General features: G+C 38.0%; 2 protein-coding genes and 2 long non-coding RNA genes across 10 annotated transcripts; 2 read left to right on the top strand and 2 right to left on the bottom strand.

Moving 5' to 3' along the window:
• Positions 1 to 29188: 29188 nt before the first annotated feature.
• On the bottom strand, positions 29189 to 65101 carry LOC113953574. The gene is made up of 12 exons (XM_027656843.1): positions 64795 to 65101; positions 61314 to 63806; positions 58688 to 58870; positions 55677 to 55844; positions 53922 to 54023; positions 51122 to 51232; positions 49398 to 49576; positions 39181 to 39338; positions 37915 to 37957; positions 33253 to 33439; positions 30192 to 30327; positions 29189 to 29447 (listed from the first exon to the last, which is right to left on the bottom strand). Exons 1-12 carry the CDS (start codon positions 64904 to 64906, stop codon positions 29348 to 29350), a joined length of 3972 nt encoding a protein of 1323 aa, XP_027512644.1. The 5' UTR covers positions 64907 to 65101; the 3' UTR covers positions 29189 to 29347.
• Positions 65102 to 73084: 7983 nt separating this feature from the next.
• On the bottom strand, positions 73085 to 85042 carry NUDT12 (nudix hydrolase 12). Of its 6 annotated transcripts, none has more exons than XM_027656932.1 (7): positions 84961 to 85042; positions 84288 to 84526; positions 80245 to 80834; positions 79182 to 79349; positions 77229 to 77342; positions 75565 to 75764; positions 73085 to 74289 (listed from the first exon to the last, which is right to left on the bottom strand). In XM_027656932.1, the coding sequence occupies exons 2-7, from the start codon at positions 84491 to 84493 to the stop codon at positions 74179 to 74181; spliced, it is 1389 nt and encodes a 462-aa protein (XP_027512733.1). In that variant the 5' UTR covers positions 84494 to 84526; positions 84961 to 85042; the 3' UTR covers positions 73085 to 74178. The 6 variants fall into 6 exon arrangements, with proteins under 6 accessions (XP_027512733.1, XP_027512730.1, XP_027512732.1 ...); XM_027656929.1 differs by having other exon boundaries at positions 84288 to 84501; XM_027656931.1 differs by having other exon boundaries at positions 84288 to 84512; positions 84963 to 85037.
• LOC113953609 lies at positions 84993 to 120456 on the top strand. 2 transcript variants are annotated; one of them, XR_003529940.1, is made up of 8 exons: positions 84993 to 85298; positions 93501 to 93655; positions 94353 to 94535; positions 103405 to 103581; positions 109449 to 109644; positions 113648 to 113816; positions 115331 to 117751; positions 120234 to 120456. It is a non-coding gene; the product is annotated as an uncharacterized LOC113953609 (long non-coding RNA). The 2 variants fall into 2 exon arrangements; XR_003529939.1 differs by lacking the exons at positions 109449 to 109644; positions 113648 to 113816; positions 115331 to 117751; positions 120234 to 120456 and having other exon boundaries at positions 103405 to 106758.
• Positions 120457 to 126339: 5883 nt separating this feature from the next.
• On the top strand, positions 126340 to 134609 carry LOC113953611. The gene is made up of 2 exons (XR_003529942.1): positions 126340 to 126427; positions 134490 to 134609. It is a non-coding gene; the product is annotated as an uncharacterized LOC113953611 (long non-coding RNA).
• The last annotated feature ends 9570 nt before the right edge of the window (positions 134610 to 144179 follow it).

Below are 144179 nucleotides of genomic sequence, written 5' to 3'. Positions count from 1 at the left end.
TTCCCTTCCTTCTTTCTCTCTTTATTCTCTCTTTTTCTTGGCTAACAAAGAGATGGTAAGTGGCATCCATTTGGAGCAACACAGGATGGGTGTTTGACCCCCACTTTAACAAACAGAGAGGGTTTCACAGGTGTAGCCTCATTTCTCTATGCAAGATATATGGAATTTTAGAAATGCATATTTGACTTTTCCAAGCTTTTCTGTGGCAGTAAATTTTGCTCCTGCTGACAGCACAAATACTTTAAGCAGAATAAAATTAGCTGGGAAATGTTGAGCTCTGTCATCTTGTTTCTTATTGTAATTCAGTCTAATTTCACAGGAATCCAAAGCAAAAATAGAACAGTATTTCTAGATACTAAAAGAGAATAAAACATAAACATTTCATAGATTTTTACACTAGCAGCTATGGAAAGAATAGAGTGTTTTGCCTAATCATATAAAAAAGTAAGAGAAGACTACAAGCAATGCAATGAGTTTTCTTTTAATTTTTTTTCCTTCCATTTGACATCTTGTTCCTATTAATTTTAAAACACATTTGTAAATGTATTCTGCTTAAAAGTGGAATATCTATTTCCAGTCATTTTTGTAAAAACTGTGCTCAGGTTTTTTTGCAAAAAAACCAAACAACTGTATTTCAACCTGGTTGGTTTCAGAAGATATTGCAATTTGTTCTACTTATGTGAAAATTAAATGTCACAACAGTTTCTTTAAATAATTAGAGAAATAATTGCTTTACTTTCAGTTATTTTCCCTGTATCCTATGAAAAACAAAGCTCTTTAAAATTAAGCTCCAGCACTTAAAACGTATGTCAGTGTAGCCGTTACTCTTGAATGTGAATGATCTTTTATTAAAGATATGAATGCCCGCTGCTCTTACTGAAGCTAGCAGGTTCAAATACAAAGCATGGATGCAAATTAGGGTATTTTAGCTGTTCTTGTCTGAAAACTGTAATTGATTTAAGCTGAAAAACTTTAGACAACTCCAAACCCACTCACTGGAGGTATTCTTTCTTTTGCTTCTAGGCATGATAGTTGATGTTTATTAAAACATAAGAAAAAAACCCAGTCTGAACAAAAGTGTTAATTGCCTTTACCTATTCTCCAAACTATTTGTGAACTCATTCTGAATTTTTCAAACAATTTTTAATGAATAATAGAATCATAGCATATCCTGAGTTGGAAAGGACCCACTAGTCCCATCAAAGGCCAACTCCTGGCCCTGCACAAGACCATCCCCAAGAATAACACCATGTGACTGACAATGTTGTCCAAACTCTTCTTGAACTCTGTCAGGCTTGGTGCTATGAACGCTTCCCTGGGGAGCCTGTTCAAGTGCCCAGCTGCCCTCTGGGTGAAGAACCTTTTCCTAATATCCAAAGTAAACCTCCCCTAACACAACTTCAGGCCATTCCCTCGGGTCCTGTCACTGGGTGACCATGAAGACATTGCTGAAAGTGATCTCTTACAAAAATGAAATTATAAGTACTCTGTTTTCACCCACTAACAAACTCCTAAGGAGTGGCAGGGTTTGCATGCACAGATTATCTTCCAGGATTAGAGCCTGAATGTCAAACTCTTCATGACTGAACTTGATTCTCAGTGTTATATTTAAGTGGCACTGGCAATTCTATAAAATAAATTAAAAAGAACTGGTGTCATAACACCCAGCAGAACTAGAGCTTAATTAGTATAAAAAGCATCTTGGGCTCTTTTTCATTGATAGACTTTATGAGAAGACACAGAGTTACTATGACATTTCCTATTTTAGATTGTGTATTCAGTTGCACCAATAAATTTGTAATTTGATATTAAGAGTAACTAATGCCTAGAGATAGCCACAAAAAATGTAAGCCAGTGCAGGCATGATTTTTGTTAATTTGAATTTTGCTGGATAATTTCCCTGCTTTGATAATATGAAACTTGTCTCTCTGACAGATGCTATCATCCCTCCCTTTGTTTGCAATAATACAGGCTAAAACATACCTTGCTGTGAAAGTTCCTTTTACTGTGTGAAGATACTTGTTAGGCTTATTAAATAAGGCACACAAAACAGCATAATCCCTGGCTTTGTTACTTCTTTACTTTTTATTCTTTTTCACTTAATTTATAACATTTGTTTTGGTTAAAGGGTTTATCTCTTTTGATATCTTTTTGCAGCATCTCTTCTGTTACAGGCTTCTAGGTATTGTGACCCTAATAATAGTATTAAGGTAATAACAGTATTTAGAACCGTAGAACGATATAGGTTGGAAAGATCTTAAAGATCATATAGTTCCAACCCCCCCTGTTGTGGGCAGGACACCTCTCACCAGACCAGGTGGCTCAAAGCCCCATCCAACCTGGCCTTGAACACTTCCAGGCATGGGGCAGCCACAGCCTCTCTGGGTAACCTGTTCCAGTGCCCCATCACCCTCACAGTAAAGGATTTCTTCCTAACATCTGATCTAAACCTACTTTCTGTTAGTTTGAAGCCATCCCCCCTTTTCCTGTCATTGGTGGGCAGTGAGAAATTACATTTTGCATCGCTTGTTTTGTATATTCTAATTCTTTTTTTGTTGTTATTATTATTTTCCCTCCCATTTCGGTCCTGTTAAACTATCTTTATCTCAACCCATGAATTTTACTTTTTTTCTCATAGTTCTCTACCTCATCCCACTGCAGGCTGGGGAAGGAGTGAGCTGCTCTATGATGTTTAGCTGCCACATCAGAATTCTAAGGAAAAAATTATTGTTGAATTTTTGAACTTGTGAAGAAAGATTGTAAGCGCAAGGTATGTTTAGCTTAGCTTAAGAATGACTGAAGAGGAACAGCATATTCCTGATGCACTTCTATGGCTTCAGAGTGCTGTGGTAATATATACAATACTGTATAATAAATGCCTGGTACCAAGCTGTTGCATGTGTTAAAGAACAGCTTGTAGTGGCAGTGGTACAAGAACCTGTGACGTAGGGAATCAAGAGATTATAATGCCAACAAGGACCAATATAATAACAGTGAGTATTATGGTTTTCTTTTGTCAGTTCAGTAGAAAGAAATAAACTGATACAAGTTGTCATTTGCCTCATCAAAATAAGCAAGATGATTTTGTAAGGATGCTACTTGGAAATGAGTCTATAAGGTAGATGAGTTATTCCATGTGGTCCGTGCATTAGCATAAAGTATATGCTGAATATTGTGGATTGATTAGTAAGAGGAGAAAACTGATAAAAGCAAGAGGAAGGGAAGTGATGCAGCGGTATGCATTAATTTTTAATAACCAAATGACTTTTTGGTGGCTGGCCTGTATTTTCACATGTATAGCCAATTAACATCAAGATTTTAAAAGAGCTGGAATAAATGGAGCTGGTAAAAGAGGAATATTTCTGTCATCAGTTGGAGTTTTTCTTTGGCTGTGTTTGGGACGAAGCTGAAGTATATTTTTACAGAGTAGAAGCTTTAAGGCTCTCTCAGGAAATGAGTTCAAATACTCCGGTCTGACACTTTCCATTTTCACTTTCAGAGTCTAAATACACTCTCTGGCAGTGCTGCATGGTGTGAAGACAAGCTGGTATTGGTTGAGGTGCATGATTTCTATGTGTGTGCACACAGCTGAGCAGTTCAGTGCCCTGTAACATTTGTGCTGCATTGTAATCCAGTCCAAGGCAGATTGAGTTGGTTACATGTTAAGGTAAAGGTTTGTGCCTATGTTACCCCAGCAGGACACACATGACAGAATGAAGTTATTCCTTTCTCTTCTTTAGACGTTGCTGACAGTTAAGATATTACTTCTGACTTGAGAATATCTAAAATACAGGTTAAGGGATTATTAGCCAAGAGGTGAAATGTTTTTCCTGGAGCTGAATAGGGCATATTTAGTGAAGGCTTGACAACTCCTGATACAAAGGTGTTTCTTTTCTTAAAACTATGGAGGGGTGGGAAACCCAGATGCCATGGGCTGCCTGAGCAGAAGGACAGGACTTTCCTGACATCTCACATATCAGAGATGAATGCTTACCTTACTCTTCCACCTATTCAGTCTAGAAATCAGGAGCATTAGGGAAAAAAGTGAAATCATTTTTATTTTGATTCATAAGATCATAGAATCATAGAATCAGCTGGGTTGGAAGGGACCTCTGAGATCATCAGGTCCAACCCTTCATCTACTACCGCTGCAGTTGCTAGACCATGGCGCTAAGTGCCACATCCAGTCTCTTTAAAAATCTCCAGGGATGGAGAATCCACTACTTCCCTGGGCAGCCCATTCCAATATCTGACCACCCTCTCTGTAAAGAAATTCTTTCTCATATCTAACCTAAACCTCTCCTGGCACAACTTGAGACCATGCCCTCTTGCCTTGCTGATAGTTGCCTGGGAAAAGAGACCGACTCTCACCTGGCTACAACCTCCTTTCAGGGAGTTGTAGAGAGTGATGAGGTCTCCCCTGAGCCTCTGCTTCTCCAGGCTGAACAGCCCCAGCTCCCTCAGCCTCTCCTCATAGGACTTGTGCTCAAGTCCCTTCACCAGCCTTGTTGCCCTCCTCTGGATCTGCTCCAGGACCTCAATATCCTTCCTGAACTGAGGGGCCCAGAACTGGACACAGCACTCCAGGTGTGGCCTCACCAGCGCTGAGTACAGGGGAAGAATCACTTCCTTGGACCTGTTGGCCACGCTGTTCCTGATCCAGGCCAGGATGCCCTTGGCCTTCTTGGCCACCTGGGCACACTCTGGCTCATGTTCAGCTTGTCAATCCAAACTCCCAGGTCCCTCTCTGTCTGGCTGCTCTCCAGCCACTCTGTCCCCAGCCTGTAGCACTGCATGGGGTTGTTGTGGCCAAAGTGCAGGACCTGGCACTTGGCTTTGTTGAACCTCATCCCATTGGAATCAGCCCAACTCTCCAACCTATCCAGGTCCCTCTGCAGAGCCCTCCTGCCTTCCAGCTGATCGACACTCCCCCCCAGCTTAGTGTCATCTGCAAATTTGCTGATGGTGGACTCAATCCCCTCATTTAAATCATCAATAAAGATATTAAACAGAACTGGGCCCAGCACTGACCTCTGGGGGACACCACTGGTGACTGACCACCAACTGGATGCAGCACCATTCACCACCACTCTCTGGACCCGGCCATCAGCCAGTTCCTAACCCAGCACAGGGTGCCCCTGTCCAAGCTGTGGGCTACCAGCTTTTTCAGAAGAATACTGTGGGAGACGGTGTCAAAGGCTTTGCTGAAGTCCAGGTAGACACATCCAAAACCTTCCCCTCATCCCGTAGGTGGGTCACCTGATCATAAAAGGAGATCAGGTTGGTCAGACAGGACCCGCCCTTCCTAAGCCTGTGCTGGCTGGGTCTGATCCCTTGTCCATCCTGCAGGTGCTGCGGGATTGCACTGAGGATGATCTGCTCCATAACCTTGCCAGGTACTGAGGTCAGGCTGATGGGCCTGTAGTTTCCCGGGTCCTCCTTCTGGAGGTGTGACATTCACCAACTTCCAATCATCTGGGACCTCCCCAGTGAGCCAGGACTGTTGGTAGATGATGGAGAGAGGCTTGGCAAGCTCTTCCACCAGCTCCCTCATCACCCTTGGGTGGATCCCATCTGATCCCACAGACTTGTGGGGATCCAAGCAGCTCAGTAGGTCACTGTTTCCTTTTGGATTACTGGGGGGCTGTTCAGATTCTTATCTCTTTCTACAAGCTCCAGAAGCCAGCTGTCCTCAGGACAACCTGTATTGCTGTTGAAAACTGAGTCAAAGGTGTTAAATACCTCAGCCTTTTCCTCATCTTTGATAACTATGTCCAATAAAAATGGAGGGTTTCCTTGTCCCTCCTTTTGCTATTGATGTATCTGTAGAAGGACTTTTTGTTATCCTTCACAGAGGTGGCGAGATTCAGTTCAAGTTGTGCCTTCGTTTCTCTAATTTTCTTTCTACATGACCTAACCATATTCCTAAACTCTTCCTGAGTAGCCAGCCCTTTTTTCCATAATCTGTAGGCTTTCTTCTTTACCCTTATTTCTTTCAAAATCTCCCTGTTCAGTCAGACCAGTCATCTTCCCTGCCAGCTCGCCTTTCGGCACACTGGGACAGCCTGCTCCTGTGCTTTCAAAACTTGCTTCTTGAAGTATGTCTATCCCTCCTGGACCCCTTTGTTTTCAATGGCTGTTTCCCAGGGTATGCTCTGAACTAGTCTTCTGAAATGTAGAGGTTTTACTGATGGCCCTCCTTGCATCCCCGAGTATTGAAAACTCTATTATTTCATGTTCACTGTGTCCCAGATGGCCTCTGACACCACATCTCCCACCAACCCCTCTCTGTTTGTGAACAGGAAGTCTAGCGGGGCTCCATCCCTAGTAGGCTCATTTACCAGCTGGAGCAGGAAATTATCCTCTATACACTCTAGGAATCTCCTAGACTGCCTCTTCTCTGCTGTGTGGAGTTCCCAGCAGACATCCGGCAGGTTAAAGTCACCCACGAGAACAAGTGCTGATGATTTTGAGACAACAACCAGGTGCTTGTAGAATAATTCGTCACCCTTGTCATCCTGGTTGGGTGGTCTGTAACAGACCCCTACCAGGATATCAGCCTTGTTGGCCTTCTCCCTGATTCTGATCCACAGGCACTCAACCTTATTGTTACTGACTTCAACTTCTACAGAGTCAAGAGACTCTCTAACATATAGAGCTACCCCTCCACCTCTCCCACCCTACCTGTCCCTTCTGAAGAGCCTGTAGCCACCCATGGTAGCACTCCAGTCATGCAACTCATCCCACCACGTTTCCGTGATAGTGACTATATCATAGCTTTCCTGCTGCACGATGGCTTCCAGCTCCTCTTGTTTGTTACCCACTCTGCATGCATTGGTGTACTTCAGCTGGGCTGCTGATTTGGCTCTTAACTTGGGCTGTTCACCCTTGGCCTCCTTTCTGGAGAGCCCGGTTTCAACCCCTTCCCCCTTCAAACCTAGTTTAAAGCCCTCCTTATCAGCCCCGCCAACTTATGGGCTAGGGTCCTTTTGCCCTTGCTAGATAGGTGAAGCCCATCTGGTTTGAAGAGACTAGGCATGATGGAATTTGGCCCATGGTCAAAAACCCCAAAGTTCCGCCAGTAGCACCAATCCCTTAGCCACCTGTTGATAAGATGGGTTTTCCTACTCCTCTCCTCACTCATTCCTGCTACTGCAGGAACTGAGGCAAATACCACCTGTGCTCCTGTCCCATCAACTAATCGACCCAGTGCCTTGAAGTCCTTTCTAATTGCCCTGGTACTTCTTGCATTGATGTCATCACTGCCAGCCTGGACTACCAACAGTGGATAATAATCTGAGGGCCGAATTAGCTGAGGGAGTCTCCTACTAATATCCCTCACTCGGGCCCCAGGAAGGCAGCAGACCTCCCTGTGGGATGGGTCTGGTCGACATATTGGGCCCTCAGTTCCCCTCAGAAGGGAGTCACCAACTACAACTACCCTTCTTTTTTTCTTTGTAGCTGTAGTTGTAACCTGTCTGGCAGATGAGGTGCGAACAGGAGACCTTCCAGACAGATCTTCTTCTTGTCTGTCCTCTGCCTGATTCTCTGAGTCCAGGGCCTCATATCTGTTCTCTAAGGGCACCCTGGAGGACGGTGGGGGTGAGGAGGGGATTCTTTTACCTCTCTGGTGAGGGACCCACTTCCATTCCCCCCTTCCACCTGGTTGGCTCCAATTGCCTGATGGCAGGATGGGCAGGGCTTCATCGTCTCCTTCTGGACTTCTTTTGGGGTCGAAAGAGTGTGACTCCACCAGTCAATTTTCCTTTCGCTTTCCCTAATACTTAGTCTCTCTATCTCTTCCTTGAGCTCTGCCACCAGGCATAGCAAGTCATTTACCTGCTCGCATTGCACACAGACCCCACTCACACTGTCCTCTGGTAGCAACACCAGGTTCAAACACTCTGCACAGCCAGAGGCCTGAACAGCAGCGACCGTCTTGGTGTCCCTCTTAAGAGATTCTCTCTGTGTGGACACACCCTTTGTCTTAACAGCAGCAACTTTTTTGGAAACCATTGCTGGCTTAAGCTGACAAAAAAAAAAAGCTCCTCCAAGAGAGCTGGGAGGCGGCTGTGCCACTCCTGCTTGCCCTGCCTGCGCTAACCGGCACTCCTGGTTGCTCCTCACAGTGGTTTAAGTCCCACTTGGCAGTGCTGGGTGCCACCCCCTAATCAGCTGTTTGGCCTCACCTGAGACCTCCAGCAAAAGGAGATGTGAGGAAAAGTTGTTTCCCTAGCAGGGCCTAAATTATTTTGGCCTGGACATCAGAAATGGGAATTTATTTTTTTAAATAATGGTTTTTCATCTCAACAGTGACACATGTTTTGGTTTCTTTTTCAAACAAGCAGAAGTTACATGCATGAACAGAATTGAAATCCTCAGTATGGTAACAATTAAAAATACATAAAATAAGTTAAAATAAAAATTAAATAAGTTAAAAATAGCCAAAAGGATTTCTTTCAACTTATAATAGATGTCACTCTTTCTCCCACATCAGATTGAGTTTTTAGATTATTTCCCTGGTCAATTATTGTTTACTGTTACGTAATCATTTACTCACAATGTTATAGTGCCTTTACAGGTATGTTGCATAAAACAGTATATTCAAACTTACTCCTTCTTTCAGATGTAATCATCTGCAAGACCACCACTTATTTGTCTGCTTCAATTTAACATTTGTTCCAGCCTAAATATCACCATTATTTTTAGGCCAATTATGTCTCCAAAGCTAGATTTCTCTGTAAAAATTAAAACTTGGATTTCCTGTTAAATTATTAATAATTGCATCTTTCCTGGGTAGTACACACCTCTGGATTAAGTCTGAAAGTTGGGTTTTGGTTTTTTTTGTTTTTTTTATTGGGATGTAGTTGTTCCTGATAACCAGGAAACAGATCACATCAAAAAATTGGTTTACTGTGCAGGCCCTTGTCATAAAATGAAAGCACCTTATTATTCAGTGGCGATCTTTGAATTACTCTCCTTATGTTTGCATAAGATACCAGGTGCCACATTTTGGGTTGCGGTCAAAGGGTGAAGACCTACAGCACAGTCAGTCTGTCTGTTGGCTGTTTATGAGTTGTGCCAGATGGCAGCAGACTGGATGACCCTGTTGACTTTGGCAGGAATCAGAAAACAGAGCAGGTGACACTGTGCCTGATAGGTACCACATGCCCCCATTCCCATTTTCCTCTGCGGTGAATAGTCTTGAGACTGTACTGAAATGTTGGTGCCACGACAGGCTTTGTTGATTTCAGCCAGGTAGAAAGATAAAATATCAAAGAGGAAGCGAGAATCTATCAGAGGGAAGGAAGTGTGTTGTCCTGGGATCAGGGAGTCCTCATTCAAGCAGGAGCCAAAATGATTGCAGCAGCAAGAGGGGAGCATAGGGATGGAAGACGGCAGCAGTTTTGGGATGGAACCAAACATATAGGGCAAGCACATAGAGAACATACATGTGAACAAATATGGGACTGTTAGAAAGAGGGGGACAAATACAGTCATGGCAACAGGAGGAGGGCAGAACTAACTAATGCTTAAAAGAACGAGGAAGCATATATAGAGTCCATGGCATGGGAGTGAGTGTGAGTGGAGAACAGTATTTTCTGGAAGTGGGACAACAGAACAGTTTCAATCCCACCTTTGAACCGTGACAGTGGGTTCATCATTTGGGAACTGCAGCAGATTTCTAAAAAACAGAAAGAAGTGTTCAGAGGATTTATAGGACATGTGAAAGAGAGGAAGGAAACAGAAAAGCAAAGGCCTCCTTGAGATATTCAGTGAACCTGAGGTTGAGGTGGGCACAGATTACCAAGTTCACATCACCACTGAAGAGGTAAGGCGTGCAACTGTGGGTCTGCAAACAGAACCAGAGCAATAAATAATAAGGAATGCCATCTGTAGAGATGGCTCAGACATGTAGTGGCTTCAGGCAGAAAGCCAGGAACTGCTCAAAATCATATCTCCAGAAATTTTAAGTAGTTGTATCAAAAAATCTAGAACATACATTATGATTTGGGGTAAGAAGTTAAATCGAAACAAAACCACGTACTAGGTGCTCTTCAGTGACTGTAAATTTTTAGGTAGGGATAGTCTGCTTCCATTAGGATTCCAAGAACAGAGGTTTTTCTATCTGATTTAAATCAAAGTCCAGTGGAACAGTTAAGTGATGAAGAGTTAAATTATAATCTTAAGAGTATATTCTCAGATTTTAATAAACAGAAAGCTGAGTGTGAGATTTATAGAGTACTGAATACTCTGGAAATAAATAACTTCCTCTAGCTTTCAGTTAGAGGGGTGATCTTTATTTGCCATTCACAGACCAGACCAAAAAAAATTTGATTTTATTAAATGTTAACTTTGGATAATTTTGCTTAATTTTTTTTTAAAAACATTTAAATGTTTTATAAATTAATACCCAATTTCCAAACTGAAAAATTAAAATATAAGGACTTTTTTTTCAAAGTAATTTTTTAATTGAAGCAACTAAAATGCAAATGAATTTTTGAAGTATTTTTTAAAGGGAAGTCCACATATTTTGGAATTTAGAAGTTTGGTTGAAAAATCTTTCAGCAGATCAGCTGCAAAAAATCCCATACAGTAGGATTCTCTTCTCTAATCTGTTAATAAACTGACCTCTGGTCATGCCGTATATCTTTCTGTGTTCAGCTTATTGTTGTTTCCTGTGTTCTTTCCGTTATATGCATGAAAAATAGACAAAAAATAATGAAAATCCCTAATAGTCAACTAAATATGTTTGCTTTTCCTGTTGATGCAGGTATGTACTTAAACCCTCTCAACCATGGTTGAAATGATTGCAATATGTCTATATGAGGAGGCTAGAAGATTGGGGAGCCCACAGATGCTTGTATCCATCTTGTTATTGCTTTTATGCACACACAGTGTGTTTGAAGACTCTCCTCCAACAACAACTACATCACCCTTCTTTTTTGGTCTGGTTGTGATATGTTTAAACTTTGCATGAGCGCTGATTGGATCAAACCCAAGGGACACCATCCCCTTGGGGGTTACCATTTTTTTTAACTCCAGGGGAAAAACACTTTTTTTTCCCCACCACATCAGGGCTGTTGTCTCATGTCCAGCATTTAGAATCATGGAATAACAGAGTTGTTTAGGTTGGGGAAGACCCTTAAGAACAACAAGTCCAACCTCTATGCTAACTCTGCCAAGTGTGCCACTGAACTGTGTGATTATTATTAGGTAATATTATCAAGAAAAAGACCTGAACAGTTAGAATAAAGCATAGCATGGAAAGACCCAAAATAGAGATAAAGATTTAAGTGACTCTGGGAGAAAAAAGCTCTTGTGCATATTGTTGAGGCTTAAACTATATGTAGGAGATCTGCACTACTGGGGCTGTATCTGTTTTGAGACAATATGGAGAAATGTCTGGCTAGTGTCTTCAGTATGTGTAAATATAATCACCATAGAAATAATTAGTATGGCCAGTCTTCGTGAACGAAGATTTGGGAAAGGTCTTTACCCTTCGAGCCTGCACAGTGGATTTTTTAGGTATATGTAAGGTTAAGAGACTAAATGTAAAGGATTAAAGTGCTCAAAAGGACAAAATGCTTCAAAGCATCTTATCTGAGAAAGACTAGCATCATGATAAAAAGAGGTGGTTTTCTGTAATTTAAATTCACACAGGAGCATCTTATAAAACTGAACAAATACTATATTAAAAAATAAAGATACTGTTCATATTTTGCAAGAATGAAGACTTTTACAAGGATATGTGACAGAAAAAAAATTGTTTGTAAATCATACTGGGAAACTATTGGTTGTAGGACCACTTGAAAGTGCATCTCCCTCATTATATTGAAATACATAGTTTTGGTTTGATATTAAATCTGTTTAGATAGTGTTTTTAATAAGCATTGAGACAAGAACATAAGTAAGAAATAAGTCATGTTGCTCCTAGATTTCTCTGTCAGACAAATAAACTGCTTTACATGTTGCATATATTGATATGAATGTTCATGAAAGTATTTTCTTGATGAAGAAATTTAATGGTATTGAACTGACAAAACGAATAGGATACATGTAATTTTAAAATGGTCTCTCTATATTTGTAAGACTTGTCTTGATAATGCTTTTAAAATTATTTTTTAAATAATATTTTTCTTTATTTTATTTTCAACTGAAGTAAGACTTAATGAGCCAGTGCCTGGCAGCTGATTTCTGCTTTTTAGCTGAGGTGTGCTACCTTGTTGTTAGCAGTCTGCTAGTTGGTGCTTCTAAGTAATTTTTTATTAATTTCACTATTAGGTGAAAGAGTACAGACGGTAAGGGAATAAAAAGACATTAGCCCTTCTATATTGTATTTGTATATATAAAAATATTAAATACCATTATAAAATTTCATCAGTGGGTCTGGAAGGGTAATCTTCCACTGTTTATGAATGTCCATATATACCTATTCTGTATGTTGTTTGTGATTTTGCTGGCCAGTATCTCTGCTAATTATAATAAATAAATGTTTAAAATGTCAGGACAGTTGTTTTACTTTTAGAAAGTATAAAATGTTGAAATTTACTTGGAGGCAGTGTTCTTCTGATCTCTTTTTCTAGTGCTACTCTATAGGGCATAGCTTGCCACTGTTGCAAACCACAGAACATCTGACTCTAAGGCTGTTGCATTCATTTCACTCTTAGAAAATATGTTACTGATTCAGCAGAGTGATTCTTTTGTAATTCTATACTATGAAGAAAAAAAATCTGATAGCAGACTGAATTTTTATTACTGGTTATTGTATGGTATTTTTGAGGTTCTAAAAAGTTAAAATAAACCTTGCTGAACAAAGTTGTCAAAGAAAAGATGAGTAAGTCTTACTGGGTCCATCTGGACCAGCACTTCATTTCTGGAGATGTTAGGATGTGTTTTAGAGTGAGCGAGCTCAGGCCTGATCACTAGCTGCAGTCCATACACCTTGTGTTTTTCCAACATTCATAGTTACCATATTAATGATATTAGAACATACATTTCTTTCTCTTCCACTTTAATGGACCTGTGGCTAAAAACTTGCCTTGTCCCTCTTTGAGCTACCTGACACTGTCCACCCCCCTGACCATCTGGAAGTTCCAAGTAATCTCTACCCTGCTTAAAAAAAAAAAAAAAAAAAAATCTACTTTCTTACTTGTGTTTTAAACTGTTCTTCCAGTTTCACTTTTGTCCCCTATTTGGGGTTTGGGAAATTTGATTTTGCACTCATCTTATCTGCTGCCTTTATGATTTTGTAAATGTTGGTCATAACCCTCCTCCACTTTCTTGCCTGAGAAAGCAACTACTCCTGGAGGGAGGATTTGCTTCATTTATTTGATGTCTTTAGTCACCATTCTCAGCACCTTCTATCTGACTCTTCTACAACCTTATTAATTTGCAGAGGCCAACTCAAAATGTGACTGTGACAAGTTTTTGGATAGCAGCCAGATGGGTAGAATGAAGTGTCTCTTTGCTCAGTGCTCCTTGTAATGATGGTCAATATTTTCTTGGGTTTCTTTACTGCCACTGGATATAGAGGCAAAGCTTTCAGAGACCTTACAGGTATGACTCCAAGGTCTTGTTCCTGCATTGTAACCAAAACTGAGTCCAGCATTTTGCAGCAAGATCTAGATTATTTTTCCCTATTGACATTATCTTAAATTTACCTTTGCTGAAGCTCTCCTGTCCCCTTTTTGCTCACTCGTCTGTTAAATTTCTTCCGGACCCTGTTGCCATTAGCATGGCATTTTACTAAGAGAATTCAGTTTCATCCACAGACTGTATTCCCACAGACTGGGGACCTCCTGTTGTTCACCTCAATCTCCAGGTAAACTGTTTAAAAGGAAATAATTCTTCGATCAGTTTTCATAATCTATTTTTTCATTGTAGTGGACCATGTTGCAATCAAGTCACTTTTCCAAGTACTGTCTCAATTTTTGCAGCTCTTCAGTTTGTGGTATTTCATCTTAAGAAATGGAGCAAGGTAAGGATTGAATGCATTGCTTTATTGATGGTCTCAACAGAGCACAATAAAAAGGGAAAAGACTTTGTGTTTCTTACTGTATACTATCCAACAGTGTACTACCCAAATTTTCTTTTCTTTTTTTTTTTTTTTCTCTCGGTTTTGCACGTGAGAGTGTTTGTGCAGTTTTTTTGCAGTGATGGTGGTGTCATTGTCACCATTCTGTTTTGTCCTAGATTTGGCTCTACTGAAGTTCTCTTCTTTGTGTACACTGGTGGTGGTTTGATCTTGGCTTGGCACCAGGTGCCCACCAAAGCCACAGTCACTCCCCTCCCGAACTTGACGGGAGAGAGAAAATGTAATGAAAAGGGGCCTACAGGGAAGCCAGAGAGGGAATCTTCATCAGGAACTATAGTAACAGAACAAGAAATAATGGCATCAAGTTGAAATAGGCAAAATTTAGGTTACATATTAGGAAGAAATTCTTCACTGTGAGGGTGTGAGACACTGGGAGAAAATGCCCGGGGAGGCTGTGTGTGCCCCAGCCCTGGCACTGTTCAAAGCTGGGTTGGATAAGGCCTTGAGCAATTTGGTCTAGTGGGAGGTGTCCTTGCCCATGGCAAAGGTCACTGTTTGTCTGGGTCTAATACCCAACAGTGGCCTACCTGGAAAGGACACTTACAACCTTTCCAGAGTTGAATACTTTCATTAAGTATTTGGGAATTAAATGTGAAAACACTGTGAATAATATATTTTAAATGCATTCCAAAAATAATAGCTACAAAGCTGAAGGATATATCTATATGAAACACTGATTTCCTCAGAACATAATCCCTTCACCCCTAGTTCAATTCCTCTCTATTCTGCAAGTGCTCATTGACCCTGCCTACAGCTATTCAAGCAATTAATAAGATAGATTTCATGCAAACATATCCTCTTGCACATATCAGGATTTTTTTCTCCCTTAATCATAACAATAAACAGAAAAAGAAGGAGAAAATAAAAGTTCTGCAGAGAGGAATGGAAGGCTTTATCCAGCCTACAGTACACAACTCTGGTCTCATAGTACCTGACACATAGGTAAATGTCAGGGCTACTGAGTGTATGGTTGTCTTCGTAACTGAAATCTTTTCCCTGTTGGTCAAAAGTAGAAGTAGTATTAGCCACTGAATTAAAAATCTTGTTCCACCTTCAGAATCTTGGCTTCAGTGGTGCTCCTTATTTTTTGCAGAAGCAGCTGATATTCATCTTGTGCAATGAGAAGATCACATTGTATTTTAATATTTCTGATCCCTCAGTCATGAGTGAGTCAGCACTTGGATGCATTTGTTCATGACATTTTTACTGATATCTCTCCAAACAAAGCAATATTTCACAATTGTAAGTGCTCTGTAAAACAGGATATATTGACTAAGAGTAGCACATCTCAAGTCACTATTCAGAATTCAAACTTACAGGGATAAGCACTGTACTTTGAATAGAGCTAGTTTAGCTTTGGTCAGGATCTATGTTTAAATTATACCAGTTTCCTATATTTCCTGAGAGTAAATAAAGCTCTGAGTACATGATTATTAAGCTTTTTGTGAGGCCTATTTATACTCCAGCAAGGGTTGCTAATGTTTATGGTCCTTTTTCATTATTTTGTGCATGTATTAAATATACATACGAACATACTTTATGCATATATGTTCTCTATATTACCTGCAGCAACTTCAGCTTCTTGGAAAACAAATGTCATGCCAAGACAGAAAATAACACACAGTAACAAAATGTCACTGACAATGTAGGTAGAAATTGTGACCTATTTTAACTTGTTAGGGTAGTACTGTGAGAAAATTACTGAAGTTTATAGATCTGATTTTAAGAGAGGCTGAGTGCCTTCAGATACTGTTGATTCCTGCCGGGGTGGATATTCAGCACTCCTGTTAACCTGACTCTTAAGTGTTTGCCACAGACACCTTTAAAAAAACCTTTGCTTATTTGGCAAAAATGTGAATATGGTCATCAGCTCAGTAGATCCCAGAAGCAAACAATCTGTTATGTATTTTCCTCCTATGATTCTACAGGAAATGTTAATGAGCAAACACGAGTCCTTTCAAGCCTCTACTCTTATCACTGATGATGCTGTTGCACAAATGTGTTTTGGTGTGATAAGAGGCTATGTAAACTAAAGATTTTTTTTTAAACAGGAAGTGTTTAATGTCTCCCTGTCTCAATTTTGTTTATTTCCATGCTGCTTGCCCCATGTATTTAAAAAAAAAAAATTAAGGTAAGCTTATTTAAATTTAAATATGTACATTGCAAAGAAGGCAAAGTTCAAAAGGAATACTGTCTGAAACTTTTAATCAGAATGTATTAAAAGAATGTCAATGTAAGTACATATTGTATCTGATTTGAAGAACAAAAAGTCTATCACATATTTCTGGGTGATGTATACAAAGTATATTGCCTTGAACTAGATTATGTTATCAATGGAAAGGAAATTTTTGATTTTGTATCAGAATATTGACAGGGGAAAACTTCTAGTCTATACTAATGGCTACAAATCCAAATATATGGTGAGACATTTCAGCTAAGCTAGGCATAACTCATTATATTTGCAGGTGAAGAGGGTGACACTTGAACAGGACATGTACAACAGGCACGATTTCAATACACTGTGGAAGAGGCTCATTGCTTTGCATGTTTGGGCTGTGATTACAGAGGGGGTTTTTCCCATGTTTCCTGTCATTCACTTCTGTGACTGCCAAAATAGTAAGTGAAGTCGGCACTCAAGCTTTCCTCTGGAAAGTGTACGAGGTCAATTGGATGGATCACAAATCTCAAGAAACTTTCAGTAGCTAGGAAATACTGTGTGCATTTTGAACTGTGCACAGATGATCGGTGGTGTTGGCCTAGTTTTACTTTCACCTCTCCTGACCCTGACGTTTCTCCTGCAGGACACCAACAAAGTCTCTGTGCTTTGACATTTGGGATTTTAGTACTGATTTGTTTTGAAGAAGGTTGACTTAGGACTGTTCCCTCATTGCAATCTAGTTTTAATGTCTGCAAGGTAGAAAGTGACACGTTGCCTATCACCAGAGTGCATAGCATGGCTTTCTTGTCGAAGTCTGCTTGGGTTTTGTCTCCAAGGTGAAGTTCAGATCTGCTGTTTTCTGCTACCTTTAAGAATAGATGTCTACCTACACAGATATCTATAAAGCTGTATAGGTAGATGAATAGGTACAGCAACTGCATTGGCTCTTCTGTGAAGTGCATGTGGTGTAAAATTTTATGTAGAGCAAGAAAAGCTTTCTGTTGTTGATTTGATAGATGTCGAAACCCTTTTCACACCCCTTTCTGTTTACTTCATTAAAGGGGATTAATCTTATGTTTAACCCTCAAGGAGAGAGACACACAACAGGAAAACATAATACAAACTGGTGTGAGAGGGATCTCAGGGGAATGAGGAGCACCACAGATAATCTGTAGATCTGAGATATCACAGTGAAGGATTTGCTGACGATCACTGTGGACGATGAATGTAAATGTGTTGAGTGTATGCAGACATGATTTAAACATATGAACGACTGGGAATAATCTGCTCTGCAGAGCAGGTCGTATGATTTTACCAGGCTTGTTGACAACAGCTTGTTGCAACAAATGGTTCCCTCTGTAGTATATACCCTGCTGTCATCTTCATGTATTCACACTGACACTCCAGGTCATATGGAAGATGAAACAAGAATTCAAACATTTATTGTGTGAGGCACTATTTAAGCAAGCTGACCTATTTAGGCTAAATAGGTTACAATTTTAAAGGCTATCTTTCCAGACTTGCTGTACAGAGGAAGATTTGAAGAGACTGCCTAGGTTGCCAGTTTTTTAGGTTTTAGTGGTATCCATTGTTACACGAAGATGACAGTATGTCTCAAGCAAAAAGAGTCTGTCAAAAGACGATGTTTCCCTCCCCCATCACTGTCCAAAACATTTAAAGATGTCTTTGCTGTGCATATGGTAGTTATAATGTAAATTTACTCACTTTGCTTTTCTGTCAACCTTGCTCCCTCAGTCCACATGAAGTAGCAGCTTTGATGAAGAACTGAGATACTGCAGCTTAACCTATACCACTACCTTCTTGTATATCTTTACTGGCATTGTACTTCATGAGTACTATGTTTTGCTGTACTCCCAAAATACCCTTCTGTTTTGTTTCTCTTCCCTGGTCTGTTTCTGCTCCTGATGCTCATTCCATTTTATCTCCCATCTTTGTATCCTTATAGTCGCTGGCTGATACTTTTTCTAATGCAATCCTTTTGCCCTGTATCTGCCACATCCTAATCTTCACTGAAACCCTGAAAATTAATTTTCTTCAAGGAGGTGGTCTGGTTTACCTGTAGTCTCACTTCCTTGGTTTGTCTGAGTGTCTGTCCTCCTCCTTTTCTACTTGGTTTTATATGCTGGAGCAACACAAGGCACAGAAAACACATTAATCTGGGTTTGTGAATCATGTGCAGTTACTGAAGGCCAGAGCAGTGTCACAGTGCCTTTTCTATACTTGATCTAACAAGAATACAAAGCTATTAAGGCTCCAGTCCTTATTTCATGCTTTCAATTTTGGCAGTTCCATCAGTGGGACAACACAGTCACATAAATATTTGCAGCACTCCTTTCATTGTCACCAAAAAAGTACTCAGGGAGGAATATGGTGGTCTAAGCCTGTTCTAATGAAGTTGTTACATACCACCAATGATTGCTTCCTCCTCACTCTTTCTTGCTTGCTCTTTTGGGGCCAGACGGGTTTGTTGTTCCCACACTGAGACATTGAGGAGGTGGTGGAGGGAGATGCTGCTGGGGTCAGAAGGCTGAGAATTTGAAGCTGACTTGCTGAAAGACAGTTTACTGCATCTGAAAGATATCACTGCTTCTTTGCATAACCCCTAGTAAATCCTTTGTGCTCTTTGAAGCTGACAGACCGTTTGCCTTAATGGTGATAAAAGCCTATGTTTAGGTTTCACTCTCAAAGCTGAGTGTGAGATTCTATGTACCCAGTATGTGTACAAACTGTACATAATCCTTTTGAGATTCTGGCATCCTAGAAATGTTTCATTTGAGAATACCGTCATGCTCTTTGTTTTTAGCTGAGTTTAGTTGCTTCTGCTGTATGAAGTTATTTGTTCCTATCTTACAGTCTGAATGCATTTACATTAGTAACACATGAGTATTTCCATGAATGGCTTGCTCTTTGGCATACATTTTACATGCACCACATTTGACTTGAAAGCTTCTTCATCTCTGATGTAAATCCTTTTCCTGAATGCTTAAGAGAAGAATGCTAATTGGCTGCTGCTTAGAACTTCTGGGGGAAAAAAAATCCCATAGAGATTATTATGAATGCTTTTATTTGTATAGGAATACATGAATTTACACTGTGATTTAGTGCATAATGCTTTCTAGTTTTCTCTTATAGAAGAAAAAGAAATAGAAAGAAAAGTCATGTGGAAGGGAAAAAATCAGCAAAAGTTGAGGGTCTCTTTGCACAGTTAAAACAAAAAAACTATCCCAGATAGTAGTGTAGACAGGAAGTGTGAGTTTGGTGAATATCATGGGATCAGATACTGTCTGACCACTATCATGAATATTGACCCTGAGAAAAAATACCCTGGAGGCATGGGATTTTAGTAAGATTGCTGATAAGTAAAATCACACCATGTTCTCCCACTCTACATTTCCTTAGCATGAAAGACTTTTGAAAGCACTAAAATCTTAAATAAATGACTAAATTATTAAAATTCTGTTGATCAGGAATAGCATCAGTAAATCAGTTTAGGAAAGAAACTGCTCCTCCTATTTAGCCTGTAAGTGCAGTTTGAGAGCCCCTTTAAAGTTTTAGGACACCTTTTAAAATTTGGTGAGGTGAGCACTAGCATATATGAAAAAGTTGCAGCACCTCCAACAGATCATGATGTGAAATGCTTTAAAATTTCTCTTCCTTTGATCTTCATTAATTACACTACATCACTGAGTACTCCCTGTGACCAACCTTGATGCTGCCTTATTTTACCTCCTACAATGTGATAACTTTACTTTTCATCTCAGTGTCATTTACAAGATGTTGAGGCCAAGCAGGGGATATGTATGGATGTTTCTGCTGAGTCTTTGTTCTTCAACTGATACAGCAACTAGACTGAAGCTGCAAAGGGACGAGAGAAGAAAAAAACTTCTCTTCCCTCTATCCAGCACACCTCTGTGAACCAAAATTTCTAGGGTTCACTGCTTTCGTAAAAATGCTGTTTGGCACTCTAAGCAAATGAATGAGAAAGTAAACTGGAACAAAAAAAAATCACGCTTTCAATTGAGAGGTCTAGTGCTGTATTATTCTAATTTTTTATCCTCTAAGCAGCTAGTATGGAGATCTTTAAACTCCTCAAGGGTTTCTTGGTAAAGAGTTTCCGTTCTGTCAAAAGACTCTTTCTAGGCAGCTATCTCCAGGGATGATTGTGTCTTAGGTACTAGACAGTAAACAACAGTGCAGTCCCATGGGGTCCAGTGTGACCTGAATAAGGTTAAAACTGAAGGTAGTGACAGCAGTACAATCCCTCCAGAGTGCCTGTGCACATGTGCATGTATAATGTTGACTATGAATATTTTATACAGCCTTGGTCCCATCTGAATCAAAACAACTTACAAGACATTCTGAAATAAAGGATGTTTTTGATTAGAGTTTCCTTTTATCTGCAAATATAGATAAATTGGGGCACAAATACATCAGGCTATGTCTTTATCAGTCCTTCCAAGGTTTGAAACCATTTACTCTTTTCACATGTTCTTTCCTTGTCTTTAGATGCTCCATACCATTGTCACAATGAATGTGACAGGATAAAAAGTCTACATTTACTTACACTTACTTCCTGTTCTCTTACTTCCTCCTGAGAAGCCAAATAATGGGACAGTTACGACTACACTATATTAACATCTACAGCTCAAGTAAATCTTCTTTTTGCTTTTTCTCACTGGTCTTGTGCCAATATACCTTGACTGCTGAACAAGTTTTTTTTCCTAACAAGTTTTATTTTTATTGTCTGTTGATGCTGCAATGCTCTACAGCAGGTTTACTAATTGTGCTGTGTTAAATTTTTCTTCTGAATATTTTTTTTTTTTAATTTCTAGATGCAGCTTCTCAAACTTGTTTTAAAGGAAACCACTGTTCTTTCTGTCAACAGTAAATATGTTTAGCATCTGTTTATGATGAGCCGTAACCCACTGCACAGGGAAAATACAGTTTGCAAACTTTCATTTTATGTCAATGGTCTTGGATGATCCAGACCATTAAGCCTCAGCAGGCTTGGTACAAAAACCTGCATGTGCAACACACCACCATTGAGATACACCTGAGTGAGCTTGTCACCAAGTAGCCCAACCACACCACTGCACAAACCTGGGTACGCTGCCCTGGGTATCTGAGCCAACTTGTCTGGAGCAGCCTCAGGAGTCAGCATGGCAGTGTAGTGTGGAACTACAGGTTCTGTTGCATATTTAGATAGATTTTACCACTTGAACTGAGAAATCAAGTACTCTTCAGAGCTGTTACCTGGCTACTCTTCATGGATCACAGTCAGTTTATCTCTTTGGAGGCAACTCTGTGTAGCAATTATAGGCTATTGTACTGCTGGTAAGGAATTTGCATATTGTGGTTAGTAGTATGATATATATATATAATGAAAAAAACCCTTTCACAACTCAAGACTATGGCAGATAAAAATAGAAAAATATTTTATGTCATTGCTATGTGAACCTGAAAATAACATTGTTCTGTAAAAAACTCTTTCTCCAATAGAATATGTGCTTCATTCTATCAACTGAACAGTTCTTGAAAAACAAGAACTGAAGAGAAAGGCTAAAAAAAATGGAATCATGACTTTTTTAATTCTATTTTTTATCCTTTACCTTTGATCTGAAGCCTCTGAAGCTGGACCTGTGCTCCTGGCACATCCCAGTAGCTGATAACAAGTGCTGAAATGTCATGTTCAAACCTGACGTCAAAGTAAGTTTCCTATGAAATTTGCACAGCATCCTGTTTACAAAGGATATACAACCGCTATTCATCTGTACAATACTGTTACCTGAATGTCTGAATAGGCTTTAAAAAATCTTCCAGAGTAGACTTTTCTTCTCATTGATCCCAGCAACCGGTTATCACCTCAGCAAATCAGCACTTGGAGCTCTCTTTAAGGTTTCTTCCTGCAGTGACCCCTCTGGTGGTCCTGTACATTTGTTTGTGTTTCTGTGTGAAGAGGAGAGTCTCTTGCTGATTCCTCTCTGTCCACTCGGTCAGGATCCTTGATTCAAATCAAAATCCTTGATCTGACAGATTTTCCTGCTTACAGAGAGAGAGAGATGACTGTTCTTACTCTTCTTTTGCATGGAATTTATTCTGTGGGATTACCTTGCTTGCACTGCCATGCTGTGGGCGGAACTCCTACAAATCCACCCATTGCCATCAGCTCAAAGCAACAGTGTTTCTTCACTGTCCTGTTACAGCCTACATTTCTTCCCACAGGTGGCCTCTAGAAGGATTTTAAAAACATCGGGCCATATTTCTCCACTCTGTTGTTACTACCTATTGACACTGGTTGGATTATGCTGTACTTGTCTTGCAATTCAGATAAAATTGGCAATAACCTATTGATTGAACAGAGTAATTGCAAATGAGCAGCCTTTGCAGCAGTGAATACACCCTGAATGCATGGCACAGACTGACTGTTGCATACATATGTAAACTTTTGTTTTGCTAACACTAAATGAATATTACAATCATGAAGGCATAGCAGGCTAGAATTCAGTTTTACAGGGATTATATGTATTTGTCCTCTTTTCCAACCAGTGCTAATTTGTCTTATGTCTGGTAATATATGAAGTCAGGATTAGATTTCCCTACCCCTGCTGTATCCACTGTAATTCCCAGTGAGAATCCTCCTTTCTCATTGGATGTTTGTGCATCAGTCACTGTGTACACTGGTGCTCTTTATTTAGTTACTGGTGACTACCTATGTTAATTTTTTTCTTCTACCTTAGCACTGCAGCTTTTAACCAGAGTTTTTTTCATTCTAGCTTTTATGCTGTCTCCTTGACAGCAGATTATAATGAATGTAGTTTTGGCTACAGCTGCTTCTTGAGTACTTCCAGGCTGAGCTTGAAAATTTGTTTTCTAGTGTCTCTTACTACTTCAATCTTTTCCTGCATCAGATTACTTTACTATTTTTCTAGACAGAGGTCTGTTTCATTGCTAAAAATCTAGGCTTTTTTCACACTTGCTTGTGAATCATAACTTGTGGTCTCTCTATCTTACACAGAAACACAAAGTATGAGCTGGTATGCTGAGTCTTTCACATGGTGCTGTACGAGGGCACGCTGGACCTTGTTCCAGTACTCAAAAAACCTTGCAATGGCTGTGTTGCTACTTTCAGCAGTGAATCATTGTCAGTTCAGGTGCCTGCTCCCTTGTGTCCTAGAGGTATGCACTTACAGGCATACCCTTTCAGATTCCTACTTTTCACTTTATGAACATACTACGTCATCTCCAATTAGTGGTTCCCCTTTGTGTTTCAAAACTATTTTTGCAATAATAATGGCAATTGCTTATTTGGAGAAGCATTTGCCGGACATTTACTCAATTCAAGTTTAACTGCTTTATGAACTTTTTTTTAGCTCAGTTCAGTGGGCCACCAGAAAGTGGTCTTTTCACTCTGAGTGTTTTGACCAACATATGCATGATGCTGAATTTCCTTATAGAAAAATAATTAGCTGTACTTGCTGGTTGAGGCAAATAAACTTTTAGTGTAAAATGTGGCTGTACAAAAGCACCAAGGACCTGGCTTGGTATGTGTCCTAAACCAAAATGCCCAGAGCCTCAGTGGTTATAATTTGCCTCCACTGAAAAGAATTATTTTGTTTCCCAGCAGTGGGTAGTCCAGAGCAAGCTGAGCAAGCTGTTTTCCCTATTATATGGAGTGTTAACTCACCTGGCTTTCTAGCCTGGTGAGGAGTTTGAGGAAGACGATGCCAAAAGGTCTGTGGAAAGATGAATCCTTCTACACTCACAGGGAGGTGGAACCAGGGGGAAGCAGTTGCCTGTGGGATCTTTAATGCCTGCCCTGGAAAATTGTATTTCTTTCCAATAGCTAATTTTCTTGTTTCTCCCCATGTGGAGAAATCATTTTAATTGTAAGAACAACCCCATGGAGTGTAAAGTAGTAAAATAAGTGGTTAAGAGTGGGTCTGAATACAATCATCTGTTACCATATTATTTTAGAATATCCACTGCTGTGGCAACTGGAGATCAGTGAACAGTTGTGTCTTGTGTCAGGAAAACGTACTTTTTTATTAGTGAAAATGAAGATCAAAATAGTGAATTGAATTTATTAAATCTGCATAGTACACCCTGCTAAAGCCCTGAGGGCAGCTACAAGTTCAGCATTAAAATTACCGTGGAATTACAATGGTTTATCATGTTTTTCACTTTGAAGTTAGTTTTTAAAGAAAGAATATTTAGCTAAAGACTTCATAGTGCTGCTAAAAAAAAGATGCGTGTCTTCCTATTTGAGAATGTGGAACAATTTACAGAAAAATCCAAGCCAAAATCCAACAGAAGATTAAAAAAACCAGCAACTGATTGTATATTATTTAAAGGAGATATATATATTGTATATATATATATATATATCCTTTAGTAATGACTCTATTTTAATAATATTCACAGAATATTTTCAGTTGAAAGGGACCCACAAGTATCACTGAATCCAGCTCATAAATTTACTCTTCAGTGGTCACATTTCAATTATTTTTTTCATTCCCACATGGGACAAGAGCAAGTATGTTTGAAATTTCTTGCAGAATGGTTTTTTTCCAAATTTTTTCACTTAGAAATGTAGAAATAATTTTATTAAAATATTTGATTATTTCTAAGTGTAAAAATTACTACCATTTATTTTTAAATGAACTATATCTTCTCCTAATTCACTTTTTCAAATATTCTTCCTAATCACAGTGGCTGCAGTTTTATGTGATGAAAAAAAATACTTTCCATCTGACGATAAATGACAGCTGCTCTCAGCAATCTAAAGTTAAGAAAGTACTAAGTTATAAATTATAAATATAGGTATAATATTATTCATTGCTACAACTGATATAACATAACATAACATGAGAAACCTAACACAACATATAATATGCAAATGAAACTCCCATCAAATATGATTATCAAAACCTTTAGCTGTTCTGGAGTATTAAGAACTCTCTTTACCTCTTTTTTTCTTGTGTATTTTCATTAACAGAAGACTTTTTCCTAAAAGATGAAGCCTCTAGGTGAAAAGTATAGTTATTTTCCCAGAAAAATAAATGTATTTCCTGTTTCTGTCAGCATGAGATTTTTTCTTTTGTTAATAAGAATCTGGTTTGGTTGGCATAAATTGCCCTTGAGAAGATCATCTTGAATAACATATGTCAAATTCTGTCTACTGCTGGAATCATTCCCCTTCACTCAGACAAAAATAGCATGTCATCCTATGAATGCTCACAATTCCAATGGAGGGGATGGGATGTGTTTATGAGTCAGCAAAGTCTGGGTACTAGGCAGTCATATTTCTGTCCCAGAGTGTTGCAGTGTTTCAGCTTTTGCTAGTGTATACCTCATCATTGCTGTATTTGACAGGTGGATCAATTCTGAAAAAATTTAAAATTATTTTCCACTAAAATGACTTTCAGCTTCTGTTAATCAGATTCCAGGGTCTGGGACAAAGAAGGTAAAACACCTAATCCTAAACACCTTTATCCTTCAGGAACCTGCTAAAAAAAAGGGAGTTATGCACTTCACAAAATTGTTTTTGTAGCCTCAAACTCTTTTCAGCCCTTTGAAGAAAATACCATGGTGCCATGGTGACCTTCTGTGGCTTTCCACTGTAAAACCTCGTACATATTTTCTGCTGATCAAGGCAGAAAACGAGCTCAATTTGGAGGGTAGAAAACCACCTGAATAAATCATGCTTCAAGTACATGACCCAATTTCTCGGTGCAATATCATACTCTCTTAATGAAAGTGTTCTGGTTTCAGCACAGTTATCTTTTCCCTGGCAGTGAAAGAAAAACCTTGAAAGCAGATGTATTTAGCAATAGTTATAAATCCTTCTTTGCAAACAAAAGGGGCCATGGTGGGATGCTGATAATACAGTGATTGCACAGCTCTGCTGATCCCTTACTGCCATGAGATAGCAATGACATAGCTTGTCCCAGTTTCACCTTCCATGTTTTCTTTTGAAGGAATTGCAACAAAAGCTAATGTTACTTAGATTCCAAAGGGAAACTTTAAGTAAAGTTTTAAATCTAAACTCCCTCAACCTTTGGAGAAATCTGGATTTGGATTGACTATTGGTGGCCAACTCAACATTGTGTTGAGTACTGTTTCATAGCAAAATATATACCTCTGGTGGGGTTTTAATGTGGGTTATTTTTGTTTGGTTTGGATTGGGCTTTTCTGTTGCTTTTCTTTTGTTTCTTAAGTTACATTATCTAATATGTGTCTGATTTCTGGGGGCTTTCTTTTCAAGACCTCAAAGATACTTCAACTCTTGAGTTTCCATTGGAAGCAATGTAAGTATAAAGACAATAGCAATCTGTTAACACTACTGAAATAACTTGAAGACTGGAAAAAGTAGTGTTCTACTTCATGTTCTTTTAAACAAAAGTGTATTTCTTTTTCAGTCCCATGGGAAGGCCAGGAAAGACTTCTGTTTCTGGGAAGGAGGTAGAGTTTTCACTGTGATATTTTTCTCACTGTTCTCCAACATTTTTTGTTTAAAGGTAAAGCTGTCAATAGTCATTTAAATTCTGCCAACTGACTTTGCATTAGAGAAAATGAGGAATTATTTCACAGTTCCTATGGCTCATTGTGGTGGTTTGAAAAACCTTTTCTCTGAGGTAATAATGGTCTGCCCCCCTGATAATACTGGACCAATCAATAGTCCACGTGCGCCCTACGGAAATTACATACCCACAGAAAGGGAAGAGAAGGTAGTGAAGATAGTTTTTAGAAGGTGGGTAGCCACGAGGAGGCCAGGGGCCAGTGAGCCCCTCTGGTGACCAAAGGCCCTCAACCCCCAGCCGAGACTGCGGGAGACCCAGTATAGTGTCAAAGCTGGATCGGGTCCCGTAATCAAGAGCTGGAAAAGTTTCCTTACTGTCAGCAGCAGCAGCAGACACTGAAAGCGGCAGCAGAGCAGCCCTGAACAGAGACAGTGATGGCTAAAAGCCAAAAGATAGCCAGTAGCAAAGAGGTGAAGCTGGCTGAAAGATGCAGAGATGTTCCTGCAGGAGGGAGAGCTGGCAACAAAACAGAAGAAAACTCAACAGAGCTGGTTTGGGGTAAGAGGGTAAGACTGTATTACTTTTCCAAACCCCGGAGACTCCTTGAAGAGGAGGGGTGGACTTCCAAACCCTTAGGGAGTCCCAAAATGCAGCAGCAGCTAGAGACAGAGAGAGAAAGGAGTTGAAAAACCCATACTTGTCCTGAGAGCTGAGCCAGGACAGAATGCGGAGGAGGTGGCCTTGCCCTCCACTGCTGCTGCTGCTTCTGTCAAGCTGTTGAGCTGAGACAGAGCAAAAGAGCTTTGGTAAGACTGAACTGAAAGCTGCCTTAAATGCTCTAACCCAAGAGAAGTGAAGGTCTCCAAGGAAAATCCCCCGAAGGCTCGGGGTTGGAATTTCCACAAGTAAGAACAAAAATCTTGACTGCCATACTTATTCTGCTGCCTCAGGAAAATGAAGGACACACCAGTGCCACAAAAAACTGAAATGAAGGAACAGTGGCCTGAGAAGTGATAGAAAGACTTTTCTCTTTTATTCTTGGACTTTTATTGAAGAAGAGGAGAAATTTAATTTAATGCAAATATATACATGTGGGTGTAAATAAACCTTTGTAAAATTTTTCCCCTTCTCCCAGTAACAAATGGTTGTATTTTGTCTGAAAACTCTCCACATGGGGTTAAAAAGATATCAAGTCCATACCATCACTAAACCCTCTCACAGGGGCAAACTGTGGGAGGGGGGCTTGAACTTAAAAATTAGATTCTTGGGAGTTTCAAACCACCACGCTCATAAAATGTGTAATTTTAGTATGTGTCTGTCCCTCAAGTGAGGACAGCAACAAGCACTTGGGAGTAAAAAAAAGCTAAGCAGTTTTTGCCATTTATTGCTGCAACTAGGTAGAGGATGCATAAACAACAAGCTATGACATTTAGATGCAAGGCCAGTATGTCCTTGGACATTTTTGTTTAACAAACTTAACATTGATGCTTTTTAAGTTTGCAAGTTTACATGTTTTCTGTTTGTGCTCTGGGTATTACCAGAAGCGTTTCAGTTTTGGTGTGGTTTTTTTTTTTGGTTTTTGTTTTTTGTTTTTGTTTTTTTTGGTTGCTGGTTTTTTTCTTTCTTTTTTTTTTAAACAGCCAAGAACTTTTCTTTATGCTTTTAGTTTTATGGAGATGCTATAAGATTTATTACACAATAACTGTCATATATTTGAGAAAACTGAGAACTTTGATACTGAAAAATTACTAAACATGAGATTTGCTTAAAATACCTTTTATAAACTACAAACAAAATAATATTAAGAAAATTGTTTCTTTAGTTTGCATCTAACCTATTTCTAACCCATTTTTAACCCACAAATTTTTACTTTTTGTTTCAACTCACAATTAATTGTGCTCTAGCCTAGTTTAACAGGAAGGCTCTTGCTTTATGGCTCAAAGTCACAGATGTAATCAATGGGATGTACTGTGTTGTTGCAGATATGAGTCTTTAAAGTGCTAAGCACCACAGGTATGATTCTAAATTGTAATCATATGTTTAAACAGAGGAAAGAATGAGACGATCTATTTGACTGGTGGGATTGGATTTTGAGTATGCTGCAGACTCCACATCTCAGCCCTCAGACTGCGTGCATTATGTTATGAAAACTAGAGGAAAAGTAGTTTTTTGGTAAGATGTTGGCATTCCAGTGTGTTTTTTGCTATGGTGCAGTTACCCAGGAAGAGAACAATGTGGCAATTCTGCTTGTGGCTTTACTCTATCTTGTCAAGGAAGGCATGTTCTTTATTTATTTGGCCTTAAAACTTTCCAGTATAAAGATCTCAAATAAGTAAACATAGACTGTATAGACTGTATAGTACACAAAATAAAGACAATAACAAAGAAGGCAACCTTGCTTTGCATTTATTTACTAATGCTTACAAAAGTTATGAATGTATACCAATGCTAAAGATTAGCTGCTGCTGGAGCATCTTTTGAGATGAATCAGAAGACATAGCATGAAATTTAAAATGCAAAACATAACTGGGGAAAAACTGAGCCTTCTTCTCACATCCTTGTCTCCTCCAGTGGTCTGTTCATGAAATCTTGGATTGCCTGGTGTAGGGGTAACCATTTATTGATTGAAGCTTTCAAAGCTGTAATCCACCTAGAAGAAATGAAAGACCAACAATTGTCCCTGATCAAGTCTTATGCATGCATTTCTATGTTCTTTGAAACAAACTTTTAATAAATGGTGTTTGTACAGCTGTGTTACTATGTGCTAATAGTCAGGGCATTGGAGAGATACAGAAGATGGAAGAGTTGGCTATTAACAACAAATATCAACACCAATTTTCCAACATACTGAAAAGCTCTGTCATTGTTCATTAAATTAAAACCCAAATAATGTAATTAGTAGGCTTTAGGCAAGAACTCCTGCTGACAGATGTGGAATTTGACTGGATTATGATGAGGGAATTTACCTTCAGAGTGTGATTTCATTGGCAAATTTTCTTAAATTAATTAAATTCTAATGGTCATTGTTGGAAGTAAATAATTCTTGGGAATGAGGAGTACATAAATTCCATTCTCTCTAATTAGAGGTTGTCATAGCTTTTATGTTTAGTATAATCCCCACATGTAACTGTGAAAGGCACCTTATCCAGGCTTTTTCTGAACCTCTACTAACCAGCCTTGCTGTGGTTCCAGCATGGACAAGAACAGAACTGGTGACTCACATGTGCAAGTAAATGCTGTACTGCAGTTTGACTAAAGCTATTGCTAAAGGGAAATCTGGGGGAATAAGGGAAAACAGATTGAAATGTTGTCATTAGATCTTCCCAGGAACTACAGAGCTCCTTCTTTCCTGAAGTTTGGCAAATAAAATTGGATAAAAAACAATTTGTTTTACCTTTTGTTTTCATTTACATTCTCTGCACATAAGTAAAAGGTTTTAAATTCTTCAGATGGAGGTTTGAGTTCAATTACAGATCTCTTGGAGCCCAGAGACTGTTCACTCACAATATACCCTTGTAAGTAAAGGCCACCTGGATAGAATAAAATAGCATGCATGATGTATATTACAGATACCATTTATAGAATTACTGCCAATTACAAGCATACCAACAAATCTGAAGAACTGGATTTTCAGATGCCTTCTATTGGGTGTATGGACAGACTTTTACAGAATTTACATTTAAAAATGTGAAAGTTGAGTTTGTTTTTTTCTTCTGAAAATTGATTTCAAAGTAGTGTAAAACAGTCTTCCTGTCTAGCAAATGACCAGCAATTGAGTTTTATTTAGCAAAATATATTTCCTAGTTTTTGACTTCTATCCACAAGGCTGCCTCAAGCCCTGTGAAGTTCTTTGGAAGGGTGGATCTTGTTGCTGATACTTTCTTTTTATTTCCTTTAAAAATTAAAGGGATATGGATTTCCACATGAAAAAAATATGCTAGGTCAGCATTGGTTCATCTTGCTACCATTAGTAACTGATACATCATTGTGAAGCCACAGCTAGCCAGCTGTGAAGGAGAGGCATTAGACAGAATTTTGCCTTCCAGGCATTTTAATTTTACCTGTTTTTCTTTTTATTTTTTCCCCCCAGATTTTATCTCAGTGCAACAAGGTGTATGTCCACTTCATATATACATGGTGAAGAGTCAAAAAGACTTGCAGAACTGAGTAACGGTAGTTGAATGTTCCTGTTACTGTCTTCAGGGTCTCACATGTAGTTACCACAGCATCAAATTAATGCTCTAGCATTGAGAATGATATGAGAGAATAAGAATCTATAGTGAAATTGGAAAAAAATGAAATAACAAGAGAGAAAACACTACCATGTAAAAGAATTTGTCTGTAGTAGGATATTTAAACACCAAAAGAAAATATTTGGCAGTAGGAGCATAGGCTTCAGTGTCATAAATGCATAATACTTAATTTTTGCCTTTCTGTTAATTCAGTGCTTTTCTCTGGGCAAGTCTTATCTTCAGTTTCATGTGGAGAGGAAATCCCTGGTCACTTCATAAGTATGGCCTTTGGCAAATGAAAAAGTGCTATGCAAGTGGTATAAAGTGAAGCACTTCTTGCCTGATCATGTGGCAAACAGCATAAATGCTAAGAAAAGTTTTTCCCTTTTGATCTGAAAACTGACTGCTAAGCAAAAATACAATAATATTTCTGACTGCAGGCTTCCTTAGCACAGGGAGGAAGCATTTACAGGTCCTGAGCCATCGCTGGGGCACCTTTTTTTTTTTTTTTTTTAAATACTGACTTTCACAGAGCTGCTCTTGTAGGCTTTTAGTGTCTGAAGTGAGCTCTGCTTGCAATTGACCCTAGTAGCCTCATGCTGCTGCCACACAAAATTTGACAGCTTTCAGGAGACTGCCATGAGTAGAACTGCCTCCAGCCACCATAAAGTGCTTTGGAAGAGTGGATCTTGTTTCTGATACTTCTCCTGAGGTAATATGCACATATCCTGACTAGCTCCATTTCAGAAACAAAAATTCAGACTGTGGGAGAAAAAGAAGACTGAGGTGGGGAATGAGGTGGCTAGTTGATAAAAAGGGACTGAGTCTGTGTCATGGTTTGAGAGCTCAAAAATCCAATTCCCTAGTCCAAGCCCCCTTCCACATCTCAACCCAGTGTGAGATGGTTTTTCCAGACACTACACAAGACTCAAAATGGGGGAAAGGGAATATATATTACAATGACTGTACAAAATAAACGCTACAATACATTATATACAATCTTAATTATCTCTACTATGACATAAGTATTTACAATGGATCAAATCTCTTCTCCCCTCCAAATAAAAGTCCAGGAAGGAAGAAGGAAAGATCCTTTCTACTCTCAGAGCAGCAATGTCTCTAGGGCAGCAGGTCTATCCTCTTCTTCTCATGCAGCAGCTGTAGCTGGATCTCTGCCAGTACACACGAGGGGGGTCTCCTCTCCCCCTCTTGGCCCTTGGACTCCAAACGAAGGTCTCACCCGTGGACTGCCAGCAGGGACAAAACTCGCTTCACCATGGGCATATCACAAAGTGCAGGGGCATCTTCGTGAAAGTCCCTTCCTCAGGGGATTTACCTCTGAGTCAGACCATTAGGGCAGCTTTCAGTTGAAAGTTTTTGCCTCAACCGTTCTACCAGAGCTCCTGTGCTCTGTCTCAAGGCAGCGGGGGGGGGCCAAGGTCACCCCCTCGGCATTCTTTCTCGGAGCTTTTCAGCTCCTTTCTGCAGTGCTGTAGCACTCCAAGACTCTTTCAAGTAAGAGTTCATAATCCTCCTCCTTCTGAGAGGGGTCTCCAAGGACTTTGGGGGTTTCTGGTTCAGTTTCTTAGTCCAACTCTATCTCTGTCTGAGCTTAGTTCTGCTCTCTCTGCTGCTGGCTCTCTTTTTTCTCGGACAACTCCATGACTCTCTTGCTCGGCTGCAATGCCTCTGCTGCTTCTCCCTTATCTCTTGGCTTTCTGCCCTCCGTACGCTGCTCCTGCCGCTGCTCCTGCTGCTTCTTACAGTAGAGAAACTCCTTCAGCTCTCAGCCACAGGTGCTTAGCCGAGCCTTATGCAGTTCTAAGTCCCTGTAGCCCCCCAGCTGGGGGCTGAGGGGGGCCTTAGCCCCCCGTGGGGCTGGAGGCCCCTTCTCCTCGTGGCCTCAGAACATGGCCACCTATTTCAAAACAACTACAACTACCTTCTCTTCTGGTCTAAGTGTGACATGTTTATATTTTGCAGAAGCGCTCATTGGCTCCAAACCTCAAGGGTCACCACCACCTGGGGGTTTACCATTTTATAACTTCAGAGGGAAAACTGTTTTCCCCCACCACAGTCTGGTCTTCTTTCACTCACCTACATGGAAAACCATCAATTTACTGATAAGAAACTCTTGTTAATGGTAAAGGTTCTATTTGGATGGAAACTACAGTGAAACATTCTTGCTTCAATTATCAATGAAAATTTAGCAGCCATTCCTACCTTGGGCAGGTGTAGACCGGAGAGTGGCATAAAAGTACAAACAGCCATCCTTCAGAATGCAGTAGTGCTGAATCCAGACATCTTTGCTCCTGTCCAGCTGGTGGAGAAGACCCAGGCACTCAGGATTTTTGATAGCCAAGGGTGGGAGTGTAGTGTTATGTAGTGTGACATCTACCCACACATGGTTCTGCAAAGAAAGCATGTAATGAAACGTTCTAGTAAGAACTTAAGGAGGAACTGCTAGCATGAAAGGATACAAGCTCTAGTCCTTTGCTAGGAAATTAGCTTTTGTTGTGAAAATAATTTGAAAAGTTGTGCTGGTTTTGGCTGGAATAGGGTTAATGTTCTTCACAGTAGGTAGTATGGGGCTGTGTTTTGGTTTTGTGCTGAAAACAGTGTTGATAGCACAGGGATGTTTTCTTTATTGCTGAGCAGGGCTTACACAGAGCCAAGGCCTTTTCTGCCCCTCACCCCACCAGTGGCAGACTGGAGGTGTAGAAGGAGTTGGGAGGGGACACAGCCAGGACAGGTGACCAAAGGGATATCCCAGACCATAGGGTTTCATGCTCAGCATACAAAGCTCAGGGAAGATGAAAGATGGGGGGACAATTGGAGTAATGGTGTTTGTCTTCCCAAGTCACCATTACATGTGAGGGACCCCTGCTCTCCTGGAGATGGCTGAACATCTGCCTGCCCACGGCATATAGTGAATGAATCCCTTGTTTTGTGTTACATATTAAAATATTTTTATCTCAATCCACAAGCTGTCTCACTGAGCTGCCTTCTGGGGTTAAGCCACAACAGAAGTCAATGCTGAAAATGGAATTAGAAAATTCTATACAGGATGGCAAACACTGTCCAACTTCTACTTTCTTTTTACAATAATAACTTCTATTTTCTACTTCTGTTTTATTTTCAGTACTACCTGTGTTGCTGGTACAAGCAGGATTATTTCAAAGTTTTATGAAGAAGGTTTTTTTTTTAAATTGTGTTGTTGATTGTTGGACTTCAGTAGTCTTTACTGTGTGTAATCTGGCAAGACAAGATTCACCATCTCTGAGTTCCAGAGAAAATGTGTGGGGTATGAGGCCAGAATACAGCACTCAGGCTTGGATGGAAGCACTACTATGCACAAAATGTTTACAGATACCTTCCCATCCCTTTATGGAAAGCAGATCCTTTTCCATTACCAAAATTACTTGTCATTTACAAGTGAAGAAAAAGCTCAACACATGAGACACTGTCAATGTATAGGTTATTTGTATGATAAAATAATCCAAAAAGAAAATCAGGAAAAAATAATCTGTTGTGTTATTAGATCAAGTTGTTTAATGTGAGGTGTTAGAATTTCAGCCTCTCCTAGTGTGTTTTGCCATCTGCAATACATATTTAGAATTCTACATCTACCAGTGTCATTGTTGTTTGAAATCCATGGGGACAATGTGTGCAATACCAATATCTTCCTGTTTGTTTCCACAGGGACTTTCTTTTGCTTTTATTTATGATATTTTTTCAGTATCCTTGACAAGGCAAAGACTGAAAAAAGACCTGGCACAATATAGCTGACTGTATTCTTTGTTACAAATGGGAAACCTGCTAAGACTTACTGCAGCAAAGTACAGAAGAGGACTTCAGTAACACTAGGTATATTCTTAAAGTAGTTATCCTTGTAGATTCATTAAGAGGACATAGTGTCAGTATAATGGTCTACTAAATCACTATGTTGTAAACTCTACTGTAAAACACTAGCTGTTGCAAAAAGTCAGTAAAAAAGTATAGCAAATGAAAAAGAAGGAAAATATAAGATTTTTCTATTCAACGTAATGGAAAGTCTAGTTAGAAGGAAGGTTAGGAAATGAAAGTGACATATTAAATCAAACATTTGTTTCAAAAAAGGATATTGTTCACTCAAAGACAAAACCCAAAAAAAGATAGTGCGGTCAGAAATGTTTCATGACTGGGCTTCGCGAACGAAGATTTGGGGAGAGCTCTACCCATGTGTGTTGCAAGCGCGTTGGTGGCTGAAAAGGCCAATATGAGACAGGCATGACCAGTTGCAAAAGGCACAACAGAAAGACTCCTCAGATGGTATATTCTGCAAGACATAATTCTTTCTGCATTGTCTTTTCTCCTCAAGGGTGATCCTGTGTGTGTTCTCAAAAGCATCATCAGCATTAAAGATAGTGTGTCTCCAGGCCTCCCGAGTGGAGGTCAGAGTAGACCACTTATGATGATCAATATGGCCAAGGCTGAGATGTTGTTTCAGGGAGTCCTTGTATCTTTTCTTCGGGGCTCCTCTCTTGCGGGAGCCAATGGCAAGTTCACCATAAAGCAAGATCTTAGGGAGGCAGTGGTCCTTCATCCTGGAGATGTGCCCTGCCCAGCGCAGCACGTCAGCAACATGGCCTCAATACTTGTGACTGCTGCTCATTCTAGAACAGACGTATTAGTCACATAATCTGACCAGTGGATGTTTAGGATTGTAACGGAGGCAGCTTTGATGGAAGCGTTCTAGGAGACACAGGTGGTGGCGGTAGATGACCCATGATTCAGAGCCGTATAAGAGAGTAGACAGCACAATGGCTCTGTAAACACTGATCTTTGTACTTTTCTTCAGGTGTTTATTTTGCCAAACACTTTTATGAAGCTTTCCAAAAGCTCTATATGCCTTTGCTAACCTGTTGTCTCTCTCTCTGTCACTCTTACCATCTGAGGAGATGAGGCTACCTAAGTAATTAAACTGCTGGACTGATTTGAGCTCTGATTGGCCAATGGTGATATGGGGATGATGGAAGACTTCCTGAGGAGCTGGTTGATGGAGAACCTCTGTCTTCTTTAATCTGACTTCCAGTCCAAAGAGCTCAGCAGCATCTGCAAAACAGGATGTTAAACACTGCAGAGCTGCTTCTGTGTGGGCGACAAAGGCGGCGTCATCAGCATAAAGCAGCTCCCGGACAAGATGGTTTAAGGTCTTGGTGTGGGCCTTCAGTCACCTTATGTTGAATAGGCTTCCATCAGTACGGTGGTCAGAAATGCAGTGGCACAGAAAGAAGCTAACTTAATGTGTTGCTAATGGATGAATGCATGAGTGAAGCTTCTGTAAATAAAATGTTGTAACTTTTTATACAACAATTTATATATGCATGCTACACTAAAGAATGACCTTTTGATGTCTTTTATGTATGTGAACCTCTACTATCCTTTTTGGCTTAGGTTAAATTTGTCTGCCGCTGGTGGGGTGAGGGGCAGAAAAGGCCTTGGCTCTGTGTAAGCCCTGCTCAGCAATAAAGAAAACATCCCTGTGCTATCAACACTGTTTTCAGCACAAAACCAAAACACAGCCCCATACTACCTACTGTGAAGAACATTAACCCTATTCCAGCCAAAACCAGCACAACTTTTCAAATTATTTGGTTAGGGTACACACTTTAAATTGTTTTATTTATTTTTACTGTTTCAAATGCATTTATTACTTCATATTCTTTTGAGAAACATTGACAGGCAAAATATACTTGGAAGCAAGTTTGGTTTTGCAATTACAACCTACCTGAAAGCTAAAGGCAAAAGAAATATATATTTGATCAATTTTACTTCAGTGGAAAAGGAATTAAACGAAATAAATACCTTTCACTGTTTGGAAACCATCATTAAACACTGTTGAAGAAGTAACTTACACCCCCTTGTTTTTTTACACTTCATGAATGCAGGTTATAGTTTGTACCTTGCAACTGTCGTATTTTTAATTGATGATTTTATTTCATTTACAAAAAAGGTAGACCTTGATACTTATTCTGCATTTGAGCCTCACATTCTTCCTGCTAAAAACAAGGTGGCTCCATAGCTAAAGTTCTTCAAAAAACTTTACAAATCAAATGCCTCTTTTCACACAAGTGGTCATCTACAGAAGGAAATAATAAGAATCATTAGGCCAGGAAAGGGTAGCCTAAAATGTCTGTGACCCCTATACTTCCAATTCTGGAAATACTAAAATTAGATTTGGAATTCCCAGTTCAGGGCTCAGCCAGGGACTATTGATACTGAGTTATGTTGGGCTGAGCAAGGTCTCTCAGTAGCACCTCAAGATCAATTATGGCTGTATTTTTTCCAGCCACAGGGGCCAGCAGAGAGCACAGCTGTGTAAAGAATAGGTAAGACAAAGTTTATTAACTCACCTGTCTTTCTTCATCCCTGGAAACACAGAAAATAAGAACTCAGCAATCATGCCTCCCCCCACCCAATATTCTCTTGGAAAAAGCAGATTGCATGCAACCAAGGGAGTCTTGTGGGAAATACTTATGAAGACATGACCCTTATCTCCTTCTACTCCAATTTGTATTACCTCAGGCATAACACATGATTGTGAGTCACCTCTACCCTTTCTTTCTGCCTGATACACTAATTTTGGGTTATGTTTCCGAATCAGCTTAAAGCTGCTGATATCCGGAGAGGGAGCATTTTGATTCGCTCTACCATATGGCAGCAAAACACGAGTCTTAATTCTCTTCATGGCTTTTAGATTGGAGATGACTCACAACCCAACAGTCCAGAACAAAAGTATGGAACTACCATGTTTCTGTCTGCACCTGACCATGTACAGCTCCTGTCTCTCAGCCTTCTCCACAATCTGCTATATGAATGATTCTCATCTAAATAAAGCATTACCTGATGGACAGGATGCACTGCTTTATCCATAGCCTCCAGCCACCTATAACATGACAAAAAGTGAGATTAACTTAGATTGGTAGAGCAGTAAAACATGCTTCACTGCCTCTTTTAATTCTTGCTGACATATGCAGTATCTAAAGCATCTAAATTTTCAGGACACACAAGAATTTAAGATAGAAAAGCAGTGGATTAAATCTAAATAAACATTGCTAACTCTAAAAAAAAAGTCTCAAAGCTTGCTGTGTAAGAACACATTATAATAAATAAAGGCAATATTGCAGACAAGGGAATCTACAGATTTTGAATATAGTTTAACATGTCAGGTTAAATGATCACTCTTCTTGTTTTTGTCATAATGCAGATAAGGAATTTGTAGGAGACACAAAGAATCCTGGAATTGGAAACTACAGAATAAAGCAATAACTTTGTTGGCAAAGTTATTCTGTTGCACTATGTATGGTATAAAATTTGGAAATGGAAAATGATATTACAATGTTGGATTGTGTTAAGCAGTGAGATGATATAAAAAATGGGTGGATGAATACCAAAAATCAATGTACTTCATAAATTTATATTTTTGACAATTCACAATAAAACAAAGACTACAATAAGTTTAGATTTCAGTACGTGTGGAAAGGGAGGACTTTTGGGTGAATTTAGGCCCTTTGTTTTGTCAGCTGTTGTCTTTGGGAAATGCAAAAGAGTATTTTTAAAGTCTAACTCTGCATCAAACCCGAAGTCACTGTCCCAGAACCAATATGCTTTTGGGGCATGTTTGCACTTTAAAATATTAAAATGAAAATGTGACAGAATGACAGAAAAGAAAACGGAAGATGGGAGTGTATTTATTACTAGCACTGTCCTTGTTCGGCAGAAGAGAGATCATTTATATAAAATTACTGATAAGAAAGTTTACATCCATGGGAAGATTTACACTTCTGTTTGATACAACAGTGGGAGAGAAGGCATGAGAACATGGATTAAATTTTTTTCTCATGCTAAATCAAGAATTCAGGGGGATAGGAAAACATGAATGTTAAAGATTTTATTAAAAACAATTAAAAAACCTGTGAAGCTGAAAAATAATTTTTGAGGCTTCTACAATTGAAAATTAGAAATATTATCTTTCAATAAGTACCTGATAGATTTTTAATTTTTTCCTCTACTGATCAAGGCAGTTATTGTGAACATCCTCCAAAAATTCAGACTCCTCTTCACACTGGATTAACAAAACTGACACTGTTAAAATGAAAGATCACTTACCTCTTCATTTCTTGGTTGGAAGTTGCACAGAAGTAGAAAATCCTGTTTCCAGTTTGAGGTATACATTTAAAAACAAATGGTTTCCCCAGACTGGTGTCAACACCAATTTCTGCTCCTTCCAGCTTTGTTACTTCCAGGGGTCTGCACCTCCCTTCATCCTGCAATTAGAAAAAGTGCCCAAAGTTCAGAACTATTATGAAACTGATCCCTGTGAGATGGGGATAAACTCAAGGAATATTCAAAGTTATAAAGCTTTTATGCTTTTGAACCATCATATGGTTTAATGATCAGCAGTCCCAGAAATTACAGTGCAATCACAGAAGACAAGCTAGTCAAACACCCTCTAAATTTGCATCTGTGATTTTGCTTTCTTAATTGTTTTTGGTTCAACAGAAGCCATATCTGTAGCAAAACCACCTTTTTAGGTATGTGTAGGCATGTAGATGTCCAGCTATTGAGGGTTCAGCTGAGTGGTGTAGGAATTTTCAAAGTGCACTGAAGAATTGAGAGTCACAGGTCTCTTTACTAATCAGTGCTGTTTGCAGTCTGCGCTTATGCTGAAAACCTCACCTTATTTATGTAGATACAGGCAACAAGAGCTTAAATTGGAGAATAGTGAGCATAATTTAAAAGGCCGAATTTCAGCTCCTTTGCAAAGTTGTGGTAAATATAGTTCTGTTCATAACCCTTCCCTTACAATTCAAATAACTTTCAATGGAAAGCGCTTCAGAACCTTTTTGCTTGTTCCTGATTGTGTTAATACTCCTTGAGGCTGAAGGGCATTGCCAATGTCTTTCCCTGTGTGAGTCACAAAGAGCCATTAAGCTCCTTAATACACATAGGTAAGTGAAGCAGTTTATCCACCCTCTTATTTCCCAGCCCAGTTCCCTGCAAATACACATCTTAATTCAAAACAAAGGTGCACACATCCGGACAGTGAACTGTAGCTGTGTTTTAACCAATATTGTTTGCTTTGAAGATCTGTAACTGGAATTCTAATAATTGCATCAAATTTGGTAGCAATAAAATGGGAAACACGAGTTAATGCTGAGACATAGGAAAAGCAAAATACACAGATGGTGGAGTCTTATAGAATAAAATTAGTTCATTATTGGGCGTTAATTAAATTTTGTCAGTAGGAGATGGATTGTAAACACCCCATGTAATTTTCCCTTAGCCTAAAAATAAACATTCATAGCCTTCCATGAAAAAAATGCACCTGTGGGAATTAGATAGTTAAATACTTAACTGTATGCTCACTAGCACGTGTAATTATCCCTTTGTCATACATGATTTTCCTGTAGTAATAAAATAACCTCTAATACTGACAAATGTATAAATAAACATTCATAAGTACATTTCTTACATTTTTATTCATTCTTCTCATTCCATTTTTTTCATGCTAAAGTTTTTTAATGTAAAACTAAAGAAGATAAAGGCAGTCCTGAAAGTTGTCAGTGCTGTGTGACCTACTTTATTTATAATGCCTTCAGACACAAAACTACATTGTGAACAGCATAACCAAAATACATATTCAGGGTGAAATCTCATTCCTACTGCAAAGTATAGCAAGTGCAAGATCCTGTCCATGGTCTGAATTCTCCTCACTGCCCTTGACCTGAAGGCAAAGGTCACTAGAGATACTGATATCACAGACCACTATTATTGTACCCTTATAAACTTATTTTGTAAACACCTTCTGTGCTGTCTAGAATGAGTGCAGGCAGAGGTTCTGTGGCATCAAGAATTATATATGGCCACTGCATTTCAAACAAATACATCTAGGAAAGGAGTAAGATTTGAGGCATTTAAAATGAGACCAAATGTTCTTCATTGACTAATAGACAGCCATCCTCCCCTAATTCTGAAAATTCAGATCACAGAATCATAGAATTGTGAAGGTTGGAAAAGATCCTCATGATTATCATGTCAATACGTTCACCCAGCGCTACCATGTTCTCTGCTAAACTATGGTCCATGTGCCACATCTGCATGTTTGTAAGGGGTATTTCTTTTCACTTGTGTGGCTTTCATGAATAACACATTGAGATGATTCCTTTGGCAAATATATCTTTGCTACAGAAATGACTAAGGTATATTTCTGGAAAAAATAATTATAAAAGTAATTTCTTGTGACTAAAGTGTAACCTGCTGATGATACTGCCTTTATGGAACCTGATATAACTATGTGATATTACTTGAGCTGATGATATGTGTCATGCAGATTTTAAATGAACTAACTCAAATTTCTACTACTTGGAACAGCTACTACTGTTCCATTCTGCACTAAACTAAAAAAAATATTTTTTTTTTCCTTCAAGATTGTGATCAGCTTTATGGATTCTTGGTAGTCTCCAGTATCAAACATGTGGAAATTTCTCCAGGTAGAAGGTAAAAAACAGGTGTTGCTTTGGTAAAGCTATTCTAAGAACAGTAGAAACATCTGAAGTAACACTTCCCATACTGCTAGCTTTCCTAAGATGATCTGAATTTTAGGACAAATGTTTCTGCAAAAAAAATTTTAAAATATTAAACAATGTATAATGATTAGAAACAGATAAAAGGGAGAAATAAAAATAGAAAATTAAGCATTTCCTTCCTTTATTGTATTAAATGCTCATTAAGGCAGTGCATGCAGCCCTACTTAATTTGATGTAAGTAATTCCAGAAACTGAATGCCATTCATAGGTCCTGAGTGATTCACTGTATTCAAAGGATTTTATTTGAGCAGAGTTATATTTGCTATGGCAGCTAAGCTCCTTCATGCTTAGCTGAAATTTCATGCTATTTGCACTGAAAGAAATAAAAAGTAACAACAGAAATAACTATGAAAAGAAATTAAAATTCAGCTACAAAAGAGTCTGCAAGTACTAGGAAAATGGAATAAAAGTAACTTTACAAAAAAAAAAAAAGATAAAATCCTAGAAGAAATCTAAACATAATGTGAAAACTGAGTAGTGCTAGAAAGCAGGAATTGAAGTCTGGCTTGGTTGGGAGACTGGCAGTGGGCAGGTCACTGGGTCAGATTGGTTTCAGGTCAGTAGTGGCACGACTGAATTTTTGACTGTCTTTCAAAACTGTCTTCCTGGCTGTGCCCAAGTGTTCTTAAAATAGGCATCTCTTAAACAAGACAGGAAACCAAACTGTTTTTTTCTTTTTGCTTATTATTTCTCATTTGCCCAGCTCCATTGCAGCTGATGTAGCCACAACCCTCCATGGCACTCAGGCTTGCAGCATTTTCACCATCTTTTGGTTTTCTCTGACCAGCTTCTCCCTGAGGTCTGGTGCTGCTTGCTTAGCAATATCACTAAACTCTTCCCCTCCCTATGTCTTTTTTTAATAACTGTACTTTGTGATAGGCTCATTGTTTGGTTATTTAGGAAATTATAGCTAGAGCCTGTTTGCATTTATTCCTTCTTTAAGCTGGGCACATCAGTGCAAAGAAGAGACTAAGGCTTTTTATGTCTTTTTCCCTTACATCTATTTCCTTTTCCCTTGAAGAAAGGGCTTGCATATGTCAGCAAATAGGGACCTCTAGACTCCAGAACTGTTCACATGGGATTTTTTGCCAGTAGAGAGAGAAAAATCTATTTAGTTGTTCATTTTGTTCTGTTTTAAACAATTTGCATCTAAACTACAGAGAGTAGAAACTTACTGAAGACAAAACAGTAGGGTAAAAAGATGTAAAAGCTCCTCTGATTTGAAAACATAATCATCCTACACCCAATAGTATTAGTTATCAGATGAAGTACAACCAAATGGTCTTGTGGCATATTTAATGTTCACATTCTAGTTCTTTTGTTGAGGTTGAATAATTTGCTACAGTTAATTTCACACAAGATAATAAAGAGTTTGCAGGACCAAGGCTCACAGGAAGAATTATTGATTAGGTTAAGATTTTGAACAACTTGAATCAGATCAAATAATGTATCAGAGTATGACTCTTTCTCTAGGTTGGGGTATGTGATCTGTTAGTAGGCCAAAATTAACATGCATATCATATCAGCCAGTGTTATTTCTCATTTATCAATAGAAATAACATAGTGAATGTATTGGAGAGAGTGGATTCAAAAAGTTCTTAAATATAAATTGAAAAATATATTCTGGAGCCATGGGAGTCATGGAAAATGTAGAGAAGAAATCAGATTGTACACATGCTCTGAATAATGTGGCAGCTTCCAGACTACATTAAAGCTCTAAGCAAGAATGAAGAACAAATAGAAATGGTATATTTATGAGTAATGCTCAGATGTAAATCTATTTATAACTAAGCCTTTTATATAAAGTGATTAGGCTTAGCAAGAAAGCTTGTTCAAGAAAACAAAGGATTGAATGTTTGTCATAGAGTGAAATGCTGTGCAGGGTCTGCATGTGGCAGAGGATTTCTTTCTGGGTGTAATAATTGGACTCTATATATATGACAGAAATGAAAGTAATTTAAAAGCATTTTTCCCCTCTCTCTTCTGTTCCACTGGGAACAGTCTTAAGGGTGCACACATACTGTAGTGTCTGAGTCATAAAATTTTTGTAAATACATTCACTGCAGTATGCCCTACTCTCATGTCCAGAGAAGACAATTGTAGAAATAAAAGGAAAATAAAAGGAAATAAAAGGAAACGTTTCATTCTGCATTTAAATTTATCTCTGCATTAGGGAAACCTTTCACTTCTTCTGAGAGGCTTGATGAAAAGTGATGTTTTGATGTGAGTAAAAAGACATGGAAGACTAGTATCCAGCTGTTTACATGAGATGTGTAAATGATGATGCTCATAGAATCATAGAATCAACGGGGTTGGAAAAGACCTCCAAGATCATCAAGTCCAACCCTTGATCCAACAGCGCTGTGGTTACTAGACCATGACACTAAGTGCCACATCCAGTTTCATCTTAAAAACCTCCAGGGAGGGAGAATCCATGACCTCCTGGGCAGCCCATTCCAGTATCTGATTACTTTGTAAAAAATTTTTCCCTAAACTTCATCTTATTTGAAATATAAAGAACAAGTAAATTGTAATGTAGTTTCCAGGTGTTCTGAATATGCTTCCTAATAGAAACATATCCTACTAGAGGCATCTAAGGAACACCAATTTCTCAGGGACAGCACTAATTAAAGAAAGTTCAATGAGGAAAGTATTCTGCTGCTGAGACAAAGTGAACGTTATGGACCTCTTTGAATGCAAATAACACTGTGTAATTAGCATCTGTGCTAATACTTAATTGCCAGTGTGTTGGCTATGTTAAAGCAACAGAGAAGGCAGAATTATGCTGAACTGCTGAAATGGGCTGAGTTCATAATGGAAACAGTAATATGACCCAACATCTGATAATTTAGGTGATCATCAGCTAACAGTTGTTTACCAGTTTGGGGTCTAACTGCTTTTGGTTGTTAAGAAATACATATTTTTGTTCTCACTGCCCTTTCAGCCTTGAGATACTTTGTCTTAGTCACTCACATGATGCCCAAGGGCTTCCTAGAGGCATTAAACTTGTGAGTCTAAGAAATGCAAATCATAATTCTTTTTAAAACTGACATTATTATATAAAATCACAAAGAAGACCGTCCACTGTGCCACAGTGAGAGTGCTTCTCAGGAGTATGTGTTGCAGTTTTCTTACAACATGAACTATCATGAAGGCTATTTCTCTGAGACTTGGGGCTACATGTGAAAGTGCATTTGCTCTGTTTTCATACTTCAGTCTCTCACTAAAGCTGAATCTCTAAAACATGCTCTTTTCTACCGTCCATACAACAGTTTTCAACTTAACTGTTCCTTCCAACTTAACTGCTCCTACTTCCTTCCTATTATATCTTCTTTTGACTTTCCTGTTTGAAGTCCATACAAAATGCTGTCAGCAAACATACTCCTTAGACATTTATTCTTAATTACTATTGTTCCACATCATTCTTAGCTGATGGAATTGGAGAGTGAAATGGACTAAATGACAAATGTAATACAAGGACCTGATAGAGCTGGTTCGACTAGAATTCATCAGCCTCTGACTTCTGGAAAGGAAGTCTCAAAGGGAGATATACTGACAACAGTTTCCTGCTTTGAGATAGATAGGCCTCTTTGGAGTTTCTCCTAGATCATAACCATAATGATATTTATTTCTTCATTTCCTTTTCAGGTGCTAGATTGATTATCTGTCCCGCTATCCTCTCTATCAGGGTCCTCTTATGTCAAAGGGACTGGAAATCTTTCCTAGACGCGCAGCAAGACAAAAATGAGAGACGAGCTAGGGCATTGTTACAAAAATGATATTTCATTAATTCTTTTAATTTTATCAACTCCACCTTTTTTGTCCCTTTTTTGATCCACAAAATCACTTTTTATATGTATTTTTTAATATATCCAGTCTTACATAGTAAGAAAGCAATGATTAATTGAAACTAGGATATTTTGGCTTTTGCTGGTACTTTTAGCATTTTAGTAAATTCCGCGATTCAATTAGTTGAATTCCTTACATGATGGATATTTGTAATTTTGGGAAATGTTTTTGACTATAACGCTGTTTTCTTTATCCTTGTGTTTTCCTACTGAGCCTAGAACAATATTAGCTCTCTAGCAGGTATGTCCTCACGACAGAGGAGTACGTGCTCCACTGTCTTTAAACCCATCAATGGCCCACTTGTTCCCAAGTCCCAGAAATTATATTCCTTCTCGTTAATGAATCTTCAAGACCATCATTTTTTTATCCTGAAGACTGAAGCATATTTTAGGATTTTCAAGTTAGCTGTCATGTTCTAAAAGAGACTTGCTGATGACAGCTCAGAGAATTAACACGCTGAAATGATGCTCTGCTGCTGTGGGCAAATTGCTTTTGCTATATTACTGGTCTCATGTAAAACTGATTAAGGTTTCTCTGTCCTATACTGAAGACTTCCCACAGGCATTTTCTGGTGACTTTGCAGCCCCTTTACTGTGCTGAGCAGTAAATGGTACTTTAAAAGGAGCAGATGATGTTATCTGCAAAGAAAAAGGCCATGCTGATGTGCTTTCAGCTTTCCATGAAAAAATGTGTTAAGTTGAAGCACAAGAAGCTTGATTGCCTTAGAGTAAGATTTAAGTGTACATTCCTTGTCTGTTTCCTCATAATTTCCAGATATCTTTCCTTTAGAAGAAAAGCTGGGTATGTTGACAAAGAAGGAAATAATATGCTTGAGAAGATCCAGTGATCTGGACAATAGGAGATCAGAACTGTAGAGTAGATACTGGAACTCCACAGTTGCTAAATGTAGGCAAAAATAACATAAAGCATTATATCTCTGCTGATCTCAGTAATTTACAGAAAACAAAGTTCTAACCCAATGGGTCAAGTATCTCCGCTCTGAGGTGGAAACATAGCCACATCTACTGAGGTGAAAAAGGTTGCTTGTATGGATTGTGGAATCAAGGACAGTGGAAGCATCTGCTTGAGGGAAAACAAAATGACCACACATGAAATGACTGAATGTCTTGCAACAGCTATCACTTCACCAGTGTGTGACTGGCTAGAGATGATTCTGAAACTGCAGCAAATATATGGGTGAGTCAAACGTAAAAAGTTCTAGAAACATCAATATCCTTTTTAATGTAGGTGGGAAAAGGAAAATTCAGGGTTGTAATTTACAGTTACGAAAAACAATGATGAGGAAATCTAATTCTCTATGTTTGTTGATATGGACTAGAGCAGAGATGAAACATCCTTTCCTTTCTTAACTACAAAACATTACACATAACATTTCAGGCATATATAAAAGGCCTAGTTGTCTTCTTACACAAGTGGAAATCTTTGACCAGTGACCTTGCTGGCATCACTGGAAATACACTAATAGAAGTTATTTTTCTTGTACTGATAGGCAGCTTATCCTGAACTTTTTTTGTCTCCCTGAATTACTCTTGACTTCAATTAACTGTTTCAAAGAATATTTTAGTTCAGATAAGTGGACAAATCTTTTCTCCTGAGTGAATCAAGGCCTGTAACACAATGTTTCCAAATTAATCATGCAGTTAAATCAGCATGCTACATAAAGGCTGTGTTAAACTACAAACATTATTTGTAACTCCCTTAGAGGAAGAAGTGGGATGAGAAGTCTTCTTTTCATCCCCTGATAGAAATCATACCAAAAGAAAGAAGTGTCAAAGAGTCCAGTTGAGCTTCCTCTTACTTCATTTGGGCATTGGATCTCACAATAGTAAATAACTGTATTTGTATTTAAGTATCTTTCTGTCTCTCTTACTAAAGGATTCTACAGAGTACTCTGTAAGCACATGAGGCAGGGAAGAAAGTCCTTGCGTTTTTTGTTGCTAAAACAGTAATGCAATATTTCAGTGTATTATTTGGAGACCAGGAATAGAGAGAGAGCAGCCGGCAAAAAAATGGTATGAAATAATTTAAAAAGTGGTTGAATGGCACTAGGCTTGGATAATGCAAGAAAACAAGCAGTAGTTAGTTATTACTATGAAATATTTATGCAGTGCTTTAAATTTATTTACTCTTTTAAGAAAAAGCAAATACATGTTTTCAGTGGCTAAAGAGTCATCTTACCAAAACATAAAGTTTGCATGATTTAAATATTTATTTTCTCAGTGCAGTAAGTGAGCTAGTTGAGGAACAAATTAATTAAAAGAACACCACTAGTGAAAATAAATAAATAAAAATTTAATTAAATATTAGTGAATGTAAGATTATGGGGTACCTTCTAATTCTCAATTCAATTTATCTAACACTCTTTCTTCAAACAGACTTAATTGAAGAGTGTTTAAAAGGCATAACTAGATATCTTTTTTTACATTTCAGGAGTCTGATGATGGACCTGACTAGGATAAAATCAAATCTTCTCTCCAAAAGAATGTTCCTACATGTTTATATGCTGAGTTGATCAAAGGTATTGTGACCATGTTAGCAAAGATAAAGACTAGTTACAGGCCAAGGACTTGGTGTTATGCTCATGTGTTATGCTCATATTCTCATGTAGTTTGTGATTATGGACGTGGCTTTATTTTACTAGTATGTTTTCAAACTGTATGTTGGAGACAAAACCATTTCTAACCAGCTGATATTTCCACTGATGTTACTTCCATTATAGCTAGGAGATTCCCTGAAAGCTACATGTACTTCATCCAGTAATAAATCCCTCACAGGCAATTTTTCTCAGCTTCACTAATTCTTCTTGAAATCAGGTTAAAATGAATGCTAGGTGGATGACCTTGAATCTTTTTTGCAAGCTGAAAAATGTTTTACCATAAAAAGCTCTGAACAGATGACAGTCTTTGAAATCAATCTGTTTGATTTTATAGGAGTAACTTTCTCAGTGAATAACTTCATCATGAAAACACACAGGGGAAGGGATTAACTTGTAACTACATGCAGCACCTGTTGAGCCATCTCACATACAGTAAAATGCTACTGTAGGGCAGGCAAATTCACTGTGAGCACAGTGCCTACATCCCCCACTCCTGGAGCTAACTGCGTCAAGAGAAAGCTCTACTTATTTATTTTTTTTTTAGTGAAATGTCTTTATTTATTCATTTATTTAGAGGCAAATAACTTTATAGAATACTCAAATATCTGTAGCTGAGATAACCAAGAAGTCACTGATTTAGGGCCATAAAGACGCATTATACAACTAGAGGGTTGTAAATTATGCTGTGTCGAAATGGAGCCTCAGGATAAAGCCAAGTGAAATATTTCCCTTCATGAAGCACCTGTCATATTCATTTTTTGGATGTCTAATTGTTAGATTAAGTTAAAGTCTTACATATACTTAGAATTATTAAGCACTATACAGGTCCCCGCTCCCATGACAGAATGAAATACTGAGCATTACTTCTCCGAAGAAGCTAAGCCTTCTCAGTGTGCAGGTCCATAACTTATTCACTGACACAAAGAAGTCACATAGTCACACCTGTTTAAGAAAATACATACAATGCTAGATGGAACATAGAGCTCTTACACATCTGAAGCTACTTCATATCATCCCAAGCCCTCTACAGGCTTTTTGAACATCAGAACAAAGAGATTAAATGTAGAATCCATAAAAGCCAGACAGTGCCTATGTCTGTGACTAGGTTTAGGAAAGCAGAACTACCCAACAAGCCTCCTTTATACACCTCATACAAAACCTTGATGACATTATCTTTTAAATAGCACAAGTCAAGATGATGCTTGAGTACAAAGCTACTGCACTTCATAGTTCGAGACACAGCCTGATTCCTCACTAGCCACTCTCCTTACCTTCTTGTGTTTGTAATAGTGCAGGTAACCATTGTGTTTCAGCACAAACCACCTCTTTCTCCAGCCCTTCAGAATTGCTGACTGTGTTCGTTTATGCAGATATCCTCGGCAGGTAGGTCTGGGGGTGTTGGGGTAACGGCTGATGTCTGATCCCACAATCATAGTCAGGACATCAGGACCTAAAATATTACATGAAGAGTGCAGAAACATAGGGCAAAACCAGTCTGTCAATATCTTTTAACACCCACGTAGTATATGGAGCAGGAAGGCAGTATTCTACCCCATGCCCTTGTCCTCCCAGTGTAGCTTCTGGAAGCAGTAGATAGCAGAGCAGCCTAGAAAACAAATCAAATCAAGTAATATTTGGCTTTCTTTTAACATGAATTCAGGAATGAAACTAATTTTGTGTTGAGGGCTACTAATGGAGCCAGCTATCTGAAGACTCCTCTTAAAAAAATTTTGTGACCTCCCTTTGCAAGCAGCATTTTGGGTGCTTGTGTATTTTATCAGTTAAGAGAAGGGATTGAATCTCATTGCTCCAATGGGTGCACATACATTGAGATTTATGTAAAAATTGCTGAGAATGCTCTTAGGGGTACCTTCAGGCTCTGCCATCTTACATATGATCTTGAGAATTCTTTATTTTCCATGCCTTGGAGTTTTCTAACCTTTCCTGTGTCCCTCATCGAGGGGGGTGGTTGTTGGAGGCTAATCTGTTCTAAAGCTTCTACTTACCAATTGTAAAATGTAAACATACAGAAGAGATGACAGGCTGAAAGATTTTCCAAAAATATGTTACCATCAGTGAGATACAAAATCTTAATATTTGGTGAAGCTATCATTAGATCTATGATTTTGACCTGAAGGCCTGAGATTCTGACTATATCAACACTACTTCAGAGCAGGTAGGAATGCCTGAAGGAGAATTGAGAAATGTGATTGTGACATATTTTTATCTGCAAAGTGTTTGCTGGATCCCTTTTTTCAGGTCATGTGACTTTGGGAATGCTGTCTGTGTGCCAAGATTTAGTCCAGAGGCTGTTCTCTGAGGAGTTAAAGTACCAAGTAATCAGAGATTTATCTGCTAAAAGACTCAACATACTCTTAAATATAGTAGTGTGAATGGCACCTCTATAATTAAAGAATAGGGAATGTGTCAAGTTAAATTTGTCACTGTCTTGTAAAAGCACTTTATTGAATTTCCTGTGAGCCTTTGTCAAAACCTTATCTGGGATAAGTAAGGGAATGGCAGTAGATTAACTTTCAGCATGCAAACATGGGTATCTTTGGGTTTTAATCATCACAATTCTAGGCAGAATATACTTGATTAATATTGCTGACTGTTTCTGTGGTGGTGTAAAAGGATGCCTCGTGAAATGACCTCTCTGCTCTCCTGACTAGACTTCAGGTCTTGGCGACACAGAAATAACTACTCGGTGTACTGAAGGAAGATATGAAGTCTGTCCCTGAGGAAGTATAAGGCATAGATAAGGTATTTGTGTCTCTGCAGTCACATGTGTTCTTTGGGAAATAATTTTACATGTCTAGAAGACAAGGTCTAGATAAAAAGGTGACTTAGGTAATACTATTGTATTAAATATGAATGCATTAAGCTGATAATTAATATTGCTGTTGCATACATGACCCAGTTTTTCTGGTTGCATTTGGAGCATTGAACAGGAAACCTGACCCAGTCATGTAGTTTATTGTGATCTCAAAATTACCTTTCCTTGCCAGATTGGCAGCTTCTGAATGTGGCATGCTGGTGACATCAGTTCCATTGACTGCTATTAGAATATCCCCAACCTGAAGCCCAGCTTCTTCAGCTGCACTATCTGGAATTAAAAGAAAAAAAACCCAAAAAACCCTATCAAAACCTCCATTTTATTTAGAGTTAGGATATCAAGCATGGCTGTGCAGAGAAGCTTTTCTAGGAAAACATGTATCTATTCAACCAGATTATGCTTTAGGGCCTTCAAGGTGGAACAAGTTTTACTGAGCAACGTTAGTCATCTGTAAATGAATATTCAAGATTTGGATTGTGGTGCAACACCTAGATAATCACTGGCAGTTGAGAAATTTAATTAAAAATGCCATTAGGATTTAAAGATGCAAATAATCATTTCAGTATTGAGAGTTTTGGCCTAAAGTGCAAACAAAGATCTGGTACAATGCTCAATAAAGCCAGTATAAAAAAAAAATCTATTCTTCTGATGAGCTTTGGATGTAACTCCAAAAGAACACTTTCTGTGCTGATGTTTGTCTTTGCTGGTTAACTGAATTTGGCCAAAGAGTTTTGAAGACTTTTGTCTTTAGGAGGAAATAACATAGTAAATTAAAAAAGTGTCAGTGAAGGAGGGACTGAATCAGATTATTAATGCATGACCTTTCATTTATTTGTTAACCATTGCAAAGCACATGAACTCCAAAATAGTGCTCAGACACATGCCAGCCAGGAATGGAAGCAAATTAGGGAAGTGATAAATATGCTCCATTCACCAACACATAGTTACTTAAACCTCAGTTACAAATTTATCAGACACAGTTTTTTTTTTTTTCTAATTTACAATGAAGCATTCCTAATGTACTGTGACAAAATGTTTCTGGAAAATATTATTCCACATTCTCACTATTTAATGTATTTTTTTTTAGAGATTTTGTACCCTATGATGCAGTAAATGGGATGCTTCAGTATATTTCTGAGGATGCTTAGACATTGTAGGGAAGAGATTAGTAAAAGCTTAATAATAAACAGGTGCAATAAAGCCATGATCCACACTCAAAGGTATTGCAAATCATTTGCAAATTCTCAAATGTCAGCACATTTTGGTTTGTGCTGGCTTTGAGGATCCCATACCAGATTTTATGATCCTAAGTGGTCTTTAAAATATTATTAAAATAATTATTATAGAATCATAGGATGGTTTGTGCTGGAAGGGACCATAATGGTCATCTGGTTACATCCCCCTACCACGGGCAGAGGAACATTTTGCTAGGCCAGGTGGCTCAAAGCCCCAGCTAGCTTGGCCTTGAACCTGTGCAGGGATGGGGAATCCGGAGCTGCTCTAGGCAACCTGTTCCTGTGCCTCACCATTCTCACAGTAAAGAATTTCTTTCTAATATCTATTCTGTTTAAATGAAATGAGTCATATGTTGAGAAAACACAATTTTTCTAGATGTTTGTCTAAAAAAAACCCCAACCCTTTTTTTTCCTCCCACAGGTTTAAAGCAACTACACTTGAAAATAATATATAAATAAATAATGTGAGTAGCTAGACTTAATTTTCATTAGTAGATTAGCAGGGATAAATTACTAAGTTTCAAGGCTATTGTTGTATTCATTGCCATTGATTTTATTTGTATTTAGGTAAGGAACTAATGAGTTCACAGGCCTCTGATTTCACAGGCTTCCCTGATATTGTCAGGAAGATGGACAATGTAATACATACGGTTGGTAATAGTGACAAATCTATTCTTAGATGCCTTGCTAGAAGGCAAGCATTCTTCCTGTGGGATGACTTTTAGCACTATATCTGCTTTCTGTAATAAGAATCTAACACAGTCTCCTGTATCTTCTGCTCCTTCTCTAATTCTACGGTACTCATCCTGAGACGCAAAGAGCAAAAACTACTCTAGATCTGGGTGAACGAAGGTTTTAGATGACAGCAGTAAAATGACTCTGCTTGTGTCTCATTCTCACGGCTGTTACTGATACAGTAAGCTTTTAGCCAGATTTCTAAGCTGACAGTATACACAGAGCCAATGATTTCAGAGACCTTTCAGTGATGACTCCCAAGGTCTAATTCCTGAGTGAAACTGGCAACACCGTTGTGAAGACATGCCATCATTGCTCTCTAGAGGCATCATCTTATACTTCTTGTACTTTTTGTACACTCTTTGTTGACACTTTTTTTTTTACTCAGTTGGGTTTTGGAGTTTCTTTTGGAGTTTCTCACAATCATCATACTACCCTGAAGAAGTTAACAGCACACCTGTTATGGCTGACAGATGGCTCAATGGAAACCCGTCCAAGCAGAAGTGTCACAAGTCAGTAAGACTTTTGAAAATGTTAGAAGGATCTCTGCATGCCCCATTTAATTTTTAAAGTCATGTTGTCATTCATGGATGTCAGTCCACAACAGTTTTAGACTCTACATCTGGAGAGAGGTTGAATACAGGCATTTGCACAATGTATCAATTGACATGGAAGGAGACAGAGCAGTGGAGTCTGTTTTATCCCCAGGGATACTAGGGTTCTGAAGCAGTTTCTCCCGAACAGTTCAAGGGTATGCTATTAAACACCTTGCACCCACTAATTATGGAAATTATTCATGTACATCTATATTAGATATTAATACAAAACAGATGCTCTATACTATGTAGATCATATTATATCATGTAGATATATGATTATATCAGCATATATAATATATTAAACATTATGTATTTATTTTTATACATTGTCATAGGAGAAATTAACCTGTACAAACACAAGAAAAATTAACCAATACAAACACAACTTACTTGTGTCAACTTCAGTCACAAGGATAGGCTTTGAGAACTGGATCCTGAAACCCCAAGGATAATTACCAGTTCCTTTAGCAATCTTCACTGTTCTTTCTCGAACTGCAAAATTGGAAAAAAGAGATGTCCTTTTTCTGTACAAGTTGAATTTAACAAGCAGCAGCCTGTTCTCAAAACTTTTTGTAGGGACTGGCATTTACTGTTTCTACAAATTGTTGGGGTGCTTTCAGTACCTAGCTGGTCCTTGGACAGTGCCACCCCTCACATTGTGACTGATCAAATATCATTACGTTAGGTCACAGACAGGCAGTATCAATGAAGTGTGGTCTCATCAGTAGTTTAAATTAAGTGCCCGGACTTCGTAGTGAAGAGGTGGGGAAGTGTTCAGATATTCCACTCTACTGATCACGTTCTCGATGAGAAAAACATTCCTCTCTCTGTGTCAGACCTCAATGCTGCAAATACAAAATACACTCTAAATTCTCAAATGGGTTTAAATCTGCTTCTTGTAGTTTCATTCTTTTTATGTTTCAGAAGGTCTCTATCTTCTGGGTAGTTTTTTCTTTTCCTTTTGATTATCCTTCCTTGTCTACTCCCACTGCCTTCCACCCTCCCCCTCCGCCCCCTGTCTTTTAACTCAGCAGAAATTAATTGTTAAAGAGATCAGCCTCAGTAAAAGGAAAATCAGGGTCTAATTGCATACTTACTTCCTTTTTTGCAGGGTCTAGTATTATTATTTTGTCTCAAATGGCCTGGATCTTTAGCAAATCTTGTGCTTACAAAGGACTTTGGTGTAAATTTGATTTCTCAGAGTGTCTGGTTTTGATGATATGACTAACTTACTGTGCTTTGTTTTTTTTAATGGAGGCCAATTTAATGGCAACTTATGACAGCTGTGTTGTCTTCAAATTATGTACTATTTGGATGACAGAAATTGCTTTAAATGTTACTTTAGTAGTAACAATTGATATTATTTGTCTAAAATAGATACTTCATAGCACTGACTTTAACTATCTTGCCAAAGTTCTGAGCTCTCCTCTGGGGGAAGAAGCAATCAAAATGGTTTTCCAGAATATTCTTAGGTGTGTAAAAGGAGATTTTTCACATCAGGAGATTTATAGAGGACATTTGTTTTCTCTCATATTCTGAATGATTTATGAATTCCAACAAAGAACAATCTCCTGGAAAGCTGCAGGAGTGTTCAGTTTGTCTTAGATCTTTGAGCCGTGTTACTTTTCAGTAACTTAACATCTGAAAAGTCAAGGAAAAGCTCGGATCTCCCTTAAACAGTTGTTCACAATATGTTTTTGCACAACAGGGTCTAAGTTCCAAATAGAATAAGCTTCATAGCAAATGATTCTTTCCTTTCTGGATCTACTATGTTTAAAATTTTGATGTGGAAGAGATTTTATGGTCATTATAATAATTTATGACCATCAGTATCTCTCTATGATTTTGCCAGGCTTGAAGAAGTTATGAAATTACCCTGTCTTTACCATTATCTCTTGAGGCTTAATTATGACATTTTACCAGTTTCAATTTTGTCAAGTAATTATGACATTTTGCAAGATGTTAGGTAAATAAGAACTACTTATTTACTTCAATAATCTTTTAGAGTTTTGCATTCATCTTTTTCCTGTCTTCAGCATAAGCATCCAGCATCTTCTGCCACATGTTGATCCCCAGTAAACCTCAGAGTGCCTAAAATAAATAAATTTCTATGACATTTATTATCTGTTGCTCTAGCCAACTTACTTGCCACTGGTCTAGGTCTTTTGCTGAGACATCTAGGACTGTTATCCGGAGAGACATCATCTCCTCTGAAAACCCAGGAAGCAGAATGAAAGTTTTCTGTATAAAAACCTCTGTCTTCATTTTCAGCATATAGTCCAAGATCTACTGATCGAGCATCCTCTGAATTTACTGCCATGATGATAAAATGAGTGAAAGTTACGTCAGTAGAGAAAATGCATAAAGAGTAACAGACAGTTATTCTTAGCCAGCTGGCATGGAAGAAGTGCCACAAGATTTTAATAAACTGTTTGTAATGTCTGTATGGAGTTCCTCAATTTTTTTTTAGTGTTAAAGGGGCAGTGTGCAAAGATTTCCAAATATAAGACCACAATACTGGATGCTATTGCATATTGAACTTGAATAAGAAGTCTTAATGCAAATGATCAAAACAGGAGCTACACCTCTTTAAGAGAAGTCTGGCTTTAGCTGATTCTTAGGCTTTCCTATGTGGCCCATTTGATCAGGAAACCAAACAAGTCTTCTAGAAATTTAGTATAAGTTCGGTGCATATGGGAAGATAAAAGAGAAGTAGAAAAGTATCTGACATGACTTGGGTAGCGATGATCATATTTGCTGTTTTCTTAATCTTAGCTCTTCCAGACGTGTAGTTTTGTTAAAAGTGGGGTGAGGAAATAATAGTTGTTGGTGTTTTTTTTTTCTTTTAACATAGAACTTTTGGCTTGTCCTAGACTGTTGGATATTTCACAGCATTTCACAGAATATTCTAAGTTGGAAGGGACTCACAAGGATCGTCAAATCCAACTCTTAAGGGAATGGTTAATATAGGGATTGACCCCACAACCTTGGAGTTATTAGCACCATGCTCTAAACAACTGAACTGATCTCAAGACATGATGCTACATGTGTTATCTCAAGGATTTTCAGGTTCATATTTTATATTAATTTACATTCAAAATGTCTTGCACTGAGTCCCCATGGAGATGGACCTCTAGTTCTCTGCTGAGAGTAAAACCAGAAATGTTCAGGCTCAAAAGGCAAGAGGATGGCAGGCAGCTGTCTGTGTGACAGGCTATAAACAGCAGTTTGACTATGAAGGAAAAGGCTGTGCATGACAACATCTCAAGCAGATCGGGAGCTTTAACTTCAAAGCTAAAACTGGATGTTGAAAGTCACATAAAAGTATACATCATCAGACACTATGCTAACAGATAGATTGAAAATATAAATTGTCTGAGAGGAAAAAAACCATCATGTTCCTTTCAGTACTAAATGCCTGGTAAAATGCAGCTAGATTTAATGTAGCTGGAGAAAGGATTTGCTTGCTTTGTTTACCTTTATTAGAAGTCACAATTATGTAGAATGATTTCCAGTTTCAAAAGATAAAAATTAACCTCTATTTTGTTTTGTTTGGGAAGTTACTTCCTGAATATATCTAAGCGGCCTTGTGACAGACAGTTTGCTCAACTATATCTATGTAGACAAATACTTCACACCCACTGTTTTTTCCCTTATTATGCATGAGATGGCAAGATTAACTACATAAAAAGTTTCTAGCAAATAAACAAAAAAAAAAACAAATAAATAAACATTACTATGCTGATATGTTTGAAGCACATTTTAGCTTGCTAGCCTGAATGCATAAATTAATAAAACCTAGACTAGCACCAAGCAGTTCAGTATAGCACACTATTTTGCCAGTTTAATACTGATTTTTTTAATTGTAGTAAAGCTTAAAATGTGACAAATATGCAAAACTACAGAAACACATACTGCCACACTGGCAGCATGGAGTCATGCCAAGACATTTCTTCTCTCCTCTCCTTGAGTTTTCAGAACAGATATCAATCTGAGTGTCACAAACAGAACACTTCAATTCTTTCCAACTGCTGGAAAAAAGCATGAAAGAACCTGCTGCTTCTAAATATCAGTCAGGGTTGTCTGAACTCTGCAAACATGAGGGAACAGCCTAGCTACCAAAGCAAAAGGGACAGAAGTGTCAGGCCTGTAGCACACCATCCAAAATGATTAGATAGAAGAATTTGTGGAAGAATTGTCTGTTCTGGAGATCATTTAGGGTTCACACCATGTGCTACCAAAACCTTTATCTCAAGGAAAGCAATTTTAGCTCTTGCAACTTGTTCTTTTCTATATATATACTTTTTCTATAAAACCAATACGTGCTTGAGCTAGTAAAATTTATGGTTCAGCTTTATATTCCAGGGACATTACTGTTGAAATCAATGAACAATTTATCTTGGTGTGAGTATCTCATGGTAGGTTTCTTGAGCTCAGGTGGTTTGACATAGAAACTTTTTAAACTCATTACCAGGGATTTTAATCTGTTTTAGGGGCAAAGAATGAAAACTACTACCAATAAGGAGCTTTTTTTTTATTTCCATGTAAAATGCCAGTCATTTCTGCTACTTCATTAACAGGTACTAAAAACTTAGGGATTGGCTCAGTTACCAGAACATAGGTACCACATTAGATGCCTTAGGGTATCTTGCTTGCCATCCAAGTCTGTGGTGAGATGACAGATTTCTTAATGAGACAGTTATGGGTCTAACTGTTTCAGTCAGTAGAGGCACACTGAAGGACAACGTAGGCAACAAACCCAAGATAAAAGCTGAAGCAGGTGGTTTCCTTAGGGAGGAGAGCACACTCCCACCTCAGCATTGCTTTGACATAAGTAGGCATAAGGATTATAATTTTTGCTATAACCTCAAACCTGCTGCCACCTGCGTGTGCCTAGAGTTTGTCTTAATTGTATATGAACATGTATGGTTTAATCAACTTTTTTTCAGCCATATTTCAGTTTGCTTATCCAAGGAGAAAGGATACTAACTACCTATAAGGAATAGTTCAATTGAATAAAATATGCTTGGTCATGATTATGACTAAGATAGACACTCAGGTTGTGAACTGAAGATCAATTTCCTCAGCTGAAAACCCAGTCAGAGTGCCAATCACAGAAAGGGGAAAGATCACAATTGTAAGACTGGAGTACTCACTTGATCCCTCAGTGATTGTGCTGTTTATGGAGCTTCCTCCAGTTGAACTGCATTTTTTGCTGTCTTTGAACTGTTTCCGTCTTCTGGCCCACTGGTCTATTGCATCCTCCTGGGAACTGTCACTTGCTCTGGTATCCTTCTTCAAAGGTAGCTTTCTGGTTTTATTCATTTCTGATTTTAAGTCTAAATTATAACAAGATATAGTTTGTGAGGACTGGTGAGACAACTTCTACAAGTGTTTAATATTTCCACATTCTAAATCCAAGAGTAATCTAACCAAATATACAAATGAAAATATCAAAAAATACTGAAAATATTCATAAAGTATATATTTTAGACTAACTGAGACCTTCATGCAGAGACAAGTAAAGTCATCTGTAGTTAAATACCTACACAGCCATTTGTGTGTCACCATTTTAAGGCAAAAATGTGTAAACTGCCCATGGATTTTATTTAAAGTGCTCATGCATTTTTAAATGGTCAGTATGTAGAGATATACATATACTCCTATTTGAACACTAATAATCTTGCAAGATTATGAAGATAAGAGGAGGATATACCTTTCTATTTTAGGTTTCTTTCTAGGTAAAACAGAATAAATTTATTTTTGTATTACTATTTCACCTAAAAAATATTTGGAAAACAGACTTTGTGTTATATTCTCTTCCGAAAATGCAACTGTAGCCACGGGCAAGGGCAGACAGGGAGAAAGCGAGCCCAGCCTTAACTGGTTCCCTGAAGGATTGTGTCCATGCTCTCATGGCTCTATAGCCTCTGTTTGGCTTCACTACATCTCCCTCAGAGATGCAGGAACAGAGCCAGGGCATTCCAGGGCACTATTTCCAGACTGTTGCTGAGAGTCAGGAAGCCTATCTGTTGTAGTGCCCTTTGCATGAGGGGCATGTTATCCCCTCCGATAACAGTGAAGTCCCCACAACACCAGTAGACTTCTAGATTGCCAGGGCTCCTCTCCTCCATTCTGTTTACCACAGTTGCATCTGTTTTTCTCCTCTGTTCTAGATATCACTCTTTGATGAAAAACGCCACGTTTCCTTTCCTGTGTCACTGGATTACTACGTTCAGGAAGTCCCACATTGCCCTTTGTTCCCCTTGTCTTGATAAAGTAGGCTTGTAATCCCAAACTACAAGTGGATTTTGATTCCTATTAAAGAGTTTTAAAACTTTAAATGCTTATACTGCCTACAGGATGCACATGTTTATTTATTTGATGTAACACCTCCACAGCACTGCTAGGAATAACACAGAAGGCAAATTAAAATACAACCCTAGACCAAAAGAGGGTCAAAGTTACAGACCAGGTACAAGTAGATAATTCTTAGTAAGGGTCAAAAGTGGAAGAGGAGAGAATAAAATAAAAATGCAAGAAATAGCTACGCCTCACTTCTGTGCTGCATGTTCAACTGTTTAGGTCTAATGTATAACATCAAGGTTTTTGACATGTATATTTCCTTTGGTATCTTCATTCTATACTTTGTTCTATAGAGATTTCCATTTAATAAATTATTTATTTTATATATTGATACTGAGATACTGATCTATATAGCAATATGTACCTACATACCGTATCTATATAGTTTATATAGACTTCAGGTATTTTTTAAATGCCCATTATCAGTGCCAAACAAGGCAACCACGGAGGTCATACCAGTATTTTTTGCAGATGTTGTGAACTAAAAAGATTTTTAAAAAGCTTCTGATGCTTTTAACTAAGGTTCTTTAAGACATTTTCCATAATGAGAAAATACATATTTTTCAACAGTATAAACCTCTTAACCTCTGGACAGGACAACCTGAGGTATATTTGCATATAACCTGATTAATATTAAAGGTTAAAACTAAAGTGGTTGGAGTGATATTTCAAAAAGAGATATGCATACATTTGTTGTACATATTCATAATGTAAAAAGCCCCTACTATAGTGTGCAAGGTCCCTGTATGGTTTAACAGTTTTATGATCCAAACCACTAACTTTAAATGACCAGTTATGGATATGGGTAGATGGGTTATAGAAGGGAAGACAAGAAATTTTGTAAAATATTAGCTATTGAAAATAAGGTTTTTTTGTAGGCAGATTTTTTAAGTATATAAAGAGAGGAGAAAAGAAGGTTAAAGGATCCCCTCTGGTCATTTCAAAGCATTTAAAGGTTCATCCAGAGTGAAGAATGAGATGTACTTAGAATTCAATATTTGTTTAGATCACATGTATTGAAAAACCAGATTTATGTGATTTTAAACACTGACTAGAGCTTTGCGTTCATGCCACGTGGCAACTGCTTTTACTATTCCTGTAGTGGTGTTTGCTTCTGTCGATACATGTATAGGATGAGTGGAATGTTTGATGCAGGAAACCTGCTCCTTGATCAAAGTTACATTAAACTTTTTAATTTTTTTTTTATTTAGGGTACTTAGCTCTACAAGATGGCTTCTAGGATCCTTAACACATTAACTACATATTACAACCACATGGCCAAGCATATCATACCATAATGATATCATTGTAAACTTCAAATAGAGACATATTTTCCAAAAAAACACAGATGTCAAAAAAGCTCTTAGGCAAAAGGTGTGTAAATGATATTAACTTCAAAAGTCTCGTAATACCTACCTTTCTGACTAATCTGTTTTACTGATGATAGGGTGATATCTGCATTGTCATAATAATTTTCTTTAATTTCAAAACCTTTCTCAATTTCTTCAGAGTTGGATTTGGCTAAGTGAGGTTGTTGATGTGCTCCAGGCTCTCTCCTTAAGGTATCATCAGTTGACTGTTTACTGCAAAAGTTCTCTGACCTTTCCTTAACATTTGAATGTTCTGTGATATTCTCTTTCTTTTCTGTACATGTAGAAGATGTAGATAATACAGAAGCCTCTGCTGAATCATGGCAATCAGATTCAACAAGGACATACCCAGATAGGTCTTGTATCTCAGAAAAGTTTTCTGATTCTTTATTTATGTCTTGCTCCTTGGGATCTAACCACAAGGATGACAGTAAAGACTTTTCTGGTGTACTGCAGAATAAGTTAGACTCTTTTCTTACCGCAGAGCCAAAACATTCAGATAATGTAGCATCATCTTGGATCAATCTTCCATCTAGTTTTTCATTTATCACTGCACAGTCAGTTGATACTGCAGAGGGTGGGTGAACATTTAACTCTAAGGTTGAAAGTTGTTTTGGGATGTTTTCTGTAGATGCATAATTAGCACTCCCCTTGTCATTAATGAATTCACCTGCAGGGCTTCTAGAATGTGGAGTGACCTGTACCAGCTGAGCTTTGTTCTGCCATTCCACATGCTTTTCTATATAGTCGTACTCTGGTGTCCCTTTATCTAAAACTTCTTCAGTGGACTCAGAGTCTTCCTTCCACATGGCCAGATTTCTCAGAGGCTCTTCACACCCATTTTCCTTTTTGTCATTTATAGTACCACTGGAATGAAGACTCTCCAATAATGTTTCTTCTGTTTCTTCACCTTGCCCAACACAGTCTGCATAGTCATTCAGCAAATAAGTGCCATCTAAACTTTCTTCAGGCTCAGATGGATAAATGGTAACATTATGATCAAATGATGTGAGAGCATACTGATATGAAGACTTAAGACTTCTCAATTTTTTCAGTGGAGAAGTCAAGTCAGGGCACTTGCAAAGCTCTGTTAGTGAGGAAGTCAAGTCAGGACATTTAGAAAGTTCTGTATATTTTGTATGAATATGTGAGTTCCTGTTATAGACATCCCCTGCTTTGGTCTCCTTATGCAATACTTTTAAGGATGGCAATGAATAAAAGCCAGAATCCCTTCTAGGGTCAATTGGTGATGGTACGTTGAGAGTAGTATCTGGGAAAGACTTACTTCTTGCTGGTTTTTGTCCTGTGTCTCTTCGTTTGTCACAGTTATTTCTTCCTTGACCTAATACATTGTTCTTACTGATACACTTCTTCCCATTGTTTGGGCTATGCAAAACATTAATAGCTACAAGACAATTTGTATTATTTATTTTTGACAAAATTATTTTGTCTTTTGAAAAATCTTCTTTTTCATTGGTGTGGTCTTCATAGTCCTCTTTGTTAAGTTTACTGAAAAAATTTTCTTTCCCCCAAATACTCAAGGTTGTAGTGAGGCTGTCAGAGTCCTTTCTGCTATTAACAGGGTACAAAGACATCCCCTCTGCAATTGTATCCAGATGCATTTTGTCACAGTCAGCAAATTCTTTAGGTGGAGGGAGAAGTGTACATCCATCTGGAAACGTATAATCTACTTTTTCATGAAAGCTAAAAGATGACTCACAATCTGTATTACATGGTGCCTCTGTTACAGAATAATCTGTTTCACTCCAATACATATCTTCATGTTCCTTGTTGAATGCTTTGCTCTGTGCCTGCTCACCAGTTTTGATGTTAACCTTCAGATTTTTCTTTCCACTGGTATATTGCACTTGAATTTCTTTTGCTTCAGTGTTCATTTCCAAGGAGGTACTTCTGTTGATGGCAGTTTGAATTTTATGTTTAGAGGATCCCCTGTATTTCCCATTGACTTCTGCTGAATGGTAAGTTGAAGGACACTGGTACTTTGAACATTTTGAACCTTGACTTTTCTGGTATTGTCTTTCATGAGAACATTTTTTGTTCTTAGAACTTTTCTTTTTTTCAGCCACAATGTTTGTTCCAGAATCAGATAAAGAAACATTCTTAATTTCTACTTTCAAATTAAAAGAGCCATATTTTACTTCTGCAGAAATTTTTCCAGTGGTCAAGGTAATGGACTCTGAAGAGTCTGGCTTGCCCCACAGTGTAATTTTTCCTTTGGATGAGCCCTCTGATTCACCAAAAGTTACTGTAGCTAGGATTTCATCTTGCTGAGGAGAAAACATTTTAGGAGGGCAGTTCTTTTTCTTCTTTCCTTCTTTTTCACTGTCTGATATGTTATCAAGATCTCTATCTTCAGAAGCTTCTGAGCTACTCTGATTCTTGTTTTCATGATCTTTGCCATCTTCACCAGTACTCTTTATATCCGGTGGCTCTGCAAAGTGAGCCAGAGCCTCATCTGCTTTATTTTCAAGGCTTCCTACACTTTGCTGGCATTTACAAATGGATGATAACTGCTCATCTAATTTAAAGCAAAAGAAAAGAAAAAACGATTTTTCCATGATTTGGTCAGCAGTATCATAAATGTGTGATTAACTTTGAGTTACTTTTCATAGAAAATACCTATTTTATTTCTAAGATGTAATGTATTTTACACAACATTAATTTAAAATTTCAATATTAACTTGTTTTACCTTAATTATTTGATAACAAGTGTGAAATCAGATTGGGCCATGTTAATTAAATCTGATTTGAGAAAATCAATATATTAGCAATTTTCTTAAAAATTAAGTTTTGCATTTGTTAGGGGATAAGATATACTATTTGCATGTAGTAAGAGCTACACTTCTAAATTTTATTACTCCTCCCATTATTTACTTAGTTCCTGTGAACCCACTGGGAGAATCAATATCCTACTGCCTGCTTGTAGCTTGGGTTAAATTCTATGGAATGTGACTTTTATAATCCTTCTACACGTGAGCAAACAAAGCGACTAATTAATATTATCACAATCACACTGCAGATCAGTGGCACATTGCCAGGAGATGTGAGCCACAGTTCACAGGAAAGCAGAAGAAAATTATGTTTTCTGGCTCTACTAGGCAAAATTTCACGGCATTCATGCAATGACATAAAATTCTGTCTTGTTTGGGCTTTCTTTAGAATAGGTCATGTGCATTAGAGGGTAACTGTTTACAGTGACATCTACCTAAATAGGATTAGAACAAGCTATTAAACTAAGACAACATGGAGAAGTTTACACCAAGAATGATGAAATTTTGAGGCAATTAAACAATAACAATATATTTGGAAAGCCTTTGCCAGAAATAGCTAGGCTAGCAGCTTAACTAAAACAAAACAATAAGCCCCACCAAAACGCTACCTGTATGTAGCCACACTGGAGTGTGCTTTAGGCACAAAGATGTGTTTCTGTCTTGATGAGTAAATGAAGGATAGCCATATATGATTCTGATGATTTTACTTCAAATTAAATATTTTTGTAAACTTACATTCTCTGGAATCAGAGCTCTTTCTGCCCTTGCAGCTTTTTCTTCTTTTTCTACTCATTTCTAAGAACCGAGGGCATCTGTGTTCCACTTTTCTGTGTGGGAGGGAAAACATTGGATAAAGAGAAAGCTTCTCTGGAATAATTTTGCTCTCTAACTCTCTCCGGCTTTCTAAATTGTCTTGTTTCCTGTGTAAGGACTGGTTATAATAAAAAATAGAAAAGTTCTAGAGTAGGAACTAATGTGTCTATTTCTTCTCTTGGTTATTTAGAAACAAATTCCGAAGGTTTCCAAATAATAGCTTAAAATCAATAACTGATGGTGTCAGCTCTGGGGCCTAAACCAATACTCTTTAAAGTCTATGGGTTGCCCCTTGAACCCAAACTGTCACCCAGGAGCTGAGCTTTGCATCCATGTATAGCTAGTCAGTCATTTTCTTGCAGCTGATCATTTAAGATTATCTCTCACTCAGGGGAGACGTTAAATTTATATTGAATGAGCAGAACAGCTTGAATTTACAACCGTGGGGTTTTATTTTTTTTACAGTGTTGAAATATAATGAAAATGGTTCACTTTCAAAATTAAGTCAATGTGATAAATCCAAAAAATTGGTCCAAGAAACTGCTCAGAGACTTTTTTATCTTTAAGCAGCAAGGTATTTGTTTATTCAACGTTGGGAGCAAGCCAGCTCGCGCTGGACAAACTTGCTCACCGGTTTCTCAGAAAATTAACACTTTTATACAATTTTCAGATGTGATTAAATGCATATTCAAGTGATTACAACATCTATCAATGCATATTAATAATAGGCGGAGTATAGGTGGAGCTCAGGTGGGGCTTGGGGCGGTGCTTCTCTTGGCTCTCCATTTCAGAGGGTAGTTCCCATCTTCCTCCATGGGGCAGGGGGCTTCAACTCATCTTCCTCAGCTTGACCCTTCTTCTTTTCTGTTGTTCTTGACCCGCTCACTGAAGCTTGGAAAAAGCCCTGGCTCCAGGCCTATTTCTCCTATTCAAATGTCTACCTGATCCTGCTGTATTTCTAATTTATTGCTTCTAGGCCTATTACATGTTCTTGTACTATTCTCTTAAGCTTTGGTCCAGTAAGTAGAACAGAACGAGCACAGATTGTTTTGGATGTTGGCAACCTGTTTGCAGGCACAAATTTCTTAGTTAACTCTTTTGGGCCTAGCCTCCTGTTTAATTGTTAGAATTTGCTTCTGCTTATTTATTACAAATATTTTGTATTCTATTCAAAATTATCTTGAAAAACATAATTCATGTTCTTTGAAACAGGAAGTATTTGAACTGCTAATACATCATTGGCGTGGTCTTGAAAATCAGTAGATTTATGTTGGGAAAAAATCAACTTGTTGCAAGTGTTATTAGTCATAAGCATCTTTAGATGTTTATCAGAACATAAACCACATCATTGTGGAAAGAGCATGAATGAATTTTTTAGGCTACAAACCTACCTAGTATAATGAGGATGTCTAAATTTTGTCATGAGCATTAGGATAAAGCATTTTAAATAATTATGTTGACATTATAAGACTCATGTTACATGTCACTGTATGCAGTGATATATAGCTAGCCAAACAACTGGGAAGTAATACTTTCAAGACACAGTCATTGACTTCTACTTCTGAAAAATTTTAATTTTTTGTGAGGCCAAATGACTGAATTCTAGGTCTGAGATGATCAGTAGTTTTACTGCTACTCAAACAGCATTTAGTGGCATGGGATACTCTGGAAGTTCTGAAGGAAGATAGTGTTGGCTCTCTGCATGACAGGATTTTAGGAAGTGATCTAGTACCTTCTAAAATTTCAAAGTCCAAGCAAGCTGTCATGAAATTATCAGTAGAAATAGCCAAAGGTCAGAGCTGTTTATAGAGGTAGGATTATAGATTTTACTATGTTGTCAAAGGTGAGACTTAAGGTTAACAGGATGATTAGGCTATTTTTTATTTATTTTTCTTTAGTAATTTCCGTATTTGGTAGTAAGTAGATCAAAATTATAATGGTTGTTTGCACTGTTCACTTGTGATTAGGTCTTACCAGCTCAGGTGCTAATTTTATTATTTATATATTATTAATTCTTATTCTACCTTCAGTGTGTTAAAAGTGCTGGTATCTTAAATTTCAAGTGAACATTGAAAAGATAACTTTTCCTGTCTATACTTCATTTCCATATGTTACTTTATCCTTTCTCCTCTAAAGTCTACCAGAGCAGAAGAGGCACCAGTTCTTTGCTTTTCATTCATTTTATCCATGCATTGCCTTTGTCTATTCTTACTTTATTGGTCCTGCAGCTGAGCTGTGCTGACAGAATTGGGAATTTCATCACCTTCAATCCCAGTCACGAGTAGACCTCTTGACCTGAGTAAGAATTAGTTGTGTGCATCAGGACTGCAGGGTCAGACCCTGCATTAGGGACTATTTTGCCCACTGCTGGATGTGAGAGGAACACGAGTCCAATCAGCTTAGCTGGGAATAGAGGCACTCAGCCGCTCACTGGATGGAAGCCAATGTCCAGCGACATAGTTCTCTACGTGACAGGTTATTCTTACTACAAACAGCAGTGCTTGGGTGAGCTCAGAATAACATCATCTAATTTTGAGTAAACAATCACATTATAAATAAGGCTGCATTTATATCACACTATAAATATAGTCAAGCTCTGCCTAGAATGCGTTAATTTGCACTGTGAATGACATCCGTAATACTATTTCTTTCAGGATAATGCAAGTGATGACAAATTCTGTGATAATAAAGGCAAAAAAATACTTCTCTAACATATGCCTTTGAGTTCATCTTTCTAGGCAGAAGAGTTGCCTTAAAAAATTCTGGTAAAGTAAAATTGAAAATACAAAGTTATTTTATGTTCATATATTTATATAATGGAGATTTAATGTGAAAACATGTTCTTAAGTTTTCTGAACAAGCATCTTCAGTGAACTTATACAGTACTGATGAGATAGGCAGAAAAGACAAAGTAAAAAAAGAAAGGAAAACATGGTGAATGCATTTACTAATGTTGAATAGGAATGGCGTGATGACACAATACTTTTGCAAAATATTTAAAGTTCTTTCAGGAAAATATCAATTTCCCTTCCTACAATTTCAGTATCTTATGTTGCAGAAGGCATGGCTAAAATTATATTCAGTGGCAGCTCACCGAATACTTGCCCACTGAATTCTGTACTGTAGAAGAATGATGTCACAGCATCCCAAAACAAGCCTTTCTGAAACAAGAACCTTTTACTGCTCTTTCCTTCCGTTTTGTAACCACATCAAACCCTTCTGTTTCCTTCCTCTGGATACAGAATCCTACTTTTTGTCCCCATTGCCCAGATAATCCTAACAATACTGAATTTACTAATTTACTTCCATTGCATGTCTGTATTTCTCAGTATTCTTCTATTCCTTACTTGCCTCACTGAAGTATCTCCTACTGAAGTACCTTCTGGTTTGCCTTTTTATTGTTTCCACTAGTATGTTATTTAAATAACTTCTGAACACTCATTTTTGTAGTACTATTGCCAAAAAATGTATTTTATGCCAAACACATACAAGATGTGTTATCAAAAATGTCTGAAAATACAGGTCTTTAAAAAAGGAAGCAGGCAGCCACTTATAGGGTGTGTAACAGTACCCTAAAACATTTTACAAAATTAATAAAAATGTGAATTATATGACTGTTAAGAATCAGCTTCCATTTAAACGGAACTCAGTAGATATTTGGCAGCATCCATTTCACCCTGAGGATGGAGTATCCAAATGGAACACTTAGAAGAGCGTGGGTCAGTGAGATCAATCTGCAACAGGTACTGTACTGTTTCATGAAATGTGCTGCAGGACCTTTAATGAGCACACTGAATCAGGATCTTCCTTTTTCAGATCATGAAGATATCAAACACCAGTTGATATTTCTGCACTTCTGATTGTCAAGGAATGTTACTGTCTAAGCAACGAAGAACACATCATACAAGCCATAAACTAGCATATTTAGGAAATCCAAATCCCATGTAATCAGATTTTGCATTATTTTTGACTTGTCTATAAGCAGCAAGGGACACCAGACAAAGTGTTAAATAGATTTCGACCAATCTTTTGAAAAGAAATACTAGGTATACTATTCTTGCCATTATGTTAAAGCTGTCTCCCTGAGGCAGGGTGCGCTCAGTAGCAGTCAGTCAAATGTCTTCAAGATTATTTTAAATGCATACTGAGAATGTAAGTCCCAGTAAAGTTGTAGTAACAAATAGTTCAGCCATCATAGGCTGTATATACACAATTACTTCTGTCTTTTTAGGGAGAAGTCAAGTCATAGGTTTTGGCTCCTAAATTCTGCAAAATGGTATGTAAAACTAATTTCTTATAAAGCTTCTGCCTACTTACTAAGTAATCTTGCATTTAGTTAATTATTTTAAGCTTTTGCAACAAAAAAGACAAAATAATGTACTAATAAGGACACGCATTTATTTCAGATTTTGGAGATATTTTTGCATCAACATTTCTCATTCTTTCCTTCATTTAAAAATATGCCCTGCTTTACACTGCAGCAAACTAGTAGGGAGCCTCTGTGTTGTCCATATAGGATTCTGTGATGATTTTAACACAAGTACTATATAATGAATATTTCAACTTACTGATCAGATTTTTCCACTAGTATCATTCATTGCAATCAATGTTCATGTATTTATTATCACATAAGTAAAAAAATATTTGCAAATAAAGAACATAGTTTATTGTGCATTATATCTTTTTTATACTGCATAAAATAACTTTTTCTTCATCAAATGCTCTGAAAATAAGAAGTTTCTACATGCTAAAATGACAAGATAAAGTCTCAGGAAGTAAATATCCATCTTAAAAATCTATCACTTAAGAAAACATTCTTATTTTCTCACTGTGAAAAAATCTGAAGAATGTTCATATTTTATAATGGTTATGATTAGTTATAACAATTAATATCTACAGAATACAACCTAGTAGGGTCTAATTTTAAAAAAAAAGATGTTTATACTTACCATTACTATGAGCCAATATTCATGTTCCTCAGACGTTTGCTACTATGGATGCTCTGTGAATAGTTTGCTTTTCTAAGCTCATGAAGGATGGGCTGTCTGTCTTGCTAAGGCTTAATAGGATAACAAGTTCAAATTTTTTTTTGCCTTGGACTTACCCACTTCTGTATTGTCAACCACAGCCAGCAATGCTATGCTATATACACATATCCCTCAAATCACTTGGGCAACAAAGGACTACTCGTTATTCAACTCTTTACAGCTAAAGCAGATAATGAAAATAACAACCAAACTTACCCAGGCATTACAAAATGTCAGCTTTGTCAATGAAAATTAAAAATAAAAGAGGAAGCAATGTCTTGATCCACTTCTTTTTCTATTTTTGTCTCCTAAGCTCAGAATCTGATTAGTATATTTAATTCCATGGAAGCGTCATGACTAGTCTACCTTTAATCAGCCTGTTGACATTCACCCCTTTTTCCTTCACATGTAGAATGCAAGATAATCATTTACAAACTTGACAATATCACTATACAAAACATAATGTTCACGCTACACTATCAACACTAGAATGATTTTATTCTTCACATGTTTACACAAATCCAGTATAAAAAAAGTATGTTTATAGGGACCAATGCAAAGTTTGTAAAAAAATCAGCAGTTACATACAATGTCATTACATTGCATGAGATTACAGCTTCACTAGAAGTAACAACTTTTTTTTGTGTTTAAACACCTAATTTATCTTTCTCTACTTTATTGTTACTATTTACATTCACTGCATTAACTTAGGGGCAAGAAACAGCCTTCTTGCAAGGCTGCTGCTGTCCTTTGGATAAGGCAAGCTACTGAGATCTTATGGAGGTGTTGCCCTTACCAGATTTCAGTTAGGACCACTAAACTCTCCGTTTATTAATATAAGTATTGATTATGGATACTTTGTTTGGAGTTTCACAGTTACAAGCTCATCCTAATAGCAACTCACCATAATTTCCTGCATGAAAAACTAATATGCAGATGGGTCTTGGACATGTACATTTAGTTGCCTCTAAGTGATAAACTGTTTATTTTTATATTACCTATATTTGCTCTCTGCTTTATCCTCCCTTTTCCATCTGCTTCTTATTCCTTTCTTGTTCATCTTTGCTAATGTGCAATCACCATAGTACCAGTCAGAATTTCCTCTCATTGCTTAGCTTCTGCCATTTTCCAATGTTCTCCTTTATTTGTATGAGCAACCTGCAACCAGGCTTCCTTCTGTCCCACAATTTTTCTAAAAAGTTTAATGCCACTGAAAACATGCAGTCCTGCTGGTAACTGTAGCTCATGACAGCTTTTCACAATTCCCCTTCTCTGTAAAACCAATTTTTAAGGGAAGCAGTGCATTGCTTCCTTTTCCTTTTCAGACCACTCAAGAGATAACCTGGTTGTCTCCATTTGTACACAGAGCTGAAAGAAGGGAGCGAATGAAGCAGTGTAATATGTCAAATGTTCCAAGTCTGTAAGAAATGCTTCTTGCTTTTAAGTTTGATATGTACTGCCTTACAGTTCTCAGACAACTGCAAGAGAAGTGTAGGGAACAGAACAAAGGTCTTTATGTAACCTTTGTTGACCTCACCAAGGCTTTTGATACTGTGAGCAGAAAAGGTCTGTGGTAGATTTTGGAACGATTAGGTTGTCCCCCCCAAGTTCCTTAAAATAATCATCTCACTCCATGAGGATCAGCATGGCCAAATCAGATAGGGCAACACACTTTCTGAGCCCTTTTTAATTAAGAATGGTGTGAAACAAGGCTGCGTTCTTGCTCCTACCCTATTCATGGTCTTCTTTAGCATGATGCTCCAAAGGGCCACAGCAGACCTCCACGATCAGGATGGTATCTACATTCGATATCGTACTGATGGAAGCCTATTCAATCTAAGGCGACTGAAGGCCCACACTAAGACCTTAAACCATCTTGCCTGGGAGCTGCTTTATGCTGATGATACCGCCCTTGTTGCCCACACAGAAGCAGCTCTGCAGCGTTTTAACATCCTGCTTTGCAGAGGCTGCTGAGCTCTTTGGGCTGGAAGTCAGCTTAAAGAAGACAGTGGTCCTCCATCAACCTGCACCTCAGGAAGTCCACCATCATCCCCACAGCACCATTGGCCAATCAGAGCTCAAATCAGTCCAGCAGTTTAATTACCTAGGTAGCCTCATCTCCTCGGATGGTAAGATTGACGGAGAGAGAGACAACAGGTTAGCAAAGGCATATAGTGCTTTTGGAAAACTCCATAAAAGAGTATGGCGTAATAAACACTTGAAGAAAAGTACCAAGATCAGTGTTTACAGAGCCATAGTGCTGTCTACTCTCTTATACAGTTCCGAATCATGGGTGGTCTACCGTCACCACCTGCATCTCTTAGAACGCTTCCATCAACGCTGTCTCCGTACAATCCTAAACATCCACTGGTCAGATTATGTGACCAATACATCTGTTCTAGAACAAGCAGCAGTCACAAGTATTGAGGCCATGTTACTGCGAACAGAGCTGTGATGGGCAGGGCACGTCTCCAGGATGAATGACCACTGCCTCCCTGAGATCCTGCTCTATGGTGAACTTGCCATTGGCTCCCGCAAGAGAGGAGCCCCGAAGAAAAGATACAAGGACTCCCTGAAACAACATCTCAGCTTTGGCCATATTGATCAACATAACTGGTCTACTCTGGCCTCCAATCGGGAGGCCTGGAGACACACCATCTGTAACACAGCTGTCTCCTTTGAGAACACACGCAGGATCACTCTTGAGGAGAAAAGGTAAAGCAGAAAGAACCGTGTCTTGCAGAGTGCGCCATCTGGGGAGTCTTTCTGTTGTGCCTTTTGCAATCGGATATGTCTGTCTCGTACTGGCCTCATAAGCCACCAGCGTGCCTGTAACAAGTGTGGATAGAGCCTTCTCAAATCTTCGTTCGCGAAGCCTAGTCATGATGATGCCTGCCTTACCAAAAAAAATCCCCAAAACTGCATAGTGTGGCACTGGATAGGAAAAAGAGAACAAACAGGATTTGTAGAAGAGTTTTCCGGATTCTCATGTGGCAGGAATTCTGAAACAAATGTGACATCATTCGCTGTTAAAAAAAATGCAAACTACTCTGAGTAAACAAATCACCATATAATAGTAAGTTTGTATTTATCACTGTATTTCCTTTGGATCATTTGCATTTCTTTTTATATCACTGTGATGACTGCAGAATGACAGACTACAAACCATTACATAATGCCATTGGTAATAAAAATAATATACTTTTATTTTGAAAATATTAAGTTAACATTCTTTTCAAAACCTTGATAAATTAAGGCACAAATCTGAACTATAGCATTAAGTACACATAAGTAAATATTTTAATTCATGTAACGCTTTTCCAATCTTACACCTGCAGTTAATAAACTTATTTCAAGTGTAAATTTCTTAACAGCAGTAACAATCTTAGCATCTCCACTTTCATAAAGAATTTTGTGCATATTTTGAGATGATATGTCTTGTTTTTCCTCCTCCAGTTCCATTTTTAATCATCAGAGAATGACATATCTCACTGCCTAGGGGCAGTAAGTACATTATTATCTTACAAAATACTAATATTTAGGCTTTTGGGGATGGCTCTCCAACACCTTTGTGAAATCAGAGCATTGTGTTATACCTTTAAATTCAGGCTGACATGCAATTGGGTAAGTGCAGGCCAAATCAGAAAGGATGAATAAATGCTCTGCTTAGAGCATTAACTTAAATTAGGTTATTAATGTAAAAGATACCTAGTACTACATATTCACCATTTACATATGTTATTAGCTTAAAAATAACCATTTTTGGTGACACTTTCAGCACTGAATGCTGATTTTTGTGACAGGTGGAACTTAAAGAATGTAGAAAGGCAAAAATGAGAAAGAAGCAATTAAGATAAAATAGGAGGATGTAAACACAGAATTCAAACAGCAGGCAAAGTCAGACATCCCTCTTTGTAATGCTGTGACTCTTTCCAGTGGAGGAAGGACCAAATCAAACATTAGAAGTATAACAGCAAGAAGCATAGTAATTTGATTCTAGGACAAAAAACCAGCCTGTGAACAACGAGGTACCAGTTCTAACTATTTGTTGCTTGCTTGTTTGGGATAATTGTTGCCCATTTCTAATTCAGCTCTGAAAACACCTACAAATGATCCTTTAGCTCAGGAACCTAAGGAAGGGCTCAAAAAATCACATGGTTGCACATTTACTAGATAAACAATTCTAGTTTATTCCTAATTTAACAATTCTAGTTTATTCCTAATTTAGTATTCAACAGGAGAAGTAACTTAAATCAATTATTTGATTATATTATTTGAACTAAAGATTAGCACTCATTCCAATCCAGTGTTTTATCAACTGGTGTGCAATAGCTCGACTCGGTGGTACAAAGAATGAACGCTGGTTTCCTTTGATGAGAACTTCCACGACCTGCAATAAAACCAGATTTTTTTATCTTTAGAAGAGAATATTATAAATCATATAGAATCTAACACTGTATTAATGCAGAAATTGCTTTCCTATGATGATTCATCAGTCTACCATTACTATAGCTATTAAAGAGGCACTAACAGATTCCGCAAGACAGATGCAGAGAAAAATACACTTTGTGTGAATTCTGTCATTTTTGTGCCCCAAAGGATACCTTCCTAACAGAACTGAGGAGACTGACTGCCATTATACTATTTAAGGTTTTTGTGAGGTTTTTTTATGGTAAGGACCACAAGATGGTGCTCTACACTGTAACATAAATACTTTTTTTTAATTATTTTTACATTTAGTACCAAAGGAGATGTGTTTTCTTGGTTTTCTCAAGCAGTTACAAGCAACATGGGATTACGCTTTTACTACAGTTCATTTCTGAAGTACATTTATTTCCAGCTCTGCCTGCCTGTGACTAGCTGCATTCAGAACTGATATTCAATTAAAATAATGCTCCCAGTGTTGACAGAAATACGCTGAGATTGTAGAAGACTAACTCTGCCTTGAAGTTGACTTACAATCAAAACACTTGGAAATGCTAGGCAGAAGTCCATAGCTATTAGAGGTTTAGCTCCAAATTTGCCTGTGGGAAAACCTGTGAAGACTATGTTGTGTAAGCAATCTTTCCTTTTTCTACTCATGAACTGAAATCTTTCTGTGAAGGTCCTTTTTGCCTCTCTTTTATTTGACTGTATTTTAACTACTCAGGGAAGATAAGTGTAGCACTTCGTATTAATGCATAGTAAACCGCATTCAATAGCAGAGTATTAAAATAGTATTGCGTGGAAAAAGATATTCAAATTAATTCTCAGAGTTCTCACCTTAACCTCCCCCCACCCACCAAATCTGCTAGCATGCTCACTTGGATAAACTCTCATGATGAATGCTATTAAATGCTCCTTCTGCCAAAACAAAAAGCACAGGCTTGCTAAGGAAGTGGGTTAAAATAAGAGTAACTTGGGTATCTCCCAAAAGGGAAAGGTGAACAGCTAACCGACAAAAATGTCATAAAATGGGCTTGCTAGTGACTCAGACATTCCTGTGAGTATTTGCCTTTCTCTGGTTGTATGTCATCTACAACCACAATATAATGCTATAGTATGATAAAACGGATAGTAGACATGCTCATTCAACTTGCTGGAAAAAAAGAAGTATCTGTTGTATGCCAGAACCAATACAGTCACAGACTAATCAATAGAAGAAGGAAATTAAATTGAACTTTACCTGTTCTCTAGTGAACCAGCGGGCATCCTCTATTTCGTTCTTGTCAACTTTAATTTCTGTGGACACTGCCACAGCCAAGCAGCCAATCATTAGGGATGAGGGCATTGGCCATGGCTGACAAGAGACGTACTGAACGTGGCCAACTTTGACTCCAGCCTCCTCTTCCACTTCTCTTCGAACAGCATCTTCTATTGTTTCGCCTAATCAGGAAGGGCAAAGAACAAGTAGCTGATGAAAATACTCCAAGCAACAATCATATCCTGTGCTTTGAACTGACTCCAAGGATTTGAAACTGCCCAAGGCAATTATCTATAAAGATCTAGTTCAGGACACAGATCTCAAGCACAAGATACAGAAGTCTAGTAAGGCAAAACCAGATGCCAAAGCAAAATGGAATTTTGAAAATAAACTGTAATTAATTTCCACATCATAATATTTGTTTCCTGAATTGATAATTTATCCTACACACAATTATTACCATAACTAAAATGTCAAAAATTGAGTAGGAAGTACATTATTCCTTTAATTACTCTTGAAATGCTGATCTGTTCATTTAAAATAGTGTTGTGTAAGTTTTTGGATTTTCAATATGATTGTGACAGCATGTACTGCAAGTTGAAACATCAGCTAATTGTAATGAATAGTAAGAAAGTACTGACTTAGAAGACTTGCTCACATTTCTGCATTGTATGCTTCACTTTGCCTGATTCATTCTTCACTGTCTTAATGCATGGACAATACTGCAAACTTAAAACTTCAATGGAAAGCTTTGCTTCCATATTCACAGAAAACTGCTAGATGTGTATGTGGAATGTTGATGGTCACATCATATGCACATAGGTACTGTGTTGTAACCACTGATTACAGATTCATTAAAGGAGATAGTCCACACATCAGAGACAGAGGTCTTAGTTTAGTTATGTTCAGCTGATTAGAGTAGCTGATTTTATCATTGGCTACTCTTAAATTTCACTTTATATAGACTTGAATTCAGTATCAGAAAATAATCAGGCTAGCAGAGGAAGGAAAGGAGTGAAGAAATAAACATCTTATCTTTTTCCAATGATACCTGAATCAACTTATTCATGCTGTCACAGTATGTCAACCTGTACACATTTACCGAATACAGTTATTCACTTCCCAACATAAGAATGTTTTACAAATTGTTCTGTAGATAGTAATAATTGTAACTAAGTCCAACTATTATGCTTAACACTCAAGCAAAATATTTCTTTACTTTTCTTTTAAAATTATGTAATTTCTACTTATCTTCCATATAATAAATCAGGGCCTAAACATGTAAGCATATCCTTAACTTTATGTTAACCTTAAGTTACACTTTAACTCTTATTTTTTCTATGCTAAAATACTTTGCAAAGTGTCACCAAACAAAGGGCCATATAAGTGTTTTTATTTTTTTTCCACTGTGATTTAAGACTGTATGATAAGAAAAGAATTTGAAGTTTTTATTTACTCATGTTGCTTGTTGCTTTATAAATCAGCTGCTGCAAACTACAGAATAAACATATTTATTATAACAACTCATCTAACAGGAAACAAAAACATTAATTTAACATAACATGAAATATATTTCTGTGTTACTGTAAACATACAATACTGTTACGTGACAAAAAATAATTGGTACGGGAAAAGAAATTACTTACCAGGTTCTACAAATCCAGCAAGGCAGGTGAACATACCTGGAGGAAACCTCTTCTGCCTACCTAAAAGGCAGTGGTTCCCATCCGGATGGATGACTTGCATTATCACAACAGGATCTGCAAGGGACATGAAAGGAATATATTTCAACATTTGAGGGACTTAAAAGCAGGAATAAATTTCATCCTATTCAATACTAACGTAAGACATCCTTAAGCGGTTGAAATCATACTTGTGCACACGCCCAGAGCAAGCTGTTATTTTATTTAACTTTGGAATTTTTCTCCGTGCAAGATATCTGTTTACTTTGTTTTGCAACATACATGCTTAGTAAAAGCAGTCTACTAACCAATGTTTGAAATGCAGAACAGAAATTACCTGAAACCAAAGCCTGTTTGGTTACAAACAATCTGTTAAGAGTATCAAGCAATACTAACCTAGCTAAGCACAGAGCACACAGCAATAGTTTCTGCACAAACCCATTTATTGTCACCTCCTCTACACCCACAGAGGTCTGAAGAATGTACTTTTGACCGAATACTAAAGAAGAACCAGATACTCTAGCAACAATGCAAACACTGACTAAACTTTCCACCTTTGAGTTTGTTTACTCTTTGCTATCAGCCTCTTCTATGATGTTGCACTTTTACCTACTTTCCCACTTCTGGTGATTGTATCTATCTTTTTCTTTCTAGCTTAGTATTTTCTCCCATTGGTATTATGAACCCTGTTGATTTGTGATATTTTCCCCTTTTTTATTGTTGTCTAGCTTTTAAGTATTTCAGTGTTCTGGCTGTTTGGTTTTGTTTTTTTTTTTTTAATCTACCTCTCTATATTTTTTCTCTTGCTGTTGTTTTTCACGTAGGTTTTTTTTTTGCCCAAAACACTAATATTTTCTCTGTATGAAAAGGCTTGCTTCAGCACAATAATTTTAAAGATCGTTGTCCTGCTCAAAGTTATCTGCCACACGGCACAATACAGAATGTGAAGTGTTGCTCTCTGAATACTACCTTGAGAGAAAGGCCTCATTAGCAGATGCAGGTTCATCAGCCTTTCCCATATAATCCCATATAGCACACAAGTTTGTTGTGCTAGAGACTGTGAAGAAACAGCCACTAAATATTTTAGCAAGCTTCACTATAGTCTACAAGACAGAAGAATATGACAGAATTCACTGCTAAAAAGATACATCTAGGGCATGTAAGAGGATATGGAATTCAAAAATACAACATATGCACAATATCCAGAACTACAACTGCAGAAGAGAGGACAAGGTAGAGAACGAAAGGTGACCAAAGTGTCACCAAATAATCCATAAAAAAAAAAAGTAAGGTCTTTTCCCATCCTGTTTCCCCATCAATAATATAATACATGTTCTTTGCAACACATGAACAAAAGAAGATATGATGTAGAAGGGAATAACAGAGACAGGAAGACTGTCTATAAAAGCTTATATTCTTAGCAGAAATAGGCCTGGCAATTTGTGACTGAATAGTGTAAGCCAGTGATGACAGCTAAGAGCATTCAAGTGGCACTACAGAAAAATGAGCACTATGCCAGAACTCTGATACAGGGCCAAATTCGATACTGAGCTACTTCAAGCTCAGAGGGCTTGCAGAAGGTGAGAAAAAAATATGCAGGTGGGGAAAAAAAAGTAAAATGTGACCCTTTGTATTGTTAATATCTCATTTATGTTGTTGGAACTCCTAATTTATATTACTTTTTGCAGTAACGACTGGTATTTTCCCAGCAATTCTGTGTCACAGACTACTGTACCAAAGAGAAATCTGAACTACTTAATCCTAAATAAAGCTGAGACATACATACTCTGGGGAGAAACCAGTATGTAAGACCTGGGACAGAAGCAAGGAGCTGAAATAATTAGAAATAAATTGACTTACAGGTATATAATAATACAAACAAGCCACTTATGAGAAATTATTCTAAAATATTCTCACCAACTCTTGGATATGATGTGTTGTGAACTCCTTGGAGACTGGGACAATCTTCTTTTAAGCAAGTTTTCTTGTAACCCCCTTCTTCAGTCTTGGTTGTACTCCCACATGTTGGGCAGAATTGGTAACGGTCATGCCATGCTAGAACAGATCTAGCCTGGGCTACTACTCCTTTAAAAAGATACATTGAAAATTTGAAAAATCAAACACTAATTCATGTAATTCATGTGAGCTTTAAACAGTATGGAAGGAGCAAATAGTAAAGGTTTTAACATAAAAATCAAAGTAAGACTGTGGCTTGAATCACAATCTGCTACAAGAAAAGTTGAGCAATATGAGTTATGCAGATCTTCTTCTTTGCAGCAGAGCTCATGCAATTGAACACAGTACCCTACAGCTATGAACAATTTATACATTCAGAAACAAATTCATGTGGATCAATATACTCTGCTTGTCACAAAAGCTACTCTGTCTGGGCAAAGTGTCAGAATTATGTATCACACCTTTTCCAGAGGATATTTTAGGGCTACTACAGATATTGACATAATAATGCATTGTTTCATTTAAACCTGAGGTGCAAATCAAGCTTGTCCTGTAGCAAAACTGCTACAACAGCAGTTGTTAGCTGCATGTCCATAATAACACTCATTCACTTTGGTATCCTCACTTTTCAACACTTCCTTCTCAGATGAGTATTCAAAACACTCTTATTAAAGATGTAAATCTCATTTCTTGTAATGAAAACTCAGTAATTACAGATTTTTTCCTTCTTTTTAGAACATTAATGTGCATGCACGAACATTTAAATAGTACTATTTAAAAACAAAGATGATCAATAGGCTTTACAGACTAATATTGCCACTGCAGAAGTTAGCCCTTCGCAACAGCACGTTTTTACATATAAAACTCTTAACAAAATCACTAACTGGCTTTTAAAATCAAAATATTTCTAAAGCCACTGAATATACCCAATTCCTTTGCAGTGGTTTGTCCTTGCACTGTACCTCACTGAAACCTAAAACTTCAAATCACACATTTGGTACATGCTGCATTTCATGCATCTTACCAGCTTCTTTTTCAGGTAGCTGCAGCAGTGCTGGCATTGGTGGGTGAAGAAAGTAACAGTCCTCATGCTTCTGTTTAAATTTCTCAGCAGAAGCAGAATCTATGCTAAGAGCAAACCAAGCAACTAACCCGTCCTCTTCCTCTTCTTGCAGAACTCTCCCATTGCAAGCAGCTGCCAGGTTCTGAAGAAGTTCAACTCCAAGAAAAATTAAGGTACGCTCTTCAGTTTTGTTCAGGCACTGCTCCACATCCTTGTGGTACAGCCTGCAAAGCTTTACTTCTGGCTGCTGGGAACTATCTATTCCCCCACCCAAAGTAACTAGGGGACTTAGATTTGAGAAGAGGATGTATACTGTAGTTGGATGGCTTTGTTTTTTACTCAGCCACTTGGAATCTGTTCTTTTATCACTCCTTCTGTCCAGAAGTGTCATGCCAAAATAATTTTCATATTCTTTCACATCATTTGACAAAAAATTAGGCTTCTGATCACCCTTGACATTAGCCAACAAATTAGCTATGTGTTTGTACCCCCAAAATTTTGCGATGTCCAGAGCTGTCTGCCTTGATTTATTAATGATGGATCTGTCACACCTAAAAAAACCAGAAAAGAACTGTGGTTACCAGGGTAAATATGTTTAGGAAGAGTCCTCATGCTGTGTTATTCTTACTTATACCATATCTGATACTATTAAGGTACAAGAACTTCTAGACACTGTCTATACTGGGACACTCTTTATTTTAGCACATAATGCTAAATATTTAGCATTATGGTAATGAAAAGTAATTGTACTTCATTTTCTTTTGCTAAGGCCAGATTTCTCATTTTTGTTGATCCACTCCAGATTACTATTCAGTGAGCTTCATGCAGTACTACAACAGCAATGTATTAATTAAAATCCCACACACTGTATCATGGGGAAAAAAAAAAAAAGGTCAAGATAGAACTCTGAAAGTCAGGCTATGGGTCTGTTCCTCACAACCAGTAACAAAAATGAAAAATAAAACATTTATAAAAGTTTACCAAGGATTACTTTCTAGGAGCTACTCAAATTAGCATTAAACATTTACAATAAAATATTTTATTGAGGTCACTTTGTCTGTTCAGATGGAGAAGAGGAGACTGAGGGGAGATCTCACTGGAGTCTACAACTTCCTCGTGAGGGGAAGTGGAGGGGTAGGCACTGATCTGTTCTCTCTGGTGAACAGGACCTGAGAAAATGGCATGAAGTTGAGTCACGGGGGTTTAAGTAAGATGTTAGGAAACCCAGAGGGTGGTTGGACGTTGAACAGAGTCACCAGGGAAGTCGTCACAGCACCAGGACTGTCTGAGTTCAAAATGTGTTTGGACAACACTCTCAGGCATATGGTATGGTTCTTGGGGTGTCCTATGCAGGGCCAGGAGTTGATCCTTGTGGGTCCCTTTCAACTCAGGATATTGTATGCTTCCATGATTTACCATAAAATTATAATCAAGAATACAGTCCCTACTTAATGACAAAAGTAGCACCATCACAACAGCGGTGCTGATCCCTGTAAGAATCTTTCTGTTATCCAAATGTCTGTAAAATGACACAGATGAGGAAACACTGCCTTGTGATATATATTTGAATATTAAATCCCAAAAGAAACCCAAACCTGAAATAGATTGGGTTTGATTGGGAAGTCAAAATAACACACTTTAATTTTTTACCAATCTTAACTCAAATGCATAAATAAAACAGAAATGTCAAAATTATGCAGTAGATCAGGGTCAAATTCATCATTTTTTAAAAACAGAAAATGCCAGTATAATAATGTTGCTGATACACAAGTAACTGTCCCACACGCAAGACCATTTTGAAATTTTAGTTTAACTTCAGTAGGTTTTGAGGGATTTTTGTACAGTTCAGAAAAGCATTCAAAATTTAATTTACAAAGTTTTTTGTGCTAAAAAAACGACTACTGCTCATCCATCTTTAAAGACAAGGTTTCCTTTAGGCAAAATAATGCTTATTTTCCTACTTAATTTCCTGTCTCTCAGTCAATTGAATTTTGTTCTGATTTGTCTTCCCCCTTATACCTGCTCAGGTATGTGCAGATTGTGATCAGGCTGTTCTTCAGTGTCCACAACAGTGACCTGAACTCTTTAGACTACCAAGATCTTTTTTTCCAGTCTGTAAACATTTCCTGTAGCTTTTCTCAAACATGGACAAACACAGGTGCACCAGGTAGCTCAAGGGAGGTGATTGTGCTTCTCTACTCTTTGCTGGTGTGGCCTCACATGAAGTACTGTGTGCAGTTTTGGGCACCACAACATAAGAAGGATCTAACGCTTATTAGAGTGTGTTCAAAGTAGGGCCATGAAGTTGATGAAGGGTCTAGAGGGGAAGCTTGCTCAATCTAGAAAAGAGGAGATCGAGGTGAGACCTCACTTTTGTCTGCAGCTTCCTCACGAGGGGAAGGGCAGGCAGAGATCTCTTGTCTCTGGTGATCAGTGACAGGACCCGAGGGAATGGGCTCAAGTTGTGTCAGGAAAGGTTTAGGTTGGATACCAGGTAAAGATCTTCACCCAGAGGGTAGCTGGACTCTGAAAAAGGCTCCCCAGGGAAGTGGCTAAGCCTGACAGAGTTCAAGAAGCATTTGGACAATGTTCTCAGGCACATGGTGTGATTCCTGGGTTGTCCTATGCAGAGCCAGGAGTTGGACTTTGATGATCCTTGTGGGTCCCTTCCAACATAGCACATTCTGTGATTCTACAATTCTATGATAAAATTCTATGATGGGCTTTCCAGGATTATTCTCTGTAATGTTATGAAATATTACTTTCATAGACATTCATGCTTATCTAACCAGCAATTTTATTTGTTAAAATAATTATTATGACTAAGCGTCAACTAAAACAAGACCAATGAGGCCACAGCACCGTCTCAGGAACTATACTCAGTTGCCTAAGAGAACAACCCTGAGAAGAGCATTTAAAAGTGACATTCACTTTTTTTACAGTAAGCATAACTTAAAAAACTGTTATCCTATTTACCAGGTGGTAAATTCCCCCAAAGCCCAGAATATTCCTCAAAACACAAAATCTGTCACCAAGATATTCCTCTACACACTGGAATGTACTGATTCCAGTATAAACTACTGGTTCATCTAATGCTTCATGCTGAGCTTCAGCAGAGGCCACAGGATTTGGGTAAGACTGGAAAAAATAAGAAAAAAGGGTGGAATGATGACTGGAGGCTGTGGAATGCTATGCCTGAAGCTACTCGTAACTACAGAATGAACTAAACTTGCTTGGTTGTGTAATTAGGAGTGCAGAAAGGAACCACATTAATCAAACAGGCTTGATTAATGTAGAGCTCAGCTGAATCACATCTGACTCTAACCCTTTATTTCGAGATGAATTTTCTTTGGAGTCTCAAGAAGAACACTGAAGCACTCTTTGCATATTTGGGTGTCTTGAAACACAAGAACTACAACAGATGACTACAAAATAGCAAGTTTTTGACAAGCAATGAAAACGCTTGGTGTCATACCAACTTAAGAAAGTAAAAAGGACATGTCAAGTAAGAAGGAGAATGTGTATTGTCCAAACGCTAAGATACAACTAAAATTTATCAACTGGTAACTTTGTAAAGGTGTGTCTGTCATGTCTGACTTAAGAGCCAGTATGTCAACAAAAATTTTGCACTGTAATATAGATGTAAGTAGATTACAAATAAAGTTTAGAGAAAAAATCTAAATGAAACAATCAAACACACCAAATTTATATTCAGTATAGTGGTTGGAATGGGATGCAAAGTTTGTTCTATTCTGTTGTACTCTGAGAGGAGTGATATCTTAGAAGATCAAAAGAATAATTTTAGAGATGCTCATAACTTTTAGTTTCTTAGCAAATATGGAAAGAATCCAGTTACAGACTGACATAGAGTATGCTTTCCTGAGTTTTAACCATGAAAATTCTGCCACTATCCATCAGTAAACTTACTTTTCTGAAATAAAATTGAAATGGGCAAAAAGGGATGCAAATTAGAGCTCTTGAATGGGATCTATTAAGCAGCTTACCCTTGTTCAAGAAGAACCCGCACAACCTCGAGGTGTCCATTCCTGGCACCAAACATCAGGGCTGTCCAGCCATTCCCTGCAGCTGCGTTGACAAGTGACGGGGAATGCCTGAGCAGTGCTTTAAGTCTGGTTGCATCTCCCACGGCAGCAAAGTTGTGCAGCTGAGAAATCATGTCCTGGCTGAGGTTCTTCTCAAAGTCTGTCATTGTGTCAACTAGAAATGCCGGAGAATATACTCACTGTTATTAAAAGGATTTAAGTAAAAGAATTAATGCTGTACAGACCACCCATATTATCACAAAAAAATATTGACACGACAGTCAAATTCTTGTCATTACTGTAAACAGTGTTATTCCAAAATAAATCTCCGAATACAGTGAAATTTACCTCGACAATCAAAATCAGTTCTAAAGAGGCTTAAAGGACAGGAAAATTTCTCCACGAAAATGAAGCTGCTTTGAAAGTGAAAAACATGTTGTTTCTCGACCGAACACGCACAAATACACACATAAACACACGCACCCACTGCTGCTGCGATAAGCAGCGACAGCTTCCATTTCCTCAGCGCCCGCTCCACGCAGTTCCCAAGGAAACGGACCTGCCACCGCCACCGCCTCCGCCACCCGACTCTCAGCGACCCCGCGACCCCCCGGCCCCACAGGGAGCCCGTTACCGTGAGGCCTCCGCGGGCTCCGATCGCGGCTCCACCGCCCTGGGGCTGCGTCCCGCGGCCGCCCCGCCCCGCCGAGCCCGGCGGCGCTGCGGGGGAAGCACCGCCCTGTACGAGGCCGAGTCGTGGGCTGAGCCTGGGGCTGAGCTGGGCCTAACCTGGGACAGAGCCTGAGGCTCCAGCGCCCGGGTTTTGCGGCTTGGCTGGCGTCGTGTTCCCGCGGCGGAATCGCCAGCCGCTCCCTCGGGGTTAAAGGGCAAACAGCCATTTTGTCTGCTGGATAGAGATGTCGTAGGGGAGCGGTCGGGCTGATTTTTTGGCGTTCGTAGCAGAAGGAGAACGTAGGTGGCAGTAGGTTGCGCAAGTTCTTGTGAGAGCAGTGGAGCGAATGAGATATGGCAGGGGAGAGGAGTTAGCAGGGAAGTCGAAATGATATATTGAGCCAGGAGGCAGTTTCATGATCAGTGGGTCCTGTCAGCCTTAGAAAAGCATGGGAAAACGAAGGCTATACCAGTCCTGTAAAAATGAACATGGGACTGTTGTTCCAGTGCGTTTACACCTGGAGAGTACTTAAAAAAAGCAAAACCAACCAACCAAAGGGTAGTTTTTGAAGAGTCAAACTGTCACACTGAACAGCAAAATCCTGGAAAACAAGTTGAAGTTATTCAGTTAAGGCTGGAATACAAAGGTTAACCTAAATCCAGTTCTTCCATCAGTATTACATTCTCAGGTTTGCCACTTCAGTTTGTATTAAACATGAGTAACTATCTCATAAAAATCGTTGTTTAATGTTTTATGTAAAAAATACTCGGTATTGTTTTCAAATAATGACATGATTGCTCAATACCTTGTTTTTAAATGCAGCTCTCAAAAGGGTTGAGTCCATCAAGTTTGGAGCTGTAGCTTGATATATATATACACACATATATAAAAAAATATGTATCTATATATAATACCTGTATAACCTATTACCCGACGGCAGTGTCATTTTTGAATCATGAGGAGTATTGCAGAAGGCTAATAATGCATAGTCAGGAATATATAATAAAGCATTTCTTTTCTTGCTTATGGGAGGGTACATTCTCTGTATCCTGACATCATGTTAGCAGTTCCCAACTTGAATTTAAGTACCTTTGCGCTATCTCCCAGTGCATCCTTGCAAAACCAACTTAGTACCCCTTGTTTTAAATATCAGCAACTATAATAAATTGAATGGGAATTTTAAATGATTGTAACATACCAACTAGTGAGTTTGAAAATGTTATTATTTTATTAGTTATTTTGCTGGATAAAATGTTAGAAATTCTTGTGAATATATGGAACTCTATTTAATCACTGAGCTGAATTTTCTAAGAGCAATTTAATGTCTCTTTAGAATTAAAATAGGCAATTGTAACTTGCTTTAAAAGCTGCTTTTTTCCTTTGGTGTATTCAAGATCTAAGTAAAGCTTACTCAGAAAGTCCAGGTGGTGCTGAACTTGGCTGTGCCATAGTTCTTGAATTTTGTAGTAAATAAAGCCTGTTACTAGCCAGTATTTATTTAACTTGACTGTGTTAGCTCTTCAGTAGTGGGAAACATCGTTGAAAGTTGTATTTGTAAGGCTTCAGGAGTCTCAGTGAGGTTGCCAGTGTGAGAATGGAAATGGAAGATGCTCCACTAATTTACTCTGATCCTGAAAGAGGCTCTAGTGGCTCCATATTGATAGTGACTAATGACAGACTTTTCAAAATGCTTGCTGGTTACTGCAGACAACAGTCAGGGAGTAATATCTGAATGCCCTGATGCCCTATTCATTTTGTGCTGCAGCCTTTAGAAAAAAATTGCATATGCTGTAAAGTAATGGCATGTACCTAAGTGCCATTGGGAGCACTGCAGTGTCTGGACATAACAAGAGTTGGAGTGATACAACAGTGCTCCTGTCTGATTTGAGGTACCTTTTAAATCTTTTCATTTGAGTTAATAAACTGTGCTGAGGGAGCTATATGAAGAAGATGTCGGTAACTCTCAGTTACTTAGGTTAATAGATTTATTAAAAATAATGTAAAATTAATTATTTTATGTTTATATTATATAGGTTTGTTACAAAATCTGGATTGATCCCATTTTAGTGTTGGGATTACGCACAAGAATTATCTATTTTAATGCTTTTTAGATTCAGTAAACAGTAACAGTATCATAGAAGGTTTGCTAGTTCTTCATTTGGGCTTGTACTTCATTCTTACCTCTTAACTTTACCAGGTTTTATGAAGGCTCTGTTTTTCAAAGAATTGACATGCTGGGTGAAGTTTAAAAGGCAGCTCTGATTTAAGTCGCTCATGGGAAAGGAAATGAAGCAAGACACTGGATGTGTGAAAAGAATGTGTTGTCAAATAGTTAATGTACGATACATTATAGTAGATTAGGCTTTTCACACAGCTTAAAAAAAAAAAAGCAAGCATATATGGCTTGTCTTAGGTAGCCAAAGCTGTTAATAGGGCAAGCAGAAATCAATATTATCTAACAAGGTTTCTTGAATTGGCACTGCAGCATTCTATAATAATATCCTTTGGAGTTTTCAACCAGGATTTTGGGACAATCTAACTTGTATTTTTCCCAAGCATTTCCCTGATTAATTTCCAAGCAGTTCCCCTGGAGAAATTACTGGGCAAATGCTAAAGGGCCTGATCTAGGGTCCATTGGTATAAATATGAGTCTATTGGTACTGAAGAAGTGGAACCATTTGGTGGGAGTTTTGACTTTCTTGTTTGGAAAGAGCTGTAGTGAAGCTATATGATAGTAATTATTATGAAAAAAATAAATCCATTTGCAGGTATCAGTTAATTTCAGTTAAAACCTCCAAAATACTATTAAATGGTTTTAATAGTAATTCTGGACCTCAGCTGTCCATCTAGAAAAGAGGGAAAACAGGAGTTCTTTCAACTCAAAAGGCTTTCAGTCAGCTGAACAGGAAATCTCTTTCAGCTGTGGATTGTACTGCAATATATGCTGCGCCTGATAAGAAAAAAGGAATGTAGCAACATCAATCTGCTCAGAATGTGTTCCTGAAAAGTGGATGGTTTGTGATATGAAGGTTGGTTAGTGAAGTGTATTTTCTCCAAACAATTAATGTGAGGGTGGGAAATGATGAGTGGAGAAACTTAATAAATGTGCATGAGTTAATTTTGCAGGGATAGTATGCACATCGTGGAGAAGTGGAAGGCAGAAGCAGGATCATCAAGACTCAGCTCGGGAGGTGTTAGCTTTTCAGCAAGTGGCTTATCAGAAGGGATCACTGCTCTGGAAGGCCCCAGGTGCTTCGCCTGTGAGATTGAATGCTTGACCAGTGTCCTATTTTCCTCTCCTTCACCTTGCTTAACTTGCTTAATCTTGGTTCACTGGAGAAGGATGAAGGCAATAAAAATTTAACTGTTCAAGGATTTAGCCCAAAGTGTAACCCAAAAAGCCAACATTTACAGTGTAGTAATCTACTGGAGTCCTCCCAACCTGATAGACTATATTAAGGCCACATAGATAAGAAGAGTGGGGATGAGTGATTGGGTAGGGGTAAGATTATAATATGTGCTTTGTGGCTGATGGAGAGTTTTCTAGTTTTCTCCAAATTATTCTTGTGTTTTCAGTTTTCTCCATATTATAATTTGGTTCTGTTTTTTAAGCACTTGTATTTAACTATTGCTTATGAATGTAACAGCATGGTTCCCTAAGTTCTAGACAGGTTAATGTAGTTTCTCAAGTTTCTCAGGTGAGGGCTGAATTGGTGTTTGATTTGTTTAATAAGGTTTGATTAATAAAAGTGGTTTTAATATTTGTCAGTGTCTGGCCTACAAATACGTCCTCATGATCAGTGAAATCATATTTGCAGCAAATTTGAGTTGAAATAGCTCTTACTCTCCCTATTCTGCGGACTGCTAGCTGAGGCCCAGAATTAATATTAAAAACATCTAATAATATTTTTTTTAAACAGAAATTAGCTGATACCTGCTAATGATTTTCTTTTAAAATTATAATTACCTTCATGCAGCTTGTTTTGAATTCAAAGGATGATTTCCCTTAAATTAAAGGAAAGTTTAAAACTAGGAAGCTAGTTTTACTGCTTTTGGAAAAAAAGAACTTTTTACGTATCCATGGGAAGTGGTAGATCCAATACAGGGGTAAAAACTGAAATTTCTAAAGCAGGTTTCATAAGAGTGTTCCTTCTCTGGGTTGATTCTTTGCCTTGATGATATGCACTGTCTGTTTATGTAATACATGAGGCAGGAAACATGCAAAATTTTTTAACTTTAAAAAAAAGACCTCATTTTGTTTCCAGAACACAGAGGATCTACCTGCACTGTAACAAAAATACTGTTGTGAGAAAATAGTGTGTGATGATGTCATGGGACACCTGCTATAATCTATATGGCTTAAAATGGCATTAATTATGACACTTTCTAATTTTAGTGTTTTACTTTGCAGCATTCAAGATCTATTTATGAGGTTTTGGTTTCTTTTTGTTTGAATTTTTGTGCCTATTTGTGAAACTTTTCAAGTTTAGCTTGATCTTTCTTTGGAGCAGTAGAAAAGAAGTTTGCATTTTCAGCAGTAGAAAGAGCCACCAGAAGGATTTTTGCTGACTCTGCTAGTGATGTAGGTGGAGCTGATCCTTGAATGGAGTGATACCAGAAAGAAAAGAAACACTGTGTTGTCACTGAGTGCTCCCTGTAGACAGGGAAATAGGTTGGTTCATTTTTGGGAGAGCAGTCTGTAACAGCAGCTGGATTTGGGAATAAGGACTGTGACCGGAGGGGCCCCTTCTGCTCCAGTAGTTTATGCTGGGATCCCCCCAGTAACTCCAGTTCTTTGGCACCACAGCCCAGGAGCACCCACGTCCTCGGTCTGACTCCCATGGCTGGCACCGCATTCCATACACACACACACATGCAAGACCTCCCCAGTACCTGGCACTGAGTCCTTGCAGCACACACACACACAAGACAGTAAGATTGTGCAGAGCAGAAAGTGAGAGAAGTTTTCATAAGAAGATGTAAGAAGGTAAGGCAGACTGTGGCCATCAGGAGCAGGGCTCAGCCAGACGAGTGTACTGACTTACCTGATTTTACAGGCAACTGGACCCCTTTTTACCTTTTCTGTCTGCTTTGTGTCTGTTCCTTCCTGCTCTGCCTTTCCGTGCTTGTCCCTCCACAGCTTTTTAGATTCCCTCACCCCACACAGTTCGGGGCCCCTGAGTTTGCAGACTGACCAGTTGCAAACTAGTGAGTTTTCCTCAGAGTGGTGGCTGTAGATGCTTGATAGCCCAGCCGCTGTTGTGACTTGGCAGGGTTTGTTTCTTGTCATTGTCTCCATGTTTGCTTTGTCAGGTGTGTGTCTTAGTGTATTTTGCTTCCTGTCTTACCACTGTTCCCTTGGTTTGCCAGTCAAGCTCTGAATCAAGATAATCTTGCTGGAATAAACATTCCTGCACTTTCACATGCCCACATAAGTTAGGGTGGCTGATCAGGTTTGGTTCTCATCACCACCTCCCTTATCATTTGGTGGTCAGGTTTGTGGCCCTGTATGTTCCTGTGTATGGTTTACCTCACAGAAAATGGTCCTTTACCAAATACCCTTAAAAATACTGACGTTCATTTCTACATACCTTTACTGTAGCCGTCATGGAACATTTTGTATCTGCTGGCTTAAACTCTTTGTCCATCTCTTGGATCTGCTTATGTCTGCAGTGTTGATTCCCACCACAAATTTCTTGCTCATTATACTGCTTTCCTCTTTCTCACTGTTGTTCATCTTAGCTATCTTCTTCCATAATTTTGTCCCACCCAATCACTGTTAAGCCTTCAATGTAGTTACTTAAATTGCTACATCCTGCCTGTTGACATCCAGTTATCATTTTCTATTCTTTTATTTTTCTCAGATAGTTTGACTTGTTTTCAGGCTGGTACTTGCTCAGTTTGTTTAAACCAAGATGTCTATCACTTCTTTGGTAGTGATTAAAACATATGGTGTTAATGAGTGCAAGAACTCTTCTTTAGACCTCCTTTCAATAATGTGCAGAATATGTCAGTGGTGGCATTGGTAGTTATTAACAGTCAATGAATTTTCTAACGAAGGGTTTAAGAAAAAATACTTTTTTTTCTTTCAACATTATTAACTTCTAGCATTTGCAGCATTCTCTAGCAAGGCCCTCCACAGCTTAACTTCAAATAGTTTGGAAAAAAGCACTTTTTTTTTGTGGTGGTGTTTTTGCTTTGGACCTGTCACCTAGTATTCTGTTCTGATTCTTACCGTATTGGAAGGGCACGAACAGTCATTTGTCATTTATCTTTCATGTCATTCATAGTACAACTCTGTCACATTCTCCTCTGTCTTTTTTCCAAAAGAAGTGGTTGAACCTAGGTGTTGCCATCATTGTATGACTGCTGATTCTACTCTTTTCTTAATGGATGTAATTTATATACCCATACTGTTTTAACGTTGCCCATGTCCTTGTTCTGTCAGCCCAGTCCCTAGCATAGTGGCTAGAAGAAAGAACTTCCCTAAAAAGTATGTGGTAGGTTGGGTTTGGCTGGACACCAGGTGCCCACTGAAGTCACTCTGTCCCTCCCCTCCTCAACTGGACAGGGGAGAGAAAATGTAATGAAATGCTTGTGGGGTGAGATAAAAATAGGGACAGATCACTTTCCAGTTACTGGGTAAAACAGACTTGACTTGGGGAAATTGGTTTCATTCATTACCAATCAAACCAGAGTAGGATAATGAGGTAAAGCAAAATCTTAAAAATAACTCCCCCACCCTCTTCCTGGGTTTAACTTTATTCCTGATTTTTTACCTCCTCTTCCTAGCAGTGCAGTAGGACAGGAACAGGGGTTGTGATCTCTGCTGATGCATCTTCCTCAGGGGAGGAACTCTTTACTGTGCTTTAGTTTGGGATCTCTCCCACGGGAGATCTCCTCGTACTTCTCCAGTATGGGTCTTTCGCACAGGCTGCAGTTCTTCACGAACTGCTCCAACATGGGTCCCTTCCATGGCTGCAGTCCTTCAGGAATGTGCACTGCTCCTGCCTGGGTCCCCCAAGGGGTCAAAGTGCTGCCAACAAACCTGCTCCAGTGTGGGCTTCTGTCTTCATGGGGCCACAGGTCCTGACAGGAGCCTGCTCCAGCACAGGCTTCCCACAAGGTCACAGCTTCCTTCAGGCATCCACCTGCTTAGCTGTAGGATCCTCTATGGGCTGCAGGTGGATCTCTGCTCCACCATGGACCTCCATGGGCTGCAGAGGAACAGCTGCCTCACTAGGAGCTGCAGGGGAATCTCTGCTCCGAAACCTGGAGCACCTCCTCTCCCTCCTTCTTCACTGACCTTGATGTCTACAGAACTGCTTCTCTCACATACTCCTCTCTCCAGCTGCAATTGCTGTTGTGCATAACTTTTTTACCTTCCTGAATCTGTTGTCCCAGAGGCACCACTGTCATTGCTGATGGCCTTGGCCTTGGCTGTGGTGGGTCTGTCCTGGAGCCGGCTGGCACTGCCTCTCTTGGATAGTTTCTGGCAGCTTCTCACAGAAGCTGCACCTGTAGCCCCTACCACTACTAGAACCTTGCCATGGAAATCAAATAGAGCAGAAACAAGTCCTCAATTTGATTCTTGAAATCTGCTGCAAAAGTTTATCAGTGCTTTTTATCCCACTGTCCTTTTTGTAACATTGTTTTTTGTTTCAAAAATTTTAGTGATGAACTTTTTTGTGGAATTCAGCTTTTAAGACCAGTCACTGAAAAGGAAGATTTTCCTTCCAACTCAGTATTCTGAGGAGCAGTATAAGCCAACCATGGGGATGGCATGGCTTGCCTCCTACTCCTGAAATTTAGTAGTAGATTTAGGGCTATATTATATGTTTAAATATATAAGCATATAATTAAATAAATTACCCCCCCCCCACATATATATATATATATATATATATATATATATATATAAACTTACAAAACTAAAGTACATGCATGTACCAAGTTTGAATTTCAGAAATAAAATTATTCTTCAATTTGTCTGCATTTTTGTCTATGTAGAAACCTAGGCTAGTACCAAACACAGTTGCAAAGGAACTGTTTCATTGGATAATAGCCCTCTCAGATTAAATTCCTAGCATTCTGTTGCTACTGTAGAGCTGCAGACCTTACTTAAATAATAAAATCCCACGACATTTTACTAGATCTACTTTTTAAAGAGTAGTAGAACCTATTTCTTTAATATGTCATGAATTTCCATGCTAGTTGTGTTGGCTTAAAAAATAAACATGATTTTAATAAATTTGTGATTAGTTGATTTACTCTTTAATTTTTATTCTGTGAAAACCTCTTAAGAAACACATACAGGATCTTAAGCAAACACCTCCAAAACAGCAGACAGAAAAATCTTCATTCTTTATTGTTGTTATTCTGTGTGTTTAGAAAAGCATGAGAATAAGACAATTATACATCTACTACCAGCAGAAACTGAAACAGCGAGTGTGTTTAAAATAGTTAAAAAAATCAATGTTGATTATATCTCTTTTTTATAGGCTAAGTGAAATTAGCTGTACAAAATTGGTGTTTTAAAGCTATTGAGCAAGAGACAAAATTAACATCAACAGCAGGTGGCAGTGCTAGCAAGAGCAGTGGTTCTGATGTGAGTTGTTGGCTGGTGGTTTGTGTAGTTTCAGCTCTTCCGCAAAAGGTGAGTTAAAATCAGCGATGGCTTGTGATTATGGGGTAAATAATAATCAGATATTGGCCAAATTGAAAGAAACGTCTTGTTTCAAGAGGTTTCTCCTGCTGAAAATGTGAAGTAGAAGGTTTTGTGAAGTTATTTTCATAAGGAGGGTTGTATTTTGTTATATAAGATAGCAAGCTTATTCTGTGCTTCATTTTAGATGGAATTGTAAATGATTGTATAAAGTTTGTATAAGAATAAATACAGAAAAAGAACAAAATTAAAAACTAATAAAGTAAGCATGATTATAAAATTTCAGACATCACAGTCCATGGTAGTTCTGGTACCATTATCACAGAATTGTTATATCTTTGCTAATGCAAAGTGCTTTGTCAAAGATCATGAATCTGTTGATGTTTTAGAGATGCATTTAAAAAAGCATTACTGAAGCAGTTTATGTTAAAGACCATATTTTGGCATCTTCTCATATTGTTGTGCTAAATTACATTTATACATTTCATTACAGAACAAATTGCTAAGCTTATTAATTTTTTTCTTAATTGACCTTAGTGCAATTTGCTACTATTTATGACACATTAAACTTCTGCCAAGGTTTAGTATCTTGTAAGGAGATAATGTAGAGATGGCATTGCTGAGGTTCAATGTGCTTGTGTTTCTTCTGTTGGTTAAGAAAAGGTTTTAAGCCTAAAAATCATTCCAGCAGTAGAGTGCCAGGATCCTGTGTGCAGAGAGAACAAGACCAGCTCCCACTGATGACTGACCCCTGGAACACCCCTCAAGCATTGTTGTGAGGTTCAAGTAGAAGCCTGCTGTATGTTGATGAAGTTCACCCACTGTGCTTCTTAGAAGAGAAAATTAGTGAAATTGGTAAAAAAAATCAAAGGTAAGATGAAAGGAACTTAAAATGTTATCTTCAGAAGTCACAGGACATTTTGTGGCACCGGTGAAGTCTGTGTATGTTAACAAGCCTGCTTGAGTGTAGTATTGTAAGGAGAATTAAACCATGTTGTTTCTGGTATGTCTAATCATGACTTCCCAACACTCTCATCTCTGTGGACCACTGTCTGCCTTAATTACACCTTATCTAGTAAGATGGAGAGGGTTGAAGAAGTTCAGAAGAAAGATGTAATACAAGAGCATCGTGTCTAAAAGTGGTCTTCCAACTTTATCGTAAGGTGTCACCTGATCCTTAATATTCTGCTTTCAATTTATATTGTCGAACTTTTCAGTAGATGGCAGATTAATATGGTTAACTAGAAGTTTAAGGGGCTATAATGGTTGCATAATTTAGAAAAGAATTAAAAGATGTTAATGAAGTGTCTTACAGATGGTCAGGTTTTCACTAAAACTTTACCCACAGAAATCTAGGACTTTATCAACTCTGGCCTTTAGTAATCTATGTATTAAAGCACAGTTCTTTTCAAATCAGTGTAATGAATTATTTGTGCTCATTTAAAGCAGGGCTGCTTTCTTTGGATTTTTTGTATTGAATTTGCATTGCAAGTAGAACATCTTTTGCATATAATTAAATCTATATCTGTTGGTTGCTTCACTGAGTTGAAACTGAGTTTAAAAGGCAGAAATACAAGTTAAAAGTATACAAATCTGTTACCTTTTTTTTTTTAAGAGATAAAGATACTCTTTTCACACATGGAATATAGCAAGTGAGAAAGCTGTGTTTTGATTCAGGCTATTTCACTAAATATCTGAAAAAAAAAATTATTTTGGCTTTAAGGAATTTCAGAGTTTCCACAGAAATGCTAAACTTGCTTTTACCCATTTCTTTAGTGGTGTTTGTGACCAGGCAAATAGTGTGCCTGTATGGCCTGCTAGGTATCCTCGAGCTTTTAAAATAGCTGTCTCTTTAGTAAACTTTTAATTGCAGCATCAAAACCCACTTGAGAGCTAGATTAAACTGCTTGGTTATAAGTATGGCTCCAGTTAGACTGCTGGTGCCTGAACTGGTTTATGTAGAACTGGCAGTGTAACCTACCAGTGAGATACCACTATGCTATTCATGTTGCACTGTGCATTTGAAGTGATGTTTGGGATCTGTGAAAGATTTGAACGTTAGTACTTATTTATGTCAAAGGAATCCAAGCAACAAATAGTATATATAAATCACTGATGAAAAAAAAGGTTAATCATGTGATTTTGTCTGAGTGCAGACGAATTAGGGGAGGTTTTACAAGCATGAATAAGACAAGTCAGGGGAGATGTTACAAACATGAGTAATTGTTCACCATTGCAAACCAGCAGCACGAACTGAGAGCCTTGGTCACTAGATGGTTCTCATGAGACATGAGAGAGTACAAACCAGCAGATCACTCAGATTTCTGAAAAGCTTAAAGCAAACAAAAATACCATCTCCCAGAGAAAAAGATTTTGTGTTTAAACAAATAAACTTTTCACTGTATGTGCTAGTTCAATTTTATGACGCAACATGATTGTTTGCAATACAGAAGCTAGGAAGTGTATATTTGTCTGGTTTTATTTATGTGTAAGGTAGTGACACCAAGAGCACTTGTGTATGCACAATACGGAAAACCTAGTGCTTTTCTCATGCTGCAAAGCAAGCAAAATGTGCTGAAAGAGAGCAAAGCAATTTGTGTGGGTTTTGCCTCTCTATATACACATATGTATGATGTACATTTGCTCTGGGTACATGTATTAGTTCTAAATAGTTCTATATTGTCATCTGAATTTTAAAATCACTGTCTCAAACATGTACAGAATCTGTGCAGTACCTGATCTTGAGTGTGATCTTTCTTTGCAATTACAAAATTATGTTGTTTTTGAAATGTTAGTTCAGATGATTTGTTTAATTGAAATTTTACACAAAACAGCACTTGCCAGGGACAGCTCTTCCTTATCAATACTATGGAGAGCCAAAAGATGGAGAAGAAAATTGTCAGGATAAACCCAAGTTAATTATGTGAATATTCACATAATCTCATGTTAGGCTTAAAAACCATGAAGATATTTAAGTTAGGTATTTGCATTGATTACAGAAAAACTGTGAAAGAAGTTCCAAAGGAGGTGAGGTGTTTGGTTAAAAAAAACCAAACCCAAACAACCCCTGAAACCCCACCATAAACATTCGTTACTAAGTGTTTACAAAACATGTTTATTTTACAGCAGAGAAGGCGCTTAGATGGATAATAGTCATTGGAACTAGAAAGCTAGATATGAAAGGATAAAAATTTTGCTCATCAGCCTAAGAGCTTTTATACTAAATTTTTCTAAGTTTAGAAATGATATAACACCCATAAGAGAGGAGATACTGTAGCTTATCTTTAGGACCATAATATGTACAATTGAAAATAATAATTTTCAGGAGCATAAAGTGATTATGCTGTAATATTGAAACAATAGCTGTAACAGTATTAGTACATGTGATGTTTGCTAAAACATTTTTTGAACCATATGCTATGAGGCCAGTTAATTCTGTCCTTGTTACCAAAATCTTGTTCATTTTTGTTTAACAGTAGTCAGTGTAGCATATCTGTTTAACAGTGACCTATCTGTAAATTAGCAAGGACCTGTAAGACAAAATGTTACTTGTAGAAGCCCAGGATCAGGCCCCTTTCAGTAAACTCTGTGCTGCTTGAGTCAGTATACATTAGTTTTACTAGTTATCCATTTGAACTGTAAAGACAATGTTGGAATCAATTATTATGGGAAAACAGATTTATTAAAACAAAGAATGGAGTTCATTCTATTTTTGGAAACAGTTCAAGTGCTGCATGCTGCCGAATGAAGTACATTCATAGAAACAACTGCATGCAATTCTGTCTGAAAAACTGGTGATAGCATAAAGAAGACACCTTGGTTTTGTCAGAGTCAGCAAAATCTTTTTTTACTGGAGAAGTGCCACGTGTACGTCTATCTGTCAACCGATTTTAAGTACACAGACCTCTAAAACGAGGCCTTTATATCCTGTTAGTATAATTTAAAAGCATAACATGGCCACTTACAGCCTTTAGTAGGGGTTAGTCAGATACTAACTTCTCTTTGGCTGGTGTGATGGTTTACAGAAATTGCAAGAGCTCTACCATCTCAGAGAATATCGGTCTGACACAGGCACAGTGCAGATGAGCTGAAAGCTTTTCCGTGTATATCCCGTGTAGGTATCCCTTAACCTTCTGTAAGACATCTACCAGTCTCTGTGTCTTAGGGTAAGGATGTGTTTGCTCTGAATACTTTCGTCTAATTAGGATCATTAATTTGAATTTTGTTTTCATTGCTTCTATCTCATCCAGAATCTTGAATTTGCTTACAAATCCTTTTTAAGGTATACTCATGGTTTTCTTGGGTTTTTTGGGTTTTTGTTTGGTTTTGGTTTTGAATTTTTGTTTGGTTTTTATGTTAGTTTGTTTTGTTTGTTTTTCTCCTTCATATGGTTAAGAGTAGTCCTTGGCTGGTGAGTCTTGATCCTTTTTTGCTTCTCTTTTGGAATTTCCAGACTTCCTCATTGTCATTACTTTGTATTTTAGTTACATGAGGAAATCTAGACAAAATCATGTTCAGTATTGTGCAAACTACGTTAAAATTGTGCTAGGCTAAGGGATATTGCAGTGTGACTGCAGAAGATGGATAGGGCTTCGAGATTCCAAGTGTCTAAGAGAGGTGTTTATTGATTTAAGGGTATCTTTTTAATTTAGAGATGGCACGAGTGACCTTGATTACAACAGAATTCTCTTGAAACCACATACTACTTGCACAATAATAGCCTTGTGACAATCTATTTAAAATATCAATGTGTTGAGCTGCTGTGTGGCATGAAATAAAAGATAGATGAAATCCCTGAGAAAATAGGGTAGAATGCATTTAATAAAAGGTTTATCTTGCATTGACAGTAAAGCCAAGAAAGGGTTTGAATAGTGAAAAATATGTTTTTGTTTGTTTGGTTCGTTTGGTTTGGTTTTTTTGTCTTTTTTGTTTGTTTGGTTGGTTGGTTTTCTGGTTTTTTTTGTTTGGTTTGGTGTTTTGTTTTGTTTTTTTGCCACTAGAGGGTGCACAATGCACAGGAACAGGAAAAAAATGAGCAAAATCCTTTGCTACTTGCACCAGAGCCCAGAAAAACGTCTGAGGAACCTTCTGGAAGCATTCAGAAGTTCCCAGACCATTTCTCTGAGTGTCTGACTCTGCAGGTGCCTGTGCTCTGGACGGATTTAATGATATCTTTCTTTACCCAACTCATCTAAAAAACAAATCATCACTGTTTATTTTTGTAAAACAGTGCTGAAGAGTTTTAAGATATGCTTAAAACTCTTCTTTAAGAGCACTAGAAGAAAAGAAGAATTTAATTTACTATTATAGTTTTAAGTATTATCAGCTTTTGTGCTCTGAACTCTACTTACATGAAATACAACTAATCCCTGAATGGAGTTTACCTGTAAAGCTTCCATAAGAATCTCACTTTTACCTACTTATTGGAGCTCAAGTGGTGCATATCTGTAGGGAGCATTGGTAGAATGAAAAATTTAAGTGCAATAGCAGCTGATACATTGGTTTATGGACCATAAAATGTTCTTTTCTTTTTTTTTTTTAATTGCTGAGTAATTTGAATTATTGAATGTAGTTGTTTTGATCTCTTGGGTTTGATCCTAATTCCTGTATTGTGTTGAAGTACATGTCATGTGGTTTTGCTCTTTCAGTGGTGTTGCTTTTCTGAATTTAATTTGGGTTCCAGAAACATATTAAATAAGATGTTAGGACCAAAGTAATCTAAAATATTAACAGAATATTTTTTTTTTGTCTTTACACTGATTGATGTAAGTCAGTTCAGGCACCCTTTAATACTTGATTTTCCACTTTTCAATTAGTTAAAAGAGTCTCTGGTGGCAGCAAGAGATATGCCAAGAACCAGCTGGAAGATATGTGAAATGTATGGCTACATGGAGTGCTCATTTTCTTCTGGTATTCTTCAGAGACAATATCTTTGGTCTGGGGACGTCAGCTGTAGAGGATCTCTTACATCATAACAATAGTATCAGGGCTGGTAGCAATAACTAGCTGGGAACTGAGATAGTCTCTATGCACTGTTCTTCAGTGTTGTCAGGAAGGATAATTGTGAGGGAACTGTGGTCAGATGGGTTGTGCACACACAAGTTATATTTGTATCTTCTGCTTTGCTGTCTCGGTCCAAGGGCAGGTCTACTTTCTCCGTGTCTTGGCACCTTTGTTTTCCTGGAGCCAGCTATCAGGGCTGCCTTATGGCAGTACTGGCCTTTTATAAAAAGAAGGAAGCACAATTAAAACAAAAGTAAAAAAAAGAGTACTGTGACTAAACTGTGTTATACAGTTTGATTATTTCAGTAAAGATAAAGGTTATTCCTTTCCCTCCCAGTCCATCTTCTATGTAGTCAAATTCCAGACCATCTGGTACTATGAATATCTCTACTGTTAAACTTCACAGAGATCCCTGAGCAGCAGAGAAGAGTTAAGTGGTCATGGAATTGGTCTACATCCTTACCACTTTGCTTAAAGGCTTACTGTACCTAATACATCTTTATGCAGTGTGTAAATTCTGAGCTAAAGCACCTCTTCCAGGGCTAAAAGAGCAATTAATTTTCATAAAGCACTGGTTCTGCAACCATTCTTTGGAGACTGCCAGCTCCTGTTAACCAATGCCACATGTAGCGTGTTTCTTGATATGGAATAGATCTCCGAGCACACCACATTTGTTTCATATAAAACTTTAGGACATAATTGCATGTGGCTTTCATCACTATCATCTTATGATGCATTTTAATTTGTCTTATGAAGTTGAAAGGCTCTGTTTGCCCTTACCAGTAATCTTGAATCATTCAGGCCACTTGTTTTAGGTTGTTTGAAATACTTTATAAGCAGCTGCAGGTACCAACCACATCTCTGGAAGAAAAAAAAAAAATCAAAACAATATTAAGTCCATTAAAGACTGTTAATGATACGCACCATTTTATCATGAGAATAAAGCAAAGGGAAGGAATAGAGACAGAAGATGAAAGCAGGAGACACATTTTCAGCATGTTAGAAAAAAATGATTGAAGAAGGTTCAAGAAAATTCTTCACTGATGTGGTTCCCATCCTGTTTGGAGGATGGAGGGAGAAAGTATTTCTTGTGCCCTTCTGAAAAGAAGCAGAGGTTGTCCTTTTGCAGATTTTCTGCCTTTTTTTTCTAATGTCAAGATTTGTATTAAAGTGTTTTAGGAGTCACAAAGTAGCAGGAAAATAGAGAAAAAACTACCAAAAATATTATTTAGGAGAAAGGAGAGGGAGAAGCAAATGTAGTAATACCCTTTTTGCCTATATACATGTACCCTTATCTTTTCCCCATTCCATCTTTCTTCTGCGTGCACCTACTTCACCCTGTTTGTCTTTTGCTTAGTTCTGCCATGATGATTTATGATCACCCTGCGTGCTGTTTTTCAGCATCTTAGTACGTGGCTCACACTGACAGCACTTTGGAAAACTGTTCCTGGAACTGAGTCAGACATCAGAGTTAGAGAGGTCATTCTTCTGATCATAGTGTTGTGTGGCTGTTGGAGCTGAAAGGGTACAGGGGAGAGTCCTTCTTTCAGGGAATGAACTGTGCTGTGATTATGGAACTGATTAAGCTTCAGTGACCTCTCAACTGTCTTTCTAGGGAACCATGGTCTGGCATTCCTAAATAATGCGAGATCTAAATGGCATACAATTCTCAAAACCTGAAAGGCCACAGTAACTACAATATCTAAATTAAATTTGGTAAGCCATACAAATGTGTGCCATCTATTCTATGCAGTTTCTCCATACACTTCCAAATCAGAGAGTTAAGAAAAGAAAGCATCTGCAGACAATGAAAGGAGGGGTTCATGTGGCTTCATGTGGTCCATCAACACCAAGAGGCTGTTCCTTGTTAGAGTAGTTCAAAATGCAGCATGGGTAAAGGTGTCATACACTTTTTTCCTGTGCTTTGCCTCTCAGGAAGCATAGCACATAGTTTAGCCAGAGGGTTCAGATTGTACCAAATGTATAACCTGTACTTTTCCCCCCTCCCCCCTCTTTGTAAGAAAAGATTAAATGTTTCAGGTTTGTGTCCAGTCTAGGCATGGAACAAAACTGAAGTAGTTTTAAACTAGGCTTGAGTCCTTCAGGATAGTCTGTAATTTAAAATGACTAATGCCTGCTTTGCAACTACAGTGGTGCTGCAAAGTGTTTGCAGGATGACCGAGAATTATGAACTGTGATTCTGGATTTATAAGAAATGTCATATTTTTCGTATGTAGTTTGGCAGGCAGTTCTTTCCCTGAGTGGGATAGCTTTTTGACCATATTTCTTGAGATGTGTTGGGATTTTACCTCATGCAGATCAGGATGTTTCAAGAATGTCATCTGTTACACTCCTGTATTTTTTGTAGTTGATTCTATAATTAGCTGTGTCAAACGTATGCTTAGTGAACCTGTTTTTTGAAGTACTTGCTAGAAGGATGTGGCTTATCATGTCTTTTATAAGCATAGAGATACTGCCATGTGCTTCAATTTAAGTGAACATTTGCAAGTTGATGGTGTAACAGTTAAATTACTAGTGCGATAATTGCACTAAGGGGTCCCAAAATGTAATACTAACAAATGCTATGGCTAAGTCATTTTGCTAACATGAAAAGGACATCTGGCCAAGCAGGCACAGTCTATATTAATTCCAGATTTTCATTTTTTAAAGTCTGTGCCTTCTGCAGAGAACCACATGTGTTTCTTGACCCTTTCTACATAAACATATGTGTTCTCTGAAGTCATTTAATGTCTGATTCTATAAGATCCCAGATAATCTACAGCTAGATAATAGAAACTGCAGAGCACATGGTAGAAAAAGACCCAAAATATTATTTTATTGAGACCTTTTAGTCAGCTATTGCATTTTACATCAGAAGATAAGGTATTTTGCTGGTGGCTGAAATGAAATCTATGTAACCTTTGTCAAATTATCGCAATGTTGTTAGAATTAATTAGCTGACAATTTTTAACTTTTTGAGATCCTTAGGTTAGATGCTGTAGCAGTGAAATAAATGCTTTATGCTTGTAAGAAATTTTGGTCATGGTAAATTAATAAAAGATTGTGGTGAATCATTATATAGAAAATCTATAAAAATCATGATTAAAACAGAGGAATAAACAGGTATAATATAATAACCTAAGATTACTATGAAGTTGTAATATTTTAGGTCCTTGACATGTCAACGCAGTTTAAAAGTTTACATGGGGGCAAGAAAATGTATCCTTTTTTTTGCTGAACACAGCTGTTATCCATCTTATTTGAAAATGTGAATATTGCAAAATTTATTAGAACTGGATCATTCCTATGACTGCTGATATTATTTTTATTAAGAATGCATATGGCCAGAGCATGTAAATTGCCTTATGATTAATGAGAAGAGGCAGATTAATATTTTTGACTTGCAGCTGCCTTCACTAAACCTGATTTTGCATTAAAATACCCATTGCCAACTTGTTACAGGACAATTTAATGTAATGCTATTATAAACGAGCTAAATGAGCACTGTGTTAGAAGTGGAACCTGTAACAGAGCCAGTCTTTCCTCCTGCCTACTCTATCATGCTTTTCAGAGGGAGACTGCCTATTGCAGGCAGAGTCTTCATAGCCTCACTGAAAATATTAGTTACAGTCTCGTCTCTAGTGTGAAATTGGAGTTAGACTTATGAGAACAGGCTTTATTGTTCAGACTTGTCTCCAGAAAGAAAAGGTGCTCATAATCATCTTTTCTCTTTCCAGAAGAAAACCTGTAAAGTTCCCATGCTGTGCCTGTGACACTCACTCTTTACACCTCACCTCCTAATTCTCTGACACAGAGATTGACTGGAACACATTCCCAGCACAGCTCTACAATATGTCTCTGGCTTTCAACTCTCTCTGAAGAGAATGGTACCAGGTTACTGCACTGGTAGCCAGGTCTGTATGTCTTAGAGAGAAATCCAGGCTCAGAGAAGGTTGACTGAAGGTATGTTTCCAAGGCACCAGGCTGGCAGGATGGTTGTATCCATCAGTTGCCCTGTCTAACCTGAAGGCATACCCATCATATGAGTACACATATATACACATATGTCTTGTGGCTGTGAAAAACCACATGCCTTTCCTGCAGCTTTGCAGATTGCATTCTTGTACATCAGTATTCAGGTAAGTTGGAAAGCTTTCGCAAGCATGAAGTGGAACTCGAAAGTAAGTCAATCTCTTGAAAAGGGCTTTAAAGCATACTTTGTTTTTTAGGAGTTTTTTTATTCTTTGGAACAAAAAGTGTGCTGAATTGTTTTCAGGCATATAGGGGTATAATTTGTGAGTACAAAGAAATGCAAGCAAGTTTGTTGACTTATTGCCGTAGTGAGACAAGTAATAATTTTAATTAGATTGTAATGAAAATTGTTGTGTCATGTTCCTCCCCCCCTCCCCTAGCGAATTCATTATCTGATTAGTCAAAAGGGATAAATAATTCCTTTACATTTGCATTCCTTTTTGTCAAGCAGTATGGATTTTTCCTTCATATATACAAAGAAATGAAACTGGCTAATAATGAAATCATTGAGCATCCTTAGCTATAAAAAGAACCTTTTAAATCCAGAACTAGAGGAGGGTTCTGCACACAAAGCAATCTGCACACAAAACAATCTGAATTTCCTATCAGAGTAACAGAAATGAGGTGGTCCAAATACACCTCATTGGTTCCTTCCCATTTCTGATGGCCTTGAAGCAGGCTTATGCTCTTTGATACTGGCTTTCCTATGCTTATTTTTGTCTATAGAGGCCTTTTTCTATCCAGGAGAAGGATATTTGCTTCTATATACACACCCATTCCATCCTGCAGGGTGGGTGATGTGGCAGTATCCCATGGGAGGAGAGGCGGGATTCAGAAGATCTGTACAAGAACGTTTTTTATACATTCTAGAATGCATTTGCATTTAAGTATTTAATCTACAGAGAATTTTGTGTCTGTAAGCTTTGTCTCCTCCCTTTCTGAAGAGAGTTCTAGAAGAAAAAACTATAAATTGAAAAGGAAATCAGTTGCCCCATACTCACTAGTCCTTTCATAAACCCTACTTATGCTTTTTTATTATTTTTTTTTATTATGTATTGGCCAAGTATTAAAGCACATCTTTAGTCCAAGCCAATTTGGAGGGTGTTGGTACAAGGCCACCCCAAAGCAAGTAATCTCTGATTTGTAGTAAAGCCAGGTTGTGACTGATAGTTTTAAATACAGTGAAGATCTTGGAGGAGGCAAAACACTTGACTTGATGTTCAGCTTGAGAAGACTTGCTTATGGCTTGAACTAAGATCAAGAAGAAACAGCAGATGTTAGAGGGGCGATTACCATTGTAATAGAATCATTCAGGCAATCCTATTTAATTTGATTTATTTTGTTTTCTGTTATACTCTCAGACACCTTTCAGACATATGATTCTTTTTGTTTGGAGTCTAATCCGTACTTCATTAAATCTAATCCACTTGTATTTGAATAGTTCTGGACATTTTTTTGCATTGATATATGTCATTGGGATGTAAGAAACTTCAAAAAACTCTTGTCATCAAGCACAGACCTTTGTTATTACAGCTGAGCACATCTTAGAATCCTGTTCATCAGCTTATCCAACTGTAATTTAAAAACAAACTTATTTGTTCTCCTGCATCTGTAGGGTCTAAATTTGACTCTTCTGAAGGTCAGAGAGGGTATGAACTGGAGAATCTGTCCTTTTACCTGATGTGAAACTAGTGCTAAACATAACATCAGTCTTAGAATATATATGTTTCCACAGATAGATAAATAAGATTTGATTAAGAATTTTTAAAATTAATTTGGATAATTTGCTTTTTTTCTGAACCTCTGGGATTCTGTATATGACACCTTTTTCTAAGATAGAGGCAACATCTTAGTGGCTTTTTCTTTCCCTCTGCTGACTTCTGGTTCACCGATACACCTTCCCTCATAGCAATTTAAAGCACTGCCAACGAAAGATGCTTTACCATGTGTTGAATCTGTCAAGCTTTTAACTAGTTTCTCCTCAGGTGTCCACTGAAGATGAAGCAGGTTTTGAACAAATGTGTCTTGGGGACTATTGGTTAGCTAATTTTTCATCTGAGTTTCCAGCTGCACCAGCAACCTGAGTAAGGAAAAAAAGAATGATATTTTCAAGACAAATTCTCACTGAAGTAGAATAAGCAATGCAGCGTTTGCTATTTGTCTTTTGAGATAAATTTAACCACTTACCTTTGCCTGTTGCTTTGTTTTCTCTGTGTAAGTCACCAGCAGTGCAAAATTTGACTGAAAATACAGGAAGAGATCTTTTGAGCACATTTTCCTCGTACTTCCTAGAAATTTATGCTGACTGCTATTTCTGCCATAGGGAATTTCTAATTTTGAAGCAGTCTTGGGGCAAAAGTGATTCATAATGAGTTGGCAGTGTCTAATAAACTTATAAGTAGTTATGTATCATTATGAGATAATAAAGTAATCAAATAATGTGTTTCCAATGCTGCCAGTAAGAAGCTGCACTAGAAGCCAGGAGGGAGCATGGCCAGGGCAGGTGATCTGAACTGGCCGAAGTGGTATGCCATTCCACAGAACATCATGCTCAGTACATAGAGTAGAAGTCCTGATTGCTGCGCAGCGACAGGCTGAAAATCAGTTGACAGGTGGTGAGCAGTTGTATTGTGCATAAATTTGGTTTCTTGGATTTTAATCCCATTATTATTATTATTATTATTATTATTATTACTATTATTATTATTATTACTATTATTATTATTGTTAATTATCCTTATATTATGGTCTTAATTTTTTCTTTTATTTCAGTTATTAATCTGTTCTTATGTCAATCCACCAGTTTTACCTTTTTCTAATTCTCCTTGCTATCCAGAGTTGGTTGGTGGTGGGAAGGGAAGTGGGCAAGCGATTACATGGTAATTAGTTGTCCACTGGGGTTTAACCACTGCACGTACTAGTGCCTCCAGGTGAGGCTCTTTTTCAGTATTATTAAATCAACATTTTCTTACAGTGCCCACTAAATTGGCTAAAGAATTCCAGCAAATAACACACATCAAAGTCCAGGGAACACTTGACATGAAGATTTTAAGTGAGAGATGTTAAAACATTGTAGTTTAAACCAAGTTTTCCCCCTGCAGTTGAAAGTGGTAACCCCCAGGGGGTGGTAACTCTTGAAGTTTTGTCCAATGAGTGCTTCTGCAAAATATAAACATATCACAACCAAATGGAAGAGAAGAGTTGTAGTTTTTGGTTGTAGGAGAGGTGGCCATGTTGTAGAGCCACGAGGAAGGGGCTCAGAGTCCCACAGGGGGGCTTTGGCCCCCAGCCCCCAGTGGGGGCCTGTGGGGACCTGGAACAGCATAAAGCTGGGCTAAGTACCTGCAAGTAAGAGCTGAGAAAGTTTTCTCCACTGTGAGTGAGCAGAGACAGCAGTGGCAGATGCAGCATCCAGAGACTCTGGGTAAAAGCCAGGACAGATAAGAACTGAACCAGAGAAGCAGCAGAAACAGCATGCAGCTGAGTGAGGAAGGCACTGAGTTGTCTCGGGGAGCCGAGAAGGAGAGTCAGCAGCAGAGCTACAGAGTTTTGGGGGTAAGAACTGAACCAGACCCCCCAAACTCCTTTGAGACCCCCAGGAAAGGAGGGACATGGACTCCTATTATGGAGAGGAGCCTTGGACATGCAGCACTAGAGAGAGAGAGGAGCTGAGAAGCTCAAAAGCATCCTGAAGCTGGGCCAGGACGGAGAGGAATGCGGAGGGGGTGACCTTGGCTTCCCCCTCGCACTGCTGCCAAGGTGGCAGCCTGAGGCAGGGCACAGAAGCTCTGGAAGGGGTTTGAGTCCCCTGAAGACACCAGACCACCACGAAGACCCCCCGTGTTTCGTGGTATGACCGTGGTGGAACAACCTTTGTCTGAGGTGATGTAGCCCACGGAAGACCCCTTTACCTGTGTCAAGGGGGCTGAGAGAGGCTTGGAGGCCTCCCTCGTGAGTGCTGGCAGAAATCCAGCCACAACTGCTGCATGCATGCTGTAGAAGATACTCTTGCTTAGAGATTGGAAGGGATCTGTCCTTCTTCCCTCCTGGACTTTTATTTGGAGGGGAGAAGAGATCTGATCCATTGTAAATACTATATGTCATGGTAGAGATAGTTGTGATCGTGTGTATAATGTATTATAATATTTATTTGTACAGTCATTGTAATATATTCCCTTTCCCCCATTCTGAGTCTGGCGTGTTTTGTCTGGAAAACCCATCTCACATTAGGTTGAGATATGCAAGGGGGCTTAGACTAGGGAATTAGGATTTTGGTGAATCTCAAACCATGACAAACATTGACCGTTCTGCCTTGCAATATGGTATCTATGGGTTTTCCTACATGCATCCTGAGATGTGAGTTTTTTGTTTTACTCTGAAAGCCTTTAGAGGTTTCTTGCTTTGCCATTTATTTTAATGTACGTCTTCCAATAGAGTAGTCAGTTAATTTGGCTTTTCAGTTCTTTCATCTCAAAATTCTGACAGGTCTAACAGCTTTCACAGAAGAAGGTATTTGGGGTTTTTTCTTTTTTTTTTTTTTTTTACTTAAAGATTTGACTTTTTATGTGAATATTAGCAATGTATTGTTGAGTAACCATCCTGAATCAAAAAGTCCTAATCGCCTGTATTCCATGAGGTTATTGACCATGTTGTTTTCTTCATGTTGATATACTTTCATCAAAATTTCAAGTCTTGAAATAACAAGATCTCACTCTGTCTAGAACAGATTTGATTACATAGAAAATTTTTCACTGCTGCTTCTCAAGCAGCATAATCTGGACAGTTTGGGTGATTCATCTCCAGGGCTTCCTACAGCATATTTCACAAAGGCTGAAGTTCAGATTTGAAAAGAAGCACTTCTCTGACAAGCTAGCAGTATCTTCTCCTAATGTTGTAACTTTAATAAACTGTGTGTGTTATGTTCCCATGAGTTTTGCTTTCTTTTTCTGACAAAATACATGTGACATTTCTTGTACCTCTGAAAATAAGTTAGAAAAGGATAAATAAACCAGTTTCAAGGATGGTGTATCACAAAGCTGTTAGGAAATCTTTTTTCAGTTGGAGATATGCTGTTGTGAACCAGCAGTTTCTTTCTTTGAGGTTAGAGAAACTTGAAAGAAAAGATCACATCAACCTAGCTGTTAGAGAAGTGGGAAACAGTATCAGATTGAATTAATGTATACACAGATAATACAGCACACTTCATTCTAGATAAATAATGAAAATTAGTGGAAATAAGTATGAATCTGATGAATTTTTCAGAAATAACTGAACTATTTAAAACTAAATATGTGCATAAGTGCTTCTGTTAGGCAGGGAAATATGTTCTTTTTCAAGTTATCTAACCATTGCTTTTCTAATTCTTCATTGCCTTCTAAATGACTCAGATTATGGTTCAGAACATCCTAAATTAATAATGATAGCAAACGATGTGTCTTACAGAACACTTACAGGTCTAAAGGTAATGATTGCAGTGTGCTGTTTCTAGCTTTAAAATATTTATAGTGCAAATTCCATATAAAGATAATAAAGGATGTGTATAATTTTGAAGTGATGTAAACTGTATAATCAATAAGAAGATATTTGTAATAAATTTGTTTAACAACTGACTGAAAAATAGGTTGAGTTCACCTGTGTGTTACATTTGTACTTTTTTTGGATTTGTAAATGTTGGTAGTAAAATTCATTTATATGCAGGTGACAGGTTATATATTCCTGTTATTGATTTCATATTTATATCTTGTTGTAGAGTTGCTGATTCTTGTCTCTTTAATGGCTTTGATGGAAACAAGTCTCTTACTGCTGTTACTGTGTGTAACATACCTCGGAACACAGGATTGGGAGAAACTGGTGATTTTACAGTTCCAGTCCTCTTTGATAGAGTGTCTGAGATGAAATGAATACACTTCTGAGACTGTCACCTGGAGGCCAGGGAAACTGCTACAGTAAGTGTGGTTAAGGGTTGTCTGGGAAGCAAAACCTGTGTATGCAACTAATGTTTCTTGAACAGCAGTAGTATTCATTTTTGCAGCTTAATGGACAAGACACTTGGCTAATTGTAACTATTTTTCTTCACAACTTTTAGCATTGGAGTTATCTGTCCAGAAATGAGTCAGTGCTTTATGGATTGCAAAGATGAAGTAGAAGACATGGAAGGAGTAAAGTTAAGATGGAATAAATACCTGAAAGCAAAGCAAGCTGGGAAAAATGTAAAAAACTTCCGGGTTTAGGCTAAGAGGTAGTTCCAAATAGGCTTAAAGTCCTTTTTTTGTTTTGAATCCTTACTACATGTGGAAATATTGTACAGACAGTGTACTTGTTGATAGAAGGGTTGTGAGAAAGGGGGTTGAATACTCTGGGGTTTTTTTTTATTTTCTTTTGTTATTTAGAGTGAGATCAAAGGAAATGTTATCGTCTTAGCTTTTTTGCTTCAGTTTAGGATGTATGTGTGTAAGTTTTGGTAGTGGCACTGTAGGGCTGCAGAGTGGCCTCTGTGAGGAGAAGCTGAGTCTCTCATGTGCCCTACAGAGCAAGTTCTGGCCAATTCCATCCAGCTTCAGCAGACTCACCACAGGGCACAAACCTTACACCGAAGACATACTTTTACCTCTATGTCAAGGTCCAGCTGAATGCCTTATAGTTCCCAGCAAATGTATGCAACACATTTTTTTACTTCTTTTCTTAGTCTTATAATCTTGAAATATCAAAACTTCTCACTGATATGTCAACAAATGTATAAGTAGGAGTTTTGTAACTAGTATTTTAGTAGACTTAATGACATATATGAGAAGTTTTCAAAACTATTTGAATTCCTATATCACATCCTAATATAAAAACATTTACTCTGTTTTCTTTTTTAGTAGAGCTACCATCCAATACATATAATGGAATAAGTCTCTTCTACATTGCAAAAATCAATATTCACAGAAAACATGGCAACAATAATTAAGGGGAATAAATGTGTATCTGCACTTAATCTCATTTCTCCTACTTTGGGGCCTTGACAAATTCTGGTAGCCTAGTAGCATTCTCACTCCTTTCTGATTATATTCTTGTCATAAAAAGCATATCAATAATTAAACCATTAATTAAAAAAATCTCTGAAATCTGGAGACATAGCCCTTCATAATAGATTCCAATATCTACCCATGTGTAGCCACTAAAGTACAGACAGTCATTTAAAACTGGTAAAGCCCATAAAGGAAGTTTTGGTGGGATGACCTTGGCTGGCAGTGACACCCAGTCACTCTTGCAGCCCTCTTTCTTAGCAGACCTTTGGGAGAACTTAAGATGGAAAAGCTCATGACTAAAGATAAGAACAGGGAGATCACTCACCAATTATCATCATGGACAAAACAGACTCAACTTAGGAGAAAATATTTTATTGCCGTTTTAGATAGAGTTGAATTGTGAGAAACAAAACCAGAAAGATAAAAGTACTTCTCCTCAGCCCTTTTTTCTCATTCTTATGATTGTGACACTTAGTAATAAATATGAAAAGTTTTCAAAACTGTTTTAAGTCTATCTGTGTCCTGTCAAGAACATGCTAATAGGAAAACTCCTTCACTGCTTCATTTCCAACTTCTCAAGGGACAGAGGTAGTGGTCAGCCCACAACAGGTCCTCTCTGCTGCTTCTTCCTTCTCACACTTGTTCACTACAGGTCACTACAGTTACTCTGTTGGTATTGATTAACCACGAACACTCAGTACTGATTCACTTTGCTGCTGTACTTTAGAGTAATGGATGACTGAGATTTGGTACCTCATCTCTTGCCCATGGTGGCATCCAGTATTTCATCATACAAGTATTGGCTACTAATACCTCTTTAATACCCTCTGCTTTGTTTTGAAGCAAGTGGACTTAAAGTCATAGTTTGTGTTTCAGTGATACTGTTCACACTAATATAACAGTAAGTATATTGTTATTTTGCTGGCGAATACTTTATTTTCAAAGGTTTATAAGTTAGTCATTAACATAGCATCTAAGGAAATTTAGTATTCATATCTTGGCTGTTGCAATAGAATATTATTCCCAAGAAAAAGGGCAACATGTTCATTAAAGATTTTGAAACCTGCTAAATCATTATTAAAATTTTATATCTCAAGATGCAAGACTCTGCCATATTCTGAAGATAACATAAAAGAACGCTAGACATGCTTAACTTGCATTTCAAGAAATAATATCAACATGCAGTTACAAAATGAGCATCTGGGATTCATTCGTCCGACTTGCTCTATAGTTTGCTTGCTACTATAGGGACAGATCCTCAGCAGGTGTAAACTGTCATAGCTCTGACATCAGCAAGTCTGTGAAAGCTTATTGTAGTGAAGATATGCTGCTGGTTTGTTTTTATGTATTTGCTGTGCTTTTCCTGTCTCACAGACAATACAGAGGAGCTGCTAAGCCTTCCATCACTTCAGACGAGGCCTCCTGGCAGTATTCCTTTTTGGTGATGCTTTCTTGTTAAATACCCATTATATATGTTAAGCTTCCAGCACTTCACACTTCCTTTATAAACTATCACTGAGAAATAATCGGAAACATTTTATAGTTCACATGTTGAGTAAACAGCACTGGTACACCAATTATTCCTCAGGATGAGTCAGTTGCAAGCACAAACTGAAAGTCTACATTGGGAATTTTATATGTAGAATTGATAGATACCATATAGTTGTAGGAAGAAAACCCCTGCTTTTGTATGCCTTAATTTCAGGTTTCTTTTTTTTTCTGTGTTTTTGTGAGTAACCTTGTTTTTACTGCTTTGCTCTGTCCAGATGCTGAAAAACAATTTCGTATTTACTGACTCATGACAATGCCTATTAACTTCTGCATAATCTAGATCTGATGATAAAACTGGCTTAGCAAACAAGTGAAGATGACCTTTGGGATATCTCTTTAGTCCTTAGTGGCTATCTGCTCGAATCATAGAGCCATAATACCAGATAACTCCTGTCAGACCCTGCACAGGAGAGGTCCAGATCAAGAATAGCAGGGGTGTTATAGATCAGGACTGAAATGCATTCACAGAGCTCTGCAGGGAAGTGTGTGTAGCATCTGCTAGTACCATGTTGGGCATTTTTAACCACGGCTATCAATCCCTTACTTGAACAAATACAGTAGAAATTCACTCCAAGCCTCAGAAAACCTGTCAGTCCATCAAAGAAACTTAAATCCAACAGCAAAGTCAACGACCTAGATTTCAGGAACAGAAGCAGAGATACTTAGGGAAAGGAGGTAAACAAAAGTAAACCTATGGGTTGAACATGCTATCTATAGCTGTTGTAGTTGCAGTTTTTCCTCCCAGTAGTGGGTGGGGTTTAATTTAAAAAGTGAGATAAGGAGTGTAGGTGTAAAAAATGCAGATATGTTTTGCATCTCTATTGGCATTTGCTGGAATAACACTTGCAACTAGATTTTTAGATAGTTTGTCTAATATGTTATGTTTCTTAGGATCTTTTTTTTTTTTTCAAATGTAGTCCTTATTTTAAAATTCATTGAAAGATGAAATATCCAAGAGGATTATACAATACTATGTAAAGGACTAAGAAGTTTAGAAAAAAGATTGAAGCCACAGATGAGGAGAGCTACAGTATTGTTACAGTGTTGTATTCATCTTAGTTGCTAGAAAACACTTTGGAAAAGAAAGAGATGAAGATAAAAGTGTTGCTGTCTTTCTTTCCTCTCTCCTTGTAAACTGCACCAGAAGCATTGTGAGCTCTATTTTGGTTTTTTTGAACAATGACCAATATCTAGAATATGAAAGGAACATTGAAGATTGCAGTAGACAATTTATTTTATATGACATTCATGCTTTTATGCTTTTATATGTTAGTTATTGAAAACTGAAGTTCATTTTGTCTAGCTTCTTTATGAATGGGGACACACATTTATCTTCCGTCATAGTTAAAGACAGTATCGCATCTTAGAGGATTTTTGTTCCTTTTAGACAAAGCGAAGACAGAAGTAACAGACATGCTAACATGTGCAGAACTGAGAACATGGAGTAGAATGTGCCCAGACAGAATTATTCTGAGAGAGACACTGCAATGTGTATAAAATTTTGCACTCACGCGTCTAAACTAGTACAATAACTAATTTTGAAATGCTATTGACAGGTAAGTACAACTGACTAAAACTTGATGTAAAATATTCCAGTCCTATGGAATTACAAACCCGGATGATTAAAGAGAATATAGTTCTTGTTAACTTGCAATTCCTAGGCAGAAAAAGAAGGGATATGTTTTTATTAGTGTTTACGTTCATTATTTATAAATACATACCTTTGTTTTAATTGGAATGATCAGTTCTTTACTCTTAGTGGGGAAGAGGAGGCTTAATATTAATTCCAGACCTCCAAGAATGTAATTTCCACTTTTAGGTGCATTCTCAGATTGCTACTTTGTGATAGTAGCATGAAAGTAACAGTTGTAAATGCTGGGCCTGTGAGAGGCTTGTACATTTATGAAAACCTTTTACAATGGGCCTTGTGTCCTGGGATAAAAAGTGTTTTCTGCTGGAGTTAGAAAAGTGGTTAACCCTGGGGGGTGGTGTTCCTGATGTGCCAGGGCCAATCAGAAGCTACATTTCACTACTGTAAAAATCAACATATGGCACAGGCAGGAAGAGAAGGAAGCTGAGGTAGTTGAAAAAGTTGTAGCCATGTTGTGAAACCATGAGGAGGGAGGGCCAGCAGCCCCTCCCCTCCAGCCCCTGGCTGGGGGACCTGGAGCAGCGCAGTAGCTGAGTGGAGCCCCCCCTGAGGCTGGTGATCGAGGGGGACTCCAAAAGAATTGGAGAGACCCCTGGATTGCACCTTCTTTCCCCTCTTCTGTGAGGGGGAAAGAAGACGGTTGCGTGCAGAGCTGAACAGAGACAGCGGTGGCTGAAAGCCAGAAAGATAGCCAGCAGCAGCGAGATGGCATGGAGCCAGGCTCAAAGACGCAGAGAGATGTCCTGCAAGGAGGGAGAGCTGGCAACAGAACAGAGAAAACTCAATGAAAACTGTTTTGGGGGTAAGACTGAATTAAATCTCCCCAAAACCCCTTTTAGACCCCCTCTTTTGGAAAGACAGGTGGACTTCCATTTGAAGGGAGTTCTGAAATAGAGCAGCACCGGAGAGGAGGAGTGAAAGTCTCTAAGGAAGTCCCCCAAAGGCTCGAGTTCAAGGGATTGGGATTTTCACAAAGTAAGAAGAGAAAGATTCTGACTGCAATACTCAAATCTGCTGCCTTAAAAATGAAAGACACTAACTAATACCACAGAAACTAATTTGAAGGAACTGTGACCTGAAAAGTGACAAAAGGACTTTTTTCTTCCTGGACTCTTGTTGAAGAAAAATGCTTTAAAATTAATCTAATGTAAATATATTATTTCATTGTAAAAAAGATAGTCAAGTTGTTACCTATATATATATGTATGTAAATAAACCTTATAAGTATTTTCATCTTCCCCCAATGCTGAGTAGTTGTGTTTTATCTGAAAACCCTCTCACACTGAAGCAAATTGTGGGAGGGGGGCTTGGACTTGGAAATTGGATTTTTGAGGGTCTTAAACTGCAACACCTTGTTAGCTTCTCAGTGTAACAAACCTTTCCCTCAGAAAGAAATTCCAGTGTTATGAATTATTGAAGCCCAGGTGGAATAGGGAGTGAAGATTGAGGCTGTAGCTGTACAGGCTATGGAAAGACTGGTGTGAAGAGGAAGATCATTAACCAGGGGATTAAGAAAGCGGTCCAGGTAAACAGTAAGATATAGATGGTCTAATGATTAACATAAGATTCCTGTATGGGAATATCTGTGGAAAAGGAAGGGCTACTTCAGTGTTCCCTTACAGAAAGTGGACTGGTGGACCTGAAGATGGTGGAGCAAAAGCTGAGAAATTACTCAGAGGTGCAAGATGAAGTGTGAAGTTCTGTGAACCTTGAGACTGCTTTGAACTGTTACCAGTAGTTTCTGAAATTTACAGACAGGGACATGTTGTAGATCCTTGTATGTTTTTGCAACTCCTTGTGTTTTTCATGATGTCATTGTGAATGATTCTGGGACATTTCAAGTTGGTTTGTGTTAAAAAAAAAAAGAAGGAGAAAATACTATAGTGGAAGACTGCAGTTACTGAAAAAACATGAGTTACTGAGGTTTTTAACACATGATTGCGAAGTATGTAAGTAGAAGAATAATCCGTTTGGTTATCACGCTTAACTTGCAGCTGGTAGATTTTTCTCTAGAGATATTTTTCCACATATCATAAGACATATTTTTCTAAATGTTTGCCTTTCTTTCTATACCATTTATGTCTGCAAACAATTAGGAGCAAAGCATGGTACTAGATAATGCAAGCTACCTGCACTAACTCAGTATAGTCCAAAATAACACTATAGGTCCCCATCTTTATGAGTGTAAATAAGTTAAGAAGTTTATGCAGTTTAAAGGAAATAACAGATAGAACTATGGATAAGAAAGGAGAAAGAAAAAATACAGACTTTATGTTTGTGGTGTAAAGGTTAAATGAGAGGAAGACCTAAGAATGATAGTAGAATTTCATCAAATACCAGGAAAAATTCTAGATGGCTTTGATAGCTATATAAATCACAACATTGGAATTTTGTATGTAATTCTGAATGTGAAAGGGTTAAAAAAGTAAAAAGAGTAAACACATGACATAGGAGTGACATTCTTACATCACACTTCAGCCTAAGAACTGAAAAAAAATGAAAACAAACCCTGTACATAAGAGAACGGGTTTTTTTCCTGTTTTACATACTCTAGACATGATTTGAGTTTTCTTTCATTTGGGAAGCATTGTACTAATGGTCAGCTGGAAAAGGCAGAGCAAAAACCTTGAACTGATATGACACTTATCTGTAAATTTGCAGTCAGCTGGGTAAATAAGGATTAGGTCCTATTTTGAAAATATGTATTTACTCTGTAAAATGTAATGGTTTGAGGGGGGAAAAAGTCTCACTGTGCTCTATAAGCTATATATGCATTTCCGGCACTTTTAGAAGTGAGTGAAACGACTCTTTTTTTACTAATAAAAAGCTCTCAAATTGAATGAGTGCATACAAAACATTATTTTCTGCCACTTAGAATAAGACCTTTAGTATTTTAATTTACCATTGATTTATCCACAGTCACTAATATGAAAAGTCCAGCTGTTATTTACAGTTTTAGAGCTATGTCACTATTCACTTTGAACTTTTTGGTAACCTCTGTGTTGCTATATGAATCTATAAAGTTAATTAACATATAGGCACTAAGATTTTCAGTTTGTTTTGTTCAAGAATATCACTAAACCATGCTTTAATTAGATTAGTTTTAGATGCAGAGTTGGTATGGATTCAGGTACCATTCATGGGAATAGGGTCAAAATCCTTCCCTCAAATAAACAGGTTTTGCAACTTTGTTGACTTTAGTGTTATATAATCAGTGTGGAAACAGATTATGCTGGTTCATTTGGAGTTTTTTCAGGAGGAATATAATAAACAAGAAGTTATTAAGGAGTACTGACTTTTCATAATTTAAACCTTGGAATTGTGTTTCTAAGAATGCAAATTATAAACTAGCCATTAAATTTACCTAAGACAACTTTTTATAACCATTGGAGATAGGATTGACAAGGCTTCAGATTCTGAGGAATATAGGGAAAGCAAACCTCTAGTCAGCTTTCTGGTGAAACCTGAGCACTTTATGAATTACATATCATGCAGTTGTTTGGAATTTTAAAGCATTGATTTTCATGGCTTGGGTTTTCTTCTACTTCTAAGCAAGTAAATTTGCATTGCAAGGACAAATTGTAGGCCATTACTCTAATTTGCAGAGATGATCAATTACCTAGTCCTTCCATGTGCACCTTTGACTTCTCTTTCAAATAAAATGAAAAAAGATATATTTGCATCTTCAATTTTTTAAAAATCCATTTTTACATGGGGAAAAAAATATAAATGTTATCTCTTAAATCAGAATACATCATTAGATCAGAATAAGACTTGCAAACTCAGAACTTCTACCAGCAGAAATCAATGTACAAAAGCCTTGAACAAGAGAAATCCCAGGTAAGTAGTGTAATTAGATAAATGTTACCTGTAAAAACTCTGGAATCTGTGTGAAATGAAACAAAGCAATAAGAACCTGGAGAGGAAATTTGGAACATGAGGACTGTGAGTTTATATGAGGATACAAGAGAAGACTGATAGGTCTAGGTGGAAATTTTTTGTGTGTCATGATTGTGTCTGTGCAAGTGGTTCTGAGTCTGCCATTAATGTTTTCTGGCACTGGCTCACATTCATCTGGACTGACACACAATCAGAATGCTTCTTGGCATGAATTTGACCTGTGCCATCCAAAGCTCTACCCACCTCCCTCCCTGGTTATGGTTTGGCAGTTAAAATGCTCTCACAGTTACTGGAATAGATAAGGCTGTGCTGCTTTGGCACGATCCTTCTGGCATGACTCTACAATCATCCCAGCAGGCCTTCTGCCATTCCCCCGGGCATGCCAGATGCACTTTTGGCATTGTACTATACAAACACCATTCTTATGAGGATCTGTGATGTAATTTGCTGATTTTCCACAGTTGGAGAGCAAGAAACAGTGTCTTGGTATTGAGGAGGTTGGAGGTGACCATCCTCCTTACAGTCTGCAAGAAACCGAGTGAGAAATGAAGTCAAGGTCTGGCTAGACATCTCTTCATTCATCACTAGCTATGCCAAGATTGGCTTGCCCCTTTGCCCAAGACTGATGATCAAGTACTTCCACACACCAAGTAGGGCAGGCTACATGTGTCTACACCTTTATGAGAGGCTTGGAATCTTCAACTGGGAGACCTTCCCAAGATCCGGCCATAGGATATGATTTTAAGATGTTTCCTCCCCCTAAGGACCATGCAGGGCCAGGATGTAGAACCTGAGAGAGGTCCTTGTCCTTTCTTCTGCTTCTGTCATTAATGTAATGTATCCTGGTGGCTGTCTGGCCTTTTCACTTAACTTGAGTGAAAATTACATTCTTTACTCATAAGGAGCTGTATTTTGGGATCTGAACAATGGAGACACTATCTAAGTGTCTGGAACAGCCAGCACTATGAATTGTGATTTATGACAGTGAGAGGCTATTAAGAAGTCTCAAATAAGTCTCCCTTGGGCACTTTTGCATGGCTGACAGCATCAGCTAAGGAGAATTTCTGCTAGAAATGATCCACAGTAGGGTCTCCTCTCCTGCTGGGTGTGGAGAAGAGGGTAGCCAGCGGGGCTTGAGAACACAAGCTGTCTAGTCAAAATCGAGACAAACAAAGCATTGGGAAAGTTAGATTTTTTTATGCACAGAAGCGGTATTTGATGTTTTGTACCCAACAGAGGTGACAAACTTTGATAGGGCTTGTCATGGAGTACATTATTAAATGCGTGTAGGGTATACTGATGAGAGGCATTTATGAAAAGTAGAGGGGAGTTTGACACATACGTGATGCTAAGAGATACGTGACTGAGTAAACAGACTGAGGTGTGTTTATGGTAGGTCCATTTCCAACTGTGTTGTTTTGAGAGAAAGTTCAGTAGTGTAGATGAGTAGGGCTTAGCGACCAGTAACCATTCCTTCCTATGTTTAAGTTGTATCTGTAAAGCCTGGTTCTTTGCTCTTCTTCTGTCTTAGAAGACAGGCACTCTGCTGGACTGCATTGTAAAGATCTCTGTGCTGCTGCATAGAAGAGTCCACGCAAGGTCTCTGTGTGCTGTGCAGGATGGAGCGGAATGTGATGCCCTTAATGGCAGTGGGATACTAGTGTCAAGTCTGCCCCTTGGTGTCTTCCACTTGAAGTTCCTCTGTGGATCTTAATAGTTTAAATTGGTTGTACGTTGCCCTGTCATGTAGTGGGTAGAGATGGCAAGGAGGTAGGAACTGAGGCCCAGTGTTTGCCACTAGTGCAACACGGACAAATGTGCTGCTGGGCGTTTAGAGCAGAGACTAAGAACTTTATTTGACGTAGTTTCTTTAAACAGTTTATTGGAAGGGGTTACAGGAGTATGTTTGAGACAGGAAAGTCAGATGTGGATTGTATGCTGAAGAGTGTGTGAGGCATAGAATCGTAGTTCACTGTTGTACTAAAGAAAACTCCTGATGAAATGTAGTATAAATCCAACTCAAAAGAGCGATGAGGCATTCTGTTTCAGTGTTTCTACAATGAAAAAGCAGGACTTCCATCTTGTATACTTGTTTGTTGTCTTCAGAGTAGACTTGGATCATGAGACAAACAGCCTGCAGTATTTTTCTGATTCATAATAAAATAGAAAAAGTTGCCAAGCTACCTTTTTTTCTTTTTAAAGACATACACACTCTTCCTTGAATTTCTTCAAATGAAAAAAAAAAAAATGACTAAGAAAACTTTTTAGTAGATCAAATCAATGTTGTTTTCTTTTATCTTGCTTGGGCCAAATTGTAATTTAGAGAATTTAACAGCATTGTTGATCAGAGTCTGTACAAAAATGTCAATGAATATCAAAAATGGAAATGAAACGCTGATATATTAATACTAATGTCATTAAGGGATACTAAGAAGTTTACTGGTGATACTAAATTGGGAGGAGGTGTTGACATCCTGAAGGGCAGAGAGGCCCTGAAGAGAGACTTTAACAAATCAGAGAGATAGCAGATCACCAACCATATGAAGTTCAATGAAGACAAGTTCCAAATTCTGCACTTTGGATGGCGCAACCCTGGATGTATGGACAGACTGGGGAATGAGATGCTGGGAAAGAGTGCTGTGGAAAGGGACCTGGGGGTTTTGGTTGATGGCAAGCTGAACATGAGTCAGCAGTGCCCTGGCAGCCAGGAGGGCCAACCATGTCTTGGGGGGCATCAGGCAAAGCATCGCCAGCCAGTCAAGGGAGGGGATTGTTCCGCTCTGCTCTGCACTGATGCGACCTCACCTTGAATATTGTGGCCATTTTGGGCACCACAATATAAAAAGACATTAATCTATTAGAGAGTGTCCAAAGGAGAGCAATGTAGATGGTGAAGGGACTGGAGGAGAAGCTGTATGAGGAGTGGTTGAGAGCACTTGGTCTGTTCAGCCTGAAGAAGAGGACACCAAGGGGAGACCTCATTGCAGCTCGCATCTTCCTCATGAGGGGAAGTGGAGAGGCAGGTACTGACCTCTTCTCTCTGATGACCAGTGACAGGACTTGAGGAAATGGCCCGAAGCTGTGTCAGGGGAGATTTAGGTTAGATATCAGGAGAAGGTTTTTCACCCAGAGGGTGTTTGGGCAGTGGAACAGGCACCCCAGGGAAGCAGCGACAGCACAAAACCTGACAGAGTTCAAGAAACATTTGGACAATACTCCTAGGCACATGGTGGGATTCTTGGTGGTGTCCTGTACAATGCCACAAGGACTTAGATGATCCTTGTGGGTCCTTTTCAACTCAAGATATTCCATGTTTCTATAAGTTTAAATAAATGTTATAAGGTAATGTTATAAAGAGAACATATTTATGTTTTGAGTTTTATATTTATGAGTTGAATATTTAAACTCTAAACATAAACGTCAGTACTAGCTGCAGTGTGCATATCTTTTCTATTGTTAATTCTTCACTGTGATAATAATTTTTTGAACTAAATACAGAAAGATGGTACAATTAAACTTGTTTCTCTGTTTGCAGTAAAATATCTTTCTCTGACCTTGTATTCAGAGGAAAAATAGAATATAACAAAGGCAAATTGACATGTTGTCAATTGACTTTTAAGTGGTAGAAAAATAGGAATAATGCATGATTTAATATTTAAAAACACAATAATTAAAAACTAATTTTGATGCTGGTCCTCCCTGTCATGAGTTTACTTGCTCTAAAAAAAACTAAATGGGAATTTTCTTTCCCCTGCTGCAATGTGAGAGAGGGATGTTGAATGGGGAGGATAGTTTTCTGTGTTGGGCAGTTGACCTACAAAAAGGAACCAGCTGGCAGAACTACATTCCAGGCTGATAGCCCTCTCTAAGGCTGGGGGAGGTGGGGTGGCAGTGAGGAGTTTTTCTCCCCTCCTCTCCTTGGAAAGTGGCACTTCACTTTTTACCTTAACGGGGGCAAGGTGTGTGCTGGAAAAACTCTGAGGCCATTTTGCTCTCGGCGTGGTCGTCTGGCTGTTCTCTGGCCTCTTCTTGCCTGCGATCTGTTCTGTCACCAGATGGACCTGCTCAGATTTCACCAGAGAGTTTGTGCTTGATGAGGAAAGGGGGGAGTCCTGACTGCAGCCAGCCGCTGACATCATGAGTTTCGTGGGAAAGAAACCACCTTCCTTTCCCCTTTTCCCCTTCCCCTCCTTTGTGGGGGAGTCGTCTCCATTTTGGCTTCTCCCGTGATCCGGGGCCCCCACACAGCAACCACCAGAGCCCAACAGCACCCCCTGCCGACCAACACCGAGCACTGCAGGCTCTGCTCCTCCAGAGATCCAACAGCGCCCCCTGCTGACTGTGATTAGAATCGCGCTAGAGGACAGAGAAGTATCAAACTGTTTCCTTTTGAAGGGGGCTTTTGGTTACAGGATTATTGTTCAGTTGTTTTTTGTCTTCTTTTGCTGTTTTTGCCAACATACGTATATTCTTTAATAAAGGGCTGTTATTTCTTCCTTTTTCCATACTTCCTTGATTTCGGATTTACAATTGCTGAGAGAGAGGAGTTTGGTTTACTTCATAACTCATCCTCCTTAGCAAAACACTTCAGTCTCCTTAAACTGAGACACTCCCATAGATTTGGAACGTTACCACATATCCAGAACTTGCAATGCAGCATCATTACAGAAATTCCTAGCTCAGCACCAAGCAGACTCCTCAGCAAAATAACATGCTGATATACTAGTTTAGCCCCTGTACTGCAGTATTATGATACTATTTCTGCCTCTCAGCAGGTTAATTAGCTTGGGAATGGCAGAGTGCTTTTGATTTTCGTCTCTAAAATTACTTTGTTCAAAGCTGGTTTGGCTATTTCTCTGCACTGCTTTCATGTCTCCTTAATACTGTTGTTTTCATGTTTTCTCATCTATAATTTGAGCTCAATTCCAACGATCCTTTCAGGAAAACATTTAGGTCTAGAAATTTTTAAAGGATTCTACAGATTATATATAGTTTGTCTCCACGCTTTGGACATTTTTGGGAACATCAAGTGTCGGTTGGGCAATGTTTCTACCAAACTGTGGAGACTCTTTAAAAAAATCTCATTAGAAATATTTTCCTTCATAAACCCTGTTGAAAATTTAGTATCCATAAATTTCTAGGTTCTGTTGACTTTGTTACATAGCCTCATGAATGCATTTAATGATTTGTTTTCATTTTTCCTGAATGATGGCCCTGATTTATAAGATATTTTATCATTAAATGTGGAGTGTAAAATTAATTATTAACATTTAAATGATATTCTAGCTGAGAGTAGACAGGGCTTTACATTTCTCTGTGAATTTAATTTTGTTCTCAGTAGGTAATCAAACCTAATGTCTAGTGAAACTTTCCACATGCATATTTGTAGTAACCTGCTTTCTTTGGTTCTCCAGTAACTAAGAAAACAGTAATTTTTCCATCAACAACCCAAACTATATGAATCTATAAATCAATGATTTTTAAACTTGTGACCATATTTAGATGAAATAATAGATGAACTAAGGCAGGTGTATTACTAGACTTCTTTAGTGATAAAGACATTAATTTCATAGGTAATACAATTGATAATGAGGATCAGTGCTTAGACTAGCAAATAGCCATATAATTAATTTAAATAATAGAGACATAATAAGGTTTAACATGGAATAGAAGTATTGAAGTTAAGGTGATTAAGGATGGTAAGGCACTGGAACAAGTTACCCAGAGAAGCTGTGGATGCCCCATCCCTAGAAGTGTTCCAGGCAAGGCTGGGGGGGGCTTTGAGCATCCTGCTTTAGATGCTGAGTGATTGGAACTAGATGATCTTTAAGGTCCCTTCCAAATCATTCTATGATCCTGTGATTAAGTGCTGATACTTTTAATATATTAAAAGTTGGGAAAGGACTAAATATCCTGGGTAGATTTCTTTAAATAGTTAATAGATGGTAATATTGATTTATATTTTTCCCAAGAAGACAATTCAGGAAGCTTAACATGTGAATATACACTTATAAACCTAGCAGATGAGTTTATTGTGGCACCTATTTATTCTTTAGGTAACATCTGTGTTCATTCCAAGTAAAATTACAGTTTCTAGGAGGCTAGTCAATGCTACTTAGCTGTTTCTCATAAATATTTCTCTTTTTTTCATCTTTGTAGCCCAAATTGCATTCTCAAAGACAAAAGGTCTTATTTATTTCAGGATTATACAAACAGAAATGAGTCCCAACACAGGTGTTAGGAGATAAATCTGCAAACTATTCTAAAAGATGTTGAATTTCCCAGTGTCACTAATTTAGGAATGGCTACAAGTGTACTGGGATATCAGGTGGAATTCAAAACCATTTTGACAAACTGGGGGAATGGCTCTTCCCTCAACAGATCTCAAGGAAGCCTTAACTACCAGCTTGAAGCCAGACAACAGCTTGAAGATGTTTAGCTTAGAGATAAGTAGACCGGAATCTAAGTTGTCAAATACGGCAAAGGCTCCTACCAAGGTGTAATACTGTGTTCTTGTTTTCCATAAGATTGAACAGCAAGAATGAAGACTTCAATCAAAGAATTAAACATTAATATTTATTTTCCTAACAATAAAAAAATCTGTAAAGATAAATCTGTAAGGATCAGATAGAAAGATGTCACAGTGATGACAATATAGGATATACTGTATTGGAGTAGTCTTAATGTTGTGATTCTGAGCAAAGTGGTCTCTGATGCAAATGAAGATTATTTATTTTCCTCTATCATGGTACGTGAAGAAGTGAACACCGAGTAGTGAAATCTGGTCCTACTTGCATTCTCCATACCTCTTACAGCTTACCTGACAGCTATACTGTTTGTTCACTTGGAATTCTTCTGAGTAGTGCAGTGAGAAGCTGTGCAGATGAAGTGTAAGGAAACATTCCTTTTAGCTGATATCATCAATTATATGTGGTATACTTGAAAGCATGCCTAGAGACACAATGACAAACTAATTTTAAGAATTGTATTGTCACCTACAGGTACTTGTTTTTGGCAGTGAAAATTTTTCTCTTTCAAAAATGGTGAAGCTTCAGAGCCATTAATTCCTGAAACAGTTCTACAGACCTTGGTGAGCTTTAGGAATTAGAACTTGTTTTTGTTAAAGTAACAGGGAAGGTAATGGTAAGTTAATTCAGTATTTCAGGTAAGAATGTGGTTTGATTGCTTTGAAAATGTCTGGCATAATGCATCTGTGTATTTAGTTTTCTTGTGATCTTGTGTTTATTGAATGTGCTGAGGGTGGGTTTCTCTAGGGTAAAACACCAGTTGTCTTGAATTTCTGTTACTTGCAACTCACCATCATGAAAATGGATATCCTTTTGTTCAGTATGTGAAAATTTTCACCTCAACTTGACATGCTGTTTTTTTTACTACAGTCATTTTGTTACCTGTCACAAGTGAGATTTTTCCCACTTCTGGGCTCTTTGGCATCCATGTTTATCTCATAGGGAAGAGGATGATGTTCTTTCTAATATTCACCAGGATGCCTACTCTGAACATCTTGGACTTCACAGGAACAGTCCAAACAGGGAATTAAACAAAAGAAAAGAGAAATTCCTGAAATTCCAGTGAACCATTAACAAGTTTTATAAATTGATTTGCGATGCCAAAATTCTCATATTGTGATGAATCCTAGACATATTAGTGTATCCTGGTCATGTACCTTTCTGAAACAACACATTTTGGGTGTCAGTGTACTTGGAATTGGAGAGATTTAAGTAATTTCTAACATGGTAAGATACCGTTCTAGCTGTGAAGGTAGTTTGAAAAGCATGTAGAAATTGCCAGCTACTGTTGGTAAAGGGAAGTCATTACAGCAAGAAATTAATTCAAAGAATGCTTCTCCTGAGTATGTCAGAAGAATCTTCTCTTAACTCTCAGTAATTCTCCACCTGTGTTGGATTGGTTCCCTCAATCCTTAATATTGTAAATGTATTCTTATTAAAACCTTGATTTTTAATAGTGCATAATTCTCCTCCTCTGCCTACCATTTTTTCCGTGTTTTAGATATCCTTTCACAGAGGTGCTACATCTTTGCTCTGTGGTGAGTTCATTGGAGCCAGCTGGAATTGGCTTTGTCCAGCACAGTGTGACCCCAGCCTCTTCTCACAGAGCTATACCCCACCAGCATGAAAACCTTGTTGTTTGTACCTAATACAGGATGCAACTGCTTTCACCATTTAGAGAAATCCAGCTACCAGCTCATGGTATTTACTTGAGTACTGTTATTTCTGGAAATTATGATCTCACCAAGGGGTAAGGACATGGACTATTCAGGCAAACAAGAAATTCAAGTATGTTTATGTTTGCTGTCACTAATGGTCTGTTTTGTTTGTGTATGTCGGTAGCTGTACACATGTAATGAAAGTTGAACTTTTCCTTATGACAGTAATTTCAGCCTTTAGTATTGAATATAACTCAGGATTTTAGAGTAACACACCTATCAGACCAGAATGAATCTTCAACTTACTGTTCTGCTTATTCTCATTTGTGCAGCTGGCTAAGTGCAAGCTGTTCTTCCGGAGAGTGCAAGTCTCCCAAGGGTTTTCTGACCTGCTTCTAAGAAAACCACCACTACAACACTACTTTCTAGAGGTACGTGGGTGAGCAGTAGGATGCTATTCTCCCTGTTGAGGTGTACCACTGCTGCATTATGCCCAGATTCTTTCAATGGTGGGAACCTTCCTCAGTGGCATAGAGCTGCAGCAAATGTACCAGAACTACAGATTAGTGGAGCACTACATGTCCATATGTTAACTGAATGTTGTTGCCGTTGTATGGTGTAGCACAACTGAACCTCAGCGTACTGTACACATAGCAGACTGCATCAGTCTAAGTCAGGTCGTTCTCTGATCAGTTCAAATAAAAGTAGTCAAAGCCTCTGACACAAGATTTTCTTTTTTGGGTGTTCCATTCTTGGTGGAAAATGGTGTGATGCAGAGTCCAGGGGCCGTCTAACTACTGAGTTTTATGCCATATTTTTTCCCTCTTATAAAAGGAAAGGCTTCTTTTCTGCTAGTAGGTTGCAGTAGTCCTGTAAATTGCATTCCTGTAGTTATGTCTGAAAATACACCTCTGAAGAAGAAATGTAAAATATTTCTGTGACAGAAGACCTTGTTCTTTATATGCCCTGAGTGAAGAAAGCTGAGTATTATCTAACAACTTGCAGTATTTTTAAAACCTGCTTGTGGGAGGAGTGTCTAAAGGCACAAGGGATGTGCCGAGGCAGAAAAACCCAAGAGAGCATGCCCCGACATAAGTAACCTGGTTGGTTAAAGAAGTCACATGGTGTTAAGGAATAAAACCGTGCAGAGTTTGAAATAAAGTCTCTTTGTCCCGCCATCCACGAGGAGCGTACTTCTTCCTTGTTATACAAGGACCGCGTCTACTACACCTGCTTAGTTTCTTTTTTTTTTTTTTTCCTCCAGAGGGACTACAATAAAGCACATATATTTGAACTGTGTAGAAATAGTGCAGAATTTGACCTGAGGTAAATTGACCTAGCTCTGTGGCCATACACAATGGAGATGTATTTGAGTGGCATTTCTTTCAGGAATGACTACTCAGAAAGTCATTAAACTTACAAGGATCTTGAAAAAGAATATATGATACCACAGCCAATAAAAACGCAGTTTCGAAGATATAGAGTGGTAAGTAAGGTTGGACTGGGAATTCTGGATTCATCCTCTCTGTGCTGCTCCAAGATGGAAAGACAACTGTATCACAGCTGGATTGTTATTGTTACCACTCAGTCAGTGTTTGGAAGCAATGGAATGATAGTCATATGTACAGGTGATGAAGGCTCACTTTGTTTACAGATGTGGTAGATGGGAAGGAGATAGAGAGTGTGAGACTAAAACAGTAAACATTACTTCATTCTTGACTGAGGGACTTGCTATTACCTTGCTATTACCTGGATCATCGCTGGTTTTCTGTAAATATTAGCTGCTAGAATTAGTTGTTAAACTCAACAGTGGTACCTGTGCTAAGTAAGGAGCCTAGACATATGGGAATTTAATTTTGTCAGCTGAAGTGAACTGAAACTGTGTTGTAGAGAAGAGTGATTATTCTTAATAATATGTTGCATCACGAATACCCACAGAATGGGTAATTTATTAGATGCACAGCCCTCTGTCAAAAATTATTATCTAATGGCACGAAATACTACAGTAGCTATCTTTTATCACCACTTATCTAGCTGATAGTAATTTGGGGATTTAAAACTGTACTAATGTATGCTGCCATGTTAATTGGGTGCTGCTGATAAGGCCAAGAAACTATCAATATATATTGAACAGTGACTGTAAGTAAACTAATAATGGTAACTGGATTTCACACTAAGCAACGAAAACAAGTAAATTCTTTTGACTGATTTAAAGGTATGATCAACCTGTTGCTGAATGTTTCTTGAATTGAGCTAATTGATGCAAAATAAACCAGTCACAAATGCAGCAAATGTGGGAGATGGAATGATTAGTGCATGATTACAATGTGTGGTCTTTGAAGAATGTTGTTTCCTGAAAAATTTGTTGAACTATGCAATAAACCCATAAAGCATGGAAAATAGACTAATCCTTATTAACACTGTAAATAAGAGATTATAAATATTTTATCATTTTTTCTTCCTGGCAAAATGCTATAAGAAAACAACAGGAAGGGGCTAAAAGGAGAAGGTAACTTCTAAAAAGTTACAGTGGAAATAAATAGCTGTATTAGTGTAATTACAGGACATTAACCCCAGTATGTAGACCCTCCCAGTGGAGTTTAATATATAGAATGTACAGGTTCTTTTTCCTCTTCTTTTTCTTGTAAACATGAAAATTCATCCAGTTTTTAGATAACCACTAGCCCTACTATAATCCCGTCAAAAAAGGATAGTATTTTCACTAGTCATTACAATATCTTTACAGAGCCACTAATACCATTAAATATATGTGGTGATTCAACATTAGGTTACTGTGCCACAGAAGTGAAAAAAAAAACAGTTACAGGTATTATGTTTACTCCATTTTTCCAAAATGCTGTATGTTTGCACGCCCATTCAGGAAAAATGTCCCAAATAGTTAGATATGAAAATGGTAAAGGGAAAAAAAGCAGAAAAAAGGCTTATCCTTTCAGTCTCCAGCATCTTCATCCTTTGAGTCCTTATCAGCTTTCACCTTATCTGAGCTGCTTAACTTTAAAGCAGAAGCCTGGTCACCTAAAGACATGACATACTTCTTATTGTGAAACAGCCTATGCAGTTTAGCCAGGCACAGTACATCTTCTGTCAGAACTGCTTGAAAAACAAAGAGGCTCTACCAATCCTTTAGTACATTCCTGAATATAATGGGTATCACATCATGTAGATTGAGGAATTGCGGGACTATGGAAGACATTGGGGGAAATAATTTATTAACAGCTCATTCCTCTCTGGACCCAGAGGAGATAAACACTTTGATTGCATGTTTATATATATTCTCTTTAATTATTTTGGAAACACACAGTTGGGGTTTTTTTTGTGTAGAAATAAGTGTTCTGCTACCAATTTCAAAGGAAGCCTTACCTTGTACAACTGTCTTTGAACATTTAACTGGGAACTTTGCATTTGTTAAGCACTAGATTCTATCTATGAACTAAAAAGCAGCGGATTGGTAGGGGTAGATATTTTTTCTTGGCTGTGTTTTCTGTGAATATGTTTCTTATTTGGCTGTTGGAGGTCCAGAGAAATGGAATGGAATTGTTTTAGCTGAGAGAACCTCCACCTAGTTTTACAGGAAAATTTCTGTTACCACAGCTTTGCATCAAGATGTTTTCCAGTATTGTAAGACAGCAGTGACCCTAACTAAGAGACATTATAAATGTATCATATTCAGGATTTCTGGAAATCTTACTTCTTATTTCATAGCTGTTTTGAGTGGCTTTCAGCAGCTTTTGTCAGTATCAGAGGATTTGTCCAAGGATATTTAGAACGATTTGCAGTGTGGTTTATGGTGAAGTGGTAGCCATTTCTTTATTAATAGGAAAGTATAGAAAGTGTATGATTTATATCTTCTTGATTCCATTTATGCTATTAAACATTCACATTTTCACTAGTTTTGCTGGTGAGCAAATTGTGTTACGTAGCTGTTAGCTGGTGTATAGCTGTAGCTCTACGGCTAACATGGAGCTGACATGAAAAGGAAATACCAGTCTCAGTGCTAGTAAAGTTAAAAGTAAATAAAAACATTTAAGTGAATTTCATTACTACTGATGTTAGCAATTGCAGATCAAGACTGAAGGTACTCCGTTCTGAGAATGATGGCTTTCACTCTGTCAGAGACCAGTAGTGTACTGATGAACCTGTAACTGTGCTGTGCATGTGTGGTTTTTGTGTTAAATGCATTTGAAGTAGAATAAACTTTGAAGAATGATACATTTTTATCTGATCATATGTTTTTGCTCCTCAAAGTTTTATGTTGTGTAAAATCTGAACACACTGCACATCTAATGTCACCTTACTGAAACAAAACCACAAGTTTTACTTCTGGAACATATATTTTAAATGCCAGCTCTCTAATTCATCTCTTGCCTCCATCCACTGATTTTAAAATAACCTTCAGTGACTTCCTCTGTAGTGGATTTCAGAAGTAGGAGTAGTGATGCAGAGTCAGTTCTTGCTGTGACATTTTTTCCTTTCAAATTGTCACTCTTAACAAAAAAAAAAAAAAAAGCTTTGCCTGATATTACTTTCAAACATGTAGACTGGCGAGTTTGGAAAGAAGAACTCATAGAGCTTATCTCATGTTTAGGCTTTCAGGATTCCACTAGGAAATATTTTCTTGTAATCAAATTCTTGACATCTGAGGCTCTCTAGTTATACCAGTTAGGTTACTTCCAACACTTTCCTGGATGCTCAAGTTTGCCACCTTCAAATGTATTGCATATCGTTGTTTCAGGTACGTTTAGTGGTACCAGTCCTTCTGGAGCTGGTCTGGGAGAGATATTTGCAGAAATTTCAAACTGTATTCTGTGTTGCAAATTTTATATACCCTGATACTTAAATCAAGTAAGTGAGTTGGAAGAAGTGCCCTCCTTCCCACTACTTTCATAATTTTTTAGGCAAATGATCTAAAATATATCAGAGATGCACTTCTAGACACAGCCAGAACAACAGGAAAAGGTCTTTCTCCCTCAGGAGTGGCACACATTTACAGGCCTTGGAAAGCAATGAAGCCAATTTATATACATAAGTATTTTTATTTCAAGGGCCTTTCAATATAAGAATCTTAAGAAGACAACTGTAGACATCTGCTACATGTGCAGTGGAGCTACTATTTACTATGATCTTCTATGTATTTACAGCTATAAGCAAAAGGACATATTGGCAATTTGATTTGCTGCATAATAGGCAGACAATGCAAAGCACAAAGCAAGCATTCTGTGTTGTGGTAGGAATGCTCAGTGTTACCAAAGCTATTGACTTTTCCCATTTGGCTCGCAGGCTTTTGGAGAGAAATAACATATGTACCATAGTGTAAAATGTGGACTTAATGAACACACAGGCATTATGCTATACCAAATGGAACAATAGATGCAATGGCAAACTACTTAAGAACAAGTCACAATGTTTTGTTTGTTAGACACAGATTTGCGTTTGGCAGTGTTATGAGGAAGAATGTAGACATTTAATTTCCAGTCCAAGAACAAATAGAAAATGTTCCTAATGTGCACTTGTGTTTAGTTTAAATAGCAATGTCAATATTTTTGTTTAAAGAAAATGGTAGCAATTTTGGTTTTGATTTTTCTTCCCCTTTGGATTTTAGTTAAGAATTCAGTGTTTTTAATTTGACTTTGACTTTATGGAGACTTCTGTTGAAGCATTTCTTTCAGATCTCAAGTGCAGAATGGTTGCAGAAATGTTCTGCTAAAAATAAGGGAAAAAAGAAAAGAAAAAATAAAAAAAAGAAATCCTTCATTAAAGTGCTAATGAATTTAGTTAAGGACCTTATGTAACCTTGAAGTGCTGTGGAATTAAGCCGTAATCCCACAAAGCCTTAAGAACATGAATAATATCCCTGGTCATCCAAATTATTGTAGGTTTAATTATTTAGTATGGAAATTCCATACAGAATAAACCAAATCATTTCTACTTTTGCTGATGAAACTCAAAGGAGGAAAAACAATGTTCTGGATAGGTCGTTGGGCCAGTAGCCAGAAGGTAGTCTTTCATTTGATTTGAATTTGATTTAGAATCTGGAAAATACATGTTGCTTAAACAATAAAAAACCTGAGCACATCAAGTATCCAATTTCTTTTTTCCTCTGGCAGCCATTTTGTTTTGTTCTGAGTGAGCCCATCAGTGGCACCCCTTTTCTGTAGAAATTTTTCAGAACATTATTGTTATTGTTAATCCACCAGAATCCCCTTTTCACAAGTCCCGAGAGAAAGGTTGGTGCACCTTTTGTCAGGGAATGTGTGATCTGAAATTTCTTATTAGTGGTCACTGTCTGTGAACCATAAAAAACTCTGAGAACAGGTACATAACAATTCAGAACCTCTGCTTCTGCTATAGTATGCTATGTAATCCAATTATGTAGTGTCAAACAGCTGCGTGCCCAGTAAGGCACAGGTCAGTCTTTTCTGATGAAGTGGGAATGATGTGAAACAATTTGCAGAGGTGTGGAACACTGCTAATATCTTCCTGATCTGAGGGAGAATTTTTGTTAAACTTTGTGTTAGCCATGTGAGGTGTTTGTATTCTGTCTAAATGCTGTTCTGCAGGAATGTTTTTATATGCAGCCCCTGTCTTTTGCTCAGGCCTCTGCTACATAAAATTGTAAAGTCTGTGCAGAATCTGAATGAGGGGGGCTGGCATAAAAGTCTGAACAAATACAATATGTATTACCCCAACAAAATCTATAAGCCTATGTCCTGATCTGCTTAGACTGTCTATAAGCAGTCAAGCAGCTCTTCTCATGAATTACAGCAAGTTTTAAGCACGTTTTTGGTGTACAATTAAACCAAACTTTTTGTAACAGTAATATAACACAATATGTGTAATCTGTAGCAATAGAGCTAAAAAAAAAATCACTTTATTCATAAATTAAGTTGACATTTTGAAAGGTTAACACAAGAGCTGTTTTGCTGCCTGTGATCAATAAAAAAAGGATTTCAGTAATTAAAATCTCTGATGTAGACATTCCTTATTTGGTGACTGTCAGAAAGGACAAAACAGAGTTGCCATAGACAAGAGATAAATATAGATAAAATAAGCCTTGCTCCTAGGAGTTCTTATCTACAAGAGGAATTAGTGGTGCACAAGTCTTTCCTGGTTCAGACTGTAAATGAATTAAGAACATGGTAAGCATTGCTATGAATTTTCAAGTTGGTAAAGGAAGAGAAAAACAGGATGCACTATACTATTTTCGCAGAACTACAGATAAGAAATAACTGTTAGGTAATATTAGATATTGTACATGTCTGATACATGGACATGTTAGTTGTTTAAAAATGTTTAAAATATGCATAGATTCCTGGTTTTTTTGTGCTTATAGAATTAGATGAAGGCCCTCTCTTTCTAAAATGTCCTTACTGTAAGAAAAAAGGGGAAAAAAAGGAGCATTTAAACACAATCCTTTAGCCCTTTTGTAAATTTGTTTTAAAGTTACATTTTCTTGTAAGTCCTGTTGGTTACTGATAAATGGTGATAAATATTTTGTTATTCATAACCAAACCATGACAAGATAATAACCTGGTTTCTGTAAAATGGTATCTGCAAGAAAAATATTTTCGGTGATTAGTAGGAGAGAGCAGCCTCATTAAGAAGGCTAAGAAGTGTCACTGATGTGGCTCCAGAAGAAGGAGCAAGTAGGATTGTTGGCTCAAGAGCAGTGGTTGGATACAGACTCCTTAGGAGTAAGAATAGGAAGGAGAAGAGATTGCATTGCCCTTTATGTGAGAGAACAACTGGAGTGCATGGAGCTGTGCCTGGGGTTGAGTAAGGAGCCAGCTGAGAGCTTGTGAATGAAGATCAGCAGGTGGAGCACCATGATTGCTGTTGCAGTGGGTGTCTGCTATAGATATCCTGAGCAGGAGGAAGTGGTAGCAGAGGCCTTCTTCAGATAACTGGAATAAGCATCACATTCCCAGGCCCTGGTCCTTAGGGGGGACTTTACCACCCTGATATCTGTTGGAGGGATAACATATAAGGGTTCAAGTAGTCTTGGAGACTCTCTAGAGCATGTGGCTGATGAGTAATTGAGGAACCAAGACGGCAGGGTGCTCTGCTGGACCTGCTGATTACAAGCAAGGAAGAACTGGTCATGTATGTGAAAGTCAGAGACAGCCTTGTCTGCAGTGACTATAAGATTGTGGGTTTGCCGTCCTACAAGGGCACAGCAGGCCAAAAAAAGCAGGACCACAGCATGGTGTTTCAGGAGAGCAGACTGTGTCCTCTTCAGGGATCTTCTTGAAAGAATCCCATGGGATATGTCTATGGAGAGGATAAGAATCCAGAAGAGCTGGTTGATTTTTAAGGATCACCTTCTCCAAGCTCAAGAAGTTTGCCTCCTGACAGGTAGGGAATCAAGCAAAGGGAGCTGCAAGGGCCCACTTTGAGTGGGTCAGGGATACTGATGACAAACAGCATAGAAAAAAGGTGAGGTCCTAAATACCTTCTCTGTCTCCTTCTTTACAGGTAAAATCAGCCTTCTGGAATCCCAGGCCCTGAGACCAAAGGGAAAGTCTGGAGACTAGAGTGGAAGAGGAGCAGGTTAAGGAGCACTTAATAAAAACAAGCCGTGGGGTCTGATGTGTATATCTGATGTATATCTGATGTATATAAGTCTATGGGGTCTGATTTTTTGCATCCAGAAGTACTGATGTCATTGCAAGGCCAGTCTCGGTTATCTTTGAAAGATCATGGCATTAGGGAGAGGTTCCTGAAGACTAGGAGACAGCAAGTGTTACTCCTGTCTTCAGGATGGGTAGGAATGAGCATCTGAGAAACTACAGGCCAGTCAGCCTCACCTCCAGTCCTTGGGACACTGATGAAGAAAATTACTCCTTAAACGATTTGCATGGTGATAATACTAAGGGAAAGCAAAGGATACAGTGCTGTGAGGCATTCCTAAAAAGCATGATTGGTATAATTTATTTCTACACCACCACTCCCTTCAGAGCCCTACAGACAGTGGCCTTACTGATTTCAATTTGGATGCTGTAGTATCCTTTCTAGAATATTCTGGAGAAGGTGATATTACTGCTTGATTAAAACTTGAAGTGGCCCTGTTAATTTTTATCATTCCTGATGTGTTGTAGCTGTTCGTTCACAGGTCAAAGGGAAAAGTATTTGACTGTGTTTTCAGCAGTAAACCTGTGTAGTATCCTTATTTCTCTGTTTTCTTCAGTCTTTCCATGATAAATATGTGTACATCTTGCAAAACTTCTTCAGCTATTGTTTTCTCGTCTACTTTGCACTTCTGGCAGGCAACATATTTTTTTTTGCTGTCTAAAGACTAGAACATTTTTGCATTCAGGGAACATGGTGGGTAGAAATTGAGCCTTTTAACAAGGTTTATATTAACCTAGGATAAACATGACTCTGAAGATGTGAGTCTGACTTGATGGTGACAAATCCTAGTTCCTCATGCTTTTCTGGTAGAAGAATTAGCAATGACAGTAGGTATGACTATACTGTGATTTATGGTATTCACTGTTATTTGCGTAAAGAGGGTCAAAACTGAAATTTTGACTCTTTTGGCTATCTTGTCACATGTGTTTTAGAGAGGTGGTAAAAGAATGGAGAGGGACAAAATATAAAGCAGGTGATATGTTCTTGAACTCTTGACTTTGAGCAGCTGCATTTTAAAAGCTCTCATTCTATTTTGCTGGTATGTCTGTGAGGCCTTTCCATTATGCGTGCAAATACAATCTGATTAGTATTTTTTATAAGCTTGTCTTGTCTGCTTTTATTACAGACATCACCTTCAGACATGGGGCCACCACAACCATTAAATCAAGAATATTTAGCTATTATTTGTAATAAATGTCAGCAGGGCTGAATTGAAGCCAGCAGGAAATGTTCAGGGCAGAAAACACACTGACATTCGTTCATGCAAATTTGTACCACTAGTAGAATTAATCATAAAGAGGGAGGGTAGAACATAAATTGCATTTATATTACTGTTTTGGTAAATTGTGATTCATCATGAAGATGAGGGCTATAATGGGTAAGCAGCAGCCTAGTGACAAAGAGCCACATGCAAAGTATAGTTAGGTTGAGCGTAACTTCCAAGACAAGATGTTTAAAAACTCTTTTTAAGTTACAATGGTTTGATGTAAAAGGGAAATGAAAACTGCATCTCCTCAAATTTTAACAGATAATTTAAAAAAAAAAATATTCAGGCAACTTTTTGGTATTTTGTCTTTTCTCTCTCTTTTCGCAATGTGGACTGATCTGTTCTTCATACTATTTGACCAGAAAACAATAGCTGTAGAAAGTTTTTTGAAGGTAAAATACATCAGGCCTTTTTAACTTCAATATTCTATACTCTAGGAAACTTACTAAATATATCTATTCAGAATATAGGATGTGAATTCTTGTATTTCAATAGAAACAGGGTTTTTTGACAGGTATCTTTCTGCAGTATGGAAATGTTTTGCTAGATTTTGGCTTGAGATCACCACCAGAATTTATGTTGATATCCAGGAGGATATCTAGTGTCAGGAAGGTTAGAGGTCCAGAAGTTGCTGGGAGGACAGACCACCTCTTAGTGATTTTGAACCGTGTAGCCTACAGAGCTGCCATAGACAGAAATTGCTTCAGAAATCCAGCCATTTAGTACTGTTGGACTGATGCAGACTAGGAATTGAATTCTGGTGACTAGTGAATTCAGGTCTTAAAAGTTTTGCTGATGACAACTATAAACAAAGTGCTCCCTTCACCAGTACTATTCTTTGCAAATTCCAATAGACAAAGCAATATTAATTGCAAATATGTTAAATAATTAGCATTTGAAAAATATATGATGATATATATATTTAGTAGTTCTATTCCTTTGTATTTGCTCCTAACAATGTACAGAGAAACTACTGTTAGATTTGGTTGTCACTAGATCAGGATCTGATGGACAGCCTACTAGTAAATCACTACTTGACAGAAGTAAAAAAAAAAATTTAAACCCATTTAGATATATCTCAGTGCAATATTTGTTGGAAATTACCCACCTGAATAATCTGTAGAAAAACTGTAATTACTATTTTCTTGTATAACATGTAGTCTTTTGCAGCAAGCTGTAAGGAATATTATAATGTGAATCTGTTAGTGATAAAACTTAGAAAAGAATTAATATTGTATTTTGTTATTCCTGAAATGTGAAAAACCAGAGGATAAAAGCATATATATTTTTATCTCCTTCTATTATCTTGACACAAAAAGAAAAGTTTAAATCTGTTCTTGAAGAGATTAAAAAAATAAACCAGATGACTGGAGCTGACATAAAAATGTTAGGGGAATTTATAGACAATAACTATTTTTCAGTTATTCAACAGTTCTTCAGTTGTAGAATTTAAACAATGAGTCAGAGAGAGCATGAAGCTGAAGTATGATTCATAAAATTAAAATAAAAAACTTTTGTATGGTGATCTCTGAGGCAAGTATAATTTTCAGAGTACTGAATTTCCTGAAGTGCCAAGGAATTAAATGCGAAACAAATATTCCAAACCAATATTCCATTCTCACTGTTTATATTTATTGCATGGAGGGCTGTCTTGCAGAGTGGGGGGACATGTAAATAAAACCACCTTTTTAAGTACCAGAAGGAGGCAGTGTTAATTGTTTCCTTAGGGTTCTGCTTTTAGTTGCTGAAGTTGGGCAACGGAGTTGATTTCGTTGAGGGGAAAGGAATGCTTCCTGTTAAGTGAAATACAGCTGCTTGTCAAATAATTCATTAATTCACACAGCTTAACTTGTACTGCTCAGCTGTCATTAGCATATTATGATCACTGAAAGAAATCATAATTAGAAGTCACTGGTCTTTTTTTAGGGCAAAATGTTTGATTTTTGTCTTCCATACTGTAAGTCTTAATCAATCTTAAGTTTGAATCCTGACTACACTGTGCTTTAGGGACAAACTATTTTGTGGTATAAATATACAGAACCAAGAGAGTTCATGCTGAAGAAATCTGACTTTTTATCTGTCCCATCGTTTCAGAATATTCAGTAAACTTTAAACAGCACTTTTTTTTTTTTATTTTTTTAACATGAGAAATCTGATATGCAGTGGTGTCATACTGAGCCTTGGTAAACCCACTGTTGCAATACTTCAATAAGTTCTGATTTCTTCATCTCAGGGAGGAATGACGAGAGAAGGAGCAAGCAAAGGCAGCTGAAATGATAAAAGGGAGAGGGAAGCTGCTTTATGGGCAATGACTAAAAATGTTACAAGTTCAGTTTGAATATGAGAAGACTAAGAAATATATGATTAAGATTTATAAAGTCTTCAAGGTGGAGCATAAAGTGGATTATATTCACCAGATTACATCATATTTTAAGCAGGACCTGTCGCTGATAATGTCGGAACGGCCAAGGCGACACAGATATCAGAGTCAGACATAGTCCAGGTGCAAGGTGATTAGGAAGCTGTTTATAGCTCTCAAGCATTTCTTTTATACTCTTTGTACCCTATCGTGTCACAACACAATTGGTCAAAAGTCTCAAGCATAAGACACTGCACACACTCTTATTGGTGACACTGAAGACACTGTGCATGCTGTGGCATGCTATTGGTGACACTCTACACATTTTGATTGGTGACCTTTGATCTGGGCTGCATTGTGTTTGTTCCATCCGGTATTACAGTAAATATTTCCTAAAAGTTGTTTAAATTCCTCATCACTAATTGCCAGGCTGCTGACAGGTTCTCTGTCAACCCCGACAATTCCCCCTCTTTTTTTATGCTGCAAAGATGGCTTTGACAGTCTGTTGCAGGGCCCTTTGCAACAGGCTGATCAAGCAAGGCACCAGCATTGGCAAGCCCTGATCCAAAGCTAAAAAGAAACACAGAACAACATCTCACTAAGAAAGAATCCAGAGAGCTCATCCACTATTCAAAACAAGGATTCGCTACAGTCCAGGAGATCCATGCAATACATTCCCCCAAAGGTCTCAACACTCCAATACAAGAGCATTGTTAAGTTCGCACACACAGATATTGTCACACATATATATCTACACAGTCTCTCTCTCTCACACAGTCCCTCTTCGGTCATGCATTGGTGGCCACCTCAGTCACTCTTCATTCACACATAGCTGGAATTTCTATTATACTTTTACATTTTAATTACACAGTTTACTTTTTAAGTAGTTATTGGCTGTGTACTTCTCAGTTTGTCATCTTTGGCAGTCACGTCTAACAACTATACCTGGCTTGAAAAGGAATACATACAGGGAATATAAGGCCTACACAAATTTAAATGAGATCTATTCTGATTTAGCGTATGTTTATGTGCCTGCATAGTCTCTTTCCCCCCTTTTATATTTTAAAATGTTCATTTGATGTGTAAAATTCAGGGTTATGTTATTCTATTAGCACATCATCTAATTCTGTATTTTTGTTCATCCTTTAGCAACATGCTGTAAGAGCTGTAAATTAATACAAATGGTATTTCACTTCTTGAATTTAGTTACTCATAATTCGCATCTTTATTGAACCAAAGGAATATTGTATCAAATATGGATTAAATTAGCCTGTACAATACGTTATCATGGGATCGTCTACTCAACAGTGTTAATACTGAAAAAGAATTTCTGAACGTTTACATTAGGTATACTAAGAGAAGCTTCACAGCAGTAGTCACTAAAGGAAAACAAAACAGTTATTAGAATTCATGCAGTACACTGCAAATAATTCTGTTAAAGAGGTTCATGCCCCCTCACACTGAGTATAATGTAAATTTTATAGATTTATGCTGGATGTTTGCAGCATGACATGTACCCCAACCTGCAAGAATTGTTTTAGCTTTGGAAAGCCAGCAAATTACATTACTTGTCCTTACAGTTTTTTTTTTTTAAACTTCCTACATTGTGGAGAAGTTAAACCAATGTCTGAGTTACATGAGTAGTGTGTGACTGGCAGCAACACATGATTTCTGTCTATAGTCGGTACCTAGAAAAATGAATAGATAAATCACTATTACAGTCTGCTAATACAGCTTGAAATTCAGTGTCTTCTGTGAGAAGTCAGTCCAAGTTGTCTCTGATGTCTGGGCTGTAATTAACTCTCGGTTCTTGTTCATCTGCTTCTTTTAGTTGTTCTTCACCTTTAATAAAATACTCACAAATTTGTTATTAATAGTTCAGTCAGTTTTAAGTGGGTATTGTGGGTAATTTTGCAGTTTTATTTTGAAGCTAAAGGCTAAGTGATGATTCTGTGTGGTATAATTCTCCCTGTTGGAGATAGGTTCCATGACTTGGTTCTTTGAATTTTTCCTGGAGCATTCTTCAATCCTGCTTCTCAAATAACATTGGTTAGAACAATCACATTTAGTTTTAACTCATCTTTTTAGGTCTCTAACTTCTGTATTTCCTTTTACTTTGCTTTTATCATTTCGAGCAGCATTTCATCATGTTGTACTGCAGAACAATTCTGTCCTATTGTAAAGTAAAACACACTGAATTTCAGGAAGGTCACTGTAACTTCAATAAAAGCAAATAGCAGCTTTCATTATGAAGAAACAATTGGCTGTTCAAAATCCCAGCATATGGAAATCTTTCAGAGGATGGGATTACTGATTTTGATAAGGGGTTTAGTTGCATAATTGGATTAAATATAGTTCTGCATCTTTTACTTTTCTATTATCAAGCCACATATAGCTTGGGATTTGAACAGGATTCACAAATTCATAGGGCAGATTTCTGCCTCTCTGAATGTAAAAAATGAAACTGGAGAACAGTCATGTCCTTTTAAAACTTAAGCAGTCTCACCCAGCCTCTGAAACGATATGATCAGCTAGGATTTATAAGCAGCTAATTCTGAATTTTTGCTGATATTTATATATTTTTCTGGGGTATGCGTGAAAACTTTAAACGTCTTATTTAAACAAAATAGGTGTAACAGTTTAACTTACATAGATGTATTTAAGAAGTTAACACTCGTAAAGTAACTTTCAACTTTAGCAATTTACATAAAGCCACAGTAAAACTCACTCAGGCTGCTTTAAACTAGGGTTTTGCTCATAAAAGTATACCAGGGGATCCAGAATGCATCCCTTGGCAAAGCAGCAACAGTTCTGGTTTAAGCTTGTCACCTGATAACAGGGACACACCTCTGCTGCTTAGCACAGAGACTAGGACAGATGCAGTTTAAACTTGAAACGCTGTCTGTTGTTAGGCAGTTTCCTGTATTATATCTTTAAATTTTATCTCTCTTTCCACAAAGGTGGAAACTTCCAGCTAGAAACAGTTTATTTATTTTTCCCTTTTTTCTCTGGCAAAAACTACCTCTGTCAGATAAGATATTTTTGAGCTAGGTATTCCACCAAATAAGTCTACCTTAAAGCTTCCTCAACGATCTCAAAAAACCTTTCTGTAAAATACAGAAGCAACAAAAGAATGTTTACAGAGCTGTTTGAGCAGGGGGGAGAGGGAAGGTAGCGCAGCTGTGTTTAGCAGCTCTACCTGAGAATCACTCCCCCCACATGCATTGGAATTTTCTTATCACAGGCAGTTGTCAGCAGTTACTTTAAAAACTCTATTTCTCCATTACATTTATGCATGTATTTTAAAACAATTTTGGTTATTTTAATGAACAATTTCAGAAAACAGTAGTGAGACTATGTTATGAAATTGTAAGACAATTTCTCTGTCCAATCAGAAGGTTACAAAGTTGCAATTTTTACAAAGCAGGAGAGTTTTACTCCTGCTTAGTTGCCAAGCAACAGACCGTCTCTATCATGAGGAATACACACTGTTTTTTCTCCCTGGCAAGGCTGAATCTTTTCAAGGGAGGGCTTTTTACTTTTGTTTTTCCTTTTTCTCCTGGTAAAGAACTTTGTTTCTTCACATACACACACACGGAGTAACAATAATATTGCGAGCTCACAAAAACACATTCAACAGACACTACAGTTAACACGAGAATTAACAGAAATATCAGAAGGCAGTTTTTTGTCCCCCTTTCTTCCCCCTGTGGCAGAGATCGTCTTCTTCAGGCTTCCATGACACCAAACTTGATTTGTTGCATATTTTTCTGTGTTTTATCTTACACACATTGTGAGACTGAAACAGGCAATTAGTACACGAACAAAAAATAGGTAACTCAGGCTATGAAGAAGTTCAAAGGCTTATACAGGGATGGGCCTTGCTGTCTTGTTTTCTGCCCAGCCCCCACTGTTTTAATTTATCTCTGTCCCTCTCCATTCACTTATATATCTCGGCTTGAATTTCTTTTCTCAGTTGTTTTCTCAGTGGAGTTATCTGGTGGAAAAACTGTTTTTTCTGCAGCAGTGGCAATGGAGAGGGGGGGTCCTTACTTCTTTTCTGTCTCCAGGAGTGAATTATTAAATTTTTCTGCATTTTTTTGGCTTGGAGGTGTAGTTCAAGGACAATTTGTTACATCGGCAACCTCCTTATCTTTCTGGGCAACTACTTTTCAGAGTTTTAGTTCTTATATGAATTATTGCATAGATTGTTGCCTCCCGTACACTTCTAAATCTTTCAAAGTCTCACAGAGCAAGTGTTAGGCAAACACATGAAATGCAACTTAACGTAGTGGCTTCAAAGCCTTGTTTTCTGCACTATAACAGCACACGTGTAAATTAAATTCAGCAACCTTGACATTCTTTCGGTTAGGGAGGCATTTCCACGTAGATAGAACTACACTCTCCTCCTTTGTTATATGCTGTCCCGTCATTAAAATATTGTCCCTGGTGGCACCCTCGTTAGCTTATCTAATGAGGGTTCGAAAAAGTTCAGGTCTGGACCTTTTTGCGGGAATATCCTGCTCTCAAGCTTCACCGGGCTCCGTTCCCCCTGTGCCTCGTCCCACAGGTCCAATCTCTCTCTAGGAGAGAAAATCTCTGCTCTTTCCCCCTCTAGGAAGGAAGTCATGGCAGCCCCTCTCTCTCGGAGAGGAATCCCTCCAAACTCTTTCTTGGAGTTGGAGATAAATCCTTCTTCACGTCGGGGTCACCATATGTCGCTGATAATGTCGGAATGGCCAAGGCGACACAGATATCAGAGTCAGACATAGTCCAGGTGCAAGGTGATCAGGAAACTGTTTATTGCTCTCAAGCGTTTCTTTTATACTCTTTGCACCCTATCGTGTCACAACACAATTGGTCAAAAGTCTCAAGCATAAGACACTGCACACACTCTTATTGGTGACACTGAAGACACTGTGCATGCTGTGGCATGCTATTGGTGACACTCTACACATTTTGATTGGTGACCTTTGATCTGGGCTGCATTGTGTTTGTTCCATCTGGTATTACAGTAAATATTTCCTAAAAGTTGTTTAAATTCCTCATCACTAATTGCCAGGCTGCTGACAGGTTCTCTGTCAACCCCGACAAGGACCATGTGCTCAAACTAGGAGGAGAATGACTAGAATGATGGATGTCATCTAGGACAAAAAGGGACAAGATAAATTAATGAACTAAAGCTCCATAAAGAGATTCTGAAGAAACAGGTTAGGGACAGTTCTCTAACACCCACAACATTATGACCTTAGATGCTGTGGGAGTATGAGGGAAATAGACTGCATGTAACCGCCGGATGCTTGTGCTTTTCTTGAATAGCAACTTCTACTGCTGCTATTGGAGACAGAGTCCTAGGATCTGAACCATTGATCTGAATAGGTAAGGCATTTCTAGTGGTCTTAAATGTTTTGTTTAGAGAATCACTCAACATAATATGTCTTGTGAATTTTTTTCACAATTTCAATAACATTGAGTCATATATAGCAAGGAGGCAGGGATGAGTTAGCAAAGAAATTAGTTAGTACTTAGCTAAGCACAGGTGGTACTGTTTACGAAATAAGTTTTCTAGTTAAATTAGGCACTGGTAGCAATTGAGAGCCAATTCTTGAATAAACTAAAAGCAAATTCTGGCCTGTCCTAACTGTATGTATAAGAGTGTGTATATATTTAATTTTTTTAGACTTCTCGTTGCTTCCTGTTTCAGTAACAGTACTTTACACCAGTCAAAAGCTACCAATGCTATTAAAGAAGTGAATTACAAATACTTATTCCAAATACTACCAAAAATCATGAGTGAAGTTGTGTGCCTAAAGCAGTGTGATTGGTTTAGAAATCATAAGCCTAAAAAATAATATCTTCTTTCTGGTTATGTTTTAATTTTTTGTTATATATTAGCTTTCTTGGAAAT

Source organism: Corapipo altera, unplaced genomic scaffold (genome assembly GCF_003945725.1).
Source record: "Corapipo altera isolate COAL_440 unplaced genomic scaffold, ASM394572v1 61281, whole genome shotgun sequence".
Classification (NCBI taxonomy): Eukaryota; Metazoa; Chordata; class Aves; order Passeriformes; family Pipridae; genus Corapipo; species Corapipo altera.
This window is presented reverse-complemented; position numbering and strand designations above follow the sequence as displayed.

What these genes read in the sequence shown, in the direction of transcription:
- LOC113953574 (XM_027656843.1), bottom strand. Translation starts at nt 64,906, where the DNA reads ATGTTTTCCCTCCCACACAGAAAAGTGGAACACAGATGCCCTCGGTTC. An exon ending in CACAATCACTGAGGGATCAA is followed by an intron (nt 55,845 to 58,687) that starts GTGAGTACTCCA and finishes TCATCATGGCAG; the next exon opens with TAAATTCAGAGGATGCTCGA. An exon ending in AAGACCTAGACCAGTGGCAA is followed by an intron (nt 54,024 to 55,676) that starts GTAAGTTGGCTA and finishes CCAATTTTGCAG; the next exon opens with TTCGAGAAAGAACAGTGAAG.
- NUDT12 (XM_027656932.1), bottom strand. Translation starts at nt 84,493, where the DNA reads ATGACAGACTTTGAGAAGAACCTCAGCCAGGACATGATTTCTCAGCTG. An exon ending in GCTACCTGAAAAAGAAGCTG is followed by an intron (nt 79,350 to 80,244) that starts GTAAGATGCATG and finishes ATCTTTTTAAAG; the next exon opens with GAGTAGTAGCCCAGGCTAGA. An exon ending in GCTGGTTCACTAGAGAACAG is followed by an intron (nt 74,290 to 75,564) that starts GTAAAGTTCAAT and finishes GTTTTATTGCAG; the next exon opens with GTCGTGGAAGTTCTCATCAA.